This window comes from Ascaphus truei, chromosome 7 (assembly GCF_040206685.1).
Source record: "Ascaphus truei isolate aAscTru1 chromosome 7, aAscTru1.hap1, whole genome shotgun sequence".
NCBI lineage: Eukaryota > Metazoa > Chordata > Amphibia > Anura > Ascaphidae > Ascaphus > Ascaphus truei.
Window position 1 is genome coordinate 116,418,676 of NC_134489.1, and position 144,179 is coordinate 116,562,854.

Consider the following 144,179-nt stretch of genomic DNA (forward strand, 5'->3'; position numbering starts at 1 on the left):
GACAAAGGGAGACATCCTGTTTTTACAGGAAACTCACTTTAACACGACAACCCCCCCCCCAATACCTTCCAGAGGTACTACCCTCAGACCTACTATGCATCCTGCCCCACCAAAAAGAGGGGAGTAGCTATCCTGCTCAAACAAAATGTTAAATTTTCTTTAAAAAAAGAAACTGCAGATCCGGAAGGCAGATTCCTTATCCTACAGGGCACCTTGTCCGGTGTAGATATTACCATGGTCAATATATATGCCCAAACGAGGCCCAAGCTGACTTCCTGAGAGACCTTTGTGACAGCCTAGCCCCCCAGCCTAGAACTACACTGTTGTTGGCTGGAGACCTCAATATGCTTGTAGACCCCGAACAGGACAGGAAGAGCACACTAGACACCCCCTCCCTCGTACTACAGAGAAAAATGCTAGGGAATTCCGAAACATACTGAAAGAGTTCGCATTGATAGATATCTGGCGAGCACAGGACCAGGGTCAGAGGGACTATTCCTACTTCTCCCCCCCCGCACCAGACCTACTCAAGGATTGATTATTTTCTGGGTACTAAAGATATCTTCCAGGCAACCTCCCAGTCAGACATAGGATCAATATCCTGGTCGGACCACGCCCCGGTCTCACTGACGCTCTCCCTCCCCTTCTATAAAAATAGCCAATATAATTGGAAACTAAACGATTCTCTGCTAAACCAACCAGATGTAGAAATAGAAATCAAACAAAAACTCAGAGAATACTTTACACTGAACAAGGGCTCCGTAGAGTCATCAGCGATGCTATGGGAGGCCCATAAGGCCACGATCAGAGGGAATATCATTTCCATAGCCTCACACAAGAAAAAAGCACGACAGAAATTGTACAACGAATTGGCGGAAAAAGTCCAACTATTAGAACAAAAGCATAAACTAATCCCTCAAAAAAATTACTCAAAATATTAGATAAAGCCAGATCTGAACTCAAACAGATACAAATCGATGAGGTGGAGAGGGCGCTGCAGTGGACCAGGCAAAAATACTACGATAAAGGGAATAAGGCCGACCGGTTATTAGCATCCAAGTTAAGAGGTCTGAGAACTAAAGCCCAAGTAACAGTTATACAAACAAAGACAGGCGCTAAAACATATTGCGAGAAACAGATAGCAGCCAAATTCTCAGACTTCTACTCTAAATTATATAATCTAAAGTTCCCAAAAAACAGATCCTCTAACGAGGAAGCTATAGCCGAATATTTAGACTCATGTAAACTTCCAAGCCTCTCAGAAGGGGATCTTGCAGAACTAAACAAAGAAATCTCGCAAGAGGAGCTCTTAGATGCCATCTCCCAACTAAAACCTAGCAAAATGCCAGGCCCAGATGGGTTCTCCAATCAATATTATAAGACATTCAAACTAATTCTAGCTCCATACCTTCTTGATATGTTCAATGAGTTTATGGAGGGAACAGCCATCCCAGCATCTATGTCTAAGGCCAATCTAGCAGTCATACCAAAGGAAGGGAGAGACCCACTACAGTGCGGTAGTTATCGCCCCATAGCCCTCCTTAATTCGGACCTAAAACTCTTCAGCAAAATTTTGGCCAACAGATTAACCCCCATACTCCCAAGCCTAATACACATAGATCAAGTCGGGTTTATTTCCGGCAGGCAGGCCTCAGATAATACTAGGAAAATCATTAACATAATCGACCATGTACATCTCTCATCCACGAAGGCCATCCTATTGAGTCTAGATGTGGAAAAAGCATTCGATAGGATCAGATGGGACTTTTTGGATCAAACATTAATCAAATTTGGATTTACGGGCCATTACCTGGCAGGGATCAGGGCCCTGTACAAAAGTCCCACGGCAGTCGTGAAACTCCCAGGAGGAGACGCAAACCCTATAAACATTAAGAATGGTACCTGACAGGGATGCCCCTTGTCTCCGCTTTTATTTGCTCTCTCTATCGAACCTTTGGCAGCAACAATTAGAGAGGATAGAAATATAAATGGTATTGAAATTGGGGGGACAAACTATAAGATATCCCTCTTTGCTGACGACATTATCCTGACTCTAGCCAACCCCTTGACCTCACTCCCGAATTTACACTCACAATTAGACAAATTCAGCAAAATCTCGGGATACAAAACTAATTTGGATAAGTCGGAAGCATTAAATATATCCCTGCCCCACCCCGAGGTCAAATTACTCCAAACAAACTTCAATTATAGGTGGAGCTCCACAAAAATCAAATATCTAGGAATACAAATAACACGGGAGTACAAAACATTATTTCAATACAATTACCCACCCCTATTTGAGAGGCTAAAAAAGATCTTCAGAGCTGGAATGGATATCAGATATCTTGGCTAGGAAGAATAGCAACGGTAAAAATGAATATCCTACCAAGACTTCTATATTGCTTCTATATTGCTTCCAGACTCTCCCTATCGATATCCCACTAGGGGAACTCAAAAATATGCAAAACAAAATCTTCCAATTTATTTGGCAAAATAAAAGACCAAGAGTAGCTAGAACTATCTTGCTAGCACCAAAGGAAAGCGGAGGCTTGGCAGTCCCGGATATCATGAAATACTATTTGGCGGCCCAACTCAAACAAGTTATAATGTGGAACAACGAACCAACCACAAGCTGTTGGATTGGGATTGAGTCTGCCTATGCGAGACCTCTCTCACTCCCGGCCACCCTGTGGACCGAGAGGGGTAGGGAGACCTTCTCAGAAACATTAAAGCTGGGAGCAATGAAATGTACATGGAGAATATGGTCTAAAAATAAAGACAAGTATAACCTAACGACCTCGCCCTCACAACTAACGCCCATATTTAACAACCCGAGTTCTCCCCAGGCTGGTTCCCACAGAGACTCAGTGAATTAAAAAAGTTAAAGATGATGGTAGCAGAGCAGTTTATAGGAAACGGAAAGATTCTATCGATTCAGGAACTAGAGAAAAAACACCAAACAGTGAACCTGCCAATATTTGGCTTCCTGCAGATCAGGCATTACCTGCAAACTCTTTCCAAAGAATTAACATTCCAACCATTAACAAATTTTGAGCGCCTATGCAGGAAAGGATATTACTGTAAGGGATTGATCTCGGAAGTGTATGTGGATCTGGCAAGAACAGCAGGTTGTTCCTAACACAATTATATGCTCAAATGGGCGGAAGATTTGAACCTAGAGATCGATAGGGAAGACTGGGAGGATATCTGGGAGGCAGCTTCCAAAACATCAATATGCACCACCACCAAAGAGAATATTTATAAAATTCTATTTCAATGGTACTTAACCCCCTGAGTAGGTTGAGCCAGATCTTCCCCGGGACCCCAGATTTGTGCTGGAGGGGATGCGGGCAAAGAGGAGATATGGCTCACATCTGGTGGAATTGTCCAAAGATTCAGGTGTTCTGGGTTATGATCAAATCATTAATTCGAGAATACCTGGGGTGGAGATTGAGATGGACCCGCTGACCATGGTGCTGGCTAAACCAATTGACGAGTTAGAGACAGCAGAAAGTAGAATGACAATACACGTACTCACGGCAGCTCGTTGTTGTGTGGCAGCAGCCTGGAAAAAAATAAACCCACCATCCAAACAGACACTACTACGAAGACTCCGCAAAATAAGTCAATGGAGCTCCTTACTGCAAAACTCGCCCAAAAAATGGACAAGTTCCACAAGACATGGGAAATATGGCCAGGTGTGTAACGGACTACTATGAAAGCAGTCGGAAAAAGTGAAATTGTTGGTTGAGCTGGCCCCCTCCTCCCCCCACCCCCTCCCCTCCTCTCCCTCCCCAACCCTGCGCTCTCTCCCCTCTTCTTTCACCTCTCTCTTTCTCCCCCCATCTTCTCTTCTTTCCTTTCTCTTTTGACAATAAAAGATGCACACAAAGAAGCGGCCGCTTCCATGTTAATGTACTTATTGGGGGAGTATGTGAATAAGTAATACTTAACACAGTCAGTTACATGCTTAACTTAAACTAGAACAACTATTCGTGAATACCTACTGTGATGTAGGCAACGGTCAGAACTCCTCCAATGTATGTATATCAAAATGTATGATATGTGTGTATTCTGTGAAAAACAATAAAAAAATTGAAACAAAAAAAAAAGAACCAAAGAGGTATGGGACTAAAGTACTAGTATTACAGTAATGTATATATATCTGTTACTAGACATAGTATATCACTTGGATTGTGTTTGTGCTGCCTATATAGTGTCCTGAAAAGACAGGGTGTAGCCTTAATTAAACACAATAATAATCCATCATGTAAGGAGAACCCTGTGAAGGGACCCCTTACCACCAAACTACGGATGTGATCGTGGTTGGGTAGGGATATGCACAGAGTGCTGTCAATGAGAAAGATATCACTGTGGCAGATACAGGGTGCTGATGTAAACCATAGAGCCTGACACAGCTGGATAGAGTAAATGGCACTAGATAATGGCTGATTACTAATCCAAGTTAACATATGTAATGGTGGCCCTTAAGGTAGGTAGGAGTACTCTTAAAGGCCCCCCACCTATAAGCTGCTAATGTGATAGCTGCAATATTTCAGGCTAAGGGAGCTGCCCTAAGTGAGTGTATCTCTGGCAGCCCCACCATTACTTAATGTGGCTGGCCAGTAAAATAGACAGGCTCTAGGTAATAAAATACAGGACAGGCATACCCTAAAGTCTGAGTGCTGTTGCTGCCCACGGACGCAGTCTACGAAGCACTCAGACGGAACGCAACCCCACACCTCTTCGATGAGCCAACATCACGTGGTGGTGACGTCAGACGTACCCTACGTACGTTTCACCATAACTGGCTTCATCGGGGGCGGGTTCCAAGAGCTCCTGCTAGGGTTATAAGCGCTAGCGTTGCCATAGTGACTAAGTGCTGGCAAGCTCTACTTGGTGTTATTATCCGGCCAATCAAAACGCTTCTAAGGATGATGCTCCCCCACAGGGGGGGTCTCCTATGTGTGGTACAAAGTGCAGTTAAGAACGCCCCTCAGGACTGTGAAGACGTGCTGCACAGATAAAATAGTATAATAATGCTGTCATTGTGAGGTTTGAGGAATGTATAGTGTATAAACTCTTAATAAAAGCTATCATACTAATTAGGCTGTGTGGTAAATGAATATTAACCCCTATTTGTACCGAGTCCTCTCTAAAGGGTGCATTACGCACTTAACCATATATAGAGGAGCTTGGTATATAGGACACTCTGTAATGAATTGAACCCCAGAGTCATGATCGTAGTGGCTCTATAATTGAGGGTGTCTCTGCACCTAGCCTTGGAACCCGCCCCGATGAAGCCAGTTACGGTGGCCCCTCCTCGTCCTCTTATGTGTAAATCCGGGGGGTGGATTCTTGGACCTTTTTGGATCTAGTGTTTATATGAGGTTTGGCGTTCTCTTTGTGTGTTTGTTTTTGTTGAGTTGAACTATCGGTATCAGAAGAATTCCAATCTGGAATAATCACTTGGATCAGCAGTTTGTTCCTGAGATTGTGTTTTTTTAGTGTGAAATTGGAAAATGTTTCCCTCTTGGAAATCTTTGGAATCCCTTAGGAAGAGGTGTGGGACTAAAGTACTAGTATTACAGTAATGTATATATATATATCTGTTACTAGACATAGTATATCACTTGGATGGTGTAGGTGCTGCCTATATAGTGTCCTGAAAAGACAGGGTGTAGCCTGAATTAAACACAATAATAATCCACCATGTAAGGAGAGCCCTGTGAAGGGGCCCCTTACCACCAAACTACTGATGTGATAGATACAATTTTATATTTGTGGGGACTAGATTGAGCAAAATTATTTGTCATTTATTTCAGGCAAACGGTACAACATCCCCTCCCCCCTGTATCCCCTCCCCCCTGTATCCTCTCCCCCCTTAATCCCCTCCCCCTGAATCCCCTCCCCGCTCCACCTGTATCCCCTCCTCCTATATCCCCTCCCCGCTCCACCTGTATCCCCTCCTCCTATATCCCCTCCCCCTGAATCCACTCCCCGCTCCACCTGTATTCCTTCCCCCTGTATCCCCTCCCCCCTGTATCCTCTACCCACTGTATCCTCTACCCCCTGAATCCCCTCCACCCTGTATCCTCTCCCCCCTGTATCCCCTCCACCCTGTATCCCCTCCCCCCTGTATCCCTTCCCCCTTTATTCCCCCCCCCCCGATATCCTCTCTGCTGTATTCCCTCCCCCTGTATCCCCTCCCCCCTGTATTCCCTCCCCCTGTATCCTCTCCCCCTGTATCCTATCCCCCTGAATCCCCTCCCACTGTATCCTCTCCCCCTGTATCCCCTCCCCCCTGTATCCTCCCCCTTATCTCATCCCCCCTGTATCCCCTCCCCCTTTTCTCCTCCCCCATATATCCCCTTCCCCCTGTATCCTCTCCCCCTAATCTCCTCCCACATGTATCCCCTCCCCCTGTATCCTCTCCCCCTTATCTCCTCCCCCATGTATCCCCTCCCCCTGATCTCCTCCCCCATGTATCCTCTCCCCCTATCTCCTCCCCCATGTATCCCCCCCTGTATCCTCTCCCCCTTATCTCCTCCCCCATGTATCCTCTCCCCCTTATCTCCTCCCCGTGTATCCTCTCACCCTTATCTCCTCCCCCCTGTATCCCTTCCACCCCGTATCCCCCCTGTATCCTCTACCCCCGTGTCCCCTCCCCCCGTATCCCTTCCACCCCCGTATACCCTCCCCCTGTATCCCCTCCCCCCTGTATCCTCTACCCCCGTATCCCCTCCCCCCCTGTATCCAATCCCCCCTGTATCCCCTCCCCCCCTGTATCCTCTCCCCCTTATCCCCTCCCCCCTGTATCCTCTCCCCCCTTATCCCCTCCCCCCTGTATCCTCCCCCCCTGTATCCCCTCCCCCCTGTATCCTCTCCCCCCCTGTATCCCCTCCCGTGTATCCTCTCCCCCTGTCCTCTCTCCTCTCCCCCCTGTATCCTCCCCACCTCTCTCCTCTCCCACTGTATCCCTTCCCCCTTGTATCCCCTTCCCCCTATATACTCTCCCCGTGTATCCTCTCCCCTCTGTAACTCCTCCCCCTGCATCCTCTCCCTCACTCTCTAAAATGACTATTTTGCCCGCACTAAACATGGCCGCCGCTGCCTATGCGGAGACCTACAAACGCATGAACACGTGACATTTATTAAGGGCGGGGTTACACAAACCTCGGGGAAATGGGCGGGGCAAAGGAACAACACGCTCTGTGCTGCACCGGTGTATGATGGGAAGCCGCGGGGAACCTGGGACACCGGAACCGGAAGAAAGAGACAGGTAGTGTGTGTGTGTGTGTGTGTGTGTGTGTGTGTGTGTGTGTGTGTGTGTGTGTGTGTGTGTGTGTGTCTCTGTCGCTGTCGCTGTCGCTGTGTCTCTGTCACACCTCCTCCGTGTGTGTGTCTCTGTCACACCTCCTCCCTGTGTGTGTGTGTGTGTCTCTGTCACACCTCCTCCCTGTGTGTGTGTGTGTCTCTGTCACACCTCCTCCCTGTGTGTGTGTGTGTCTCTGTCACACCTCCTCCCTGTGTGTGTCTCTGTCACACCTCCTCCGTGTGTGTGTGTGTCTCTGTCACACCTCCTCCGTGTGTGTGTGTCTCTGTCACACCTCCCTGTGTGTGTGTGTGTGTGTGTGTGTCTCTGTCACACCTCCTCCCTGTGTGTGTGTGTGTGTGTGTCTCTGTCACACCTCCTCCCTGTGTGTGTGTGTGTCTCTGTCACACCTCCTCCCTGTGTGTGTGTGTGTGTCTCTGTCACACCTCCTCCCTGTGTGTGTGTGTCTCTGTCACACCTCCTCCCTGTGTGTGTGTGTCTCTGTCACACCTCCTCCCTGTGTGTGTGTGTGTCTCTGTCACACCTCCTCCCTGTGTGTGTGTGTGTCTCTGTCACACCTCCTCCCTGTGTGTCTCTGTCACACCTCCTCCCTGTGTGTCTCTGTCACACCTCCTCCCTGTGTGTGTGTGTCTCTGTCACACCTCCTCCCTGTGTGTGTGTGTCTCTGTCACACCTCCTCCCTGTGTGTGTGTGTCTCTGTCACACCTCCTCCCTGTGTGTGTGTGTCTCTGTCACACCTCCTCCCTGTGTGTGTGTGTCTCTGTCACACCTCCTCCCTGTGTGTGTGTGTGTCTCTGTCACACCTCCTCCCTGTGTGTGTGTGTGTGTGTGTCTCTGTCACACCTCCTCCCTGTGTGTGTGTGTGTGTCTCTGTCACACCTCCTCCCTGTGTGTGTGTGTGTGTCTCTGTCACACCTCCTCCCTGTGTGTGTGTGTGTGTCTCTGTCACACCTCCTCCCTGTGTGTGTGTGTGTGTCTCTGTCACACCTCCTCCCTGTGTGTGTGTGTGTGTCTCTGTCACACCTCCTCCCTGTGTGTGTGTGTGTGTCTCTGTCACACCTCCTCCCTGTGTGTGTGTGTGTGTCTCTGTCACACCTCCTCCCTGTGTGTGTGTGTGTGTCTCTGTCACACCTCCTCCCTGTGTGTGTGTGTGTGTCTCTGTCACACCTCCTCCCTGTGTGTGTGTGTCTCTGTCACACCTCCTCCCTGTGTGTGTGTGTGTGTGTCGCTGTCACACCTCCTCCCTGTGTGTGTGTGTGTGTCGCTGTCACACCTCCTCCCTGTGTGTGTGTGTGTGTGTGTCTCTGTCACACCTCCTCCCTGTGTGTGTGTGTGTGTCTCTGTCACACCTCCTCCCTGTGTGTGTGTGTGTGTGTCTCTGTCACACCTCCTCCCTGTGTGTGTGTGTGTGTCTCTGTCACACCTCCTCCCTGTGTGTGTGTGTGTGTCTCTGTCACACCTCCTCCCTGTGTGTGTCTCTGTCACACCTCCTCCCTGTGTGTGTGTGTCTCTGTCACACCTCCTCCCTGTGTGTGTGTGTCTCTGTCACACCTCCTCCCTGTGTGTGTGTGTCTCTGTCACACCTCCTCCCTGTGTGTGTGTGTCTCTGTCACACCTCCTCCCTGTGTGTGTGTGTCTCTGTCACACCTCCTCCCTGTGTGTGTGTGTGTGTGTCTCTGTCACACCTCCTCCCTGTGTGTGTGTGTGTGTGTCTCTGTCACACCTCCTCCCTGTGTGTGTGTGTGTGTGTCTCTGTCACACCTCCTCCCTGTGTGTGTGTGTGTGTCTCTGTCACACCTCCTCCCTGTGTGTGTGTGTGTGTCTCTGTCACACCTCCTCCCTGTGTGTGTGTGTGTGTCTCTGTCACACCTCCTCCCTGTGTGTGTGTGTGTCTCTGTCACACCTCCTCCCTGTGTGTGTGTGTGTCTCTGTCACACCTCCTCCCTGTGTGTGTGTGTGTCTCTGTCACACCTCCTCCCTGTGTGTGTGTGTATCTCTGTCACTCCTCCTCCCTGTGTGTGTGTGTGTGTCTCTGTCACACCTCCTCCCTGTGTGTGTGTGTCTCTGTCACACCTCCTCCCTGTGTGTGTGTGTGTGTGTCTGTCACACCTCCTCCCTGTGTGTGTGTGTGTGTGTGTCTCTGTCACACCTCCTCCCTGTGTGTGCGTGTGTCTCTGTCACACCTCCTCCCTGTGTGTGTCTCTGTCACACCTCCTCCCTGTGTGTGTGTGTGTGTGTGTGTGTCTCTGTCACACCTCCTCCCTGTGTGTGTGTGTGTGTGTCTATGTCACACCTCCTCCCTGTGTGTGTGTGTGTGTGTCTCTGTCACACCTCCTCCCTGTGTGTGTGTGTGTCTCTGTCACACCTCCTCCCTGTGTGTGTGTGTGTGTGTGTGTGTGTGTCTCTGTCACACCTCCTCCCTGTGTGTGTGTGTGTGTGTCTCTGTCACACCTCCTCCCTGTGTGTGTGTGTGTCTCTGTCACACCTCCTCCCTGTGTGTGTGTGTGTCTCTGTCACACCTCCCTGTGTGTGTGTGTCTCTGTCACACCTCCTCCCTGTGTGTGTGTCTCTGTCACACCTCCTCCCTGTGTGTGTCTCTCACACCTCCTCCCTGTGTGTGTGTGTGTGTGTCTCTGTCACACCTCCTCCCTGTGTGTGTGTGTCTCTGTCACACCTCCTCCCTGTGTGTGTGTGTGTCTCTGTCACACCTCCCTGTGTGTGTGTGTGTCTCTGTCACACCTCCTCCCTGTGTGTGTGTGTGTCTCTGTCACACCTCCTCCCTGTGTGTGTGTGTGTGTCTCTGTCACACCTCCTCCCTGTGTGTGTGTCTCTGTCACACCTCCCTGTGTGTTTGTTTCTCTGTGTCTCTGTCACACCTCCCTGTGTGTTTGTTTCTCTGTCACACCTCCCTGTGTGTGTTTGTTTCTCTGTCACACCTCCCTGTGTGTGTTTGTTTCTCTGTCACACCTCCCTGTGTGTGTTTGTTTCTCTGTCACACCTCCCTGTGTGTGTTTGTTTCTCTGTCACACCTCCCTGTGTGTGTCTCTGTCACACCTCCTCCCTGTGTGTGTGTGTGTGTCTCTGTCACACCTCCTCCCTGTGTGTGTGTGTGTGTCTCTGTCACACCTCCTCCCTGTGTGTGTCTCTGTCACACCTTCCTGTGTGTGTGTGTGTGTCTCTGTCACACCTCCCTGTGTGTGTGTGTCTCTGTCACACCTCCCTGTGTGTGTGTGTGTCTGTCAAACCTCCCTGTGTGTGTGTGTGTGTCTTTCACACCTCCCTGTGTGTGTGTGTGTGTCTGTCACACCTCCCTGTGTGTGTGTGTGTCTCTGTCACACCTCCCTGTGTGTGTGTGTGTGTCTCTGTCACACCTCCCTGTGTGTGTGTGTGTGTCTCTGTCACACCTCCCTGTGTGTGTGTGTGTGTCTCTGTCACACCTCCCTGTGTGTGTGTGTGTCTCTGTCACACCTCCCTGTGTGTGTGTCTCTGTCACACCTCCTCCCTGTGTGTGTGTGTGTGTCTCTGTTACACCTCCTCCCTGTGTGTGTGTGTGTGTCTCTGTTACACCTCCTCCCTGTGTGTGTGTGTGTGTCTCTGTCACACCTCCTCCCTGTGTGTGTGTGTGTCTCTGTCACACCTCCTCCCTGTGTGTGTGTGTGTCTCTGTCACACCTCCTCCCTGTGTGTGTGTGTGTCTCTGTCACACCTCCTCCCTGTGTGTGTGTGTGTCTCTGTCACACCTCCTCCCTGTGTGTGTGTGTGTGTGTGTCTCTGTCACACCTCCTCCCTGTGTGTGTCTGTCACACCTCCTCCCTGTGTGTGTGTGTGTGTCTCTGTCACACCTCCTCCCTGTGTGTGTGTCTCTGTCACACCTCCTCCCTGTGTGTGTGTGTGTGTCTCTGTCACACCTCCTCCCTGTGTGTGTGTGTGTCTCTGTCACACCTCCTCCCTGTGTGTGTGTGTGTGTCTCTGTCACACCTCCTCCCTGTGTGTGTGTGTGTCTCTGTCACACCTCCTCCCTGTGTGTGTGTGTCTCTGTCACACCTCCTCCCTGTGTGTGTGTGTCTCTGTCACACCTCCTCCCTGTGTGTGTGTGTGTCTCTGTCACACCTCCCTGTGTGTGTGTGTGTCTCTGTCACACCTCCCTGTGTGTGTGTGTGTGTGTCTCTGTCACACCTCCCTGTGTGTGTCTCTGTCACACCTCCCTGTGTGTGTGTCTCTCTCACACCTCCCTGTGTGTGTGTGTGTGTGTGTCTCTGTCACACCTCCCTGTGTGTGTCTCTGTCACACCTCCTCCCTGTGTGTGTGTGTCTCTGTCACACTTCCTCCCTGTGTGTGTGTGTGTCTCTGTCACACCTCCTCCCTGTGTGTGTGTGTGTGTGTCTCTGTCACACCTCCTCCCTGTGTGTGTGTGTGTGTGTCTCTGTCACACCTCCTCCCTGTGTGTGTGTGTGTTTCTCTGTCACACCTCCCTGTGTGTGTGTGTGTGTGTCTCTGTCACACCTCCTCCCTGTGTGTGTGTGTGTTTCTCTGTCACACCTCCCTGTGTGTGTGTGTGTGTGTGTGTTTCTCTGTCACACCTCCCTGTGTGTGTGTGTGTGTGTTTCTCTGTCACACCTCCCTGTGTGTGTGTGTTTCTCTGTCACACCTCCCTGTGTGTGTTTCTCTGTCACACCTCCCTGTGTGTGTGTGTTTCTCTGTCACACCTCCTCGTGTGTGTGTGTTTCTCTGTCACACCTCCTCCGTGTGTGTGTGTGTCTCTGTCACACCTCCTCCGTGTGTGTGTGTGTCTCGGTCACACCTCCTCCCTGTGTGTGTGTGTGTCTCTGTCACACCTCCTCCCTGTGTGTGTGTGTGTTTCTCTGTCACACCTCCTCCCTGTGTCTCTGTCACACCTCTCTGTGTGTGTGTGTCTCTGTCACACCTCCTCCGTGTGTGTCTCTGTCACACCTCCTCCCTGTGTGTGTGTGTGTGTCTCTGTCACACCTTCTCCCTGTGTGTGTGTGTGTGTCTCTGTCACACCTCCTCCCTGTGTGTGTGTGTCTCTGTCACACCTCCTCCCTGTGTGTGTGTGTGTGTCTCTGTCACACCTCCTCCCTGTGTGTGTGTGTGTGTGTCTCTGTCACACCTCCTCCCTGTGTGTGTGTCTCTGTCACACCTCCTCCCTGTGTGTGTGTCTCTGTCACACCTCCTCCCTGTGTGTGTGTCTCTGTCACACCTCCTCCCTGTGTGTGTGTGTGTCTCTGTCACACCACCTCCCTGTGTGTGTGTGTCTGTCACACCACCTCCCTGTGTGTGTGTGTCTGTCACACCTCCTCCCTGTGTGTGTGTGTCTGTCACACCTCCTCCCTGTGTGTGTGTGTGTGTCTCTGTCACACCTCCTCCCTGTGTGTGTGTGTCACACCTCCCTGTGTGTGTGCCTGTCACACCTCCTCCCTGTGTGTGTCACACCTCCTCCCTGTGTGTGTGTGTGTGTCACACCTCCTCCCTGTGTGTGTGTGTGTCACACCTCCCTGTGTGTGTGTGTGTGTGTCACACCTCCTCCCTGTGTGTGTGTGTGTCACACCTCCTCCCTGTGTGTGTGTCACACCTCCTCCCTGTGTGTGTGTGTCACACCTCCTCTGTGTGTGTGTGTCACACTTCCTCCCTGTGTGTGTGTCACACCTCCTCACTGTGTGTGTGTCACACCTCCTCCCTGTGTGTGTCACACTTCCTCCGTGTGTGTGTGTGTCACACCTCCTCCCTGTGTGTGTCACACCTCCTCCCTGTGTGTGTCACACCTCCTCCCTGTGTGTGTCACACCTCCTCCCTGTGTGTGTCACACCTCCTCCCTGTGTGTGTCACACCTCCCTGTGTGTCACACCTCCTCCCTGTGTGTCACACCTCCTCCCTGTGTGTCACACCTCCTCCCTGTGTGTCACACCTCCTCCCTGTGTGTCACACCTCCTCCCTGTGTCACACCTCCTCCCTGTGTGTCACACCTCCCTGTGTGTCACACCTCCTCCCTGTGTGTCACAACTCCTCCCTGTGTGTGTCACACCTCCGTGTGTCACACCTCCTCCCTGTGTGTGTCTGTCACACCTCCTCCTGCCTGTGTGTGTGTCTCTGTCACACCTCCTCCTGCCTGTGTGTGTGTCTCTGTCACACCTCCTCCTGCCTGTGTGTGTGTGTCTCTGTCACACCTCCGTGTGTGTGTCTGTCACACCTCCTCCGTGTGTGTCTGTCACACCTCCTCCGTGTGTGTCTGTCACACCTCCTCCCTGTGTGTCTGTCACACCTCCTCCCTGTGTGTGTCACACCTCCTCCCTGTGTGTGTCACACCTCCTCCCTGTGTGTGTCACACCTCCTCCCTGTGTGTGTCACACCTCCTCCCTGTGTGTGTCACACCTCCTCCCTGTGTGTCACACCTCCTCCCTGTGTGTGTCACACCTCCTCCCTGTGTGCGTGTGTGTCACACCTCCTCCCTGTGTGCGTGTGTGTCACACCTCCTCCCTGTGTGCGTGTGTGTCACACCTCCTCCCTGTGTGCGTGTGTGTCACACCTCCTCCCTGTGTGCGTGTCACACCTCCTCCCTGTGTGTGTGTCACACCTCCTCCCTGTGTGTGTGTCACACCTCCTCCCTGTGTGTGTGTCACACCTCCTCCCTGTGTGTGTGTCACACCTCCTCCCTGTGTGTGTGTCACACCTCCTCCCTGTGTGCGTGTGTGTGTCACACCTCCTCCCTGTGTGCGTGTGTGTCACACCTCCTCCCTGTGTGCGTGTGTGTCACACCTCCTCCCTGTGTGCGTGTGTGTCACACCTCCTCCCTGTGTGCGTGTGTGTCACACCTCCTCCCTGTGTGCGTGTGTGTCACACCTCCTCCCTGTGTGCGTGTGTCACACCTCCTCCCTGTGTGCGTGTGTGTCACACCTCCTCCCTGTGTGCGTGTGTGTCACACCTCCTCCCTGTGTGCGTGTGTGTCACACCTCCTCCCTGTGTGCGTGTGTGTCACACCTCCTCCCTGTGTGCGTGTGTGTCACACCTCCTCCCTGTGTGCGTGTGTGTCACACCTCCTCCCTGTGTGCGTGTGTGTCACACCTCCTCCCTGTGTGCGTGTGTGTCACACCTCCTCCCTGTGTGCGTGTGTGTCACACCTCCTCCCTGTGTGCGTGTGTGTCACACCTCCTCCCTGTGTGCGTGTGTGTCACACCTCCTCCCTGTGTGCGTGTGTGTCACACCTCCTCCCTGTGTGTGTGTGTGTCACACCTCCTCCCTGTGTGTGTGTGTGTCACACCTCCTCCCTGTGTGTGTGTGTGTCACACCTCCTCCCTGTGTGTGTGTATGTGTGTCACACCTCCTCCCTGTGTGTGTGTATGTGTGTCACACCTCCTCCCTGTGTGTGTGTATGTGTGTCACACCTCCTCCCTGTGTGTGTGTATGTGTGTCACACCTCCTCCCTGTGTGTGTGTATGTGTGTCTCACACCTCCACCTCGCCGGAACAAGAGATTAGTGTATCTCGAAAGTTGGCACAAATAAAAGCATTTCGTTAGCCACATAACGGTTTCGTCTTTTCGTTTTTGATTATTGAAGCTCGGCTAACACAGTACAGATACCTCTACATCAAAATATGGATGATACCACATTGTACCGCACTCAAATGAAGCTAAAGGATTTACTGAAAAAAACAGGCACAACTAGAACGTGATATCATCTTCCTCAGCAAATGCAAAAAGGAGCATCTGATCCCAAAAGGACTCATTTTCAAAAACCCATTTGCAAACACATACAACACACAATTCTCACAACAATTGTGCACCAGGAACTCTTCAAGATTAAGGAACCATCTGATCAGCATCTGTTACAGTAACAGGAGAAAGACAAAAGCGACAATAGACAGCATCCTGGAGACAGGAGAAATACACGCAGACACATGGAGAGGACTCCAAACATTCCATGAAAAACTCCTGAAGGGTCTTATTAGCAACAAGGAAAAGAAACTGCACAGACTGAGGCTAAGAATGAGATACTCTGCAGCAGCCAGCACAACAACTAATAATCCAAACATTGACAGTCACCAAGAGCAGGACTGCACTGTTAACCTCTCAGATTACACACCTAATCAAGCAGAGTCCTCAGTATTATCAAAGGGTCTCACATTCTGCCCTACCAAGCCTATGGACAAGATTGAGCTGTGCAGTGACCTGGAAGAGTTCTTCAGAAGGCTGCGTCTTAAGGAGTTCTTCCATGACAGACACTGCAAAGATCGTGCCAACACTGCAGAAGGAGAGCTGCTGCACATGAGCAGGGAGAAGCAAAAATCCAACTGGCTCCCACAAACTGGGCGCAATCCCACATTGGACCGGTACATTGAAAGCTTCAGACACAGCGCCAAAACCACCATCCTGGAAAAAGTAAGGAAACAAACATATAATCTGACACTGATGGAGAGGAGAGCCATAGAATCGCTAAAGGCCAACCACAACATAACAATCAAACCTGCAGACAAGGGAGGAGCAGTGGTCATAATGAACACCACAGACTACCTGCGGGAAGCACACTGGCAACTCTCTGATTCAAAGTACTACACCCAACTGCAGGAGGATCCAACTAAAAAATACATGAGAGAACTCAACAGGATCATTAAAACACTCCCAATCCGCACGAGAACAAATTCTGGACCTGATACCAGTTAACCCAAAACCTGGCACATTGAACATGCTCCCCAAAATTCACAAAGAGGGCAACCCTGGGCACCCTATTATCTCTGGATCTGGCACACTGACTGAGAATATTTCTGGCTGGGTGGAGAGCATTCTCAAACCACTTGTCAGGAACACACCCAGCTATATCCAGGACACCACAGACCTGCTAAACAAACGTAATGCTCCCAACAGGAACACTACTAGCAACCATGGATTTAGAGTCACTTTACACTAACATCCCCCGCAAAGATGGGATTTCAGCCTGCAGAAACTTTCTGGGACCGCAGAGACAGTGACTAAATGCATTGAATTTATTCTGACCTATAACTATTTCACAATTGGAAATGACACATACCTCCATACAACCGGGACAGCTATGGGCATTCGGATGGTGCCACAGTATGCCAATCTGTTCTGCGCAAAACTGGAAAGTGACTTTCTCTCCACCTGTCACTTGAAGCCCCTTACATACCTTCGGTAGATCAATGACAGCCTCCTGATTTGGACCTACAGTTCCATGAGAACTTCAATACGTTCCATCCGAGAATCAACCTCAAACTCGCCCATTCCCCGGACGAAGTATATTTCCTAGACGCCACCATTACTATAAAGAACAACCAACTACAGACTTCTGTACACCGCAAATCTACACACACATATAATATATATTCTCAAGAAATGGATAGACGATACTGTTCTGTGGCTAACGATAAGCTTTTTTGTGCGAGCTTTCGAGCGATGGTACATTGAATGAAGCAAGGTTTAACTTAAAAACCATGCATATAAGAATGTTATCTGTGACTGAAACCTAACCCCCCCGTGTAGTATGTGATTTATGACTTGAAGTGTTAAATAGTCCCTTTATTGGTGTGTGTGTTTGTGTGTGTAAATATACATTTGTAGAGTGCTCACAGTGTATACAGCACTTTACAAAAGGTGTGTGTGGAGTGGGAGTGTATATCAATGTTGTGAGTAGGTGTGGAAATGTAAGAGGCTGTAGCATTACTAAAAGTGTGTGTAGATACCTATTGGTATATAGGGATGGAATTAGATAGAGTATTTGTATGTGTAAGAGACAGCTGTATGTGCATACATATAGCGCAGTATGTATAGACATGGCTTTTAGCGCTCATGGGAAGAGAGTTCTCTTGTGTCAATGGTGCCTCATAAAACTTTGGTCTCTGTTTAGGCCACCGCTAAGTGTTCCGAACAGTTGCATAAATTTGTATTCATGCAACCGTCTCTTTCGGTGTTCTAAGATTACCTTTGAGTATGGCCACCTTCAGATCGTTCATCTTATGGCCAGAGTCATAGAAATGTTCGCTGACAGGACCATCTCTTGTTACGCGTGTGATGCTGTGGCGATGCAGGTTCATTCTCTTGTTTAACCCCTGTCCCGTCTCACCTATGTAGTAGCAGCCCCCTGGGCATTTCATGCACATGATGAGGTACACGACATTGCATGAGGAACAGGTGGTGAACCTTCCTCTGATTTTGTATTCCTGTGTGGTATTTGTATTGTGCCCGCTGTATGGAGCATTGCGCAGGTTTTGCATCTTACGTCCTGGCATGGTCTTGTCCTGAATTCATTTGTACCGTTGAATACTTTACTCCTCACCATCATTTTATTGAGATTATAAGGTTGTCTGTATGATAAGGGTGTTTCAGGGAAGATTCCTAGACACCACCATTACTATAAAGACCAACCAACTACAGACTTCTATAAACCGCAAACGTGTGTGTGGCTCTATATCTACACATCCATACACACACACATCTGCGCACACCTGCACACGCACGCACATACACGTACACCCACGTACACCCACATACACGCACACGTACACCCACATAGATACACCCACATACATGCACACGTACACCCACATACATGCAGACGTACACCCACATACACGCACACGTACACCCACATACACGCACACATACACGTATGTTCCCCCCCCTCTTTTTTTTTCTTTTCATTTTCTGTCTCTGTCCCCCTCTGTCTCTCTCTCTCTCTCCTCTGTCTTTCTGTCCATGAGACATTAGCTTGTACAGTTCAACCCCCTTATAACGCTGTGCTTGGGGTCCAAAGAATCACATTGCGCTATAAGCGGATCGCGTATGAAATAATGTACAATTGTATGCATTGTACAATAAAGTGTTTAAGATACCAATAATCGTGTTGTAAAGTATTCATGAATACGAAAATTGGGAGCCACGCTTGCATCGCGTTATAACCGGATTTGCGTTGTAACGGGTCGCGTTATAACGGGGTTCAGCTGTACTTCCGACATTTCTCTTCCAGATGTTCCCGGAGATGACATGTCTGGTACAGAACCCACGTGCAGTCACCAGATATTCTTTTTGTCGATCAGTCACTGTGCAAGTATGTAATAAAACCTATACTGTTCATCTGTGCTCTGTAAAAATCTCATGCCTGAATGACACGATAATGTTCTTTGGAGAAACATGAGTTTGCAGCCTGCAAACAGTGAGAGGTCTAAGTGGATCAGATTAGTCCTGATACGGGTTTATTTCAGGTTACACATGGTCTTGGTGTTCGTTATGAATCGAATAAGCTCTCCTGGAAGCTCCAGCTCTCAGCGCAGGCGTTTGGCTCTTGGAATCATTATCCTGCTCCTTGTCGATGTGATCTGGGTTGCTTCCTCTGAGCTGACCTCAGTGAGTAACATTCCTCTACGCATCATATATCTGCAATATGGCTGATAGATCATGTTAACGAAAGCAATGTTTTCTTTTTCAGTACATATTTCAGGAGTACAACAAACCCTTTTTCAGCACCTTTGCAAAAACATCTTTGTTTGTTCTGTACCTTCTGGGGTTCATTGTGTGGAGGCCGTGGAGACAGCAGTGCACAAATCGTCTCAGCGGGAGACATGCAGCTTTTGTGAGTGTTTATTCCTCTCAAACTGTTATTTCTTTTCTTGTTCTGTGCGGAGTCTTAAGGCTGTGATTACTCGTGCAAGTGGGATTGTAATATCAATAGAAATCAGCACTGTAAGGGTAGTCCCTGAGAGCTGTCCAAGTAGTAATTAAAAAAAAAAAGTTAATTGAATTGGCTTCCCCATACGAATCTTACCATGCTTAAAGTGAAGATCTCTCTGCCTTTTCTCTCTTTAGAAATTAATTACACAATATATTTCTTATAGGCTACTGAATGGGGAAATGTTTGTCAATCAAGTGTTTCATGTTCCCTTTACCCACCTTGGAAGGAGAGGACAAGAGAAAAGGAGGGCTTTGCCTGTGCAAACTCTTGTTAAACACATATAATATTCAACAGTGTTGAGAGGGAGAGATTTGGAAACCGCGAGTTGGGATATTAGAGACCTTTCATATTGCAAAGACCTTTCATATTGCAGAGAACTTTGTGTGGAACACTCGGGATGAGGATCAGAGCCATCTTCTGCAAGCAGTATATAGATAGGTAGAGTCACACCAATTGCCAAAAAAAATGAAACAGTATTGATGTCCTGTTGCAGACTAACCCAATACAGAAAAGAATTGGTGTTCGTGCTGGGCACACCAATATTGTTCTGTACTAGTTTTGGGTGGGCTTAGGGTCCCTCCTTCTGTTCCCATGCACATGACACATTAAATTCTGATTACATTTTGGAGTGCTGCCTATACCCCATACTTTTTGCATCAAAGCCCCAATGTTCCAACTGAGGGGATAGACATAGTATATCACACAGAATTGATCCAAAGTACCCAAATTGTTGCACTCCGTACATACAGTAATATAATGATAGGACTGTAATAGACCTTCAGATAATGTCTGATAGGCGATCATAGTGGATCAAAGTGGACCTGCTAATTTAGTAAAACCAAAAAATAACAAAACTTTAATACATCCAAAATATATAATATACACAATCAAATGAAGTATTTACAATAGAAAATGTATAAAATTCCGCTAAGTGTCACTCAGTTATTGTGTCCATAATCCAAACAGATAAATATAATAGCATTGTATAATCATATACATGCATACCCCACATTATGGTGGTCATGGAAGCCTCTCTCCAGCTAGAAGATATTCCCAAAGATAATGGTGGTCATGGAAGCCTCTCTCCAGCTAGAAGGTATTCCCAAAGATCATGGTGGTCATGGAAGCCTCTCTCCAGCTAGAAGGTATTCCCAAAGATCACGGTGGTCATGGAAGCCTCTCTCCAGCTAGAAGGTATTCCCAAAGATCACGGTGGTCATGGAAGCCTCTCTCCAGCTAGAAGGTATTCCCAAAGATCACGGTGGTCATGGAAGCCTCTCTCCAGCTAGAAGGTATTCCCAAAGATCACGGTGGTCATGGAAGCCTCTCTCCAGCTAGAAGATATTCCCAAAGATAATGTTGGTCATGGAAGCCTCTCTCCAGCTAGAAGGTATTCCCAAAGATCATGGTGGTCATGGAAGCCTCTCTCCAGCTAGAAGGTATTCCCAAAGATCACGGTGGTCATGGAAGCCTCTCTCCAGCTAGAAGGTATTCCCAAAGATCACGGTGGTCATGGAAGCCTCTCTCCAGCTAGAAGGTATTCCCAAAGATCACGGTGGTCATGGAAGCCTCTCTCCAGCTAGAAGGTATTCCCAAAGATCACGGTGGTCATGGAAGCCTCTCTCCAGCTAGAAGGTATTCCCAAAGATCATGGTGGTCATGGAAGCCTCTCTCCAGCTAGATAGAAGGTATTTCCAGCATTCCCTGTCTTGATGACTTTATGATAAAAGCTGAATCATCAGCACAACTGATGGAAGATACCCAGAGAGTACTGAAGACCCCAATCCGTTACGGATGGTTGATAAATGGGGAGAAAAACATGCATGTTACATTCCAAAGGTTTCGGTTTTTGTGTATATTATTCAAGGCCGTTAAATATTTTATCTGCCTTCAAAAAGATGCGCTGCATTAATACAATGCGAATCGAAAAGAGAGCGTATTTCTCTCCCTTCAGCCAGACAATGCATAAAGCTGTTGGTTTTCGTGAGCTGTAATAGAAACAGTAGCATGGGCAAGAAAGCATATTGGGCTTCTCTCAGCAAGGGACAAGCAGATCAGTTCTCTACATATAAGAATTTCCTTCTCTATGGATATCGCTCTTCAGGTAGGGAAAGATACTCCGAAAAGGTTTTCCACTATTGATCAGGAATTGGCAGATCAATACTATTGATGCCAGAACTCTGTGTTAGGGGGGCACATTACTGCAGATGACCAGCTCTCTGTGTTAGGGGGGCACATTACTGCAGATGACCAGCTCTGTGTTAGGGGGGCACATTACTGCTGATGACCAGCTCTCTGTGTTAGGGGGGCACATTACGGTAGATGACCAGCTCTCTGTGTTGGGGGGGCACATTACGGTAGATGACCAGCTCTCTGTGTTAGGGGGGCACATTACGGCAGATGACCAGCTCTCTGTGTTAGGGGGGCACATTACGGCAGATGACCAGCTCTGTGTTAGGGGGGCACATTACTGCTGATGACCAGCTCTCTGTGTTAGGGGGGCACATTACGGCAGATGACCAGCTTTCTGTGTTAGGGGGGCACATTACAGCAGATGACCAGCTCTCTGTGTTAGGGGGGCACATTACTGCAGATGACCAGCTCTCTGTGTTAGGGGGGCACATTACTGCAGATGACCAGCTCTCTGTGTTAGGGGGGCACATTACTGCAGATGACCAGCTCTGTGTTAGGGGGGCACATTACTGCTGATGACCAGCTCTCTGTGTTAGGGGGGCACATTACGGTAGATGACCAGCTCTCTGTGTTGGGGGGGCACATTACGGTAGATGACCAGCTCTCTGTGTTAGGGGGGCACATTACGGCAGATGACCAGCTCTCTGTGTTAGGGGGGCACATTACGGCAGATGACCAGCTCTCTGTGTTAGGGGGGCACATTACGGCAGATGACCAGCTCTGTGTTAGGGGGGCACATTACTGCTGATGACCAGCTCTCTGTGTTAGGGGGGCACATTACGGCAGATGACCAGCTTTCTGTGTTAGGGGGGCACATTACGGCAGATGACCAGCTCTCTGTGTTAGGGGGGCACATTACTGCAGATGACCAGCTCTCTGTGTTAGGGGGGCACATTACTGCTGATGACCAGCTCTCTGTGTTAGGGGGGCACATTACGGCAGATGACCAGCTCTCTGTGTTAGGGGGGCACATTACTGCAGATGACCAGCTCTCTGTGTTAGTGGGGCACATTACTGCAGATGACCAGCTCTCTGTGTTAGGGGGGCACATTACTGCAGATGACCAGCTCTCTGTGTTAGGGGGGCACATTACTGCAGATGACCAGCTCTCTGTGTTAGGGGAGCACATTACTGCAGATGACCAGCTCTCTGTGTTAGGGGGGCACATTACTGCTGATGACCAGCTCTCTATGTTATGGGGGCACATTACGGCAGATGACCAGCTCTCTGTGTTAGGGGGGCACATTACTGCAGATGACCAGCTCTCTGTGTTATGGGGGCACATTACTGCAGATGACCAGCTCTGTGTTAGGGGGGCACATTACGGCTGATGACCAGCTCTCTGTGTTAGGGGGGCACATTACTGCAGATGACCAGCTCTCTGTGTTATGGGGGCACATTACAGCAGATGACCAGCTCTCTGTGTTAGGGGGGCACATTACTGCTGATGACCAGCTTTCTATGTTATGGGGGCACATTACGGCAGATGACCAGCTCTCTGTGTTAGGGGGGCACATTACTGCAGATGACCAGCTCTCTGTGTTATGGGGGCACATTACGGCAGATGACCAGCTCTCTGTGTTAGGGGGGCACATTACGGCAGATGACCAGCTCTCTGTGTTAGGGGGCACATTACTGCTGATGACCAGCTCTCTGTGTTAGGGGGGCAAATTACTGCAGATGACCAGCTCTGTGTGTTATGGGGGCACATTACTGCAGATGACCAGCTCTGTGTTAGGGGGGCACATTACGGCTGATGACCAGCTCTCTGTGTTAGGGGGGCACATTACTGCAGATGACCAGCTCTCTGTGTTATGGGGGCACATTACAGCAGATGACCAGCTCTCTGTGTTAGGGGGGCACATTACTGCTGATGACCAGCTTTCTATGTTATGGGGGCACATTACGGCAGATGACCAGCTCTCTGTGTTAGGGGGGCACATTACTGCAGATGACCAGCTCTCTGTGTTAGGGGGGCACATTACTGCAGATGACCAGCTCTCTGTGTTAGGGGGGCACATTACGGCAGATGACCAGCTCTCTGTGTTAGGGGAGCACATTACTGCTGATGACCAGCTCTCTGTGTTAGGGGGGCAAATTACTGCAGATGACCAGCTCTGTGTGTTATGGGGGCACATTACTGCAGATGACCAGCTCTGTGTTAGGGGGGCACATTACGGCAGATGACCAGCTCTCTGTGTTAGGGGGGCAGATGACCAGCTCTGTGTGTTATGGGGGCACATTACTGCATATGACCAGTTCTGTGTTAGGGGGGCACATTACGGCAGATGACCAGCTCTGTGTTAGGGGGGCACATTACGGCAGATGACTAGCTCTCTGTGTTAGGGGGGCACATTACGGCAGATGACCAGCTCTCTGTGTTAGGGGGGCACATTACGGCAGATGACCAGCTCTCTGTGTTAGGGGGGCACATTACTGCAGATTACCAGCTCTCTGTGTTAGGGGGGCACATTACGGCAGATGACCAGCTCTCTGTGTTAGGGGGGCACATTACTGCAGATGACCAGCTCTCTGTGTTAGGGGGGCACATTACGGCAGATGACCAGCTCTCTGTGTTAGGGGGGCACATTACGGCAGATGACCAGCTCTCTGTGTTAGGGTGGCACATTACGGCAGATGACCAGCTCTCTGTGTTAGGGGGGCACATTACTGCTGATGACCAGCTCTCTGTGTTAGGGGGGAACATTACTGCAGATGACCAGCTCTCTGTGTTAGGGGGGCACATTACTGCAGATGACCAGCTCTCTGTGTTAGGGGGGCACATTACTGCAGATGACCAGCTCTCTGTGTTATGGGGGCACATTACGGCAGATGACCAGCTCTCTGTGTTAGGGGGGCACATTACGGCAGATGACCAGCTCTCTGTGTTAGGGGGGCACATTACTGCAGATGACCAGCTCTCTGTGTTAGGGGGGCACATTACGGCAGATGACCAGCTCTCTGTGTTAGGGGGGCACATTACGGCAGATGACCAGCTCTGTGTGTTATGGGGGCACATTACTGCAGATGACCAGCTCTGTGTTAGGGGGGCACATTACGGCAGATGACCAGCTCTCTGTGTTAGGGGGGCAGATGACCAGCTCTGTGTGTTATGGGGGCACATTACTGCAGATGACCAGTTCTGTGTTAGGGGGGCACATTACTGCAGATGACCAGCTCTCTGTGTTATGGGGGCACATTACGGCAGATGACCAGCTCTCTGTGTTAGGGGGGCACATTACAGCAGATGACCAGCTCTCTGTGTTAGGGGGGCACATTACTGCTGATGACCAGCTCTCTGTGTTAGGGGAGCACATTACTGCTGATGACCAGCTCTCTGTGTTATGGGGGCACATTACTGCAGATGACCAGCTCTGTGTGTTATGGGGGCACATTACAGCAGATGACCAGCTCTCTGTGTTAGGGGGGCACATTACTGCAGATGACCAGCTCTGTGTTAGGGGGGCACATTACGGCAGATGACCAGCTCTCTGTGTTAGGGTGGGCAGATGACCAGCTCTGTGTGTTATGGGGGCACATTACTGCAGATGACCAGTTCTGTGTTAGGGGGGCACATTACGGCAGATGACCAGCTCTGTGTTAGGGGGGCACATTACGGCAGATGACTAGCTCTCTGTGTTAGGGGGGCACATTACGGCAGATGACCAGCTCTCTGTGTTAGGGGGGCACATTATGGCAGATGACCAGCTCTCTGTGTTAGGGGGGCACATTACGGCAGATGACCAGCTCTGTGTTAGGGGGGCACATTACTGCTGATGACCAGCTCTCTGTGTTAGGGGGGCACATTACGGCAGATGACCAGCTCTCTGTGTTAGGGGGGCACATTACGGCAGATGACCAGCTCTCTGTGTTAGGGGGGCACATTACGGCAGATGACCAGCTCTGTGTTAGGGGGGCACATTACTGCTGATGACCAGCTCTCTGTGTTAGGGGGGCACATTACGGCAGATGACCAGCTCTCTGTGTTGGGGGGGCACATTACGGTAGATGACCAGCTCTCTGTGTTAGGGGGGCACATTACGGCAGATGACCAGCTCTCTGTGTTAGGGGGGCACATTACGGCAGATGACCAGCTTTCTGTGTTAGGGGGGCACATTACGGCAGATGACCAGCTCTCTGTGTTAGGGGGGCACATTACGGCAGATGACCAGCTCTCTGTGTTAGGGGGGCACATTACTGCAGATGACCAGCTCTCTGTGTTAGGGGGGCACATTACGGCAGATTACCAGCTTTCTGTGTTAGGGGGGCACATTACGGCAGATGACCAGCTCTCTGTGTTAGGGGGGCACATTACTGCAGATGACCAGCTCTCTGTGTTGGGGGGGCACATTACGGTAGATGACCAGCTCTCTGTGTTAGGGGGGCACATTACGGCAGATGACCAGCTTTCTGTGTTAGGGGGGCACATTACGGCAGATGACCAGCTCTCTGTGTTAGGGGGGCACATTACGGCAGATGACCAGCTCTCTGTGTTAGGGGGGCACATTACTGCAGATGACCAGCTCTCTGTGTTAGGGGGGCACATTACTGCTGATGACCAGCTCTCTGTGTTAGGGGGGCACATTACTGCAGATGACCAGCTCTCTGTGTTAGTGGGGCACATTACTGCAGATGACCAGCTCTCTGTGTTAGGGGGGCACATTACTGCAGATGACCAGCTCTCTGTGTTAGGGGGGCACATTACTGCAGATGACCAGCTCTCTGTGTTAGGGGGGCACATTACTGCAGATGACCAGCTCTCTGTGTTAGGGGGGCACATTACTGCAGATGACCAGCTCTCTGTGTTAGGGGGGAACATTACTGCAGATGACCAGCTCTCTGTGTTAGGGGGGCACATTACTGCGGATGACCAGCTCTCTGTGTTAGGGGGGCACATTACTGCGGATGACCAGCTCTCTGTGTTAGGGGGGCACATTACTGCAGATGACCAGCTCTCTGTGTTATGGGGGCACATTACGGCTGATGACCAGCTCTCTGTGTTAGGGGGGCACATTACGGCAGATGACCAGCTCTCTGTGTTAGTTGGGAACATTACTGCAGATGACCAGCTCTCTGTGTTAGGGGGGCACATTACGGCAGATGACCAGCTCTCTGTGTTATGGGGGCACATTACGGCAGATGACCAGCTCTCTGTGTTAGGGGGGCACATTACTGCAGATGACCAGCTCTCTGTGTTAGGGGGGCACATTACGGCAGATGACCAGCTCTCTGTGTTAGGGGGGCACATTACTGCAGATGACCAGCTCTCTGTGTTAGGGGGGCACATTACTGCAGATGACCAGCTCTCTGTGTTAGGGGGGCACATTACGGCAGATGACCAGCTCTCTGTGTTAGGGGGGCACATTACGGCAGATGACCAGCTCTGTGTGTGATGGGGGCACATTACTGCAGATGACCAGCTCTGTGTTAGGGGGGCACATTACGGCAGATGACCAGCTCTCTGTGTTAGAGGGGCAGATGACCAGCTCTGTGTGTTATGGGGGCACATTACTGCAGATGACCAGTTCTGTGTTAGGGGGGCACATTACGGCAGATGACCAGCTCTGTGTTAGGGGGGCACATTACTGCAGATGACCAGCTCTCTGTGTTATGGGGGCACATTACGGCAGATGACCAGCTCTCTGTGTTAGGGGGGCACATTACAGCAGATGACAAGCTCTCTGTGTTAGGGGGGCACATTACTGCTGATGACCAGCTCTCTGTGTTAGGGGAGCACATTACTGCAGATGACCAGCTCTGTGTTAGGGGGGCACATTACGGCAGATGACCAGCTCTCTATGTTATGGGGGCACATTACGGCAGATGACCAGCTCTCTGTGTTAGGGGGGCACATTACTGCAGATGACCAGCTCTCTGTGTTATGGGGGCACATTACGGCAGATGACCAGCTCTCTGTGTTAGGGGGGCACATTACTGCAGATGACCAGCTCTCTGTGTTAGGGGGGCACATTACTGCAGATGACCAGCTCTCTGTGTTAGGGGGGCACATTACGGCAGATGACCAGCTCTCTATGTTATGGGGGCACATTACGGCAGATGACCAGCTCTGTGTGTGATGGGGGCACATTACTGCAGATGACCAGCTCTGTGTTAGGGGGGCACATTACGGCAGATGACCAGCTCTCTGTGTTAGAGGGGCAGATGACCAGCTCTGTGTGTTATGGGGGCACATTACTGCAGATGACCAGTTCTGTGTTAGGGGGGCACATTACGGCAGATGACCAGCTCTGTGTTAGGGGGGCACATTACTGCAGATGACCAGCTCTCTGTGTTATGGGGGCACATTACGGCAGATGACCAGCTCTCTGTGTTAGGGGGGCACATTACAGCAGATGACAAGCTCTCTGTGTTAGGGGGGCACATTACTGCTGATGACCAGCTCTCTGTGTTAGGGGAGCACATTACTGCTGATGACCAGCTCTCTGTGTTATGGGGGCACATTACTGCAGATGACCAGCTCTGTGTTAGGGGGGCACATTACGGCAGATGACCAGCTCTCTGTGTTAGGGGGGCACATTACGGCAGATGACTAGCTCTGTGTTAGGGGGGCACATTACGGCAGATGACCAGCTTTCTGTGTTAGGGGGGCACATTACGGCAGATGACCAGCTCTCTGTGTTAGGGGGGCACATTACTGCAGATTACCAGCTCTCTGTGTTAGGGGGGCACATTACGGCAGATGACCAGCTCTCTGTGTTAGGGGGGCACATTACGGCAGATGACCAGCTCTCTGTGTTAGGGGGGCACATTACGGCAGATGACCAGCTCTCTGTGTTAGGGTGGCACATTACGGCAGATGACCAGCTCTCTGTGTTAGGTGGGCACATTACGGCAGATGACTAGCTCTGTGTTAGGGGGGCACATTACGGCAGATGACCAGCTTTCTGTGTTAGGGGGGCACATTACGGCAGATGACCAGCTCTCTGTGTTAGGGGGGCACATTACGGCAGATGACCAGCTCTCTGTGTTAGGGGGGCACATTACGGCAGATGACTAGCTCTGTGTTAGGGGGGCACATTACGGCAGATGACCAGCTTTCTGTGTTAGGGGGGCACATTACGGCAGATGACCAGCTCTCTGTGTTAGGGGGGCACATTACTGCAGATTACCAGCTCTCTGTGTTAGGGGGGCACATTACGGCAGATGACCAGCTCTCTGTGTTAGGGGGGCACATTACGGCAGATGACCAGCTCTCTGTGTTAGGGGGGCACATTACGGCAGATGACCAGCTCTCTGTGTTAGGGTGGCACATTACGGCAGATGACCAGCTCTCTGTGTTAGGTGGGCACATTACTGCAGATGACCAGCTCTCTGTGTTAGGGGGGCACATTACTGCAGATGACCAGCTCTCTGTGTTAGGGGGGCACATTACTGCAGATGACCAGCTCTCTGTGTTAGGGGGGCACATTACTGCAGATGACCAGCTCTCTGTGTTATGGGGGCACATTACGGCAGATGACCAGCTCTCTGTGTTAGGGGGGCACATTACTGCAGATGACCAGCTCTCTGTGTTAGGGGGGCACATTACGGCAGATGACCAGCTCTCTGTGTTAGGGGGGCACATTACGGCAGATGACCAACTCTCTGTGTTAGGGGGGCACATTACGGCAGATGACCAGCTCTCTGTGTTAGGGGGGCACATTACGGCAGATGACCAGCTCTCTGTGTTAGGGGGGCACATTACGGCAGATGACCAGCTCTCTGTGTTAGGGGGGCACATTACTGCAAATGACCAGCTCTCTGTGTTAGGGGGGCACATTACGGCAGATGACCAGCTCTCTGTGTTAGGGGGGCACATTACGGCAGATGACCAGCTCTCTGTGTTAGGGTGGCACATTACGGCAGATGACCAGCTCTCTGTGTTAGGTGGGCACATTACTGCAGATGACCAGCTCTCTGTGTTAGGGGGGCACATTACTGCAGATGACCAGCTCTCTGTGTTAGGGGGGCACATTACTGCAGATGACCAGCTCTCTGTGTTAGGGGGGCACATTACTGCAGATGACCAGCTCTCTGTGTTATGGGGGCACATTACGGCAGATGACCAGCTCTCTGTGTTAGGGGGGCACATTACTGCAGATGACCAGCTCTCTGTGTTAGGGGGGCACATTACGGCAGATGACCAGCTCTCTGTGTTAGGGGGGCACATTACGGCAGATGACCAGCTCTCTGTGTTAGGGTGGCACATTACAGCAGGGGCCAGCCCTTGGGGGGCACATTACTGCCGATGGCCAGAGGAGACACATTTATCAGCCAATACCCTATAGTTGATTAAATATTCACTTTCTTATGCCACCCTATTTTGATTTTAATATTTGGAAATATTATACATGATTAATAATCACCATAGCTACTTTTCCATGTACTATGTATGTATAAATCATAATGTACTACACTCCTTTGGAAAACTTCTTATACACGTATGGAAATTGAAAAGGTATTTAAAGCTGTATACCATGCAATAGCTAAGGCTATGCATCGGTGGAGTAGGTACTACGAAACCCATAGGGTGTTGATTGAGCCTTGCTATGACCCTTCCTTCAATTCTGGGTAGTGATGCCTTTAAATTCTTCATGGGCAAGCTACCCAGCTACCTGAACAAGCTCCTCACCCCTACCACTTGCAGCACTCATCACCTGAGATCAGACTCCAAAACACTGTTCATGGTCCCAAGGCTCAACAAAGTATCCGGACGTTCCTCCTTCTCCTACCGTGCACCCCAAAACTGGAACAACCTACCAGAGACCCTCACATCCACCACCAGTTTAAGTTCTTTCAAATCTAAGACTGTCTCACATTTTAACCTGGTCTGTAACTGTTTCATACGCTCATAATATATATTTTCTTTAACTGTGCACGCAATGTCTTGTATATAATGTATACCCTGCTCATTTATGTAACTGTATTTGTAACCATGTACTATTTGTTTTACTCTGTGCCCAGGACATACTTGAAAACGAGAGGTAACTCTCAATGTATTACTTCCTGGTAAAAATATTTTATAAATAAATAAAATGTCACCCAAGCGATCTGTATGTCTGTGCTGTCTGAAAACCTTTTTATCTGCGCTCAGTTTGCAGATGCTGAGGGTTATTTCGCTGCTTGTGCTACAGACAACACCCTAACCAATACCTTGGTAAGATCCCCAGATTCACAAGTCTTCCCCACCCCCCCCCCCATTGTAAGTCTTTGGCGCTCCACCCACCCAATCACTGTGAAGGTCTGTGGTGCTGCCCCCATTGTGCATGTCGGTGGTGCTCCTCCCCTCCCCCCAATGTGCACATCTGTGGTACTCGCCCCTCCCCCACGCTGCACGTCTGTGGTGATTTGCCCCCCCTTCCACCCTGCATGTCTGTAGAGCTCCGCCCCCCCCACGCAGAGTAAGACGTTCTGTCCCTGTTAGTGTCTCCTGCTTTCTGTCCTCATTGTCTCGCTCTGTCCCTGTGATAGTGTCTCCTGCTTTCTGTCCTTATTGTCTCACTCTGTCCCTGTGAATGTGTCTCCTGCTTTCTGTCCTCGTTGTCCCGCTCTGTCCCTGTGACAGTGTCTCCTGCTTTCTGTTCTCATTGTCTCGCTCTGTCCCTGTGACAGTGTCTCCTGCTTTCTGTTCTCATTGTCCCGCTCTGTCCCTGTGATAGTGTCTCCTGCTTTCTGTCCTCATTGTCCCGCTCTGTCCCTGTGACAGTGTCTCCTGCTTTCTGTCCTCATTGTCTCGCTCTGTCCCTGTGATAGTGTCTCCTGCTTTCTGTCCTTATTGTCTCGCTCTGTCCCTGTGATAGTGTCTCCTGCTTTCTGTCCTCATTGTCTCGCTCTGTCCCTGTGATAGTGTCTCCTGCTTTCTGTCCTCATTGTCTCCCTCTGTCCCTGTGATAGTGTCTCCTGCTTTCTGTCCTCGTTGTCCCGCTCTGTCCCTGTGATAGTGTCTCCTGCTTTCTGTTCTCATTGTCTCGCTCTGTCCCTGTGACAGTGTCTCCTGCTTTCTGTCCTCGTTGTCCCGCTCTGTCCCTGTTATAGTGTCTCCTGCTTTCTGTCCTCACTGTCTCGCTCTTACCCTGTGATAATGTCTCCTGCTTCCTGTCCTCATTGTCTCGCTCTGTCCCTGTGATAGTGTCTCCTGCTTTCTGTCCTCGTTGTCCCGCTCTGTCCCTGTGATAGTGTCTCCTGCTTTCTGTTCTCATTGTCTCGCTCTGTCCCTGTGATAGTGTCTCCTGCTTTCTGTCCTCATTGTCTCGCTCTGTCCCTGTGATAGTGTCTCCTGCTTTCTGTTCTCATTGTCTCGCTCTGTCCCTGTGATAGTGTCTCCTGCTTTCTGTCCTCATTGTCCCGCTCTGTCCCTGTGACAGTGTCTCCTGCTTTCTGTCCTCATTGTCTCGCTCTGTCCCTGTGATAGTGTCTCCTGCTTTCTGTCCTCATTGTCTCGCTCTGTCCCTGTGATAGTGTCTCCTGCTTTCTGTCCTCAGAGTGAGCCGCTCTATGTCCCTGTCAAGTTTCATGATTTACAGAGCGAGAAGGTGATGAATACCACCAACGAGACCGAAAAAAGTAAGGAATGAACTTGATCTGCTATAAAACATTTAATGTTTAATATTTCATTGATTCTACTAGCTCTTATGTGACGAGTTTATCGCTGATACTCTGATACGCTGATAATGTCGGCGTGATAAGGTCATATAATAATGGTTATATACCCATGTGCCACACAGAGCAGGGCTGGGGTTTTTTTAAAAACTAGTTTTGGTCTTAAGGTCTGACTAATTTATTTCCTTGTAGAATAAACATTGTCATCACATCTCCTCATTCACATTTATTTTATTTTCAGCTTTGAAGAAGCCTCGTGTCAGATTCAGTAATATCATGGAAGTCAGACGGCTCCCTTCAAGCCATGCGCTGGAAGCCAAATTATCGCGCATGTCCCACCCGCCAGTCGGGGACAGCGAGTCCATGCTGAAAGCCGTGGGCAAGCTCACTGCGTGCCAGGTGGCCAAGATCAGCTTATTCTTCTGCTTTGTGGTAAGAGCTTGTCAGGTTGCCTCTTCTCCGCTTCACATTGTGTCTGCAGAAACTGACCCACAAAGACGATTTAGTAAAGGACACAATAGGAGAACGGATAAAACATAGTAACTTTCACATTGCAAGACTTGCTCTGCTTGCTCCTCGCTGCTCCTTCTTGCTCTGCTTGCTCCTCGCTGCTCCTTCTTGCTCTGCTTGCTCCCCGCTGCTCCTTCTTGCTCTGCTTGCTCCTCGCTGCTCCTTCTTGCTCTGCTTGCTCCTCGCTGCTCCTTCTTGCTCTGCTTGCTCCCCGCTGCTCCTTCTTGCTCGTGTTTGAACACATACATTTGCAGAGCTATTACACACCGGAACGGCTCAGTGCCTCCTATGATGAAAGTGAAGGAAGAATTTGGGGATGTTTAGGTGGATGTAGCTGATTGAGCCCCCTTTTTTTTAACCTAACATTTCCTGATAAACATTCTTTATTGTATTGTTGTAATGCGACTGTGTACCAATCCTGAAATACTCAGGTAAATTGTTCTTGTATTTCTCTGTTTTTGGTTTGCATAGTAAATATATACTAGTCTTAACGGCTTAAAAGCAGCAGTAACCTCTGGTAAAACAGTAATTTATCACAGGATACAAATAAGTCAAACAATGAATGTGAGGGGATTAGAAACAATTTAATCTAATTACATTTTTTTAGCCCACTGGTTCCTTTTTAAGAAAGATGTGCAACTAAATATTGTAAGGGAGAAGTCGTCTGTAGGGTCAGCTTGTTTCTGAAAAGGGTGCATTTGATTTGATTTCCCTGATGCAGTGAATAAAAATCCCAGTTGTTGTGCAATTGCATGTCTCCAATAGGCCTACAACCCTATCCTTCCCGTCATCGCTTAGCAAACAGCGCTTCCACTGCAGCCAGGGATTCTGGGAAAGGAAATGCAAATGAGCACCGTGTCACTCTTTACGTCTTATCCATGTTAACATGGACCCCTATATGCTTATGCCTGCCGCATTACACAGTTTTACAGCACACCCTGGGATTAAGAAGTGCAGAGCCAGTAACCCTACTCACAGACAGCCTTTTTGACCTTTTGGGTCTCATCAGTGCGACGCTGGTTGCCGGCTATGCAACGTGAAGCTTGTACGTGGGAATAACCAGACATTAAAAAAGTGTCACAGACCTGTGTGAGACGTGCAAATGCACCAGATGTGCTATGTTTATATCATACTATTCGTACACTGTACGATTCAGCGTTTTTGTCCCTTTTTTTACCCACCAATTCCCTGGTACAAATCACTTCATGTCCCTGTGCCTCAGGTTGTAAGATCTATAGAAACAAATTCTAACTGTAAAGAATAGAAGAAATAAGATCTAAAAGAGGGGGAGAGGGGGCGCGAGGGGGAGAGGGGCGCGAGGGGGAGAGGGGCGCGAGGGGGAGAGGGGCGCGAGGGGGAGAGGGGCGCGAGGGGGAGAGGGGCGCGAGGGGGAGAGGGGCGCGAGGGGGAGAGGGGCGCGAGGGGGAGAGGGGGGAGAGGGCGCGAGGGAGAGAGGGCGCGAGGGGGAGAGGGTGCGTCAGAGAGATAGAGAGGGTGAGAGCAGGTGACTGACGTTGGGGGTGATTTGGTTGGGTGGGGTGACTGACTGGGTGGGTACTTCTGGTGTCCTACACACACACACACACACACTCACACACTCACACACTCTCCCATACACACACACACACACACACTCTCCCATACACACACACACTCACACACTCACACACTCACACACTCTCCCATACACACACACACACTCACACACTCTCCCATACACACACACACACACTCTCCCAGACACACACACACACACACACACACACACACACTCTCTCCCATACACACACACACTCTCCCATACACACACACACACACTCTCCCATACCCACACACACACACACACACACACACACACACACACACTCTCTCCCATACACACACACACACACACACTCTCTCCCATACACACACACACACACACACACACACACACTCTCTCCCATACACACTCTCTCCCATACACACACTCTCCCATATACACACACACACACTCTCTCTCTCTCTCTCTCTCTCTCTCTCTCTCTCTCTCTCTCTCTCTCTCTCTCTCTCTCTCTCTCTCTCTCCCATACACACACACGGGATGTCCACCAGGAGTCAGCCACGACCACTCACCACCACCACTGCCCCGCTCTCCACCCCCCGCGCCAATCTCCCGCCCTGCGCGGGCAGCCAAGGGAGCTCCGAGGACAGAGGAAAGGAACACTACCGCTACCCCCTCCCGCCTTGGGCGGGCAGCCAGCGACGGGGACCAGGGGCAGGAGGCAGGGGCACCGCGCGCGAGCAGACACACACACACACACACACACACACACACACACACTTTTACACTTACTTACACGTGCAGAGAAGGAAGGGCGGCTTGACTGCTCAGCGCCCCCCAAAAAAAGGTCCTGACAGCTCCATCCCGCGTCACGCCCAATCAGTTAGAGGGGTTTTTTTTTTTTCGAGCAGGGATTTAACTGGCCACGAGCCAATATCCAATCATACCTGGCGAGTGGGCGACCGGGTTTGTCGAGCACTGCTCATTGCTATAAGGAGGTTTCTTATCGTATTTATACCAAATTCAGATGAATACGTGAATATTTGAGTTTTGTAGGAAACATTTGATTTTAACATGCGTTGTATTTATATACTGTGTATTTTTTTTACAAATATTTTATTTTGGTGTTTAATATTTTCAGTGGTTCTTGGCAAACTTTTCTTATCAGGAGGCCCTGTCAGACACACAAGTTACAATAGTTAACATCTTGTCTTCTACGTCTGGTAAGATTATATTTTCTTGATATTTGTTTGAATAATTGTTAATTAATTAGGGTATTTCTGCCACTTGCGGATTTTTCTGTTCTCATATACTGTAGGAGCCTTGACAGGTTATATTTATAGAATTATCGTATCACATTTTTTTTTACCTAATAATATTCGGCTAGTACTTGCAGCTTCTTCGATCAAATATAGTGTCAAAATATCCACACATTACACCCAAGAAAAATAATCTCAGTTTGAAGCATTGCAAAAAAAGATTTTAAAAGGAATATTTTGTGGTGAGAAAGTGTAGTGCTCAGGCCTGATACCCAGTAATGTTACGCTCAGGCCGGATACCCAGTAATATTACGCTCAGGCCGGATACCCAGTAATGTTACGCTCAGGCCGGATATCCAGTAATATTACGCTCAGGCCGGATACCCAGTAATATTACGCTCAGGCCGGATACCCAGTAATGTTACGCTCAGGCCGGATATCCAGTAATATTACGCTCAGGCCGGATACCCAGTAATATTGCGCTCAGGCTGGATACCCAGTAATATTACGCTCAGGCCGGATACCCAGTAATATTACGCTCAGGCCGGATACCCAGTAATGTTACGCTCAGGCCGGATACCCAGTAATATTGCGCTCAGGCCGGATACCCAGTAATATTACGCTCAGGCCGGATACCCAGTAATGTTACGCTCAGGCCGGATACCCAGTAATGTTACGCTCAGGCCGGATACCCAGTAATGTTACGCTCAGGCCGGATACCCAGTAATGTTACGCTCAGGCCGGATACCCAGTAATATTACGCTCAGGCCGGATACCCAGTAATGTTACGCTCAGGCCGGATACCCAGTAATATTGCGCTCAGGCCGGATACCCAGTAATATTACGCTCAGGCCGGATACCCAGTAATGTTACGCTCAGGCCGGATACCCAGTAATGTTACGCTCAGGCCCGGATACCCAGTAATGTTACGCTCAGGCCGGATACCCAGTAATATAACGCTCAGGCCGGATACCCAGTAATATTACGCTCAGGCCGGATACCCAGTAATGTTACGCTCAGGCCGGATACCCAGTAATGTTACGCTCAGGCCGGATACCCAGTAATGTTACGCTCAGGCCGGATACCCAGTAATGTTACGCTCAGGCCGGATACCCAGTAATGTTACGCTCAGGCCGGATACCCAGTAATGTTACGCTCAGGCCGGATACCCAGTAATATAACGCTCAGGCCGGATACCCAGTAATATAACGCTCAGGCCGGATACCCAGTAATATTGCGCTCAGGCCGGATACCTTGTAATGTTACGCTCAGGCCGGATACCCAGTAATATAACGCTCAGGCCGGATACCCAGTAATATAACGCTCAGGCCGGATACCCAGTAATGTTACGCTCAGGCCGGATACCCAGTAATGTTACGCTCAGGCCGGATACCCAGTAATGTTACGCTCAGGCCGGATACCCAGTAATGTTACGCTCAGGCCGGATACCCAGTAATGTAACGCTCAGGCCGGATACCCAGTAATGTTACGCTCAGGCCGGATACCCAGTAATGTTACGCTCAGGCCGGATACCCAGTAATATTACGCTCAGGCCGGATACCCAGTAATGTTACGCTCAGGCCGGATACCCAGTAATATTGCGCTCAGGCCGGATACCCAGTAATATTACGCTCAGGCCGGATACCCAGTAATGTTACGCTCAGGCCGGATACCCAGTAATATTACGCTCAGGCCGGATACCCAGTAATGTTACGCTCAGGCCGGATACCCAGTAATATTGCGCTCAGGCCGGATACCCAGTAATATTACGCTCAGGCCGGATACCCAGTAATGTTACGCTCAGGCCCGGATACCCAGTAATGTTACGCTCAGGCCGGATACCCAGTAATATAACGCTCAGGCCGGATACCCAGTAATATTACGCTCAGGCCGGATACCCAGTAATGTTACGCTCAGGCCGGATACCCAGTAATGTTACGCTCAGGCCGGATACCCAGTAATGTTACGCTCAGGCCGGATACCCAGTAATATAACGCTCAGGCCGGATACCCAGTAATATAACGCTCAGGCCGGATACCCAGTAATATTGCGCTCAGGCCGGATACCTTGTAATGTTACGCTCAGGCCGGATACCCAGTAATATAACGCTCAGGCCGGATACCCAGTAATATAACGCTCAGGCCGGATACCCAGTAATGTTACGCTCAGGCCGGATACCCAGTAATGTTACGCTCAGGCCGGATACCCAGTAATGTTACGCTCAGGCCGGATACCCAGTAATGTAACGCTCAGGCCGGATACCCAGTAATATTACGCTCAGGCCGGATACCCAGTAATGTAACGCTGAGGCCGGATACCCAGTAATATTACGCTCAGGCCGGATACCCAGTAATGTTACGCTCAGGCCGGATACCCAGTAATATTGCGCTCAGGCCGGATACCCAGTAATGTTACGCTCAGGCCGGATACCCAGTAATGTTACGCTCAGGCCGGATACCCAGTAATGTTACGCTCAGGCCGGATACCCAGTAATGTTACGCTCAGGCCGGATACCCAGTAATGTTACGCTCAGGCCGGATACCCAGTAATGTTACGCTCAGGCCGGATACCCAGTAATCTAACGCTCAGGCCGGATACCCAGTAATATAACGCTCAGGCCGGAAACCCAGTAATATTGCGCTCAGGCCGGATACCTTGTAATGTTACGCTCAGGCCGGATACCCAGTAATATAACGCTCAGGCCGGATACCCAGTAATATTGCGCTCAGGCCGGATACCCAGTAATGTAACGCTGAGGCCGGATACCCAGTAATATTACGTTCAGGCCGGATACCCAGTAATGTTACGCTCAGGCCGGATACCCAGTAATGTTACGCTCAGGCCGGATACCCAGTAATATAACGCTCAGGCCGGATACCCAGTAATATTACGCTCAGGCCGGATACCCAGTAATGTTACGTTCAGGCCGGATACCCAGTAATGTTACGCTCAGGCCGGATACCCAGTAATGTTACGCTCAGGCCGGATACCCAGTAATATAACGCTCAGGCCGGATACCCAGTAATATAACGCTCAGGCCGGATACCCAGTAATATAACGCTCAGGCCGGATACCCAGTAATATAACGCTCAGGCCGGATACCCAGTAATATAACGCTCAGGCCGGATACCCAGTAATATTACGTTCAGGCCGGATACCCAGTAATGTTACGCTCAGGCCGGATACCCAGTAATGTTACGCTCAGGCCGGATACCCAGTAATATAACGCTCAGGCCGGATACCCAGTAATATTACGCTCAGGCCGGATACCCAGTAATGTTACGCTCAGGCCGGATACCCAGTAATGTTACACTCAGGCCGGATACCCAGTAATGTTACGCTCAGGCCGGATACCCAGTAATATAACGCTCAGGCCGGATACCCAGTAATATAACGCTCAGGCCGGATACCCAGTAATATTGCGCTCAGGCCGGATACCTTGTAATGTTACGCTCAGGCCGGATACCCAGTAATATAACGCTCAGGCCGGATACCCAGTAATATAACGCTCAGGCCGGATACCCAGTAATGTTACGCTCAGGCCGGATACCCAGTAATGTTACGCTCAGGCCGGATACCCAGTAATGTTACGCTCAGGCCGGATACCCAGTAATGTTACGCTCAGGCCGGATACCCAGTAATGTTACGCTCAGGCCGGATACCCAGTAATGTAACGCTCAGGCCGGATACCCAGTAATATTACGCTCAGGCCGGATACCCAGTAATGTAACGCTGAGGCCGGATACCCAGTAATATTACGCTCAGGCCGGATACCCAGTAATGTTACGCTCAGGCCGGATACCCAGTAATATTGCGCTCAGGCCGGATACCCAGTAATGTTACGCTCAGGCCGGATACCCAGTAATGTTACGCTCAGGCCGGATACCCAGTAATGTTACGCTCAGGCCGGATACCCAGTAATGTTACGCTCAGGCCGGATACCCAGTAATGTTACGCTCAGGCCGGATACCCAGTAATCTAACGCTCAGGCCGGATACCCAGTAATATAACGCTCAGGCCGGAAACCCAGTAATATTGCGCTCAGGCCGGATACCTTGTAATGTTACGCTCAGGCCGGATACCCAGTAATATAACGCTCAGGCCGGATACCCAGTAATATTGCGCTCAGGCCGGATACCCAGTAATGTTACGCTCAGGCCGGATACCCAGTAATGTAACGCTGAGGCCGGATACCCAGTAATATTGCGCTCAGGCCGGATACCTTGTAATGTTACGCTCAGGCCGGATACCCAGTAATGTTACGCTCAGGCCGGATACCCAGTAATATAACGCTCAGGCCGGATACCCAGTAATATAACGCTCAGGCCGGATACCCAGTAATGTTGCGCTCAGGCCGGATACCCAGTAATGTTACGCTCAGGCCGGATACCCAGTAATGTTACGCTCAGGCCGGATACCCAGTAATATTACGCTCAGGCCGGATACCCAGTAATGTTACGCTCAGGCCGGATACCCAGTAATGTTACGCTCAGGCCGGATACCCAGTAATGTTACGCTCAGGCCGGATACCCAGTAATGTTACGCTCAGGCCGGATACCCAGTAATATTACGCTCTGGCCGGATACCCAGTAATATTACGCTCTGGCCGGATACCCAGTAATATTACGCTCTGGCCGGATACCCAGTAATATTGCGCTCAGGCCGGATACCCAGTAATATAACGCTCAGGCCGGATACCCAGTAATATTACGCTCAGGCCGGATACCCAGTAATGTTGCGCTCAGGCCGGATACCCAGTAATATAACGCTCAGGCCGGATACCCAGTAATGTTACGCTCAGGCCGGATACCCAGTAATGTTACGCTCAGGCCGGATACCCAGTAATGTTACGCTCAGGCCGGATACCCAGTAATATTACGCTCAGGCCGGATACCCAGTAATATTACGCTCAGGCCGGATACCCAGTAATGTTACGCTCAGGCCGGATACCCAGTAATGTTACGCTCAGGCCGGATACCCAGTAATGTTACGCTCAGGCCGGATACCCAGTAATGTTACGCTCAGGCCGGATACCCAGTAATGTTACGCTCAGGCCGGATACCCAGTAATGTTACGCTCAGGCCGGATACCCAGTAATATTACGCTCAGGCCGGATACCCAGTAATATTACGCTCAGGCCGGATACCCAGTAATGTTACGCTCAGGCCGGATACCCAGTAATGTTACGCTCAGGCCGGATACCCAGTAATGTTGCGCTCAGGCCGGATACCCAGTAATGTTGCGCTCAGGCCGGATACCCAGTAATATTACGCTCAGGCCGGATACCCAGTAATTTATCTCACACACTTGAAGTATTCCTCAGGATAATTCTGCTCCGGCAGGCCTAACTCTGCCCTGACTCATTTTGTCTCACGTTTCAGGCCTCTTTACTTTAATCCTGGCTTCGGTGTTCCCAAGTAGCAGCGGTGACCGGTTCACTCTCTCCAAGTTATTGGCTGTCATTTTGAGGTAAGAGCTATAAATATAGCAGGATTCTTAAAGCTGCTTTTCCCCCCTAACTAAACCGGTTGAATCCTGAGCTAATTCATAGCCCCCCTGATTCCTGCTGTCCCATCCGGGGCCCCACCGATTCCCTCATCCTCAGGGGCCCCACCGATTCCCTCAACCTCAGGGGCCCCACGACTCTTACTCCCTCCCACCTGGCTTGGGGGTCCCACCGATTCCCGCCCCCTCAGGCTCAGGGGTCCTACCGATTTTTTGTCCCCCCCCCACAGTTTCGATGGCCCCACTGATTTTTGCCACCCCTCCCCAGGCTCGGGGCCCCACAGATTCCTGCTCCCCCAGGATCCGGGGCCCCCTCAATTACTGGTAAAATGAACCACTAATAGAAAGCCAGGTCGTCTACCATTGTGTCCTGGCTTCCTATTGGCCGCTGGAGACCAAAGATCAGCTCCATGGTTCCCCTTGGTTCAGGTAACAAAATGAAGTGTGCAGTTGGATTGCTGCTTTAGTGCTAGTTACTGGTTAAGCATGTGATTATTAGTGAGACCATGGGCTGCAGCCTGCACCATGGTGGGAATTTGTCCTTCCTTTCTGCAATGTAAGGCCTGGTCAGTGCTTCGAATACTGCTTTAGGGGTCTCCTTGTCCCTCTGATTTGTTAACAATAAGATTGTCTGAGGAGTACTGTAGGTCCTGTTTGTTTAATATTAAAAATAATATTCCTGCTGAGCAGAACTTTAGAAACTCCTTATCGCTTGTGATTAATATTCTAGTGCCCTTGACATAGTCACCCAGCGAATCTCACGGATACATAGTATGGTGTCAAATAAAACAACACTTTTAACCCACTCTTTAGCTTTTCATTTTACCTGTGAGGTATTTTCAGAATAATTACAGAGTTACCATGTTGAGGTTTGCGTGTTTCTGCACTTCTCAGTGCGCTTGTAATCGGGGCCATAAGGAGATGTTACTTTGTCACATGGCAGTAAATGGCTCAGACAGCTGTAAGGGACGTGCTGACACGCCTGTTACATGTTCCAGCTCTGTACAGCTCTCATATGTCCAGCACACAGTATGGTCAGTGCTGTGTAAAACGAGCTCCCTGGAAGTACCTTTGTGTACTCCCGGGCTGATGCTCGTTGTACAGGATCTTTATATTTGACATGTTTCTCCTTTGTGTCTTCTGAAATCTCTTACTCATCCTGATCTGTTTCCTCTCATTCCCAGCATCGGGGGGATTGTGCTTGTTAGTTTGTCTGGATCTGATCCATCTGGAGGAAGAGACACCATAGGTAAATGTGTAATACTTCCCCTGTCGCAGCAATGTGTGCTGTGGTGAGGGATAGAGGAGCCTGTCTGCATGGGAAAGAACCAGGGAAGTTCTGCGCAATCAATTTGCAAAAAATAAAATTGTTTATATTTCTTCATTGTAGCTGACTAAACACTTCCAAATAGATCGTGTTCATTAGGGTTTGGTTCCCTAAGTGGAAGCTTGAGGGGACATGGAGATAGCTGTTAGATTTTCTAGTTTGTGTCGTTTGGATTATTCTCCTGCCTCGGGGTGGATCTGTATAATGACTTGTCATGTGTACTGTCATTTTATTTACAATGTCATTTAGTCTCTACAACCAGTCTTGTACTCCTTAGGTTCCCTCTGGTCTCTGGTTGGTGCGATGCTTTACGCCGTGTATATCGTCATGATAAAGCGGAAGGTAGATCGAGAAGAGAAGCTTGATATACCAATGTTTTTTGGTAAGTGAAGGCAGCATTTGCTTTAATATCTGAACTATTGAATTGGTAATATATGGTGCTAGTGATATTTACCATACTAATTTCTATCGCGATATATATCCCCAGGGCCGCAGCTCCTTGTTTAAGTCCTCCTCCGACTTACTATTTCCGATTTATTAGCTGAAAAGATGAGTTAAAGTTTTATTGAGATGTGAGAGTGCACTATATGGGATTTTATTTTATACCATATAAATCAGAAATACTACTGTAAGAGATGTGTGCAGAGGTATGCAATGGAGACCGTTTTTAAGGTGAAATTAATATAAAACTTTATTGCCTCATCCTTTTAAACAATACAGCAAACCAAAATGTACATAAATGTGCAATAAATATTCTCTTTGACAAAGGGCGACGGCCTGAAACGCGTAAGAGCTTTTTTTTACCCATCCCCTACCATGATGTCTATCACGGATTAAAGGATTTTTAGTTTCATTTTGGTGTTTAGCCCCCTCCTTTCTCCTGCTGTGCTCCGTTGTTTCCTTCTTGGAATTTTCTCAAAATGTACATAAAACAATAAACACTTATCTCTGTGTAAGGGCTAACTTACTTCCCCAGTCCCTCTCTGCATAGCTGGGGGTGGGGGAGGAAGCCCCTTACCCACTTACCCACTTATCACTCCAAAGTCTCAGCGGTACCTTAACGCAGGTTGCCCTTCAGGTCAGTGGTGCCCGGGTAGTTGTCCGCTTGAGGGTCCAGGCAAAGGTCTGGTCCCTTTGTGTGTTGATCTCAAAACACAGCCTTATGTCGGCTCCATTGTGAGCTAAGAAATCTCTTTCCTGTTTCTCTTATCAGTCTTTTTCTAAAAGTCCTAATCAGCCAGGTGGAGTCTGGTTGATTGCCTGTGCAATTAACCAGTACACTGCTGGATTTAGAGCAGTTTCTCTCCAACAGTGGTAAGTCCCTGTACAACTACACTATATTATTATATTTATATTTTTCTCTTCACCTGCGCTTGTAGGTTGGAGTTATATTCTGTATCTGAACTAATCGTGATTCCAAAAACTCTCTCAGACCTCTGTAATTATTACACGCCTCCCGTTATTTAGAGAATATGTTAACGGAAAGAACACTGCGCTCTAAATGTCATTGTTAGACAAAGGCAAGCGGCGATAAAAGGACACGCAGGGAAGATGACCGCGCTGGGGAATTGTGTAGGGGTGTCAGGCATTGTAAGGCCGCGGATATAGTTGGAGAGCGCATGGCGTAGCGTGCCTGCCAACCAAGCGATCTGTGGCCTGTGATCCACAGCGACAGGGAGGTGTGGTGGAGGCGTGGCCTTGACATCACGTGAGCTGTTTGTGTTTTTTGGCTGAACCACGTATGTGTCCTGGCCGTCGCGCGACAAACACAAAATTGTTTGTCTGCTCGAATCGTGCGCATGGTCGCGCTTCATCACGTGTCTGGTCATGTGCTCTACGGCCTACCTCATAGAGGTACGGCCTTTTGTTCGTGCCACGCATGTTCGCGGGTAGTATTGATGCAGCCTAAGGCACTCTTGTGTACTCTGATCATGAAGTGAAGTCTTTATGAATGTAGAGTAAGCAAAGTAAGGTGGTACCTGATTGGGTGTGTCCCATGGCAGCACACCCCTGTGGGGTCACAGCTCTTTCCTTTAGGTAGGATAGGTGGTACCTGATTGGGTGTGTCCCATGGCAGCACACCCCTGTGGGGTCACAGCTCTTTCCTTTAGGTAAGATAGGTGGTACCTGATTGGGTGTGTCCCATGGCAGCACACCCCTGTGGGGTCACAGCTCTTTCCTTTAGGTAGGATAGGTGGTACCTGATTGGGTGTGTCCCATGGCAGCACACCCCTGTGGGGTCACAGCTCTTTCCTTTAGGTAGGATGGAAAGCTTTTGACCTCTGGAGGAGTGGCTATACAGTCCATTAATGGAGGAATTGTTCTGCCACTTCCGGTTGCGCTATGAGGATGGCTTGGCACTAATTCTTAGAGGGGAGACACTTTTGTTGGCCAGTCCTTGTGGTGAGAGGCTGCATGCTGAGGTTAATGGGGACTCAGTTCTATGTCTAATACATATAGTCAGTTTATTTAATTTTCCCCCCTTCCTCTTTCTCCTTTTCAATCTTTTCCTCCCTCATTTGTTTTTTGTCAGAAACATTTTTGCTTGTTTATAGGTTGTCTAGTGTTTAAAATAATCATTTGGAAAGCAGTCAGGATACAAAAAAACATTCCTTTTGAGGTCAGACATAAGTAGAGCCTAATCAGGGTCTAAGCATTTAGTATGTTCTAATAAGTAAACCTAAAAGTCCAAGAAAAATGCTCCGGGCACAATTTTAATACAATGTAGTTCCAGGGTAAGTTATAAACATCAATAGGCTCAACACAAGGGGTGTAATTAACCCTCCTCCACTCCTTTGCTTAGTTCTGTCACACACCCCTGTGTCTCGGACTTCATCTGGTCAAGCTCCTGCAATGTGGTGACATCACTTCCGGTTTTATGGCCGCAGCAGTCTGTAATTATCCTGCATGAGGATGCATCAGCTTTTTGAGACTCGGATAACAAAATTGAGACAACATTGAGAGAATGAGACTTCCGGAGCAGCATGTAGTTGAACAGTGGCTTCAACTTCAATCTCAAGGGAATTAGGATCTTGACTAGCACAAATAGAGGGACGTGTTTGCAGACACAGCAAAACAGAGTTCCCGGGGCTTTCCCTATATTCAAATGTCAAAAACATGGAAATTGTTAGCGGCAATAAACTGCACATACATCAATCTGGAGAGCAACAAAAATAATGTTGTCAATTGATGCGAGCAATTAACAACAATTTACTGTACTATAAACCTAAAACCCAGATACAGGCATACCCCGCATTAACGTACGCAATGGGACCAGAGCATGTATGTAAAGTGAAAATGTACTTTAAGTGAAGCACTCCTTTTTTTCCACTTATCCATGCATGTACTGTACTGCAATCATCATATACGTGCATAACTGGTGTAAATAATGCATTTGTAACAGGCTCTATAGTCTCCCCACTTGCGCACAGCTTCGGTACAGGTAGGGAGTTCAACTTTGCTGTTCAGGACGTGCTGACAGGCGCATGCGTGAGCTGCCGTTTGACTATTGGGCGATATGTACTTACTCGCGAGTGTACTTAAAGTGAGTGTCCTTAAAGCGGGGTATGCCTGTAATTGCAACTAGAATACGGTCTTCTGAATTTACATTGTACAGGGGTACGAGGCAAGGGTGTCCGTTATCCCCTTTGACTTATTTCATTTAGCAGTTGAACCCCCTGGCAATATACTTAAGGCAATTAAAGGATTTTCAGGTTATTATATATACTCATGAGGGTTCCCCACACTCACTTCATCACTGAGAATGAAGTAATCCAGACAACAAGTAGTAATGCAAAAATATATTTATTTTACTAGTGATATGAAAAAGAATATAAATACAGACAAAAAAAATACAAACACCATATATACACAGACTCCGAGAAACACATGAACCAATATATATCTACTCAAAAATGAGTACCGATGAAATGGTTTGTAAACAGTCTCACACTTCAAGCATTATGGACAGATATAACAACTATATCAGCTATACGTCTGAAAGCAAATACTTACCCATGGGTATATGGAAGAGAGACTACTGGTCTGATGTGTCTGAAGGATAAATCGAAGGCTCACAGGAGTATGATGAATATCTTATAAATATAACAATTATTGTGGCACTGTCATACAGGGAAATAACACTAAATGTAACATACAATTACAAATACAGGATGGGGGGGGTGCGACTTTTCGGGGTGAGAACCCCTTCTGGCCCATTCCCACGTTATCGGAACATGGTACTTCTCTTATGTGCTCTCCCAATGGCAAATATTCTAAATATCAACAGGTTTAGAGTGTACAGAATCACTTAGCGTGTCTCCTGTCCTGCTTATTGCCTGCGGACTCCTAACAGCCATGGAATTAAGTGCTAAGTATCTGACGGCACCACAAGTGATGCCTTCTCCCCCTCTACTGGTCCTTGAGAGGTGTATAAGGCGCTCCATTCAGTGTAATGGGAGAGTCCCTGGTTGCTTTGAAATTGCTATCCACTGCCTCCCGTTCAGAGACTGCGAGCAGGGTTGGTGGGCGTATTCCAGTCTCTGCTACCAGGGTTGTATTCAGCGTCTTCAGTTTGCCGTGGTAACCCATCACGTTACATAGTTACATGAGGTTAAAAAAAGACGTGCGTCCATCAAGTTCAACCTATGCTCAATTTACACGACAGATACTTTCTCCTATATCCATACTTGCAGTATAATGATTCAGAGGAAGGCAAACAAAAAACCCCATAGAAATATAATCCAATGATCTCTCATAAGGGGACATATACATTCCTTCCTGACTCCCGAGAATTGGCTTACTCCCTGGATCAACATGTTAAGGCACTTATTTGGTATATTCCTGTATACCTTTCCTTTCTAAAAAGATGTCCAACCTTTTTTTGAACAAATCTATTGTATCTGCCATCACAGTCTCCATGGGTAATGAATTCCACATTGTAACTGCCCTTACTGTAAAGAACTATTTCCTTTGTTGCTGGTGAAATCTCCTTTCCTCCAACCTTAAGGGATGACCCTGAGTCCTTTGTACTGCCTGTTAGGACCAGTATGTCAGGCCAGAATCTGCACTCATGTTAAGCTTCCATATTGTCTGGTCATAACTAGTTAAGATTCTGTAGTCAGCCTTTTGCTGAAATATAATTCCTAAATGCACTCAGTTTCTGCCAAATTGCATTTCCTTTCTTCCTGGTCAGGATATTACTACGATACTTTTGTGTTGTCAATTTCCTGATGTTTTAGTTAGAATATAATATAATGGTTCTCTGCAAGAAGCAAAATAGTGTAATATAGTTGCTAAAGATTCAAGGTCTCTTGATAACAGACAATGAATAAGCTATGTATTCAGACATTGCTTGTATTGGGAAAACACGTCCCAAAAGTCACGCCATTAATATGTCCTGCTCCTAAATCACGCCTCTAATCAAAGCTACGCCTAAGACACACCTAGGATATGCCTATGTTACGCCTCTAACCAATATCTTCTTTTTTCTGTATAAAAGTCATTACCCTATGAGTAATAAATTGAGACAAAGGATTTGAAACCTGGCTTGCGTTACGTTTCATTTCGTTCGTCTACCAGGCCTGAAAAGCTCATCAAAAATCGAAGATAACAGTGGCAGGGCGTGAAAGCTTCTCCGGGGAAGTCTGCTGCAAAATGGTGCTGATTGTGTATCCAGTCATAAGGCTTCAGTTTTTCTTGGCAGAGGAAAGGCTCCTCTCAGTCCTGAAGCATAGGCGAGGAAATTAGGTCTTCCTTCACTGCCCTTGGGATGAATAGTTCTTTTTACTATGTAGCTATGTAAAGCTCCTTGTACTGTCCTCAAATATATTTGTATATAGTTTTCATATCCCCTCTTAGATGCCTCTTTTCTAATGTAAATAAATCTAGTTTAGCTAGCCTCTCCTCATAAGTTAGATTGTCTATCCCCTTTATTGATTTGCGCACTCTAGTTCCATAATGTATTTTCTAAGGAGTGGTGCCCAAAATTGTACTCCAATTGACAACTGTTGACACGATTCATTACATAGTTACATAGTAGATGAGGTTGAAAAAATACGTACGTCCATCAAGTTCAACCTATGCTAAATTTAGACAACAGCTACTTTATCCTATATCTATACTTGTTGATCCAGAGGAAGGCAAACAAAAAACCCCAGAGTCATATCATCCAATGATCTCATAAGGGGAAAAATAAATTCCTTCCTGACTCCAAGAATTGGCAATCAGATTAATCCCAGATCAACATCCTTCCCATGTATACTTATTTGGTATATCCCTGTATAACTTTCCTTTCTAAAAAAGATGTCCAACCTTTTTTTGAACAAATCTATTGTATCTGCCATCACAGTCTCCATGGGTAATGAATTACACATTTTAACTGCCCTTACTGTAAAGAACCCTTTCCTTTGTTGCTGGTGAAATCTCCTTTCCTCCAACTTTAAGGGATGCCCCTGAGTCCTTTGTACTGCCCGTGGAATGAATAGTTCATTTGAAAGCTCCTTGTTCTGTCCCTGAATATATTTGTATATAGTTATCATATCCCCTCTTAGACGCCTCTTTTCTAATGTAAATAAATCTAATTTAGCTAGCTTCTTCTCATAAGTTAGATTGTCCATCCCCTTTATTAATTTGGTGGCTCTTCTCTGCACTCTCTCTAGTTCCAGAATGTCTTTTCTAAGGAGTGGTGCCCAAAATTGTACTCCATATTCAAGGTGTGGTCTTACTAATGCTTTGTAAAGGGGCATAATTATGTTTACTTCCCTTCCATCCATTGCCCGTTTGATGCAAGATAAGATCTTGTTTGCCTTTGCAGCTACTACATGACTTTGGGCACTATTGCTAAGCCTGCTGTCTACAACCACTCCTAAATCCTTCTCCATCAAGGATTCCCCCAATTTATCCCCATTTAATGTGTAAGTCGCCATTTTTTTCTTGCATCCCAAATGCATAACCGTACATTTATCTGTATTAAACCTCATCTGCCCTTTACCTGCCCACGTTTCCAGTCTCTCCAAGTCCTTCTGGAGAGAAATTACATCCTGCTGATTCTATTACCTTACTACATTGTGTATCATCAGCAAAGATGGAGACTTTGCTCTTGATGACAACAAGTTAAAAAGCAGGAGTCCCAGTACCGATCCCTGAGGTACTCCACTCCTGACTTTAGATCAACCGGAAAAAGTTCCATTTATGACAACCCTCTGTTGTCTATCCTTGTGACGGTAGGGGGGAAAATGGCTGCTGTTAATAAAGGTTAAGTCTGCCATTACCCCTACCTGTCAGTAATACATTGGTATTGTATTATATGTTATGTATATATATATATGTATGTCTTTGTTTTGTTCCAGCACCTCAGGAATCAGGAGTTAACATTTGCAACAATTCTATGCAAACCTATTATGTTTCAGTTCTACCCACCAATTAGGAACGGGCATGTAGGCAGCACCTTCCTACCCACCAATCAGGAACGGGCATGTAGGCAGCACCTGGGCCTGAGTGTTGCAATATTGGTTTAAGTATATAAAAAGGTGTGGAGGGAGACCCCTGGCAGACAGGGAGGGAGACCCCTGGCAGACAGGGAGGGAGACCCCTGGCAGACAGGGAGGGAGACCCCTGGCAGACAGGGAGGGAGACCCCTGGCAGACAGGGAGGGAGACCCCTGGCAGACAGGGAGGGAGACCCCTGGCAGACAGAACCTGCAGAGAGTTACAGAGGTGTTGCTGTGACAGGGAGAAACTGCAGTGTCCAATCCAGTGCTGGTCTTAGGCCTGATAACCAGTCCTGTAGGCACTGGGCAAAGAGAGAACAGGGGAAATCTCTGTGACTAGTTAGGCAGGCTATCCCCCAGTTGGGTATAGGTCCCTGCGACTAGTTAGGCAGGATATCCCCCAGTTTCCTCAGTTGGGTATGTGTGATGTTTGTGTCATTTGTACAGTTGTGGATATGTTTTTTCCAATAAATTAATTTTATAAACTCTCGTGTTCTGTCTGGCGATACTGTTCCCTGGTATTAGTCCTGGTCTCACGTGACCAGCTATTTTCTGGTTGCAGAAGGTGGGATCGCCAGGCTCAGCACCGATATTCTTAAGGGAATATCTGTCCTGAGTGAGGTCTCCATTCTGAAGATCACAGAACTCAGAGTTACAGCTGTACAATACTCAGACACACACCCTTACCAGTCCCTGTAGCTTAGTAAACGTACAGATAAGACTACAAGGATGCCAGCCAAGTATCGGTCCTGGACCAAGGACCGGATCTTTCTTCGGATTGTTCTACCGGAAACCACAACAAGACGCAGCTGATTGCCGACTTGCTAGCGTATGAGGCGCAGCGCTCAGGGGTTAGAGCTGAAGCACCGGCCAGCCCTGAGGCACTTCCGGGCCCCTCTGGACTTCAGGAATCACCAGCCAACTCCGGTGAGGAGTCAGAGGAGGATTCGACGGAGCCGCCCGCAGTGGTGGTGGGCATGCCGGCGTGCGCTGGATGACCTAGGCAGCGAGGCCACCGCTGCTGAGCGAGTCACCCAGCTCCTGACGGCTCACGCACCCACCCGATCATCATTGGGAAGTAGGAGGTCCCGTGCCAGTCAGGCACCCCGAATCAAGTATAGCAGCTTTGCCGCGTTTTGTGAGGACACGGATGACATTGATGAATATCTGCGGTCCTTTGAGAACTATTGTGACATGCATGACCTACCTAAGGAGAACTGGGTCAAATACCTGGCCCCTCAGCTGCGTGGCAAAGCAGCGGTGGCCCACCGTGAGATGGACCGGGAGGATGCAAAGGACTACCCAGTTGTGAAGGAGGTTCTACTGGTGCGGTATGCTGTTACCCCAGAGACCTACCGGACTCAGTTCAGAGACCTGAACAAGGGGTCCCAAGACACGCACCTAGAGTTCATGTCCCGGCTAGAGCACAATTCTAAAAGATGGATCGCCAGGTGTGAAGTAACAACCTTTAAGGCACTCCATGATCTGATGGTCAATGAACAGTTCATGCTAAAATGCTTGCCTGAGATCCGAGAGTGGGTCACCGACCGCAAACAGGCCAGCGCAAGGCAAGCGGCGGCCCTAGCCGATGACTTTGTAGCCGAACGTCCTCATCTCCGGAGGCGGCCCACAGTGCCCCTAAAACCGACAGTACCATTACAGCCTCAACAGCCTGATGCCGCCCGAACCAGTACAAGCTCCTGGTGGCCAGCCGCAGCGCCTATCAGCACCCGGCCAGCTCCTACCGAGTTCGTCCATGAACAGCGATGCTTCAGGTGCAACCAGACGGGGCACATGAAACGCGAATGTCCCAAGCTTCTCCAGCCCCAGGGTGCAGGGGCTGGGCAACGTACCCAAGCGGCCCGGGCAGTCGCCTGGATAGGCAGCCCAGATGATCCAGCACCCTCCCCTACATTCCTGGTGCCAGTCGCGACGAACCCCTTTGTTTCAGTCGACCCCGCTTCCCAGGTTGCCACGATTGGTGTTGGTCCCACGGATGTCCGGATCAAGCACCTTCGACCGGTGACCATTGGGGACCGGATGACCGCCGGTATGCTGGATTCCGGTGCTGCTGTTACTCTGGTTCGGCCAGATATGATCGGGCCAGAGCATCTTCTACTTGGGATGGGGATGAGGGTGACTGGCGGATGGGGGCAGCAAATCTCTCCAAGTGGCCCGTGTGTTCTTGGACTGGGGTGCGGGCCAAGGCATCCGCGATGTCGGCATTCTGCCCGGCTTCGATGCTCCTATACTGTTGGGCAATGACTTGGGTCGACACCGATGCAGCTACGAGGAGGACGATGCCGTAGCTGTAGCTGTGGTCCCATCCCAGACTCGGCTGCGGTTCAGGGTCCCAATCCTGAAACTATCACTTCCGAGGCCTTGGAACCCCCAGTCGTGGACGTTCCAGAGAAGGTTAACCGGGTAAGTCGAGCGGAGCCTGCCCTGACTGAGACTGATATCCCAGACTGTGTGACTAGGGCCAGTGGGCTGGAGCAGAGCCAGACGTTCCGTGATTCCTTACGGACGGACCCGAGCTTGGAGGGCATGAGGCAGCGTGCTGCTGAACCGTCCTCCGAGTCCGGATCCGAGCGGATTCTGTGGCGTCAGGGACTCTTATACCGGGAAAAAGCCCCGACACCTCCGGACAGACCATGGACAGCCAAAAGTCAGTTGGTGGTACCTACTAAGTACCGTGAACAGTTGTTGCACTTAGCGCATGCGATACCGCTTGCCGTGCATCAGGGGGTTACCCGTGCGAGGGCCACGCTGACCCAGAGTTTCTACTGGCCGGGGGTATCACGGAAGACATTGGCGTTCTGCCGCACCTGTGATACCTGCCAGCGAGTGGGGAGGCAAGGTGATTGGGCGAAGGCCCCCCTGAGGCCGCTACCGGTGATAGGGGAACCATTTCAGCGTGTAGCGGTAGACATCATCGGGCCTCTGATGATTCCCAGTAGGTCAGGGAAAAGATATATTTTAACGGTCATAGACTTTGCGACCAGGTACCCGGAGGTGGTGGCTCTTTCTTCCATTGACACCCGGAAGGTGGCTGAGGCGCTGATAAATATTTTTACTAGAGTAGGTTTCCCTAGTGATATCCTGACTGACCAGGGAGCACAGTTTTTGAGCGAGCTGCTCCAAAATCTCTGAGCTGCGTGCTGGGTGACCTCTCTCCGCACGACCCCCTATCACCCTCAAACCAACGGACTGTGTGAGCAGTTCAATGGCACCCTGAAACAGATGCTGCGTGCATTTGTGGAGGCAGAGGGAGGGGACTGGGAAGCACACCAACAGCACCTACTGTTTGCAAACAGGGAGGTGCCACAGAAGTCTACCGGTTTCTCACCCTTCGAGCTTCTATATGGGCGCCAAGTCCGTGGACCGCTCAACCTGTTCCGGGAGGGTTGGGAGGGGGAGACCACCACAACGGATGCGACGGTGTTCCAGTATGTGGTGGAGCTCAGAGATCGGTTGGCAGATCTAATGGGCTTAGCGCATGCAAACCTCAAGGGAGCTCAGATCAGGCAGAAGCGCTGGTATGATAGAAATGCCCGTAGTAGAGAGTTCATCCAAGGGCAGCAGGTGCTTGTTCTGAAGCCGACTCGCCAGAATAAACTCCTAGCTGCCTGGTCCGGCCCATATCCGGTAATCCGGCAGGTGAACGAGTCAAATTACGTGGTAGCTCTAGATCAGGTGTTGGGTAGACATCGGAGCTACCACATCAACATGTTTAAAGAATACCATGCAAATGGACCGGTGGTGATGACAGTGTGTAGCCCACCATCGGGAGATGCAGCAAGCAGAGCTCTGCCCGATCTCCTAGGGGAGGCTAGTGAGGGAAGCTCTGTGGAGGACGTGGTGATAGGGTCCCAGCTCGCGGCTTCCCAACGGAAGCAGGCGCGAGAGTTATTAGGAAGGTATGGAAATCTGTTCACGGACGAGCCGAGACGGACTCACCACACTGATCATCCGGTCAACACTGGTGATCAGAGGCCGCTTCGGAAGTCCGCCTACCGAGTGTCTGTGAAGATAAAACAAAGCATGGAGAAGGAGATTGAGGAGATCTTGAAGATGGGAGTGATCTCCAGGTCACAGAGTCCCTGGACCTCGCCAGTGGTCCTTGTTCCCAAAAAGGATGGAACCACCCGGTTCTGCATAGACTACCGGCAGTAAAATGCCCAGACAGTGTCGGATGCCTATCCCATGCCACGGATGGATGAGCTGTTAGACGAGCTCGCTGGGGCAAGATATCTGACCACCATGGATCTGAGCTGGGGGTACTGGCAGATCCCATTGACCCAGGAGGCGCGGGAGAAGTCTGCCTTCATCACCCCAAGTGGCTTGTATGAATTTTCCGTTGTGCCATTTGGGATGAAGAATGCACCGGCTACCTTCCAGCGTCTGGTCAACCGCCTGCTAGACAGAATGCAGGGGTATGCTAGGACATACTTAGATGACCTAGCGGTCTTTAGTAATTCCTGGGCTTACCACCTTACTCATGTAGCGGCAGTCCTAGCCCGCATCCAGGAGGCCGGGCTAACATTAAAGCCAGATAAGGATGGCAGAGGTCGTATATCTCGGGCACAGGGTAGGTGGGTGGCATCTGAAACCTGAGCCTGCCAAGGCGGAATCCATTGTGGGGTGGCCGGTTCCCAGAACTAAGAAGCAGGTGCTAGCCTTTTTGGGGACCGGTGGGTATTACCGCAAATTTGTACCCAATTACAGTGCTGTGGTCAAACCCTTTACTGACCTGACTAAAAAGAGGCTCCCTCGCACGGTAACCTGGTCACCGGAGTGTGAGGGTGCCTTCTCAGCTCTGAAGGCTGCCCTAGCAAGCTCTCCAATCCTAGCAGCTCCCGACTATGATAAGCGGTTCCTGATTCAAACTGATGCCTCTCACTTTGGCATTGGTGCAGTGTTGAGTCAGGTGGGTGCCGATGGGGTTGAACACCCAATCGTGTCCCTGAGCCGCAAGTTATTAGATCGGGAGGCTGCTTATGCTACAGTTGAGAGAGTGCCTGGCTATAGTATGGGCCCTCAGGAAGCTTCAACCATATGTGTATGGCCGCCCATTTACGGTCATTACTGACCACAACCCCCTGAGCTGGTTACGGCGGGTGTTAGGGGATAAGCTGCTGCGGTGAAGTCTGACCCTCCAAGAATATGACTTTACCGTTCAGCACAAAAAAGGGAGTGAGCACGGCAATGCCAATGGACTCTCCCGGCAGGACGATCCCGGGCCGGCTTAGCTCTGACCTTCAGGCGTCACGCTTGGGGATGAACCCGTTGGGGTCGCTACCCCAGAGCTCTCCGCTTGAGTGGGGAGGTGTGACGGTAGGGAGGAAATATGGCTGCTGATAATAAAGGCTAAGTCTGCCATTACCCCTACCTGTCAGTAATACATTGGTATTGTATTGTATGTTATGTATATATATGTGTATGTCTTTGCTTCGTGCCAGCACCTCAGGAATCAGGGGTTAATAGGTTTGCATAAAATTGTTGCAAATGTTATGTTGCAGTTCTACCCACCAATCAGGGCCTGGGCATGTAGGCAGCTCCTGGCCCTGAGTTGCAATATTATAGTTTAAGTATATAAAAAGGTGTGGAGGGAGACCCCCTAGCAGACAGGGAGGGAGACCCCTAGCAGACAGAGCCTGCAGAGAGTGTTGCTATGACAGGGAGAAACTGCAGTGTCCAATCCAGTGCTGGTCTCAGGTCTGAAAACCAGTCTTGTAGGCACTTGTCAAAGAGAGAACAGGGGAAATCTCTGCAAGTAGATCCCTGCGACTAGTTAGGCAGGGTATCCCCCAGTTTCCCCAGTTAGGTATGTGTGATGTTTGTGTCATTTGTATAGTTGTGGATGTTTTTTCCAATAAATTAATTTGATAAACTCTCGTGTTCTGTCTGGCGATATTGATCCCTGGTATTAGTCTTTGTCTCCCGTGACAATCCTTCAACCAGTTTTCAATCCAGGTGCATACATTACTGAGTCCAATTTGCTTTATTTTGTACACCAACCTCTTGTGTGGAACCGTATCAAAAGCATTTGCAAAATCTAAGTAGACCATTACCCTGGTCTAAATTCCTACTTACCTCCTCAAAAAAACAAATAAGGTTAGTTTGGCAAGATCTATCCTTCATAAATTTGTGCTGACTATTACTAATAAAAAAAATTTCCATTAGGTATTCCTGAATATTATCCCGTATTAAACCTTCAAATAGTTTCCCTACTATTGAAGTCAGGCTTACAGGTTTGTAATTCCTTGGTTGTGATCTAGCTCTCTTTTTAAATATAGGCGCCACATCTGCTTTATGCCAATCTTGTGGTACTGAGCCTGTGGAAATGGAGTCCCTGAATATTAAATGTAATGGTTTTGCTATTATTGAACTTAACTCCTTCAGAACTCTTGGATGTATGCCATCGGGGCCAGGTGCCTTATTTACTTTCATTTTTTCAAGCCGCTTATGAACTTCTTCCTCAGTTAACCAATTGTTCATTAATATGGAGGTTGTGGCTTCCTCCTGCGGCACTACTATTGAACTTGATTCTTCCCTGGTAAACACAGAGGCAAAGAATTTGTTTAATACCTCTGCTTTCTCCTTATTTCCAATAATCTGCCTACCCATCTCACACTGAAAGGGTCCTATATTTTCTTTTCTAATTTTTTTTATTATTAAGGTACTTAAAGAACTTTTTAGGGTTGACCTTACTTTCTATTGCAATCCTTTTTTTTATTATCCATTTTTGCTAATTTGATTGCCCTTTTGCAATTTTTTTTTACATTCCTTATAATTCTGATACGATGTCACCGTCCCTTCTGACTTCAAGAATCTAAACGCCTTCCTCTTCTTGTCCATTTCCTCCCCTATCTGTTTATTTAGCCACATTTGGTTTTGACTTATTTCTTATATACTTATTACCCAAGGGTATACACTAAGTGTGCTTTTCTAACAATGTTTTAAAGACTGCCCATTTATCTTCTACATTTTTCCCTGCAAAAATATAATTCTGATGTATTACTTGTAGATTAGACCTTAGTTGATTAAAATCTGCTTTTCTAAAGTTTAAGGTCTTTGTTGAGCCCAAGTAATCTGTTTTTTGATCATTTTTTGAAATGAGACCATGTTATGATCACTGTTACCCAAATATTCCAGGACTTGAATATTTGTTATAACTTCTACATTGTTTGATTTTACCAAATCCAGTATTGCGCCTCTCCTGGTTGGTTCCTCAATAATTTGGGTCATATAATTGTCTTTAAGCACCCCCCAAAACCTGTTTCCTTTTGTTGTAATGCTAATCTCATTTCCCCAGTCTGTGTCTGGATAATTAAAATCCCCCATTATGCAAACTTGGCCTAGTTTTGATGCCTTCTCCATTTGCAAAGTATTTTAGCTTCCTCAATCTCACAGATATTTGGTGGTTTATAGCATATAACTACAAACATTTTCTTCATACTTTTACCTCCACTGCTAATTTCTATCCACAAGGTCTCTACATTTTCCTAATTCCCTTCATAAACATCTTCCCTTATAATAGGTTTTAGACCCGGTTTAACATATAAGCATACTCCACCTCCCCTTCTATTTGCTTGATCCTTCCGAAAAGGGAATAACCCTCCAAATTAACTGTCCAGTCATGAGTTTCATCCCACCATGTTTCAGTAATGCCTATGATATCATACTGCTCCCTTGCAGCTATTAATTCAAGCTCCCCCATTTTATCTGTCAGGCTTCTTGCATTAGCACTGTAAAAGGGGTTAAGGCTGCACTCCACAAAAAAGAAAATGCATACAATTTACCGGTGCTGCTGGTTCAAGGAAGTACCTGCCATAAACTCCAAAGTACACTGAGGAAAAGAAGGGATCCAGCGCTCCACGGATTTCTGAATAAGAAAGATTTATTGTGCCACACAACGTTTCGACCTTATGGTCTTTATCAAGTGCCTAGTCACTTGATAAAGACCATAAGGTCGAAACGTTGTGTGGCACAATAAATCTTTCTTATTCAGAAATCCGTGGAGCGCTGGATCCCTTCTTTTCCTTCTTGCATTAGCAAGCATGCATTTAAGCTTTTTTTTCAGCCTGTACTATTATCTTATCTGCTCCTTCCTTTCTGCTCCCACTTGGTTTAGTCTTTAGAAGTTTTCTAGTTTTACCTGTATGAACTATGGGTGTCTCACTGCTTGTTAAACTCGCACTTGCCCCATTCTACCTCCATAGCCCCTTGTGTCCTCTTCTGTTCTAATTAGTTCGTTATCTGTTTCATTCCCCTCCCCCATTGGAGGTGGATGTATGTGTACACACAAAAATAATGCAAACGGAGAAAAGAGAAACAGAGTTAAAAATAGTGAGTAATAAACAGATATGGAATGTAATCGGGAGCACAACTTCTGTCCTGAGATTACCCCATCAGAGCAACTCCTAGATGCAGACATTTTATTCCCCCCCCCCCCCCCCCCGAGCCCACTCTCCATCTCCTCCCTCCCACCTCCTCCCCTCCCCCCACACCCCCCGGGCCCGCTATCTGGACTGCAGGGCAGGAGCGCGCTCTAGCTGTGCGGCACGTCCGGTGCCTGCCGCTTGCTAGAGCGAGTGTGTGCAGTCCTGCCTGCTCCTTCGCCGGCAACCGCAGGATACCAGCCTCTCCCGCCGGATGTAGGTATATGGTGGGGGGGCGGGGGGGAGGGAAGAAATGATGAGGTGTGAGATCCAGGGTGGCAGAGGGTGATGTGAGATGCAGGGGGGAGGGTGATGTGAGATGCAGGGGAGGAGGGTGATGTGAGATGCAGGGGGGAGGATGATGTGAGATGCAGGGGGGAGGGTGATGTGAGATGCAGGGGGGAGGATGATGTGAGATCCAGGGTGGCAGAGGGTGATGTGAGATGCAGGGGGGGAGGGTGATGTGAGATGCAGGGGAGGAGGGTGATGTGAGATGCAGGGGGGGAGGGTGATGTGAGATGCACGGGGGAGGGTGATGTGAGATGCAGGGGAGGAGGATGATGTGAGATGCAGGGGGAGGGTGATGTGAGATGCAGGGGAGGGTGATGTGAGATGCAGGGGAGGAGGGTGATGTGAGATGCAGGGGGGGGGTGATGTGAGATGCAGGGGAGGAGGGTGATGTGAGATGCAGGGAGGAGGGTGATGTGAGATGCAGGGGGGAGGGTGATGTGAGATGCAGGGGGGAGGATGATGTGAGATGCAGGGGGGAGGGTGATGTGAGATGCAGGGGGGGAGGATGATGTGAGATGCAGGGGGGGAGGATGATGTGAGATGCAGGGGGAGGGTGATGTGAGATGCAGGGGAGGAGGGTGATGTGAGATGCAGGGGAGGAGGGTGATGTGAGATGCAGGGGAGGAGGGTGATGTGAGATGCAGGGGAGGAGGGTGATGTGAGATGCAGGGGGAGGATGATGTGAGATGCAGGGGGGGGGGGTGATGTGAGATGCAGGGGAGGAGGGTGATGTGAGATGCAGGTGGAGGGTGATGTGATATGCGGGGGGGAGGGTGATGTGAGATGCAGGGGAGGAGGGTGATGTGAGATGCAGGGGAGGAGGGTGATGTGAGATGCAGGGGAGGAGGGTGATGTGAGATGCAGGGGAGGAGGGTGATGTGAGATGCAGGGGAGGAGGGTGATGTGAGATGCAGGGGGAGGGTGATGTGAGATGCAGGGGAGGAGGGTGATGTGAGATGCAGGGGAGGAGGGTGATGTGAGATGCAGGGGAGGAGGGTGATGTGAGATGCAGGGGAGGAGGGTGATGTGAGATGCAGGGGAGGAGGGTGATGTGAGATGCAGGGGGGGAGGGTGATGTGAGATGCAGGGGGGGAGGGTGATGTGAGATGCAGGGGGGGAGGGTGATGTGAGATGCAGGGGGGGAGGGTGATGTGAGATGCAGGGGGGGAGGGTGATGTGAGATGCAGGGGAGGAGGGTGATGTGAGATGCAGGGGAGGAGGGTGATGTGAGATGCAGGGGAGGAGGGTGATGTGAGATGCAGGGGGGGAGGGTGATGTGAGATGAAGGGGGAGGGTGATGTGAGATGCAGGGGGGGAGGGTGATGTGAGATGCAGGGGAGGAGGGTGATGTGAGATGCAGGGGAGGAGGGTGATGTGAGATGCAGGGAGGAGGGTGATGTGAGATGCAGGGGGGGAGGGTGATGTGAGATGCAGGGGAGGAGGGTGATGTGAGATGCAGGGGAGGAGGGTAATGTTAGATGCAGGGGGGGAGGGTGATGTGAGATGCAGGGGAGGAGGGTAATGTTAGATGCAGGGGAGGATGATGTGAGATGCAGGGGGGGAGGGTGATGTGAGATGCAGCGGAGGAGGGTGATGTGAGATGCAGGGGAGGAGGGTAATGTTAGATGCAGGGGGGGAGGGTGATGTGAGATGCAGGGGAGGAGGGTAATGTTAGATGCAGGGGGGGAGGGTTGCCAGATGGCTTGTCCAAAAATACTGGACACAATGGTAAAAGTTACGACCCCCCAATACATATTTAAAAAAAAAACACGTCTCCCGAATACATATAAAATATACCCCCACCTCCCGAATACATATAAAATATACCGCCACCTCCCGAATACATATAAAATATACCCACACCTCCCGAATACATATAAAATATACCGCCACCTCCCGAATACATATAAAATATACCCACACCTCCCGAATACATATAAAATATACCCCACCTCCCGAATACATATAAAATATACCCACACCTCCCGAATACATATAAAATATACCCACACCTCCCGAATACATATAAAATATACCCACACCTCCCGAATACATATAAAATATACCGCCACCTCCCGAATACATATAAAATATACCCACACCTCCCGAATACATATAAAATATACCCCCACCTCCCGAATACATATAATATATACCCACACCTCCCGAATACATATAAAATATACCCCCACCTCCCGAATACATATAAAATATACCCCCACCTCCCGAATACATATAAAATATACCCCCACCTCCCGAATACATATAAAATATACCCCCACCTCCCGAATACATATAAAATATACCCCCACCTCCCGAATACATATAAAATATACCCCCACCTCCCGAATACATATAAAATATACCCCCACCTCCCGAATACATATAAAATATACCCCCACCTCCCGAATACATATAAAATATACCCCCACCTCCCGAATACATATAAAATATACCCCCACCTCCCGAATACATATAAAATATACCCCCACCTCCCGAATACATATAAAATATACCCCCACCTCCCGAATACATATAAAATATACCCCCACCTCCCGAATACATATAAAATATACCCCCACCTCCCGAATACATATAAAATATACCCCCACCTCCCGAATACATATAAAATATACCCCCACCTCCCGAATACATATAAAATATACCCCCACCTCCCGAATACATATAAAATATACCCCCACCTCCCGAATACATATAAAATATACCCCCACCTCCCGAATACATATAAAATATACCCCCACCTCCCGAATACATATAAAATATACCCCCACCTCCCGAGTACATATAAAATATACCCCCACCTCCCGAGTACATATAAAATATACCCCCACCTCCCGAGTACATATAAAATATACCCCCACCTCCCGAGTACATATAAAATATACCCCCACCTCCCGAATACATATAAAATATACCCCCACCTCCCGAATACATATAAAATATACCCCCACCTCCCGAATACATATAAAATATACCCCCACCTCCCGAGTACATATAAAATATACCCCCACCTCCCGAGTACATATAAAATATACCCCCACCTCCCGAATACATATAAAATATACCCCCACCTCCCGAATACATATAAAATATACCCCCACCTCCCGAATACATATAAAATATACCCCCACCTCCCGAATACATATAAAATATACCCCCACCTCCCGAATACATATACACAGGCGGCACACTTTATTCGAGTGCGGCTCATTCCGCAAGCCGGGAAATGTCCCGGCTTGCGAGCCGCACTCCCTCAGCGTGCCGATGCGCGGTCACGCATCATCGGGTGCCTGTGCCGCCTGTACGCGTGCCCAGGGCTCCCCGAGGGAGCCCTGGTGTCGCGTGGATGTCACGACGGCGGCGGGACGTTCCGGAGAACCCGGCGGACCCGGTAAGGAGAGGGGGAAGCTCCGATCGGCGGGCCTCTCCTCCGAGGCTCCGACGCGCGCCCGGCACCCACTGGCGCGCGCCAGGTTACTGCTGCGGCCGAGAACGGGCAAATGCTCGAATAAACTCGGCCGCAGCAGTAAAATATACCCACACCTCCCGAATACATATAAAATATACCCCCACCACCATATATATATTAAATATACACCTACCTTCCCAATACATATAAAATATACCCCCACCACCCCCATATATATTAAATATACCCCCACCACCCCCATATTGTACTTGCCTACCTCCTGCAGGACACAGGCAGCATAGAACAGGTCTCTGGCCCGCCGGGGTGTGGGCTCCGCCCCCGCTGTCATCTGGTTGGCTGCCCTCTCCTCCAATCAGGGACAGCACACCAGTCCGCCTTGCTCTGCCCAGCCACAGTCCGGCCCGCCCTGTCACTGCCTCCGCCCTGTCACTGCCTCCGCCCTGTCACTGCCTCCGCCCTGTCACTGCCTCCGCCCTGTCACTGCCTCCGCCCGCCCTCTCACTGCCTCCGCCCGCCCTCTCACTGCCTCCGCCCGCCCTCTCACTGCCTCCGCCCGCCCTCTCACTGCCTCCGCCCGCCCTCTCACTGCCTCCGCCCGCCCTCTCACTGCCTCCGCCCGCCCTCTCACTGCCTCCGCCCGCCCTCTCACTGCCTCCGCCCGCCCTCTCACTGCCTCCGCCCGCCCTCTCACTGCCTCCGCCCGCCCTCACTGCCTCCGCCCGCCCTCTCACTGCCTCCGCCCGCCCTCTCACTGCCTCCGCCCGCCCTCTCACTGCCTCCGCCCGCCCTCTCACTGCCTCCGCCCGCCCTCTCACTGCCTCCGCCCGCCCTCTCACTGCCTCCGCCCGCCCTCTCACTGCCTCCGCCCGCCCTCTCACTGCCTCCGCCCGCCCTCTCACTGCCTCCGCCCGCCCTGTCACTGCCTTTGCCCTGTCACTGCCTTTGCCCTGTCACTGCCTTTGCCCTGTCACTGCCTTTGCCCGCCATCTCACTGCCTCCACCCTGTCACTGCCTCCACCCTGTCACTGCCTCCACCCTCTCACTGCCTCCGCCCTCTCACTGCCTCCACCCTGTCACTGCCTCCGCCCGCCCTCTCACTGCCTCCGCCCGCCCTCTCACTGCCTCCGCCCGCCCTCTCACTGCCTCCGCCCGCCCTCTCACTGCCTCCGCCCGCCCTCTCACTGCCTCCGCCCGCCCTCTCACTGCCTCCGCCCGCCCTTTCACTGCCTCCGCCCGCCCTCTCACTGCCTCCGCCCGCCCTCACTGCCTCCGCCCGCCCTGTCACTGCCTCCGCCCGCCCTGTCACTGCCTCCGCCCGCCCTCACTGCCTCCGCCCGCCCTCTCACTGCCTCCGCCCTCCCTCTCAGCACTACGTGTGCCGCCGCCCTCGCCACTGACCATGCCAGCCCTTGCACTACCACTGCCGCAACAATGGTAATACCGAACACATAGGTGTCCGGTATTGCCTCCAATTTTATACCGGACAGGCAGCAGAATTACCGGCCTGTCCGGGTGAAAACCTGGCAACCCTAGCAGGGGGGGGGGGGTGATGTGAGATGCAGGGGGGGGGTGATGTGAGATGCAGGGGGGGGGGGGTGATGTGAAATGCAGGGGGGGGGGTGATGTGAGATGCAGGGGGGAGGGTGATGTGAGATGCAGGGGGGGGGGGTGATGTGAGATGCAGGGGGGGGTGATGTGAGATGCAGGGGGGGGGTGATGTGAGATGCAGGGGGGGGGGTGATGTGAGATGCAGGGGGGGGTGATGTGAGATGCAGGGGGGGGTGATGTGAGATGCAGGGGGGAGGGTGATGTGAGATGCAGGGGGGAGGGTGATGTGAGATGCAGGGGGGGGTGATGTGAGATGCAGGGGGGGGTGATGTGAGATGCAGGGGGCGTAGGGATGTGAGATGCAGGGGGGAGGGTGATGTGAGATGCAGGGGGGAGGGTGATGTGAGATGCAGGGGGTGTAGGGATGTGAGATGCAGGGGGGAGGGTAATGTGAGATGCAGGGGGGGTGTGAGAGACAGGGGGGAGAGATGTGTGTGGGTGAGGGGGAGAAATGGGGGTGTGAGAGATGGTAAGTCTCTCAAAAGTTGATGATGAGGGGTGCTGGGAGATATGATTATGATGATGATTTTACCCGTGCGGCCCAAATCTGTTTTCCTTTGAGCAGTTCGGCCCTTCTCGCTTTACAAGTTGTGCAGGCCTTTTCTACCACATCTGTCCCCACTAAATGGCAGCAGAGAGGGCTACACAGTACATTGCAAACCCCCTTACTCCTCGGAGGGTATTGCATGTCATGATAGAAGTCCCTCCATATACCCTAGACACTGAAGCCGTGCGGAGGCGCGCTGAGGCTGGGGGAAAGCGGTGCTTTCCGTGGGCGTGTCTGGGGGGGCGGGCCAGTGACGTCACAGAGCTGGTTCGGCTAAAGATTTGGTAAGACACACGCTTCCGCTCCCTGCACCATGTCCGAGGCCTAAGGCTTGGTCCCCGCTGGCTGCTGCAGTGCCTGCTGCGAGGGGCGGCCACCGTGCTGCGCCGTCAGTACTAGCCACGGAGCGCTAAGCCACGCCCCCAGCGGTTCAGGCAATGAGGGCAACCCTGCCGGGTGACGTCATGGCCGCGCCCCGTCACTCCCCCCCTGTCTTTCCCCCTGCAGCTCACTGCAGACCGGGGAACACGGCTGGACATGCCGCCAGCCGGGCAGGAGCGTGTGTAGCGCACACAGCGGGGCCGTAGCCTAATAATTAAATACAATATTTCCCTGTATGACAGTGACCCAATATTTGTTATATTTATTAGATAGCCATCATACTCCTGTGAGCCTTTGATTTATCCTGCACACACACCGGGCCAGTAGTCTCTCTTCCCTATACCCAGGGGTAAGTATTTGCTTTCAGACATATAGCTGATATAGCTGCTGTATCTGTCCATAACGCTTGAAGTGTGAGACGGTTGCTTACTAACCATTTCATCGGTACTCATTTTTGCTTAGATATATATTAGTTCATGTGATTCACAGAGTCTGTGTATATATGGTGTTTGTATTTTTAGTCTGTATTTATATTCTTTTTGGTATCACTAGTAAAATGATCTACTTTTGCATTACTACTAGTTGTGTGGATTACTTCCTTCTGAGTGAAGTGAGTGTGGGGAACCCTCATGAGTGTAAATATAGTATTAGATTAAGGAATTAAGGGGCTCCTTTGTGTTCCCGTCACACCATACTGACATTTTCTCTAAAACCTCCCATTGGATCTAGTAGTGCTGCCTGCTGCATTGCTTATTATAGATTTTCAAGTTATTAAAGTTGGTAATCTAGAAGCTAAACTGGCATTATTCGTTGATATAGAAACAACAAAACAAAGCGTGCAATTTAAATTAAAAAGTGTAAAAAAGTATCAGAATCCCACACCAAAGTGGCAAAATATAAAATCATGGAAAGATCATACTGTACAAATGTTAGGAGTAGCATGGTTGCTGCTCAGCCCAAATAACTGTCCAGACATATTTGTATAGAAATGTAGAGACAAAGGAAGGGGCATATAGTGCTGTGGTTTTCACTTCATTTACAGTAGTAAAAATTAAGAAAGGCTTGAAACCCAATTAGTACATGTGAGGTCATGAAATTCTGCTTAACTTTTGCTAAATTAAGTGAAAACGACAACACTATGGGGCCTATGCAGAGAGCAGCGAATTTTAAAATTGGCGAGTTTATTAAAAAGTAGCTTTTTTGGAGAGTTTTATTCTCCATATGCAGAAATGTGCGAATTCTGCTATGTTTAACATGAATGCGTGTGGCGAGTTTAAATTGGCGAGATGCGCGCTTCAGAAATGTGTAAAAAAAAATTCGCGCCTTTTTTTTCCCTTTGCAATGGCCGCGAGCGGCAGCTTCTTGCCAATTTTTTCTGGCGAGGCAAAAAGGAGACAATCGCGCCATTTTATTGGCGCGAACAGCCGCTAGATGCCGTTCGCGCCTCTCTGCATTAGGATATTTTTAAAACTGGCGAGATGGAGGTTCTCGCCAGCCGCGAGGCGAGTTTTAGAAATAGAAAAGAAAAATTGGCGCGTTTTTCGTAACTCGCCATTTTCTGCTGTTTTCTGCGCGATTTTCTCAAAAAAATGGCGAATTTCGAAATAGCGCTGCTCTCTGCATAGGCCCCTGTATGTCCTTCCTTTTTAGTCTCTCCATCTATACGAACATGTCTTCTATGATCTCGGTTGTGCCCCCTATGTGAAGAAATTATTCACTGATGAACTGTTATTTGTTTCTAACTCTGAGGAAGTTTTAAAAGATATAATCAAAGTATTGACAATGTGGTCCATTTTCGAGATGTACAGTAGAATAAACTGAAATTCTGCTCTTATCAGAAAAGATTTGTGTTTCCCTTTAAAAGGTACAAAGAAGCCACTAAAATATCTTGGAATACTTATTAAACCTGATTTTAGGGAAAACAAATTGTACATAATTATAGAGATATTATTAAAAGAATAACTGAAGAACCTGATACTTCTCGAGCACAAAGATATTAAAGAACTGAATGGAGCAATAAATAAATGTATCTGGAAAAAAGATAGAAGCAGAATCGCCATGAAAAAGCTGGGTCTCGTCAGAGACTCGGCAGGTATTCATTTTCCTGATATTTTGAGACACATAGGAACTGGATCCTCGGGAAAACTGTATACAGTATGTGTATTAAGGGATTGAAAAAAAATGGGGATTCCTTTTATTTTGGGAGATTTTACATGTATGAAGTGAGTTTCTATCCCATGACATCCGGAAGAATCCATTATTTAGAGATACTATTGTAACATGGAAATTGATCAAGAAAAATCTTGGTTTGTCCTTTTAGTGTATTTCAATTCCTACCTATTCAAGATTATTTACAATGTATACCAGGAAATTGGCAAACACAATTTCCACAACAGGAGGAGAAGGGGTAAATGCACAGGAGAGGTCTTCTATTTCAGATTTATACCGTTTAATCAGAGAGGATTAATACAAGAACCCGTCAAGAAATTTAAGTGGCAAAAAGAACTAGAGGAAATGAAAGATATTTTGAAGCCATACTAAAAGGTCTCCTTAACGCTAAAAAAATCCGTTTCTGAAAATTAGAGGGGAATACAATTCAGATGAATGTATCGGGCTTATGCCTTTGACATTACATTTGGGCAGTATATTATATATATATTTTAAAACTGACAAATATAACACAAATCAATTAACCTTTGGCATTTATATTAATCAATGTAGAGTCATGTAAGATAATTAACATCGGTATGAATATCCCTGGGTTTCCTGAACTTGTTTTGCTGACAACCAATAAATTTGTTCTGTTTCAATGGGTAAAAAATACCTCCCACTAAGGAGTTAATTAACTCCCTTCAATTGACACATTAGAGTGAGTATAAATCTCATAGATGCAAAAAAATAAAAGTTTTATTTATAATTATTCATAGCGACGACGTATAAAATATAACACAACAAAGTTAAAAATCCCCAGCTGAGGCGGCTCAAAGTGGGGGTAGTAATTCATTCAGAGCTAATATATAGGATCCCAAAAGTAGATTCTGAATAGAACCTGCTAACACCTAAATATGTGTACAGTACTCCTGTTGAACTATAAAACCTTAGAATATGGGTATTATTCTCATGTTGGTTTAGCTCCTTAGATACATAATGTGATAATTTTAGCGATTGTTAGGATGTTATTGCACATCAGTCCAAGACCTAAACATAGGAGGCTGGGATAGAACCAGTGCATATATTAATATTCGCACTTAAATATCAGCACAACAATTATTGTCTCGGAAAGGTCTATAGATAAATAAATGTGCACAACTCAGTCCAAATTCCGCTGGCTAAATAAACAACACAGTAATGGTCATGTATTACAAGAACAATGCAAAGGGTATGTTTATTAGTATTACCACCAAGTCTATGGCAATGTAAAATAGTTACAACTGAATAGTTGTTACTTAATGTATAAGTAACAAAGTCTCCTAACCCAGGTGTTATATTGTAACAAAACCCTATGCAAGGAATAATACTGTCCTTTGTTTCTACTAACATGCCATGTGTCATGTAGCCAAATCACATAACAGTGTATCCAGATCCCGCAATTACTGAAAAAGCGTGTGGGCAACATTCAACAAGTGTAAAGCACGGATAATACACCACATAGTATTTGTATTGAGTAAAACTTTGCTGAGTGCTAGACTGAATAGTAAATGATGCCATTATACAACCGTGTCCGTGTGTTGTTGGCCGCGGGATACTTCCGGGAGCAAGACGGAGCACATTCAAGCCACCTCCTCCCCCTGATGAAGTATGCTGAGACATACGAAACGTACGTTGGGTTTTACGATGTCACGACGGTGGCGTCAACTGAGGACGACTCCTGAGGAAGGTTTACAAGCCGAAACACGTAGAGTCAGTGAAGAGTGAGCCTGTTGATCTACTGCCAGTTTGCTGCTCCAAAATTGGGACCGATCGTACCCGGAAGTGACGCGGTCCATTACCGGAAGTGACAAGACGCACACCGGCAGCCAGGAAGATTGTGCAGACTGTGAAGATCGGAAGATCCAAGCAAGCCACTCATCTTTAATTTTTGTGTCATGCTTAATGATGAAAATGTAAGTGTAATACCATTTGTTCTAATATATATTCTTATTGAACAAACAATGTTGCACTAAATCGTCATCTTTGTTCTATTGAGGAACATAATCCAGAAGACCCCTGTCATTCACCTGAGATTGAAGACATCTAAAACTACACCAGTGTTGAAACTGCTATCTATTTGCTGGGAAAGTGTGAGTCCCCATTTTTGGCTGATACCTAGAATACACAATATTTTGAAACGTATTGCACTATTGTAGTATTTCTTTGTTTTTTATATGGTGGAACCTGCGCTTCCCAAAGCTACAACTACTGTACAGTGCTATCATACACCCAGTATCACAAGTACACTGCCTACAGTATGTGTCACATTTGAACGTTCTCGAATTCTCCACTCACATTCACAATATCTGTAAAACCTGACTATTTTTTTAATTGTTTCACATCTTGACTATTGTAACCTTCTGCTGTCCGGCATTCCTGCCTCTCACCTGTCCCCTAAAATCTATCTTAAACACTGCTCCTAAAAACACATCACTCTTTCCTAAATCTCTCAGCTTCTCTCCTACTAAAATCCCTCTCCTGGCTTCCTATTAAAACATTTAATTTTATTTTTTTGTTAAGACTATGCTTTTCTCTGCGCCTCCTCACATCTCCCCCTAATATTTCACTATTCCCTCCCCTGCCCCTCCTTACTTCTCCCCCTAATATTTCACTATACCCTCCTCTGCCCCTCCTTACATCTCACCCATATATCTCACTATACCCTCCCCTGCCCCTCCTTACATCTCCCCCTAACATTTCACTATACCCTCCTCTGCCCCTCCTTACATCTCACCCATATATCTCGCTATACCCTCCTTTGCCACTCCTTACATCTCACCCTAATATCTCGCTATACCCTCCTTACATCTCACCCTAATATCTCGCAAAACTTCCTCTGCCCCTCCTAATATCTTGCTATAACTTCCTCTGTCCCTCCTTAAGACTAACCCAAATATCTCGCTATACCCTCCCCTGCCCCTTCTTACATCTCACCCTAATATCTCCCCATACCCTCTCTGCTCCTCCTTACATCTCACCCCAATATCTCACTATACCCTCCTCTGCCCCTCCTTACATCTCAGCCCTAATTTCTCGCTATACACCTGCTTGCCTCTTGCGTTCTGCTTTAGGATATCTGTCTACTCTTTTGTATACAACACAATAAAGAAACGTTCAAAAAATAGTGGTGTCTAAACTACATAAACTGATAAGGTGCTGCTTGAAGAAATAACTGTTCCCAGTTCTTGAGTTGAAGATTTGTTCAGGGGAATCCGCGCACCTCCAAAATAAGAGAGAAAAGCAAGACGGTGAAGCACGTCTTACAAATCTATATAAAATAGGCTGGTGAGATAAGCACTTGCGTGTGAGTGCCTGCACCCATGCACGTAAAGGTTTCTTTTTTACTCCTCCGCTTTCAACCAAATACAGATGAGCTCCGAAGCCTTTGTTGTTTTAAAAGGTCCAACTTTTATGTAAAAACAGGAATAAGTGTTTCAAAGGGAACCAGCTATAAGCGCATAAACTCTCTCTGTCGACCACAACTTTAGCCGTTTCCGCCGGCGTCCTGCGTCTCTTCCAATGATTCACTGCGCTCGAAACTGGCCCCCCGGCAACCCCAAAGAATACAGTACTGGGAATTATAATATAATAAGCGCAGCAAAATCCGGCAATAGGAAAGGAAATCCCTGCCCCGAAGAGCTTACAATCTAAGTGGTATGATGGGGAACTTACAGAGACAGCAGGTGAGGGAATAAGTGCTATAGATAGCAGTGCTTGGTCACAATGGGTGGTAGGAGTGACTGAGTGTGGGACAGTAGCCATGAGTGCAGGCTATTGGGATGTCTGATTTGGGAGGTGAGTTTTAAGGTCAGTCAGTATTAAATTAGATACTGTGGCTTAACACCATTGGCAGTGGAAGAGATGGCCGGGAGGTTTGGGTGAGAGCAGGTGTGTACATGGCTACGTCGAGTATAAGGAGAGATATCCCCAACATCAGGAAGGAGTAGATAGAGGGTGTGAATTGAGGATTTGTGTGGGTGTTTTTTATTGAGGGGTAAAGAAGTTGGGAAAGAGGTGTATAAATAATGGTGCCGTGTATGGGCACAGGCGGAGGGGAGGAGAGAAGAAGAAATATGGATAGGAGGGGAGTGGGAAAGTTGGAGAGAACAGAAACATTTACAAAGGAGTGAGGAAACATTAAACAGAAAAAGCAATAGGGAGGGCATAATGAGATGCAGGATGAGAAACTAAACCAGGTATTGGAGGATAGGAAGAGTACAAATTATCAGAGCATTAAGAAAATCAAGTTCTCACAGTTAAAAGGTTGTAGTTTTTTTTGATGTGCAGAGTCCAGATCTTCGTGTAGTATTCAACTCCAATTCTAAATTCTTGATAAAGTGCGCATTCGCACGAAACGTGTAGGAGGGTTGCTTGACCTCTGTTTTTTAATGTGTTTCTTATCAAGTATATTTTTGATATTCTATTGAGACCCACTCTCTTTGGCTGTGCACCATACATCTATGTTTTGCTCACAGTCAAGATAGACTGACTTAAGTACTGCTGCGGCACAGTTTATTCGAGCATTTGCCCGTTCTGTGCCGCAGCAGTAGCCTGGCGCGCGCCCGAGAGTGACGGGCGCGCGCCGAAGCAGCGGAAGAGCGCCCTCCGATCGGGGCGCTCTCCCTACCGCTGCCGGGTCCGCCGGGTCCCCCGGAACCCCCTGCCGCTGTCCCGCGATCGCGGGACACCAGGGCTCCCTCGGGGAGCCCCTGGACGCGCGTGCAGGGGGCGCACGCTCCCGAAGACGCGTGACCGCGCGTCTATGACGCGCGGCACGCCGAGGGGCGGCCACTAGCAAGCCGGGAAATCTCCCGGCTTGCGGATCTGGCCGCAGTGTAATAAACTGTGTCGCCAGTGTACTCTAAAACACATTCACTTGACTAACAATTAAGGGAGGGGTCTGCCTATTCAGCTCCTACGTCTCTTTTTGGATGTGTTTGAGTCAGTCACCAGGCTTATACGGTTGATTGAAACTGCCTTGTGGATGAGATATTGATATCTCATAGACTCATATGGTACTTCTCCTTATTCCACAGTGAGTGCATCTTGAACAACAAAAAACAAAGAACATATAATACAACACAATGATTCCTTGGCGCACTGACAGATATTAAACCTGACAAAGAGAATGTAGTCCCATGAATCAAATGATGATGAAGGATAAGATCCACAGTCCACAGTGTCACGTTCCTTTTAGATTGAAGGCTGATCTGGGAATAAAAACAAAACAGCCATTGCGCAGTACGCTATGGTCAGTTCCGTTCACCCCCACCGTTGCTAGCTACTTACTTAAAAGTAGATAAAAATGGGCCTCAAAAGGTTTCTTTATTTTCCTCACGGTTGGCTCCGACTTAATCCTGCTGCTGGTGACGTGATCCTTACTTCCAGCGTCAGCACCACCATAGACCGTGTGGAAACAGAGATGGGCACCAATAGTGTGATACCATAAACATTTATTGCTAAAATAACAGGGTAAAAAACATGCACTCACATGCCGTAATGCCCTGTGTGTGTCCTACAATGTGCCGTCCGCTTACATGGGAGGATGCCGAGGGATTGCAGGAGGAGGCTGCAGTTGGCGTGGGTCCCCGCTTCGTGGCCGCGACTCGGAGCGCCTAGTCCCTCCTCCGATGACGTTCCCCGCTAATCAGCCTCTTCTCCTCTCAATGGGTATGGACGTAGCAGCACGTCCTGGAAGCTCCACCCTACGCGCGTTTCGTGACTGCTGACGTCACTACTTGGGAAGATCACTATATTTGGGTCACGTGTGACGTGACGTCTCTGTATACCGTCATTAATCATGACTTAGGTATTAGAGCAATTAGAAGGGTGTTAAATCAAGATGACAGTCTTGAACAGGGATTTAGAGAATTTATATTAGACGGGATACGCTATATCCTCACGCATAATTATTTTAGTTACGACAACAGCTTCTTCCTCCAGATATGTGGCACTGCCATGGGTACAAGGTTCGCCCCCAGCTATGCTAACATTTTTATGGGCATGTGGGAGGAGGAGTATATCCAATCCGGCGGCTCATTTGGGGCGAGCCTTGTACTATGGAAACGTTATATAGATGACGTGCTATGTATCTGGGGTGGAGGCGCAGACGATCTGGGGAAGTTCAAAACATATTTGAACAATAATAATATGAATCTTAAATTCACATTCAACACCAGCCCATTAACTATAGACTTTTTAGATCTAACATTGTTCATTGAGAAAGGGTCCATTGAGACCAAGACATTTTACAAAAAGGTAGATGCTAATACCTACCTCTTGGCATCTAGCCATCACAACCATAGATGGATTAACAATATTCCCAAGGGTCAGTTCCTAAGAACCAAAAGGAATTGCTCTCAACCAGAGATATTTGAGATGCAGGCCAATGATTAAAGATAAATTCATCCAGAGAGAATATAATCACAATAAGGTTGTGAGGGCCTTAGAGACTGTAAAAAGTGTAAATAGAGATTACCTTATTTATATGGATAATAAGAGATCAAAAAAATCAGATGGTGTTGAGTTTATTCCCTTTATTACCAAATATAATGGAATGTCCAATAAAATAACACAAATAATTAAGAAACACTGGGGTATTTTACAGGGTGATACAATCTTAAAATCAATACTACCCAAGTACCCTCAGTTTAAAAAAAAAGCTGATAATCTAAAACTTAGACTATCCCCGAGTTGTCCATTTAATTCCATGAAAGCACAAAACACAACATGGTTAAAGGAATTCGATGGATTCTTTACATGTGGTAAGTGCATTGGCTGTAGTTATAGCTCTAAATGTAACAATTTTCAATCTAATGTTACAGGGAATAAATTCCCCATCAAATCATTCATCTCCTGCAAGACTCCTTTTGTGGTCTACCTGTTAGAGTGCCCGTGTGGACTACAATATGTAGGGCGAACAGGTAGACCATTGAAACGACGTCTTGCGGAACATGTTTACAATATTAAAAAGGGTCTGGAGACACACAGTGTCTCCAACCATTTTAAAATTAAACATAGCCAAAATCCTGAAGGGTTAATTTGCAAAGGGATTGAATGTCCCAAGCAAAATTGGAGGGGGGGTGATAAAATAAATCTTATATCCAGACGTGAAAGCTACTGGATATATACCCTTAAAACCATGACCCCGAGAGGACTTAACATTGAACTTGACCTGGCAGCATTTTTGAGGGATAGTTAGGTCTGTATCCTGCTGATATTGGATATTGCGTAACCAGGTTATCTGATCCATTAAACCAATTTTTTCTCTTTCCACCTCTGGGTCCTCTATGTTGGCAGTGGCTGGGAGTTAGCCTAATAGCCATCCATTAATTTATATTTGCATCAAATGCCACAATATTGCTAGTTACTTTTTATTCATTTCCTATATACATATAGCCTTATCGATTTTTATTGATGTATTTTTATTGGTAGCTGTATTGGCATTAGAGTATATTAATTATAGTCTATACCGCTATTTTTACATATATTAGTCACAAATTATGCTGTAGTGTATGTATAAGCTGTTTGTTACTGTCCAGGCATGAAGTGGTTTAGTCAGTTGTCATCACATTGCCTTTTATCACTCATGTGTGGACAATGAGTAGGAGTTCCCAGTGAGGATAATTATCAAATGGGAATCCCTTGGACGCTATGCACAAGTGTACAAATAACCTTCAGTGCCCCCACGGCTCCATTACCCCTGAAGAAGTGACGTCAACAGTCACGAAACGCGCGTAGGGTGGAGCTTCCAGGACGTGCTGCTACGTCCATACCCATTGAGAGGAGAAGAGGCTGATTAGCGGGGAACGTCATCGGAGGAGGGACTAGGCGCTCCGAGTCGCGGCCACGAAGCTGGGACCCACGCCAACTCCAGCCTCCTGCAATCCCTCGGCATCCTCCCATGTAAGCGGACGGCACATTGTAGGACACACATAGGGCATTACGGCATGTGAGTGCATGTTTTTTACCCTGTTATTTTAGCAATAAATGTTTATGGTATCACACTATTGGTGCCCATCTCTGTTTCCACACGGTCTATGGTGGTGCTGATGCTGGAAGTAAGGATCACGTCACCAGCAGCAGGATTAAGTCGGAGCCAACCGTGAGGAAAATAAAGAAACCTTTTGAGGCCCATTTTTATCTACTTTTAAGTAAGTAGCTAGCAATGGTGGGGGTGAACGGAACTGACCATAGCGTACTGCGCAATGGCTGTTTTGTTTTTATTCCCAGATCAGCCTTCAATCTAAAAGGAACGGGACACTGTGGACTGTGGATCTTATCCTTCATCATCATTTGATTCATGGGACTACATTCTCTTTGTCAGGTTTAATATCTGTCAGTGCGCCAAGGAATCATTGTGTTGTATTATATGTTCTTTGTTTTTTGTTGTTCATGCTCTGTATACATGCCTTGTGGATAGGCTTGTTATATTCCTGAGGCAGCCATTCCCCATTCTATCAAGATAGTCTGTGAGGGATCACATGTAGGGTTTCCGATAAAGGGGATTCTCTCTTGTTTTGTAGAGCACCTATTTATTTTAATTAGTATATAGGTTAGGGTTTATAGGTTTGAGCGCTGATTATATGTATTTAGTTTAATTTTTTCACCACAGTGAGTGCATCTTGTCTTTTTTTTTTATTCCTCTGTGTATATATTATTGATATTTTCCTACTTGCACCCTGTTCATAATAACATTGACATTGTTTCAGTATTTGGTTGAGTGGTCAGCTCACCACAACTGCTTCACATATAAGAGCTTCAGGATGGCATCAGTAGGTCTGTAATCAACTGCCTACAGCTGGGGACGTATGGCATCACTAGACATAGTAAGAGACACCTACTTTTCAACTTCCCATGTGTGTCCTACCAGATGTTTTTTGAGTTTTCCGTGCGATACTGTAGAAGAAAGTTCAGGCAGTTTCAGTTTGCATTCCTGCCTATTGGCTTCCTCATCAGCACTGAGTTTTCACAAAGATCATCATAGATTAGAAGGCATCTCAATCATTCCACACCTGGACGATACTCATGCTCATCAAGTCAGCTGAAAGAAGATATACCGAGGGTCCCGCTTCTCTGTATTGCAGGGGTCTGCGTGCCCGCTTCTCTGTATTGCAGGGGTCTGCGTGCCCGCTTCTCTGTATTGTTTTCAAGATTTATGGGAAACCTGACTGTTCTTATCCAGATTTAGTTTGGTTCATACTATGGTTGGACAGGGAAAAAATCCCACAATAACCATATCGTTACATTTATTAAAAGAACGAAAATGTTCTAATAAGTCTAAATAAAGATCAAAATAATTAATTTCCTTTAGATTTATTAGATCTAAGGGCCCTTCATTCCTAAACCCTTCCCATGTCTGCACTTCACCTTTTCTCACCTTCACTGCATCTACTTCACTCATCCCCTCGCTCTCACCCAAGATATTCACTCCATTTAAAAACAAATGTCATTTATAAAATGTTAAAAATACATGAAATATGTTTTAGGGTTAGGGTTAGGGTTTAGGGTTTAGTTTTTTTTTAAAAGAAATGTGTATTTAAATTGAGTGAATATCTAAGGGTGAGACCGATGTGATAATGGGGATGGAATCGGCGAAAGGGAAGTGTAAATTAAGGGATTAACCCTTTTGTCACAGGAGGGATTTGTATCAGTTTTCCCTGCAATGCCGTGCTGCCTCCTTGGTAGTGAAGTGTTAATAAACGGTTGGAAGCGAAAGGTGAGGAATTGGGGGTAAGAAAGCGTCTCGAGGCGGGTGGGGGGAGGAAATCGTTCTCAGTGGGCTGGGACTGTTCTCGGGTGGGGGGGGAGAGAAGGGGGATTTATTCGAGTCCCAGGGAGGATAGAGTTAATGGTCCCAGGGGGAGGGGGAAAGGGGAGGGGTTGAGGAGTCCCGCAGGAAGGAAAGGGTCAAGAAGTCCCCCTGGAAGGGAGGAAAGCATGGGGTTAAGAAATCCCAGGGGGTGGGGGGACAGATTGGGCAAGGGGTTTAAGAGCTAGAGAGGAGAATTGTGACTTGTATTCCTGCTCTCACAATCTCATGCTGTCTCTGCTGCCTCAGATATAGAGCTGCCAGATGCTCGTCCCCCTCCCTCCCAGCAGTGAGAAGCCGGACCGGGAGGAGGGAGTGCGAGCAGCCTCAATCTCTAAAGCCAGGTCCCCAGGTGCCGCTGCTGCGCACGCTACGGCGAGTTCCAATCTCCTCCCCCACACTCCGACTCCATGTAAAAGGTAGCAATAGCTATTAATACCAATAGCTACACGATAGCAATTAATCTCCCACATCGGCATACCGTGAGAGGTTGTTATCGTGATGTTACTGTGATACCGGTGTATCGTGCCACCCTAGTTCATTCCGAAAATGTACTGAAAATACCACACTATATTTGGCATTTTATTGTGTGTTTCCATTCCCTAAAATATTCTTGGGTGAATATTTGAAGACTGAACGAAGCTGGTTAACTGAACATCTCCTCCAATAATTTACATAAATATCTGAGAAGCCTAAAATTACCTGTAGAATGGGAGTTTATTGGAGTTACAAGACATCTGGAATTCTAATAAATTCAGAACTGCAGAATATTTTTGTTTTCTTTCATTTCATGTAACCATGCTCGTGAAGTTCTTTTGAACAACAATTGGATGGTTATTTATTTGGTGAGAAGAATCACATTTAAAGCACATTTTGCACATTATATAATTTTATATTTCAACACAGTTTTATTGATTTGTCAAATAACTTTATTAATTCTGAGAGATACAATATTAAGCACTTTTTGCACATTGATCACAGGGTGTTCTTTGTGTTTAAGTGCTGAGCGCCTTTAATACTTTTTGCATTTGTTTGTACCAAAGCCTGAGATTCAGCTTCTGGATGTGTTCTTCCACACACTTATCTTGGAAAAAACACAAAAAACAGCGCACAACGCTCATGGTGTAGTAAATTAAAATATAATGATTGACACAATGTGAGGTAAGTATTCTGCGTACATCAAAAAATTAATAAAACAGCATGTCAAGGGATATTGTTAACCAAGCACCAACCAGCAGGACCAGGTGTCTACAGCAAGATGTTGTCTGGTGTTCCACAGGTTCTAGCTTTCTAAAACAGGACCGTCACACTGGTGTCGAGTAAGGTAAGGTGCCAGTATTATTGTCCCAAGAATAAAATAAAGCTACTTGTTCATAGTCATGAGTCCGTTCATAGGGCTGGTGTGTTCGCGGTGATTCACTGCGTCTTGGCGTCCGACCGCTTTTCAGGCCGCCCGTCAATTACGTCACTCAGCTGTGCCGAAGTACGCCGCAAGCCCGAACCTCTCCCGGAACACAATTAGGACAAGCAGCATCACATGGATGTAGGGTCAATGAGGTCACTAGAGTCTTAGCACTATCCAACGCGTTTCAAAACTAAACAAGTTTCTTCATCAGGGAAAATGACCAAATACATTGGAGCCCTTGAAATACCCCCGCTCCCTCCCGATTGGCTAGAATCGTGGGTCCTCCCACCAATCAGAAAGGGCTAGGGAGGAGTCCAGGTGAATGAACGTATGTACATACATAGGCCGATAACCGGCACATAAATCTTTAATGTTAAAAAACATATATAATGTTAAACACAGTAAAAATTGTGACTAAAATATACCCAGCTAGAAATACGCTGAAAAAGCTGGAACAGAAGAGAAACACATGTTGTGAAACATACATTTTTACCACTTGTGCACTTTACTTGGTTTTGTCTTTTGGGTTAGATCTAGAGTTTGATTGTAGTAGCGCACTTTTCTCACCTTGTTTTTCATCCACTTACCTTAGAAGTTTATAGCTTCAGTGAGAAATATTATTATGGATGGTAGTACTGGAACGTAGAGTGAAAAGAGGAATTACTCTTTTTGTTAATTCATTTTCTTCTAATGTCTTCATGCCTGTATACCTTTCTTTCTGATTTTCTTCTTTCTATGTTGTCATGATAATATCATGAGGTATTATGTATTTTAATCCACCTGGTGCTTCAGGGGTTAATGAAGGTATAAGTTGGGTTTAAAAATACAATATATGGGGTTTATGATTTGTCATGGATCTGTTCTGGATTTCAAAGGGAATTTAATTGAAGTTGGATTTTAAAAATACAAAGGAATGGTTTATGGCCTGCTAACCCTTTGACCAGGCCTGGTTGTAGGACTGATAGAATCTAAAGATAAGAACATATGTTTTGACAGAGATGGAAGTAAAATATGGCCCCTTTGACAACTTTATAAACTGGATCCTTTTTGGGGTTGGCTTCAAAAGGCATTTTCTGGGAGGGTTCTACAAGGTTCAGTGGCATAGCTAAGAAAGTATTCTATCAAAGAGTGACTTTATTAAAAATGTGAATATCATGTGACATCGTCTATTGTACCTTCTAAGAGTTACAAATCTGAATTGTGTCACAGGGGCATGTACTGACACCAGACACGTCAGGTTTAACAGGTCCTAAGGGACAGATATCCACTTTTCGCTCAAATTTAGGATTAAGACGCTTGTTAACGCCTCAATGTATTGATGTAGCTCACGTTTGTCTCAGTATTAGAGGGAAGTTATGTTATTAAGGCAAGATTCAAACGTCGTTTTTGTAGTATTTATGACGATGGTCTTATGTTGTTGCAATGGGGGGAAATTGTATTTGTCTTAGCAATGTATTAGGAATCTAGATTTCAACAGAGGTGTGTTTGGACCAAGTACGTGATTTCTCAGTTCTTCGCCAGTGACCTCTCTGGGGGAAAATCCTGATATATGCTAACGTAATATTATAGGGTTTTCTGTTTTTTTTTTTTTTTTCAACTTTCAGTTTTTATTTGTGGAAAGCAGATATACAGAAACTCACCTCCCATTGGCGTACATTACAATCAAACCACATTTTTGTGTTGAACAGCTATTGACATTAACAGCACTAGACTAACCACATACAGGGAAACAAGACAAGACTTACTCGACTCACAAGACTGGGGGGAGGTACACATGTGGAAGGGGGGGGGAGTGGGGTGATCTGGTGTAGCACTGGAGGAGGGTCACGGCGATCTTGGATGACTGGTGATACGCCCTCGTTGTTCAGCAAACTGTTAGGTGGCGCTGACTAATGTGATCCTATGTCCGTGCCTAGTCCGTCTCATCCAAGGAGAAGGCATTTGTTATTATTAGTGCAAAATTGAGGCGGCGTCCACCCCTGGGATGTTGGTTTGCTCAAGCCATGGGTTCCAGACTTTTAAAAATTTAGTGCCAGAGTCGTTAACCCAACTTGTTAACTGTTCCATCTGACAAACGTGCCAAATTCTGTGCCTAATTTTGGGGATAATTGGGATCTCATTCTGCTTCCACAATGCTGCGATCTCACATCGAGTGGCAGTCGCAAAATGCATGACCAATTTGTGTGTCGTTCTAGACATGTCCTGGGGCCGTCTGCCCAAAAGGAACAGCCACGGGTCCAGGGGGATCTCTAAATCGAGAATCCCTTGCAGCCAGTCTCGAATTATTTCCCAAACCGGGGCCACCCTTGGGCAAGACCACAGCATGTGTTTAAGGTCAGCCAATTCCCCGCACTGTTTTGGGCAGAGCGGCGAATAACCTCTGACAAATTTAGATAATTTAACAGGGGTATAGTACCACTGCATAAGGACCTTATATGCGTTCTCTTTCAATGTGACACATATTGAGCTTTTCGCGGCGGCTTGCAATATGTATTTCCAGTCTTCGTCCTCTAAAGTCTCCCCTAGCTCTGTCTCCCATTGTCGCATGTATCGTAGGCGGGGGCTGTTTACTCGAGCCGGACAGACTACCTCCCTGTACATTCGAGAAGTCAGTCCCCGTGTGTCCGTTGGTCTGGAACACAGCTGTTCGAAATTAGTTCGTGTAGGACGAACGGGGAATTTGTTATAAAATGCCCTGACCTGGAGGAATCTAAATAATTCTGAATTTGGGAGATTTGATTCTTCTTTAAGCCAATCGAACGTCTTGATAGATCCCTTACCCCCCAGGTCCTTTAATTGGTTGTACCCTGCTTGCGTCCACTTTACAAATTTATCGCTCAACAATCCCGGAGCAAAATCCGGATTGCCCCATAGGGGGGTCATTAATGTATGTGGTGTGGTTAAGTTAGCTTTAAATTTGGATGTCTCCCAGACCGCTAAAGAGTTCGCCACTGCGCAGAGCGTCGTCCCAATGCTTTTTTTGCATTGTTTTGGTAACCAGATCAGATTATGAAGTGCCACCGGCGCACAACATTCTCCTTCCAACTCTGTCCATCTTCTGTTTGTGGGGTCCGCATGCCACAGAATAATTTGGGTTAATTGTGCCGCTTTATAGTACGCCATCAAGCAAGGTACCGATAATCCTCCTCTTACCACTGGTTTTGTCAGTAAATTTTTTGCAATTCGTGGGCGCTTTTTGTTCCAAATAAATTGGATGATGTGAGCTTGAAGGGCTAGGATCTCAGATTTAGCTAACGGTATTGGTAGGGTCTGAAACAGATATAGCAGCTTGGGCAATAGGTTCATCTTTACACTGTGAATCCTGCCGAACCAAGATATCCCGAAACCCGCCCACACCCTGAGATCCTCTTTTAGCTTCTTCATCATCTTGGGGAAATTTGCTTTATACAAGGTATTATAATCCCTGGTGATATATACCCCTAGATATTTGATTGCGGAGGATTGCCACTTAAAATTAAAGTTTAGTTCTAACAATTTTTCCGTAGGTTTTGGCAGATTGATATTAAGTGCCTCTGACTTGGCCTGGTTAATTTTAAACCCTGAGACCATGCTAAAGGTGCCCAAGATCTCAAAGACATTGGGCAGGGTTGTCAGCGGATTAGAGATAGTTAGGATCACATCATCTGCATACAACGCAGTTTTGTGATGCTGTCCCCCCGTTTGAATTCCTGTTATATTGGGGCATAACCTAATATGGGCTGCTAGGGGTTCAATACAGAGGGCAAAAAGTAGTGGGGACAGCGGGCAACCCTGGCGAGTCCCACTTCGTACATTAAATATTTCCGAAGGGAAGCCCTGGTGTCTTACTCTCGCTGTGGGTCCTGAGTAAAGGGCTATTATGGCCTCTAGAAGGCGGCCCCCGAACCCAAATACCCCAAGCGTCTCCCGTAGGTAAGACCAATCGATCCGATCGAATGCCTTCTCGGCATCCAGGCTCAACACCATAGACGGTATGTTTCTCTTTTTAGCCAAATCAATCAAGTCTATTATCCGTCTGGTGTTATCTGCCGCCTGTCTGCCTGCAATAAAGCCCACTTGATCCGGATGAATCAGGCCCGGAAGGACACTACCCACCCTGTTTGCTATCAGTTTGGAGAAGATTTTATATCCGAATTAATCAGGGATATTGGCCGGTAGCTCTTGAAGTCTGCCGGGTCCTTACCGGGTTTTTGGATCACTGAGATAGTCGCCTGAAGCATCTGGGCCGGGAAGGGTTCCCCCTCCAGGATCCCGTTAAATAACTTCAAAAGATGAGGAGCTAGGGTCTTACAGAATTTTTTGTAGTATAAATTGGAGTAGCCATCGGGGCCTGGGGCCTTGGCTGGTTTGAGGGATTTAATTACCTCCGTTATCTCTTCTAGGGTGAAATCACCCTGCAGAGCCTCTCTCTCAGCCCTGCCCAGGGTCGGGAGCTGCGCTTCGGACAGAAACCTCGTTAAGGTAGCCGCTGTTTTTTGATTGTGGGAAACCTTATCGCCATCATATAGTGTAGCATAGTATTTTCGAAATACTTCCACTATCTGTCTCGGATCGGAGGTAAGGTCACCCTGCTGTGTTCTAATTGTCGCTATCCGGAAATTTGGAAGCTTGTTTCGGAGCTTGTTGGCTAGTAAGGTATCTGGCTTGTTGGCTTTTTCGTAAAACCTGCGTTTGGACCAAGTTAACTCTTTCTCGGCCTGGGATGATAACACTAAATTAAGGGCCGCCTTAGTATCTATTAATTCTTACCACGTGTTCTGATTTTTGTCCGCGGAATGCTGTGCAGTGAGGAGTGTTAGTTTCGCCTGCAGCTCTTTTATTTTAGTCGCTTTCTCTCGCTTCCGTTTACCAGCTATATTCATAAGGAATCCCCTGAGAGTAGCCTTATGGGCTTCCCAGAGCGTGGCCTGCGATTGTACACTTCCTATATTTTCACTAAAGAATTCCTTTATCCGGTCCCGTATCGCCTTTTCAGTAGCGGGGGCCTTGAGAAGAAGCTCGTTAAGCTTTCAATTTGCTCCGGGTCTGTCCAGCCCTACTATCGTGCACCTCAGCTCTATAGGCGCGTGGTCGGACCATGAGATCTCATGTATCTCTGTATGGCCCACCACTGGAACCACTCTATTCGACACTAGGAAGTAGTCTATTCGGCTGTATCTGTCATGGGGGTGTGAGTAGAAAGTGTATTCTCTGGTCATCGGATGTTGTTCTCTCCATACATCTGTCAGCTGACAATCCTGAAGGCCATTGCGTATGGTTAGTAGGTCCTGTTTATGGGCTGTTAGTTTGAGTGCATCTGTCTAAGTCAGGGTTCATTGTGCGATTTAGGTCGCCCGCCAGAAAGATGGTTCCTTTAGCTATGTTGTGTAGTTTGGTAAATAATTGTTCGAAAAAAGCGGGGTTTTGTTCACAAGGGGCATACACTGACGCTAACGTTACCTGTTGATTTTGTATTGTGCCCGTCAAGATTAGAAATCTACAGTACCTTGTAGGTCCGTGTATTGTTTGTCAATGGTCAGGGCGAGCCTGTTATGTATAACTACTGCCACACCTCGTTTTTTGACATCTGCAGACGCTAGGTGGAATGTTCTATAACTCTTATCTAAGAATTTTGGGTGGTTTTGGCGGGAAAAATTAGTCTCCTGCAGGAAAATTATGTCTGCCTTTCTACGGTTATAGTCCCTAAAGGCAATTCTTCGCTTAGTGGGACTGTTGAACCCCTTCACATTATGTGAAAGCATAATAATTTCACTACTCATCTGGGCGGCATCTTGTGGACCCTCTGTGTAACGACTGCTTCGGGCTGTGTGGTGCGGTTGCGCTGCTTATCCCACTGTATCTCCGTCGGGGCTCGTCTCACCATCATCTCCCGCTGTCGTCCGACCTCTCTCAACTCCTCCTTTAGATCTATAGGGTCTGTAACCCTCGGCCAGAAGGGGGTAGACACAAGTGGGGGGGGGGGGAGGGTAACATGTAGACAAACAAAAAAAAAGAGGAAACAATTTTTAGAACACTGGTCACGTGACCTTGGTACCAGTACCTTGGTCTAGTGAACCTAGCCCCTGGGCAATCGGCTGGGGAGGCCTGTCGCACATCAGTTGGCATCCCACCCCCTCCCATGCCGTCCAACCCTCCCAAGGGACTTTGCCGGGGACCTTGGATGGTGTCCAAAAAGGTCCCGACATGGAGATCATGCGGTGATCAGGGCCGGCTCGAACTCCACCGCCCGTCCCCGCTCTGAAAATAGTCACTATATGACAACGGAAAACTTCAAACTTTCAACTGTAACTTCAAGCTGCACTGACCTCTTCCTCTCTCCCCTACACCCTTATGCTCGAGGTATGCTGCCTCCACCTCTGATGGGGGCCCCCGTGAGCCAACCCTCAATTTATGCTCAACTGTGGGTACTTCTCTCTCCTATGGTTCCGGGCCCTCATATGCCTCTTGGCCCTCCCCGTGTGCCCTTAATTGGGGGGGGACGATTTGTGACGCGAATATCTTTTTGTTCGGGCTTCCATGGGGTGTGGGGAGCGCGGGTATCATCCTTTGTTTGTGTTTATATATATTTATTTGTTAGCCCTTCCTACTTATATATTTACCTCCTCCCCCATGGGAACGCTCGTCCTTCCCAGTCCTATTCGTGGCCAAGTGAATTTTACTCCTATATGCGGCTCAACTACCTTCGCGTTCTACTTCCTGTTCCCTTCTGCTACCTCTTCTTCCCCTACTTACCTCACTACTTTCTTATATCTGTGTCTATTCCTCCTGTACTTTATCCACTTCCATCTCCTTTCGTGTGCCCCTCTTCTATTAGTTACCTGTCTCCATCTTCCTTATCTACCTTCCTCTCATAACTTGCTTTTCCCTTCTGGTATCACCATCTGATTTCTAACCTACCTTTTCACCTTCTCCTCCAACTCACCTCCTCCATTTATCCTCTCTGCTTCTATTTCATCTTCACTTGCTATCTCTCTTTATTCACCTTCCGGTTCCTATCTCTCTACTTACAGTTCCTTCTAACCTTGTTAATGTCTTTTTACTGTCTAGCTCTCCTTCTCTTTTCTCCCTCTCTACCGATCTATTCACCTCCCCCTTCCTTTCTGATGATTCCCTCTCCAGAGCCTTCCGGTCCTCACTCTAGCCCTTTACGGTACCTCCCGCCAACCTTATCTCTCATTCCCTTCTCTCCTCTTGTTGCCAAGTGCATTTCTCCCCCTTCCCCCCCCCCCCCTTAGTCCCCGGGAACTCTCGTCCTCTTTGTTAGTCCCGTCTTGCTTTGCTGGAACCTGGTACTGCGCGTTGCGGTTCCTGGTGGTGTGCCTGTCGCTTGCGGTGACATCTCGGTGGCTGCAGGCTGTGTAGGAAGTCCGCCGTCCCCTCCGCTTTCCCTCTGCGTCTTGTTAATGGCCAGTCGTCTTACTTCCGCCCCATCCAAGATGGCCGCTGTTAGGTCCGCCCCTTCCGCTGACGTCTTTCCCCTGGCCGCCATTATGGATTAGGATGTCCCTCGTGTCTGCTGGTGTTGCCGCCCCCTTCTCCTGTGTACCTTTCCCGCCTGTTGAGCTCTTCCCGCCTACCTCTCTTCCGTGTTCTGCGGGTCACGCTGGAGGCCTCCCCGACCCCATCTTGGCCACCATGCAGGGACCACGAGGTACGTGAAAAATTCCCCCCCCCCCCCCGCTTTGCAGGTCTCTTGATCGAGCGGATTCTTGCCGGGGTATTGTGGCAGCCCGTCAGCTCTGGGGGCAATCGGTGCAGGGGGTTTTGACAGAGTTCCGTATTGGGTCGTATAGCTCGGGTAACTTAACTTTTAACTCAAACTGAGCAATTTTAGGGTTATGAGTCTTTCAATTATCCCAGTTAGGGATATTGATGTTCTAGTCCTGCGCCGTCTCTCCTCTAGCTGCATGTCCCACCGTGGACCACGAGGGACCCGGAGCGGGCTCCCCTGCCTCCTCCGGCACGGTGTTGGGCCCCGCACTCAGGCCCAGCTTCTGCAGGAATTTCGGGCCCTCCTCTGGGGATTTTAATTGTATCGGGCGGCCATTACGCAGGACTAGTAATCCGAAGGGAAAGGTCCAGCGGTAACGAACCGCCCGGTCCCTCAGGACCCTTGTGATGGGCAAAGGTCTCTCCGGCGGGCCAAGGTGACAGGAGATAGGTCTTGAAACACCACTATCTTCGTCCCCTCAAAGTCCATGGAGGGGGTATTTCTTGAGCATTTTAGCACCTCTTCTCTCGTGCGATAGTGGTGTAAGCGCACTATTATGTCTCTTGGGGGGTCAGCAGGTTGGGGCTTGGATCTAAGTGCCCTGTGGCATCGGTCCATGTGTAACAGCTCTGCAGGGGACTCCGGGCATATGTGCTGAAGCCATCTCTGTACAAAGTCTTCACAGTCCCCTATAGACTCCGGGATCCCCCGGAGGCGCACGTTATTACGGCGATCTCTATTTTCGGCGTCCTCCTGCCGGTCCCGGAGCTCATTGATCTGCGCCTGCAGATCCCCTTCTTTCTTTGTGTTTTTTTGGGTTGCTTTTATATTTCCATCTACCCGCACTTCCAGCTCTTGTATCCGGGTCCCCAGTCCTCCTACCTCCTTGGCCAGTGCACGGATCTCCGCTTGTAGGACTCCCTTTAGGTCATTATACAGCCGCTCTATGTCGCAGCGGCGGACCGGCAGGAGTCCCTGATCATGCGGCTCTCCGTCCCCCTCCGATTCCGATCCCGGGTGGGAGACGGGGGCCATTGCTGCTGAGGCCCTGCTGGATCTTCCGTCCCCAAAATATTCCGGGAGACCCTTCTTGCTGGGGGTCTTTGTAGTTTTTTTTAGACATCCTGCGGTTTGTGTTCAGTTTAGAGTAAAAATCAGTTTATTTTTAAATTAGCTAATCCGTTTTTGCTTCAATTTTGTCAGAACGGGGCATGGAGCAACAGAGTCACACAGCCATGCAGTCTGACCTCGCGCATGCGCTCCTTCTGTTTTTGTTTTATCCTTTTATTTTGAGAAACTGTTCTGCATTTATTGTAATTGTATGTTCTTGTAATCTGTAATGTAAGCACTATATTTTTATATATATTAAAACATTTAATAAGTGATGCTTTGGGCTCTGAATGAACTGTTACATACTCTGGAGAGAGTATTTACATTTTCGGACATATTTTGCTACAACAGATTTTTGTACGTTAAGTGCATAATTTTTGTATCATAAATAGGGACCTGAGACCCAGACAGATTTATTAATTTGACATCTATTTTATTTTTATTTTTTTTATTTCACAGTTGGTGGAAGTGTATAGATATGATTGCAATTGAGTAAAGGGTTAATATTCGCTCACTGGCGGTACCTTACAGTTGGCTAGAGTAGCCGTGTGCATTAACCCTGATTGCATGTCTAAGTCACGTGCCCACTTGTGTGCTGTTCGTGACAGGTGGTATATGGGGACGGATTTAGGAGAGATATTGTCAATTTGAGGGACCTTTGCTGAGGTGCAAAGTGGGAGCGCTTGCGAGCTAAGTATTAACCCTTGTCCTATATGCAGGTCACATGCTCACAGGTGTGCCATAAGTGACATATGCTTTATCTGTTGTGCTGTTTTTTTTTATTATTCGGCTAGACGGATAATTAATATAAGAAGGAGAGCAGAGAATAGGGCCGATGGAACCTAAATTTATTATGTTTTTGTTCTACCCCTAGCTGGGTGAGACTTAATCCTAATTTGTACTGCCATGGAGGGACTAGAAGAAATGGAATGAACTGTAAGAATATCATACTGTATATAATGTCATTTGATGTGTAACGTGCGTCAATCATTGTGGGTCTCTTAATAGCAGTGGTACTGTGCTGGCTTTAGCATGTGCCCGTAAAGCAAAAAGACAGTGTTATTTACCATGCTTTCTGAATGGTTTGAAAGGGCGTATGTGAGAGTGGCAAACTATTGCTTATAAAAATATTTAATAATGCTTTTCTCCTTGATGCTCACCCTCTGTTGACCCCGGCATCTCAAAGCTGGATTCACGTAAGTATGAGTAGATATTGGAGGTAGAGGAAGCACACAGAGGAGCCTTATGTTGAGTTCAAACAAACTTCTATTGTCTTAATGTATCAGAGCAGGCATACGTATACAGTAGTAACGTTTCTGTCAGCAACGTCATATGATGAATCAGGAAGTAATCAGGCTGCAGTGGCTGCTCAGCTCTGAATCACAGGTGTTGGGGTAAGGTAGTTTTACAACCCCCAGGGGTATTTATAGTTGGTTTGTAGCACTCATTTGTAAGGTGTATGGTCTGAAGAAAGGACAGGGTTATCTAGAAACGTTACTATACGTATGCCTGCTCTGATGAATGAATACAATATGTTTGTTTGAACTCAACATAAGGCTCCTGTGTGCTTCCTCTACCTCCAATATCTACTCTTTCTGAATGGTTTGTTACCGGATTGTTAAATGTAGATGGCCTGCTGCACTTCAGTAAAGTTAAATCACGTTTTTGCCCCATCTGTCTGTCTGCATGCCATAAACTATGCTTTCTTGTATTACAGGGTTCGTAGGGCTGTTTAATCTCCTACTGCTGTGGCCCGGTTTTTTCCTTCTGCACTACACTGGTTTTGAAGCCTTTGAGTTCCCCAGTAAGTTGGTCTGGATGTACATTGTCATCAATGGGCTCGTAGGAACAGTGTTGTCTGAATTCCTGTGGTTATGGTGAGTACCTGGTACATTCTGGACTTTGATGCTCAGAGGTAACTCCATCATGAGACCTGCTGATCTGATGGCTAAATCTAATCCTCACCAGGCTCCTTCAGCCTTCAGTGAGTCACAGCCGGGCATTCAGAGTAGGATAACAGATTGAGTAAGGGTGTCCACCCTGAGCTAGTGACGGGCATCTCTCTGCCGGTTACACACTCCCTGCATGGAGTAAGGGTGTCCACCCTGAGCTGGTGACGGGCATCTCTCTGCCGGTTACATACTCCCTGCATGGAGTAAGGGTGAGCTGGTGACGGGCATCTCTCTGCCGGTTACACACTCCCTGCATGGAGTAAGGGTGTCCACCCTGAGCTAGTGACGGGCATCTCTCTGCCGGTTACACACTCCCTGCATGGAGTAAGGGTGAGCTGGTGACGGGCATCTCTCTGCCGGTTACACACTCCCTGCATGGAGTAAGGGTGTCCACCCTGAGCTAGTGACGGGCATCTCTCTGCCGGTTACACACTCCCTGCATGGAGTAAGGGTGTCCACCCTGAGCTGGTGACGGGCATCTCTCTGCCGGTTACACACTGCCTGCATGGAGTAAGGGTGTCCACCCTGAGCTGGTGACGGGCATCTCTCTGCCGGTTACACACTCCCTGCATGGAGTAAGGGTGTCCACCCTGAGCTAGTGACGGGCATCTCTCTGCCGGTTACACACTCCCTGCATGGAGTAAGGGTGAGCTGGTGACGGGCATCTCTCTGCCGGTTACACACTCCCTGCATGGAGTAAGGGTGTCCACCCTGAGCTGGTGACGGGCATCTCTCTGCCGGTTACACACTCCCTGCATGGAGTAAGGGTGTCCACCCTGAGCTGGTGACGGGCATCTCTCTGCCGGTTACACACTCCCTGCATGGAGTAAGGGTGTCCACCCTGAGCTGGTGACGGGCATCTCTCTGCCGGTTACACACTCCCTGCATGGAGTAAGGGTGTCCACCCTGAGCTAGTGACGGGCATCTCTCTGCCGGTTACACACTCCCTGCATGGAGTAAGGGTGAGCTGGTGACGGGCATCTCTCTGCCGGTTACACACTCCCTGCATGGAGTAAGGGTGTCCACCCTGAGCTGGTGACGGGCATCTCTCTGCCGGTTACACACTCCCTGCATGGAGTAAGGGTGTCCACCCTGAGCTGGTGACGGGCATCTCTCTGCCGGTTACACACTCCCTGCATGGAGTAAGGGTGTCCACCCTGAGCTGGTGACGGGCATCTCTCTGCCGGTTACACACTGCCTGCATGGAGTAAGGGTGTCCACCCTGAGCTGGTGATGGGCATCTCTCTGCCGGTTACACACTCCCTGCATGGAGTAAGGGTGAGCTGGTGACGGGCATCTCTCTGCCGGTTACACACTCCCTGCATGGAGTAAGGGTGTCCACCCTGAGCTGGTGACGGGCATCTCTCTGCCGGTTACACACTCCCTGCATGGAGTAAGGGTGTCCACCCTGAGCTGGTGACGGGCATCTCTCTGCCGGTTACACACTCCCTGCATGGAGTAAGGGTGTCCACCCTGAGCTGGTGACGGGCATCTCTCTGCCGGTTACACACTCCCTGCATGGAGTAAGGGTGTCCACCCTGAGGTGGTGACGGGCATCTCTCTGCCGGTTACACACTGCCTGCATGGAGTAAGGGTGTCCACCCTGAGCTGGTGATGGGCATCTCTCTGCCGGTTACACACTCCCTGCATGGAGTAAGGGTGAGCTGGTGACGGGCATCTCTCTGCCGGTTACACACTCCCTGCATGGAGTAAGGGTGTCCACCCTGAGCTGGTGACGGGCATCTCTCTGCTGGTTACACACTCCCTGCATGGAGTAAGGGTGTCCACCCTGAGCTAGTGACGGGCATCTCTCTGCCGGTTACACACTCCCTGCATGGAGTAAGGGTGTCCACCCTGAGCTAGTGACGGGCATCTCTCTGCCGGTTACACAGTCCCTGCATGGAGTAAGGGTGAGCTGGTGACGGGCATCTCTCTGCCGGTTACACACTCCCTGCATGGAGTAAGGGTGAGCTGGTGACGGGCATCTCTCTGCCGGTTACACACTCCCTGCATGGAGTAAGGGTGTCCACCCTGAGCTGGTGACGGGCATCTCTCTGCCGGTTACACACTCCCTGCATGGAGTAAGGGTGTCCACCCTGAGCTAGTGACGGGCATCTCTCTGCCGGTTACACAGTCCCTGCATGGAGTAAGGGTGAGCTGGTGACGGGCATCTCTCTGCCGGTTACACACTCCCTGCATGGAGTAAGGGTGAGCTGGTGACGGGCATCTCTCTGCCGGTTACACACTCCCTGCATGGAGTAAGGGTGTCCACCCTGAGCTGGTGACGGGCATCTCTCTGCCGGTTACACACTCCCTGCATGGAGTAAGGGTGTCCACCCTGAGCTGGTGACGGGCATCTCTCTGCCGGTTACACACTCCCTGCATGGAGTAAGGGTGTCCACCCTGAGCTGGTGACGGGCATCTCTCTGCCGGTTACACACTCCCTGCATGGAGTAAGGGTGTCCACCCTGAGCTAGTGACGGGCATCTCTCTGCCGGTTACACACTCCCTGCATGGAGTAAGGGTGAGCTGGTGACGGGCATCTCTCTGCCGGTTACACACTCCCTGCATGGAGTAAGGGTGTCCACCCTGAGCTGGTGACGGGCATCTCTCTGCCGGTTACATACTCCCTGCATGGAGTAAGGGTGAGCTGGTGACGGGCATCTCTCTGCCGGTTACATACTCCCTGCATGGAGTAAGGGTGAGCTGGTGACGGGCATCTCTCTGCCGGTTACACACTCCCTGCATGGAGTAAGGGTGAGCTGGTGACGGGCATCTCTCTGCCAGTTACACACTCCCTGCATGGAGTAAGGGTGAGCTGGTGACGGGCATCTCTCTGCCGGTTACACACTCCCTGCATGGAGTAAGGGTGTCCACCCTGAGCTGGTGACGGGCATCTCTCTGCCGGTTACACACTCCCTGCATGGAGTAAGGGTGAGCTGGTGACGGGCATCTCTCTGCCGGTTACACACTCCCTGCATGGAGTAAGGGTGAGCTGGTGACGGGCATCTCTCTGCCGGTTACACACTGCCTGCATGGAGTAAGGGTTTCCACCCTGAGCTGGTGACGGGCATCTCTCTGCCGGTTACACACTCCCTGCATGGAGTAAGGGTTTCCACCCTGAGCTGGTGACGGGCATCTCTCTGCCGGTTACACACTCCCTGCATGAGATGGGAATTGGGTTTATTTGATGAGATGTATTGATTTCTAGTGAAGCAGACCGGTACAGTGTTAGATTGCTTCTCTGAGGTGTGTCCCAGACACACTGGGTTTAATTTTCTGTTTGTAAAAATAATTTCAATCTGATGTTTTCTGTTCACAAATAAAATTTTGCACATTTTGAAGCAGATCAAATAATATATTTAGGCGCTCAGTGTGTGTGTGTGTGTGTGTGTGTGTGTGTGTGTGTGTGTGTGTGTGTGTGTGTGTGTGTGTGTGTGTGTGTACACATACAGACATGCATACATACATACACATGCATACATACACATGCATACATACACATGCATACATACACATATACATGCATACATACACATGCACACATACATACACATATACATGCATACATACATACACATGCATACATACATATACAAATACACATACCTACACACATATACAGTGTGTGTGTGTGTTTTTATAGATATATATATATATATATATATACACACGCAGTGCTGCCAAACATCTTGTTGTAGGAGAATCCGTAAATAAAATGTTCTGTCTCTGGAAAATAAGAAGCTGGGAAACAAGGTGTACGTATTCCTTGTTTCTGCTCCTCCTGTTACCAGCTTTGTGTTTTTCAGATGCATTTAATGTGATGCAGATGTTCCATGCACGGAGAAGGCAGAATTTCAGTTGTGCCCGTGTTTTACATTTAATTGGCTGATAACTTTACTGGCTTTAAACACCAGGTGGCATCAGACATTCACGGTTTTCTGCAGTTACAGATTGTCCTGCATTGCTCAGATATCTGCATTTTAAACTTGGATTTATCTGATGTGAGTTTACCTGCACAGGGATATTTTTCCCTATTTTTTATTCAGAACTTGCAATAATGAATATAAAAAATCATATTTTTAAAAGTACGAATCCCTGGACACCCATAACAGGTGTGTGACTTATTATTTCATCCCTCTCCTGGCTTCTTATCAAATCCCGGATCTCACACACTATTCTCCTCACTTTTAAAGCTTTACACTCTCTTGCTCCTCCTTTCATCTCAGCCCTAATTTCTCGCTATGCACCATCATGACTCTTGCGTGTTCTGCCACCTTTTGTGTCTAAAGCCCTCTCCCGCCTTAAACCTTTCTCACTTACTGCCCCACACTTCTGGAATGCCCTTCCTCTGAATACCCGACTAGCACCCTCTCTCTATCCACCTTTAAGACCCAATCTTAAAACACACCTCCTTATTGATGCATATGAGTAGCTCTGTGGCTGATACTTTACACTTCATTCATCGACATTGACCCCTTGCAGACACACTTACCAGAAAACCTTCCTACTGTCTCTGTACGCTCTTTCACTTGCCAATTAGATTGTGAGCTCTTTGGGGCAGGGACACTTTTCCTAAGTGTCACTTTTATGTCTGAAGCACGTCTTCCCATTATGTGTTTGTATTATTTGTTATTTATGATTGTCACGTGTATTAATGCTGTGAAGCGCTATGTACATTAATGCCGCTAAATAAATAAAGATATACATACATACAACACCACTTTTCACAATCCTCTCTTCTCTTGCGTCTCCAGTGCATGAGCATGGAGTAATAGGCCACTTCCAGCTGGAGGTTGTGCACAGGTCAGCTGATTGAATAGTTATGCATAAAGGTGACTTGCGCTCTACATTTCCGCAATTGTTTGTGTCCTACTGGAAGGAGAAGGACACCTAGGTGTTGCATCTTCCTGTCTCTCCTGTCGCCGCCTGTTGGCTGCCCAAAGTGTCCTGAGGTAGCTGACTCAACCATGGTTGGCTTGTTCCCACCCTGTCTGTGCTCAGGCACCAAGACGCCCCACTTGGCCGCATTCTGCCGCTGTGGGAGTGAATGGGATAGAAGGGGATGGTTTCTGCTACTATCCTTGGGCCCAGTAGTGGAAGTTTCATCCCCTCCCCCCCATCTAATATGGGGCCATATCAGCTCCACAGCTGGGCAGGAAACTATGGCAGAAACGGTGGTCTTTGTTCCCCCTTCCCCTCTGCTCATACCGGTATCACCATTGAGAAAAGAAGGCTGGTTCCACCCTTCCCAACTGAAGAAGAAACCGGTCTCGCACCAGGTAACATTATGCATCTGGAGGAAGCGGAAGTGAGATTTATTTCCCGGGAGTCCAAATATGCATAAGCGTGCCTCCACACTGATGGGGAGGAGGGTGCAGTAGGCGCAAGACCTATTCTTCACGCTATTGGGCGTACAGTGTGACAAGGGGTTGTCCTCTCACATTTCTCCCTGCCTGAATATGATTGCCCGAGGCTGCATCCAGGGGAAAGGAAGCCCTATAAGAACTTCGATTCAGGTTTGTTCTTGGCTCATTAGGGGAGACTGTGCAGTTCTGTCCCTTGTCTTGCTTGTGTTTCTTGTCTTCTGTTGAACCCTTGCTGATATTCCTATGTCTACACTTGATTTTTCCTCCTCCTTCTTGGGAAAAGCCTTAGTTGCAATGACCAGTTACCATCTGGAACATCAGTTAGATAAGGCCTACACAACTCCAGTCTTCGAGGGCCGCAAACAGGACAGGTTTTCAGAATATCCTTACTTCAACAAAGTGGCTCAATTAGTGGCTCAGTATGACTGAGCCACTAATTGAGCCAGCTGTGCTGAAGTAGGGATATCCTGAAAACCTGGCCTGTTTGCGGCCCTCGAGGAATGGAGTTGTGCAGGCCTGAGGTAGATAATGGAAAGGGACCCTAAAAAAGCTCCTTCACAAATGGTCGAGATTTTCTCGTTGTTCAATTCATCTATGATGGCAACATTTGTATCAACTAGTAATTAAGCATTCAAGTTACCAGTGAAAAGACCCAAACAACAGTATCTGGAAACATTCAGACCTTTCTGATGAATCGCAAGAGGAGCCATTCTTTTCATATAAAATATAAAATTAAACAGAATGAAAAATGTAGTCATGGGATCTATTCCATTAATTTCAATGCTTTGTTTGTCCATTATTATATTTACATGTAGCCACAGGGCTATTCACATTTTGTAATATATCTCTATGTTCCAAAGCCATGATTCTATATTCAACATTGGCAGAATTAAATGTAAATGACCCCACTAGTCCTGCAATTAGTGTAGTGCCGTATTTTATACATCTTCGTTTTTGAAATGTCATTAAACTTGGTAGTCCTGTCCATGAATTTACAGGATTTGCAGTGCCTACATTTGGAGGAGTCTGTTACTGTATTTTTGGGTACAAATGTATTTGGATTATAATAGTGACTCTGGACTAGGATATCACAGAGGGTGCTGACCTCCTACATGTCATTGATGGGTGCTTCCCTACAAAGTCTTTTCAAAATAAACCAGTGTCGCTCAAAAATGTGTTTCAGCTGATTTCACTGTGCATTGTAGGTGCCTATAAAGTGCACTGTTTTAATGTTCTCCTTTTTATTACTATTGGGCTACATATATTCCCTTCTGGTTGCTTTAGCACAATAGTTATCTTGGTTGATAGATCTTGGTCTATAACTTCGAGCCAAAAATCTTTTCTTTTGTGCTTCAAACTCGAGGATTGCGGTAGCCATCTCCAGTCCTCAAAGGTCATCAACAGGTGAGGTTTTCAGGATATTCCTGCTGTAGCATAGGTGGCTCAATCTGGCTCAGTCATTATGACTGAGCCACCTGTGCTGAAGCAGTGATATCATGAAAACCTGTCCTATTGGTGGAACTTGAGGACTGGAGTTGGCCACCCCAGCTCTGAGCTCATTCGTTGAGCAATTCTGTTTTGCTCTCACAAATTGACCTATGAGGACTTCTCATTTGGTGAGAATAGTGCTGGCTTGCAGCATGTAATAGACTTGCAGTATCTTTGCGGTAGGTTGGGCAGGTAAATGGCAAATTAGGTTTAATACAGATACATGTGAGGTTATGTATGCATTTGGGAAACAAGAATAAACAGGTGATTTAGGAGGATTAGGAGAATCCTGGATGGAGATGGATTTAGGAGTAGACAGCAGGCTTAGTAATAGGACCTAAAGTCATGCAGTAGCTGCAAAGGCAAACACGATCTTATCTTGCATTAAACGGGCAATGGGTAGAAAGGAAGTAAACATAATTATGCCCCTCTATAATTATGCCTCTCTGACTTATGAGAAGCTAGCTACTTTTGATTTGTTAACATTAGAAAAGATTAATCTAAGATGGGATATAATTACTACTGTATATATAAATATATATAGGGTAAAAACAGGGAGCTTTCAAAATAACTATTCATCCCAAGGGCAGTACTAAGGACTCGGGGCCATCCCTTAAGGTTGGAGGAAAGGAGATTTCACCAGCAACAAAGGAAAGAGTTCTTTACAGTAAGGGCAGTTAAAATGTGGAATTAATTACCCATGGAGACTGTGATGGCAGATACAATAGATATCTTCAAAAAAAAGTTGGACATCTTTTTAGAAATTAAAGGTATACAGGGATATACCAAATAAGTAAACATGGGAAGATGATTACTCCAGGGAGTAATCTGATTGCCAGTATTTGGTATTAGGTAGGAATTTAATTTCCCCCTTATGACACAACATTGGATCACACTCGACTCCTCTCTCACGTTCTCCTCTCACATTCAAAAGTTAACTAAAATTTAACTTTAACTAAAACTAAAACGATTTTTCCTCCGCCATATTACAAAGATTCACCCTTTCCTCTGTTGCTCGACTGCTAAAACTCTGACTCAGGCCCTCATTCTCTCCTGTCTTGACTACTGTAACCTCCTGCTGTCTGGCCTTCCTGCCTCTCACCTGTCTCCCCTACAATCTATCCTAAACGCTGTTGCCAGAATCACTCTACGCTTTCCTAAATCTGTCTCAGCGTCTCCCCTCATGAAATCCCTCTCCTGTCTTCCTATCAAATCCCGTATCACACACTCAATTCTCCACCTCACTTTTAAAGCTTTATACTCTTCTGCTCCTACTTACATCTCAGCCCTAATTTCTCGCTATGCACCATCCCGACTTTTGCGTTTTGCTCAAGGATGTCTTCTCTCTACCCTTTTTGTATCTAAAGCCCTCTCCCGCCTTAGACCTTTCTCACTGACTGCCCCATGCCTCTGAAATGCCCTTCCCTTCAATATCCGACTAGCACCCTCTCTATCCACCTTTTAGATCCACCTTAAAACACACCTGCTTAACGAAGCATATGAGTAGCTCCGTGGCTGATACTTTACACCTCATAGATAAACCTTGGCCCCTTGCAGACGCACTTACAGAACTCCCTCCTACTGTCTGTACGTTCGACCTACCAATTAGATTGTAAGCTCTTCGGAGCAGGGACTCCTTTTCCTAAATGTTACTTTTTTGTCTGAAGCACTTCTTCCCACTATGTGTTATTTGTATTATTTGTTATTTATATGATTGTCACGTGTACTACTGCTGGGAAGCGCTATCTACAGTTAGGTCCGGAAATAATTGGACACTGATGCACGTTTTCTTATTTCGGCTGCGTGCCAAAATAAATTCAAGTTACAGTTAAATAATGAATATGGGCTTCAAGTGCAGTCTATCAGCTTTAATTTGAGGGTATTCACATCTAAATTGAGGAAGGGTTTAGGAATTAAATCTCTTTAATATGTAGCTCCCTCTTTTTCAAGGGACCAAAAGTAATTGGACAATTGACTCAAAAGCTGTTTCATGGACAGGTGTGGGCTATTCCTTCGTTATTTCATCATCAATTAAGCAGGTAAAAATCTGGAGTTGATTCCAGGTGTGGCATTCGCATTTGGAAGCTGTTGCTGTGAACCCACAACATGCGGTCAAAGGAGCTCTCAATGCAAGTGAAACAGGGCATCCTTAGGCTGCAAAAAATAAGAAAATCCATCAGAGAGATAGCAGGAACATTAGGAGCGGCCAAATCAACAGTTTGGTACTGTCACGCTGCGCTCACCACAAACAGGACGGAAGACCGCGGGGCTGAGGTGGGGTATGTATAGGCACCGACCCACAACCACGCAGTCCTGTCCGGAATGCGTAGTCCTAGTCGTACCGCGTCGTAGGGTTGGAGAGGTCAGGGTAGTCAGGGTACTTGCCGTGTTCCAGGGTTGGAGAGTCCGGGTAGGTAGAGTTTCGTAGCCAAGGTCCTGGGTAATAGAAGGTAGAGTAGTCGAGTAACGAAGCCGGGGTCAAAGTGCTGGAGAGTGTAGAAATCCAAGTAACAGGCAGGGTCAAACAGGTCAGACAAAGTTCAAGACAAAACTAGACAGCAGCGGTGAGCACAATGCATAAACAGGAGTTTATGCTCAGCAATGAAGGACAGGCAGAAGCAGGTATATATGTGGGAAGGATCCAATTACCTTGCAGGGGTGTGTACTGGTCCACCAATGGTGTCAGAGAGACACTGATCAAAAACAGCTTGCAATTAGGCTTTCCTGATGCTAGGTCTGGTTGCCGGGCAACCCGCGCGCGTGCGCGATGCGCGTCGCGACGTGATGACGTCATGCGTTTCACTCAGCAAGTCTCCGCCTGTGGGAGGCTCCAGCAGCTCCCTCACGTTCTCCTGCTTCCTGGTTGCCGAGCAACCCGTGCGCGTGCGCGCTGCGTCTCGCAGAGCTCCGCCATCACGCCGCTGCGCCTGCACTGCCCTGGCAGTGCGTGGGCGCATGACTCTGCCCCGTGGTGCTTCCCTGAGTCGGTCTCCGCGCGGATCAGAGGCAAGTGTGACAGGTACATTCTGAGAAAACAAGAACGCACTGGTGAGCTCTGCAACACAAAAAGGCCTGGACGTCCACGGAAGACAACAGTGGTGGATGATCATAGGATCCTTTCCATGGTAAAGAAAACCCCTTCACAACATCCAGCCAAGTGAAGAACACTCTCCAGGAGGTAGGCATATCATTATCCAAGTCTACCATAAAGAGAAGACTTCACGAGAGCAAATACAGGCATACCCCGCATTAACGTACGCAATGGGACCGGAGCATGTATGTAAAGCGAAAATGTACTTAAAGTGAAGCACTACCTTTTTCCCACTTTACGATGCATGTACTGTACTGCAATCGTCATATACATGCATAACTGATGTAAATAACGCATGTGTAATAGCTCTATTGTTTCCCCGCTTGCGCACAGCTTCGGTACAAGTAGGGAGCCGGTATTGCTGTTCAGGACATGCTGACAGGCGCATGCGTGAGCTGCCGTTTGCCTATTGGGCGATATGTACTTACTCGCGAGTGTACTTAAAGTGAGTGTCCTTAAACCGGGGTATGCCTGTACAGAGGGTTCACCACAGGGTGCAAACCATTCATAAGCCTCAAGAATAGAAAGGCCAGATTAGACTTTGTCAAACAATATCTAAAAAAGCCAACCCAGTTCTGAAACAGCATTCTTTGGACAGATGAAACTAAGATCAACCTGTACCAGAATGATGGGAAGAAAAAAGTATGGAGAAGGCTTGGAACGGCTCATGATCCGAAGCATACCACATCATCTGTAAAACACGGTGGAGGCAGTGTGATGGCATGGGCATGCATGGCTTACAATGGCACTGGGTCACTAGTGTTTATTGATGATGTGACAGAAGCAGCCGGATGAATTCTGAAGTGTATAGGGATATATTGTCTGCTCAGATTCAGCCAAATTCAGTGAATTTGATTGGACGGCGCTTCACTTTACAGATGGACAATGACCCAAAACATACTGCGAAAGCAACCCAGGAGTTTTTTAAGGCAAAGAAGTGAAATATTCTGCAATGGCCGACTCAATCACCTGATCTCAACCCGATCGAGAATGCATTTCACTTGCTGAAGACAAAACTTAAGGCAGAAAGACCCACAAACAAACAACAACTGAAGACAGCTGCAGTAAAGGCCTGGCAAAGCATCACAAAGGAGGAAACCCAGCATTTGGTGATGTCCATGCGTTCCAGACTTCAACAGTCATTGCCTGCAAAGGATTCTCGACAAAGTATTAAAAATGAACATTTTATTTATGATTGTGTTAATTTGTCCAATTACATTTGAGCCCCTGAAATAAGGGGACTGTGTATGAAAATGGTTGCAATTCCTAAACGTTTCATACGATATTTTTGTTCAACCCCTTGAATTAAAGCTAAAAGTCTGCACTTCTATTCCATCTGTTTCATTTCAAATCCATTGTGGTGGTGTACAGAGCCAAAATTAGAAAAATTGTGTCAGTGTTCAATTATTTCCGGACCTAACTGTATATTAATGGTGCTATATAAATAAAGGCATACATACATGTCACAGGATTTTTGTTTGCCTTTCTCTGGATCACAATTCTGTCAATTCAAATATAGGATAAGTATCTGTCATCTAAATTTAGCATAGGTTGAGTTTGGACATGTCTCTTTTCAACCTCATTTACTACGTAATTATGTAGATATTCTACCATCCTCATCTCGTGCAGATCTGCAAATCTATTGTTCAATTTTAAAACAAAGTCCTCAAGTTAGGATGCCTCCCTATCCCATAGTAACAAGATATTGTCAATGAATCTGATCCACAATAAACTTGTCAGCAGGGGGACACTATTTATTCCCCATGGTCTTTTTGTAACAGAGTTTAAGACTGACGGAGATTGGTGTTGCAGATTGGACGACATGAGGATGGTAGATTATCTACAACCGTATATCGCATTGATACTTCAGCCAACAGTCTAGTACATGCTATAAGACACTACAATTCTTCTCACCAAATCAGAGGAGTTCCCATAGGTCAATTTGTGAGTGAAAAATCGAATTGCTCAACGAATAAGTTATTCAAGGTTTTGGCTCGAGGTTATAGTCCAATCCATCAACCAAGCTCACTTGTTGTTGATGCATAGCAAAATAAAGGAAAACACTATGCTTTATACTGTTGGCTCCTACAATGCAGTGAGTAATCAAAATGAGCTAAATAGTCAATAGAAAGTAAGAAACCAACACTGATGTTCAAAAAATAATGAAATATTTTTCATATACTAAACATTTTGGGAGAAGGCGCGCGGCTCAGTGAGTAAAGACACTGACTGGCACTGAGTTTGGAGCAGGGCAACCTGGCTCAATTCCTGTTGTCGGCTCCTTGTGACCTTGGGCAAGTCACTTTATCTCCCTGTGCCTCAGGCAAGAAAAACATGGATTGTAAGATCTACGGGGCAGGGACTGCAAAAATTGTATTTGTAAAGCGCTACATAAAACTAGCCGCGCTATACAAGAATAACCTAGTATTATTATCATACTTTATACATTAATTATAGATCTATCTCATATTTAGTCCATATTTAGTCCCCACATTCAACCTGTGGGTACTTGTTGCTATTTTTTAATTTACCTACAATGCAGTGACATCAGTTGAAACTAATTGTTGAACATTGATTTATTTTAAAAAAGTGACCAAAATGTAGAACCCTTTGTATTATATTGTATTGTAAGTCTTTATTTATATAGCGCCATTAATGTACATAGCGCTTCACAGTAGTAATACATGTGGTAATCAAATAAATAACAGATAATATAAATAACAGATCATGGAAATAAGTGCTTTACACATAAAAGTAACATTAAGGAAGAAGGGTCCCTGCCCCGAGGACCTTACAGTCTAATTGGTAGGTAGGTAGAACGTACAGAGACAGTAGGAGGGAGTTCTGGTAAGTGCATCTGCAGGGGGCCAAGCTTTATGTATCATGTGTTCAGAATATCCACAGTGCTATTCATATGCTTCTTTAAGCAAGGGTGTCTTAAGGTGGGTCTTAAAGGTGGATAGAGAGGGTGCTAGTCGGGTACTGAGGGGAATGGCATTCCAGAGGTGTGGGGCAGTCAGTGAAAAAGGTTTAAGGCGGGAGAGGGCTTTAGATACAAAGGGGGTAGAAAGAAGACATCCTTGAGAAGAACGGAAGAGTCTGGATGGTGCATAATGAGAAATTAGGGCAGAGATGTAAGGAGGGGCAGAAGAGTGTAAAGCTTTAAAAGTGAGGAGAAGAATGGAGTGTAAGATGCGGGATTTGATCGGAAGCCAGGAGAGGGATTTCATGAGGGGAGATGCTGAGACAGATCTAGGAAAGAGTAGAGTGATTCTGGCAGCAGCATTTAGGATAGATTGTAGGGGAGACAGATGAGAGGCAGGAAGGCCGGACAGCAGGAGGTTACAGTAATCAAGACGGGAGAGAATGAGGGCCTGAGTCAGAGTTTTAGCAGTCGAGCAACAGAGGAAAGGGCGTATCTTTGTTATATTGCGGAGGAAAAAGCGACAAGTTTTAGAAATGTTTTGAATGTGAGGGGCGAATGTGCTAGAGGAGTCGAGTGTGACCCCTAGGCAGCGTGCTTGGGCTTCTGGGTGAATGATTGTAGTTCCAACAGTAATGTGGAAGGAGGTAGTAGGGCCAGGTTTGGGAGGAAGTATGAGGAGCTCTGTTTTAGCCATGTTGAGTTTAAGGCGGCGGAGGGCCATCCAGGATGATATAGCAGAGAGACATTCAGAAACTTTGGTTTGTACAGCAGGTGTACGGTCGGGTGTTGAAAAGTATATTTGTGTGTCGTCAGCATAGAGGTGATAATTAAACCCAAAAGATGTTATTAAGTCACCTAGAGAGAGTGTGTACAGAGAAAAGAGAAAAGGTCCCAGGACAGAGCCCTGGGGTACCCCCACAGAGAGATCAATAGAGGAGGAGGTGTTAGCAGAAGAGACACTGAAAGTACGATGAGAGAGGTAAGAAGAGATCCAGGATAGAGCTTTGTTCCGAATACCAAGAGTATGGAGAATGTGGAGGAGAAGAAGGTGGTCAACTGTGTCAAATGCTGCAGAGAGGTCGAGTAATATGAGCAGAGTGTAATGACCTCTGTCTTTGGCAGCATGGAAGTCGTCAGTTATTTTAGTGAGTGCTGTTTCCGTGGAGTGAGCACTGCGGAAGCCAGATTGTAGAGGGTCAAGGAGAGAATAGGTGTTGAGAAAATGGAGCAAGCTTTATAATGGATTATCCATCAATGACATGTAGGAGTTTATTTGGAACTTATAAAAAGTATATAAGTATCACGGGGGCTGTGCTGCCAGGGGAGAGCGGGAGGTGGCCATCTTGGACACTGAGTCCCCCTGGAGCTGCACCGAGCCGGGTAAGTGGACCCCCCTTCCCCCGGGCACTCGACAAAACCGTGTGGGTCCCTTCCCTGACTAGGTCGGCTGCGGCTGAGGGCGAAGGAGGATCCACGTGTTTCACGCTTTGGTACTGCTCTGCCCTCCTTCCCCTCGAAAATACAAGATGGCCACCGTCAGCTTGTGAAGAGAGGAAGAGGAGGAGAACTGGCAAAAGAACTGTCTGAATAAATAAATAAACAATAGAAAGGGCCTGCACAAAACACACACAAACAAGCCCTGGAGCTGACAAGACGGAAACCTATGGGCAAACACATCAGCCCTCCCCACTCTTTCTCCCCCCTGGCTTTTCAAAGCTGAGAAATGGAGGTGCATGTGTGACCCAGACCGTGATGGATGGGCGAGAGTCAGCCCATGGGGGAGGGGGAATGAAGCAGCGGATCTAATATCAAACCAGGGACGCGTTAATGTTCCCAAATACCTGTTCCAGACCATCGATGTCCTCCCAGAAGCTACAATTGTCTTCCAAACAGAAAAATTCCTCGCAGAAAGGGGTCCAGCAATATTATTCTAAAAAAGACACTCAAGCAGAATCCCAAGATGACGAGGGCCCAACACGAGAGAGAATACTCGAAATCTGAACCAGATCTGGAGATCATGGAAAGAAATTCCACAAAACAAGACACTGAGGAACTTTTCCTTAGACTCCAGACTATGGTTTAAACGGGAATCCAAACGGCCCTAAAAGGGATCAAGCAAGACATAACAGCCCTAGGATCCTGCAAACATATCCTAGAAGAAAAAATGGACGACACAGCAAAGTCCTTGCAATCCACCGAAGCTAAAGTCCAATTTATGCAAAATCGCATAGACGAAATCAGCAGGAGACAGGAGGATGCAGACAACCGTGCCAGATGAAAACAACTTGAGAATTCGCAATATCGCGAAATCGGTGTCGAACCCGGAAGAATTTCTGACGAGGTGGTTCAGAGTACTCTTGCCGGACCTACCTGGAGAACAACTCCCAATGGACAGGTGCCACAGGGCCCTGTGCCCCAGGCCCCCATCGGGCGATATGCCCAGAGATGTGATCCTCAGATTACATTACTTCAAAGCTAAAGAGGCTCTCCTACAAAATTACTGAAATAGATCACATGACTACTGTGATTAGGAGGGGTGACCTTGACAAAATGCTACTTAGATGTGACACTAGGTGGATTTGTTTTGGAACCTAAATACTGAAGGGGTTAAATGAAGAGTTTACATATACAGATTTTTGTAATGTTTATTGATTGTTGTATTTGTGTATTTTTCGGGTGGACCATTTGGGCCTTCATGAGGCGTATATAAACCCCCTGTTCATCTTCTACCTTAATCCAGAAAAAGCACACATGCTGTGAAACCAACGTGTTGTTGGTAGCTATGTGGCACTGGTCCGGTCCCCGCAAGAAGAAATATCAAGCAGGCATAGACTTTTCCTACATCAAGTAGCACATGGGGACAGATGAGTACATAAGAGAATCTGATTAAGTATTGATACATCAATGCATTTTATATTATAAGAGTAGTTAAATAAGTATGTTCTCTGATAATTATGAAAAAGAGAGGGGCCCACTTTCAGTTTTGCAAACCTACTTCTAACACGACTTTTGGGGAATATGATATACTTGGTGTCCATGTAATTTCTCTTCAGAACTTGATAATGACTTTTTGACCACTATTGATTTTAATTGTTTTGTACGATTTATTTGTAAACAATTTTGATATATTTTTGTAATAGGAATTATATGTATATGAATTGGCTATGTGCGTTCATTTATTAAAGGAAATTTGAGTGCAATGTCTACAGTAGGGTTTCTTTTTCTATGTTTGACTTATAGTATGGAGAGTTTGTGTATTTTCTCCACATATTTTGTTCCACATTTACAGAGTCCCATATAAATTACACCAAAGCTCTTGCAATTCAAAAAGTGGTGTATCTCATACCTTTTGTGTGCCATTCCAGTTGTTAAAGCCTTTTCTGGGTATCGTATTGACCTGCCTTAGAAGTCTGGCATTTTTTATGAGCCTTTGGTTTGCTTGTTTATCCAGGAGCCATTTTGAGCCAACTATAAAGGTCAATCTACTTGTATATCCTTCTGATTCCTAGCTCGTCTGCTTACCATATTTGGTTTGGAATACCAATTTTTAAATATTGGCACTTCTAACCCATGGGGCTGTGTGTGAAATGATGCTGTCATTTTAAGTTTGGAAATGATCACTCTCCTTGTTCTTTATAATGGTCTTCTAAGAGAGAAAGCATGTTTTTAAGGTGTACCAGGTCTTGTTCGCTTAGGGCTGAGTGTCCCAGTGTCGGCTCCTTGTGACCTTGGGCAAGTCACTTTATTTCCCTGTGCCTCAGGCACAAAATAAACAGATTGTAAGCTCCACGGAGCAGGGACTTGTGCCTGCAAAATGTCTCTGTAAAGTGCTACGTACAACTAGCAGCGCTATACAAGAACATGTTATTATTATTATTTTTGCCGTATTGTTTGTATCTCTCTCCTAAGTAAAAAATAGGTTTGCTCTTGCTTTGCATTTTAGCGGACGCAGACGCCAAACCTCAGTTTCTGCTTTGATTTTGACAGAGGCAGCAAAATAGTCATTGTCATATTTGTTTTGTACAGTAAATATTTACTAATAGTTGTATCTTTCTTTTTGTCTTTAGGGGCTGCTTCCTAACCTCCTCTTTAATAGGCACACTTGCACTAAGCCTTACTATACCTCTCTCCATCATAGCTGATATGTGCTTGCAAAAGGTAAGGATCACGTGAGGATGGTATTAAATGCACTGAAAATATTCACGAGATTAGACTATCATAATAAAAATTAGCATGTTTCTCAAAACGATGAAAGAAAATCTGTTTAGTTTTTTCCAGGTTTTCTGGATTTCTATTATTATTGTTTTACGACTCCCAATAAACGGTTCAGACTGATAATATCAAACGTATATAACAATGTGTTCTTTTTTTAATTTGCCGTATGGAGTGCAGATTTTATCAAATGTGACCTTATGTGCCGTATGGAGTGCAGATTTTATCAAATGTGACCTTATGTGCAGAAAGTATATTCTGTATTCCCTCTGGTCTTGATTTCTTTACAAGATTGGGTATTGCCCTAGTTTTGATGGTGAAAAATTAGATCACAATCCACGCACTTTTTTCTTAACGTTTCCTGGCTCTTTTTGAAAAGTTTACATTTAAGGTTTTTAGAACCCTTCATTCTGTGAGCGCTTTGCTAATTGCAGTGTAGGCTAAATTGCAGCAATTTATTACTGAACATTAGCTAAACCTAATGCCTTGTAGCGCTCCTTATGTAAAGCAGACAGGATTTTATAGCTGTTCCAGCCAAGCTTGCACAGAATACATGTACAAAAACTATTTCCACATCCCCAGGGACATGCAGCAAAAAATCTACTGACATAAGCAAATGCTATAACTGCAGCAGAGAAAGATAAGAGTTTACAGAGAGATGAGAAGCCAGAATGGGTGTTATCTCTGATAATATGTCCCCAATGTATGAGCCAGCTTTATTTTTATCAGCTGTTGGATGAATTGGCTCTGCTCACTGATAAAGAAACAGTGAGATAACAGGGAGATCTGAGGGCTGTACCTGATCAGAACACTTCGCCATAAAGCCCGTGGGCTTCCTGCTCTCACACCAAGCCCTTGTGATTGAAATACATCATTTGAGCGCAGTTGCAAGAAAAGAAGGGAGTCCGTCAGATTAATTAAAGGTACAGTCTCAGAATTAAGTAGAAGGAAAACATCCAGGCACACGGTCTTGCAAAAAAGTTGATTTAATGGCAATACCAATGTTTCGACCATATAAGCAGGCTTTGTCAAGGTGAGGGCTAAACATCAAACAGCCAAGTGTAATATATAACCTCTTGTACTCACCTATTACCTCGCTGCAGATGTCCCACGGCACGAAAGCTACCCTCCTCATGACGTCACTGCGCGACACGGGTCCGCCGAGCAGTGACGTAGCGAGGTAAAAGGTGAGTACAAGAGGTTCGATATTTGACCTTTGCCCTGCGCGACATGGGTCCGCCGAGCAGTGACGTAGCGAGGTAAAAGGCGAGTACAAGAGGTTCGATATTTGACCTTTGCCCTCCCCTTCAGGTGGCAAAGTGCTGCTTTATTACACGTGTACATTAAAGCAGTAATCCCAGTGACTTGTTTATTATGGGTTTTGTTATTTTTATAAAGGATTCAAATTGAGGCGGGGGTCCTACGAAAGAAAAAGGCTGTTAAACCACAGGCCCATACAAAGCCGTAACAGATGGCGCTGCAGCTTCCTGCTGGATGACTGTTGCATCATCTTAAAACAGGAAGTGTACTGGCATCGTGGCACAAAAAGTGTAATTATGTCAGGAAACCAGTTGAAAATAGAGCGGCTCTGCTCTGGAGGACCTCGTACAGATCCTTCTATAAAAAAAACTTAACATTTTTGGGTGTATTGCTGCTTTAAAAGCTGATTACATTACTACTATATCTATACAATGTTTTTTTTGTCTGCAAATATGACCTTTATAAGTAGAGATTTCAGTTGGGGTAAATGGGACAAACCCCCACTGTTACAGCATTATACAGCATTATACAGTAGTATTGGGTTATTTGCAGATAATGCCTTTAATAGGACATTAAACACAATTGTATACACATGTATATCTTCATGACACTGTAGTTATCCTCTTAGTGGTGGCTGTTTTGCTGCATGGCATCTTCCGAATGACAGACAGTGTATTTATAACATGCCATGTTAAGAATCTGTGCCCTGTTGTGTTACAGATACGCTTCTCCTGGGTGTTCTTTGCGGGCGCTGTGCCTGTGTTTCTATCGTTCTTCATTGTGACTTTTCTGTGTCATTATAATAACTGGGATCCAGTCATGGTTGGAATCAGAAGAATTTTTGCCTTTATATGTAGAAAGCATCGGATTCAGAGGTGAGTTCCTGTCACTGCTCCAGCATGTGTTTATCAGACAAAGGTGACTAATCAGTTACTTAGCTGTTTCTGCATGCCATTCTCTGGCACATGCTGCTGTTGACCCATTCAGAAGGAGTGGCTCAGTGAGTGAAGACACTGACTGGCACTGAGTTTGAAGCAGGGGAGCCTGGTTCAATTCCCAGTGTCGGCTCCTTGTGACCTTGGGCAAGTCACTTCATCTCCCTCTGCCTCAGGCACCAACCCCCCCCCATAGATTGTAAGCTCCACGGGACAGGGACTTGTGCTTTCAAAATGTCTCTGTAAAGCACTACGTAAAACTAGCAGCGCTATACAAGAACATGTTGTTATTATTATTAACTGCTGTCAGGTCTGTTATAAATTTTCACTTGCTGCATTCCTGAACAGGAATAACATTTCACTATGCCAGCAATGGTTGTAATATGTGGTTTTTTTTTAGGACGTCAGAGGACAATGAGCAGAGCGAGAGTCTGATCCCTTTGCACAACGTATCTCCAGAGAACGAAGCCACCTGCTGTTCATAGACTGAGTATGTGTTTGTAATATGGGATTATGCAGCACTGCAGAGGTCACTGTGTAATATGGGATTAAACAGCCCTGCAGAGGTCACTGTGTAATATGGGATTATACAGCACTGCATAGATCACTGTGTAATATGTGATTATACATCTCAGACACAGTGTATCAGGAAGTACAGTACTTGAAAGACAGATTCCGATCTCGGTTTATGTTCCCTAATAGAACGACATATTAACACGTACGTTTCCTCTGATCTCTCACAGCTGAGTGAGGATGTTACCTGGCGAAGTGACAATCTGTGGGGAGCCCTGTGTATCTGCGAGTATCTGCTGCTTCTCTGTATTCTCAGAATCGTGATGATGCTCTGCTCTCACCAGCCCGGTTTATGCTGCATTCGCACACGTGATTTGTACAGTTCCCATCTGCTATAATGAGCCAACGTGTCTGCACTCTCAGGCCCTGAAGGAAGAGGACACTCTCAGCTGGTTTAACTTCTTTCTGGTCTTTGATAAATGTTGGCTGGAATATTTGTACAGTTTGAGTGAAGATATGTAAATATGTGTCTGTGACGGATTATTAAGGGTTTAGTCCTAAATCAATGTCACATTTGGTACTAACTATCCCCTGGCAACCAGTCTGAGAAGCGGTTCGTATCGGCGCGCACTACTGAAAGACCCTATTGGCTGATAATTCACACACATCAGTGTGTTTTATACATTTACGGAGCTGAGCAACATCTTGTTTCTAGCCTTCTCCAAGAGGTATTTGTATAACAATAACACTTTCCATACTGCAAGTCTTTGTTTATATATCTGCATCTGGTTGCCCAATGCTTGCAGTGCCTTATTTCCCTGTGACATTACAAGCTGTTATAAATCACTTTATACATTCTGTTAAAATAGAAATGTCTCTAGATTGGGACAGAGCTCAGATATCACAGGGTGTTTTTGCAATTAAAAGTGTGTCCACAACCTCTTTGTGAGGTGGAAGACCAATGAGGCTGAGGTGTTGGATACTTAATTACAAGGGCAGAAATGGAGGTGGGTGCCCAGTGATTCAGGGTGCAGTTATAAAGGGGTGTAATATACGTAAATGTTGCACAGGCGGGAAGATAGTCTTGACATACATGATAGAGGGGAACCTTACTTACATTGGGTTCAGTGTTTCTTAGCCGCCGGTTCCAGTTTCACAGAAACAGATTTCTAGCTACAGTTACATATAATATCATAAGAACAATTCCCATACTAGGACGTCATCACAATTTATTTCTCATGTTTCACTCATTACATGTTCATGTTTTATTCTTCCCTTAGCTAGGGCCACCTACAGGGGGTTAACCAGTACTGCTGTCCTTGGCCCAGCGGGTTTAAATATGGCCCCCTTGCCGGCACATCAATTATCTGCAGTTGGCCCCCTACAGAGTGCCCTAAGAGAAGCACAGCCGCCGGTGAGACCTGTGAACTTTAAAAGTTCCACAGGAAACTATTTTTCAGATCAGCCACTTTCTGCAGTAAATTTCAGCGCACACAGAAAAGTTGCTTGTGGTCTGCTCTCCTCCCCACCCATCTGGCTGAGAATTGAGTAGGTAGGGGCCTCAGGGAGTACTGAAGAGAGCAGCCTGGAACATGCTGGGGAGACAGGAAAGGGGAAACTATAAGCATACATAAGTGGAAAAATAAAGAGACCTGAAAGTAGCGATGACAGAAAGACAGGGAAAGAGTGAGAAAGATGTACAGTTGAGGGAAGGAAAATAGAGACAGTCGCTAGGAAGAAGAAGGGTTAAAGAGAGGATGATGAAGGGGAAAGTAAGACGCAGGCGTTTTTAAAAGAATGACATGATTGGGAAACGCGTAGTAGGGTTTTGTACGTTTTTTTAGATGTGTTGTTGAAATAAATCTGTAACTTTTTAACCAAGCTTGATCTTTTCACTGAAGCTGTGCCAGAGTACAATCCCACTGGGAACCAAGATTAAATGAACGGGAAAATAAGAGTGAAAAAATTATAGCAATGGGAAAAGAAGAGACGGACATGAAGTTCTAAGAAAATAGAAAGATATACATGTGTGGGGAAAGAGACATGGGGGGGGAAGAGATGGAGAAATGAGCCTAAGGGGAGAACAAAGCAAAAAATTACATGAAGGGTGTTAAAAGAAAGAGACTTCGGAAGCGCATGCGAGACGAGGAGCAAGATGGCCACCTGAATTTGTAGCTCTGCTCCAGGATCGCACTTAACGGCACTAGTCGGCTATAAACTGGCAACCCTCCAACTCTAATTTGCCATCTACAAGCGTCGTACAGTTCCATGTCCAAGATATGCCTCCAAAAATTAAAAAACCTGCATCGTAACATCAGGCTTTTTCCGGCGGCAGCCTGGCCAACTAAGATGCTTCAAGCTGGTGCCCCGATACATGGTGAGTGGGAATCCGGGACCAAGAAAGGCCCTGGTCCCCCTTAACTTCACCAAACAAGATATAGATGATCTATACAAAACTAAAGTCTGCTTTCCAGCTGGAAATACAAAAAGCAGTAAAATAACTGGGCATAGCTTTGGCCTGCATGGAAGAGCGAACGTCTGACCAAGAGACCAGAGTCACTGAGATAGGAGATGTTCAAGACTCACTGGTTCCTGATATGGCTGCTATGAGAGACCACATAGTGGAGCTCAGAGAATCTCAGGAAGATCAGGACATTCGTTCTTGTAAGTTTATTCGAGAGCGGGCATACCTGAGAAGGTTGATGACCTCACTGATTTCCTGCCGCGGCTGTTTACCATGCTGTGCCCTGACGACTGAGTCTTAACTGCAGATGGATAGAGCCCATGAGGCCCAGTACTCCCTAAACAGGACAGACCGAGGGATGTAATCTTGCGCCTCCATTACTATAGATCAAAGGAATCGATCATGATGGCGGCAGAAACTGCGCATTTATTGAATTTGAATCAATAAAACTACAGCTGTTCCCAGACCTGGCAGCGATCACCCTGCAAAAAAGAAACTTAAAGGGAACAACAGAGACCCTCCGCAACGCTGGAATGAAATATTGACGGGGCTTCCCATTTAACCTGATTGTGCTCAAAGAAGGTACCCAATCAAAGATCCAAGCAAGGCACCCAGTTTTCTACCATGACTAGGGCTCTGGCCGAGGCCCTCGGAAACTCGAGGAGAAAGTTCGGTCCGGAGAAAAGACCAGCTGAATTGGGCCAAGGTGGTCCCACAGAGAAGGTCACAACACTCTGCGGAGGGGCCGTCCTAAAAGTTGGCAGCAGGATTTGGAGGTTAGGCGCTGAACTGTCTTAAAGTCCGCAAGATAAGTGGGGCACTTATTAGATGGTCTGAAAATTGGGACTAGAACCGGGAGAGACATCTTGGGCTCCTAGGAGCCGATGGTATAGTTATAATATAGCAAGTTAATGCTATTGTTGGTGCATTTCAAATGTTCTCCCACATATATTAAAACGTAGGCGAGAACAAGGTTCAACATCAATACCAACAAATTAAGGGCGGGAAACGTTGCCAAAAGTTTGACGTGGGTCCCTGGGGCTGAAGCTTGGTGTCCACGGGTGTAGCTTTGTGTGTGTTGTGCCTGGGTAATTGTTGGACTCATCAAAAGGTTGGTTAGACATGCGTCATTTTCATTTGGGCCACCCAGTGGGCCCAGAATTTTTTATTATGAATGTATCATTCATGTATTTGTTTTCCCCCACCTTCTGTAACAGTAAAGATCAAATGTACACACATTGTCCCTCCAAGAAAACTCATGTCCCACAATTAATACTCAATTTTAAGACAAAAAGGGGAAATACTTGTGTTATGCTAGACCAGGTATTTACACCTTTTTTTTTTTACCGGGATCATTCACTGAGCAAAACAAGATAGTAAAACAAATTGTCATTTATTTTATTGAAACACACAGTGGATTACAAAATACAAGAGAAAACACACTTACTGTGGGTCTGGGCTAGAAAACCAGACTTTCCAAGGTGAAATAAGAGTTAAAACAAAGTCTTTAGGTTGATCAGAACTTGTCCTGGAACTCAAATCAACATGAAGTTCCTGACGCCACCGCTGTGCCGCCAAAATCCCTTGACCGGGAGATAGTACCAAACGTTCTGGTACTCTTTTCGGCTTGTCATCCCAGCCGCGACCGCTACGTTCTCTTTTCAGAACTTGGCCTCGAAGTGAGACTTGGAAAATTTCTCGCCTTGAAATTTCTGAAGCTGGCTCGCTGGTATTTCTCTCAGGGCATCTTTTGGTGATTTAGAATTTATCACTGCTGTCTTGACGCTCAGAATCTGAGTGAATCTCTCGAACCGATTGGCTGCTGGCTTTCTTATAGTATTTCGACTTAATTCATGAAATACTCCAGCCAATCCGAGCGTGGGAGGAATCCTACCAGCCTATCAGAGTGTAGCCAGTCTATCTAAGCCGGCCAAGCACGGATTCTGACAAGGGCATGCGACAACCTGGCACCTCTGTCACTTGTCAGTCAGAAGCCAACCGCTGAGTTAGGCTCCTCACAATCTGGCTTGGGGCAAATGGTGGTCCGGGACTGCCATTTATCCCAGGACGTGGGTACTTGAGCATTACTCTGGTGCCCAAATGACTTTCACATCTTGGCAACCTCTGAGGCTTTCATGTTCGGGACCTGAGCAGACTTGATGGCACCAACTTGGTAGCCACATGGTCTCTCTGAACCATGGACCTGGAAGTCCCCAGCTTATAATAATGTACACAAGCACATGGACTATTAAACAGTATGACACACAATATTTTTTCCCTATATTTTTTTCTAAGTACCAAAGTAGAATGAAAAAATACTTTCATTCTCAGGGCTGTATCTCATTCCTTTCTTGAATACCGGACTTGGATTTCATAAAAACCCTTGCAACCTTATATATGGTTGGAGTACCCCCAGAACCCCTATACCAGGTTCTGGGTGATCAGGGCATATACTGGGGGACCCCCACTAACTTAGGGACCCCTGACTATACCCGAGATACATATCCCTATGTCCCCATTTACCTTTCAGATCTGTGCTGAAGCAGGGAAACCTGGCGGTGAGTCGCTTAACTGTTTTCAAGGGAGGATTTTGACTGGGGTGGTGTGTCTATATGTCCCCGGGAATCTGACCTGATTCCCGGATACAATTCTGGGGTGGCCAGCAACTCTGGCCCCCCGTTACCTAGAAACAATCTGACAACACTTTTACCGCAAAACCCCCCTTGAAATTCAGAGCCTCTCAATCTCCACTGGATAGCACCCCTGGAAAGGTAAAACACACACAAATTCTTTGTCATATAATCTCATGTACAACAAAGGGGTCCAAGAGCTGACACTCTAAACCCCACAACATGGCTGAGGTAACCAGCCAGGCATAATACCTAAATTGATGGCCTGGTTACCCCCTCACCATCACAACTTGTAACTCTCAACTACTAATACAATGGCAGCCCTTAAAATTATATCTCACAATGTTAAAGCGCTTAAAAGCCAGGCTAAACGCCGGATGGCATTCTCTAATTTTAGGAGAGAGTCCGCCGATGTTATCTGTTTACAAGAGACTCGCTTCTCTAAACGTCATCAACCCACTTTCCTACACAGACCATTCTCCCAGGTATTCTATTCCTCTGCAATAGTCAATAAAAGAGGAGTGGCCATGGTCTTCAATAATAACGATCCCTTTCAGCTAGAACATACTAAAACGGATAAGGAGGTGTGATTCATTTTCATAGTTTGTCAGATTGGTTGGACTCTGGTTAACTTGTTGAATATCTATGCCCCAAATTCAGCGAGGGTTCCCTATTTTGAAAAAGTACTAGATTTTACGTGGGGGTGGGGGTCGAGGCGGTTGCAGAGGCCCCGCGCTATTCCCAAAGGCGGTTAAATTAAATGCCAGGGGATCGTGTGAGGCCTCTGCAACTTGCCTTACCTTGTCTTCGGCGACGTGTTGCAACATAGCGTCATTTCACGTGACTTCATGTTGCCATGGCAACGTGACCCCATGGCATCATTTGAAGTCGTAGACCAGGTAAAGATTGGGGCGCCTGCAGGGAGGGAGACCAGGAAGGGGGAAAAGTTTGTGCACCCCTACTCTATTCCATCCAGTGATCAGACACTCATTGATACTGTGGGACTGTTTGAAATTCAAACTCACAGGGAAATATTCCACTATGATCCCACTCTTTGATAACCCAGATTTTGATCTGGGGAGAACTGTGGGAGCCTTCCAGGCCTGGGAGGCTGCCGGTATCACTAGAGTTGGAGATATGTTTTCAGGTACTGGGATAATAGAATTCCCAGAATTACAAGAGAAGAGAAACCTACCTCCGTCAGAAATATTCCATTATCTACAGTTAAAACATTTTGTCACACAGTATTATAATGCCAGGGTATCCCCCACGTCTACATACTTTGAATCCCTATTTAGCAATTGATATATGGAGAAGGGCACGATATCCACCCTATGTCATATTCTGATTAGTTCTGGGGAAGATAGTAAATATGTCTATCTGCTGAAATGGGAGTAAATATGTCTATATGCTGAAATGGGAGGAAGAGCTAGGTGAGGTACTAGAGGTCGAGAACTGGGTAAACATTTGGGAAGCCACCGCAAAGAGCTTGATATGTACTTTCGTTAAGATGAACTCTTATAAATTATTATTCCGCTCGTACATGACTCCAGTCGGGCTACATGCCATATATAACTCCCATTCACTGACATGTTTCAGGGGCTGCAGCCAAAACGACTCGATGTCACATATTTGGTGGGAGTGTCCAATGTTGGCCCCTCTTTGGAGACAGGTCTTCCAATTTATAAATGGGCTGTTAAGTGTTAATCTGAGACCCGATCCCTGGGTGGCCCTTTTGGTCAGACCAGTCCCAGACTTCCAAAGAGCCCTTGCCAAGTTAATCACTCGTATAATGTCGGCCACAAGATGCTACTTGATAAAGCAAAACACCCCTATTCTTAGCCTTCCAGAGAACTTCTCTCTTCAAGAGTTCCCTTTTTGGTAGGCAATGTCAATGTTCCAAACTGACAAACGGGGTTCATTTGATAAGTAATTTATTGCAAAGTATGATCATACTCATTCAAAAGTCTATAAGACTCTCTGCCAGGGAGTGTCCAAGCAGGCTCTTTTATACATTTCTGGTTCCTTTGTTCAAAATGTGTTTCTAGGCAGATTATACTAACCACTCCTTAATTCCTAAACCAATCATATTACGGCTCATTAAACCTGGTTAGAACTGGTCTCAAAACAGCTATGAATAGATACTTGGTACACACTATCACTAGAAATGTGGGCGTTACTTTAGTCACAGTCGTAAATATACTTAGAAGCGAAACCACACTACACACATCTTACACACAAAATGGATACTAAAGACATAACTGACTTTATAAAATGGAAACTGAACATTGCTTTCAATCCTTCTCCAGAGACCCCCCCCAGTCCATTTCAGTAATATATCAACAGTATCTTCATTTCAGCAATATTATTTCATCAGCGGTTTAGTGTGTGTTCCATTGGAGTCCAGTACATTGTTCTAGTATGGTCACTGACCAATATCTTAAACTAATTTTAATAATATTGATATAATTCCATTTTGGCACACTGCTGTTTTAACATTCAGACCCTGGTATCCTGCAGTACTCCCGCTCCACCCTTTCCATTTTGGTTCACTCATCCCCCTAGAGGCCCATGCACACCAACACTTCCCAATCAGTCAGCATAAATCTATCTTACTTGGAACACACAGCTGGACATATTGTTCACTTCCTCAAGGCAATACTGAGCCTGTATACCCCCTCCTTGAATGGGGACCAATGCCACGAACAACATATTTTTTTTACTACTCCCCAACACCATTACCCCATAGGCCCTCATTAGGAACATATGTTTAATATCATATGATTAATGTGCAGGATGAAATTCTGGAAATGAAATTCCACAATGGTTTCAATGCCAATTTATATTATACTATCTATCTATGCTCGGGTATAGATTTAGAAAAAATAAGAGTATCATCAAGGTAGACAATTACAAAAATGTTGAGAACATCTCGAAAAATATCATTCACGAATTCTTGAAAAACCGCTGGGGCGTTGCAGAGCCCGAATGGCATGACCAAATATTCGTAATGGCGTCTCGCGTATTGAAGGCCGTTTTCCATTCATCCCATTGTCGATATATACATATAAGATTGTAAGCCCCATGAAGATCAAGTTTAGAAAAAAATGGAAGAACCTTGTAGACGATCAAATAATTCTGAAATGAGTGGCAAGGGGTAATGATTCTTCAGGGTTATTTTGTTAAGACCCCTATAGTCTATGCATGGACGGAGCGTACCATCTGTCTTCTTAACAAAAAAGCACCCAGCCTCGGCTAGGGAGGATGAAGCTCTCTTTAAATTCTCCTGAATATACTCAGACATATCCTTTGTCGCTTCCTGAGACTAAGGCTAGGAATAATGGCACTGGGCAGAAGATCAATGGGGCAGTCATAAAGACGCTGAGGAGGAAGGATTTCAGAACGAACCTTATCAAAAACAAAGATGAAATCTGCATATACTTCAGGAAGCGTGGGTTTGGCAGGAGTTCTGGTCTCTACTCCAGCAATAAGTTGTACCGAGGATACCGGAGCAACTTCCGAAGTAATTCCCCATTGTATAGGTCTCGTGTCTGGCCAGTCTATAAGCGGATTGTGTTGTTGGAGCCAAGGAAGGCCCAGAATAACCTGTACAGAAGGCGAATGGATAACCTCCAGTGAGATCTGCTCCTTGTGACCGTCGGTAGTGGAGAGAATAAGCGTAGGAGTCTCTAAAGAAATTAAGGCTGGCTGAAGGGGACGACTGTCAATTGCCTCTAAACCCACCGGTATTGATTTCTTGATCATAGGAATCTTATGTTTGGTAGCGAAATCTTGATCCACAAAATTTCCCCCAGACCCGGAGTCGATTAAGGCAGAAGCAGGAACTAGGAAGCCAGGACCCACTTAACATTCGGGATGCACATTGATACCCTGACAACCAAGACCTATGCCAAACTAGGGGTACTTTACAGGAACAAATCCTCCCTAAGTCTCCTGGTCAGAAAGCGTATCGCACAGCAGATGCTAATGCCAATTATTGACTATGGAGACATAGTATATGGCTCGGCTCCTCAAACCCAACTTAGTAAACTTGACACCCTCTACAATTCAATTTGTCGTTTTGTTCTCCAATGCAACTACAACACACATCACTGCGAAATGCTCAAAGAACTAGATTGGTCATCACTAGAGTCTAGGCGCAAAGTTCACATTTCCTGTCTCACCCTCAAATACTTTCTGGGCAAGCTACCCAGCTACCTGAACAAGCTCCTCACCCCTACCACATGCAGCACCTATCACCTGAGATCAGACTCCAAAAGACTATTCATGGTCCCAAGGCTCAACAAAGTATCCGGACGTTCCTCCTTCTCCTTCCGTGCACCCCAAAACTGGAACAACCTACCAGAGACTCTCATATCCACCACCAGCTTAAGTTCTTTCAAATCTAAGGCTGTCTCACATTTTAACCTGGTCCGTAACTGTTTCATACGCTCATAATATATATTTTCTTTAACTGTGCATGCAATGTCTTGTATATAATGTATACCTTGTTCATTTATGTAACTGTACTTGTAACCATGTATTATTTGTTTTACCCTGTGCCCAGGACATACTTGAAAACGAGAGGTAACTCTCAATGTATTTCTTCCTGGTAAAATATTTTATAAATAAATAAATAATAAATAAAGAAAGACCGCATAACCCCGGTAGGCAGACGTCTCTTAATAGAAGGGGAAGAAGAAATGGTACCCAATGAGACCCCCTTGTACCTCATTGGGTGTTGGCTTTTCCCAGCTTTGTGGGATAATGAAACAACAGATGACCCAGCAGGCCGCAGTAAAGGCATAACCCTCCAGTTCTCCAACGTATTTTCTCTGAAGGGGGGAGCTGGTGACTTCCTAACTGCATTGGTTCCGGAGCCTCAAGAGCTGGGAAAGTGGGAGGAGACAGTCTGGGGGTAAGAGCAGTTGGTGTGAGTGATGGCGTTCGAGCCTCCTTTCCTGAAGGCGTTGATTCACCCGAACACATACGGCAATAAGATCCTCTAGCATTGTGGGTCTTTCCTGAGCGGCTAATTAATTCTTTAATGTCTTGGAGAGACCTTGCCAGAAAGCTGCAGATACCACCTCATCGTTCCAGCTTGTCTCTACCGTGATGGTCCTAAATTCCTGAGCGTATCTCGCAACTGATCTGTGACCCTGTAAAATGTGGAACAAAGAAGAAGCAGCAGTAATCTTACGGCCAGGGGTATCGAAGACCTGCTTAAATTCGTGTTCCCCGATTCCTTAAATCAGCTAGGGGAGGAAATGGAAATGAGGCAAGCATTTAGATTCTTAGGGCCTCATTCACTAAACTTCGGTAAGTACATTGTTGGACTATAAATGCCCTTTTAATGTGATATTGCATGGGTAGCTATTCACAAAGCTTCGATAGCAGGGCAATATCACACTAAAATGGCTTTTTGCCGAGCTATAACACTCTGGCTATAAGAAGTAGTGCAGTAGCTGAAAAAATGCCCAAACTCGTATTTTTTCGCTAGCAACTGCTATTCACTAAACTCCAATATGCATATCGTACTGTAACAACCTTTGCCCCCCCTGCCCCCCCAAGGGAGATCTGTAGTTACATGGTATGGTAGTTGTGCTGTGTAGCTCAACTGTGGTCTTCCAGGAGACCAGAGTCTCCGCAGATGGTAGAGGGAGTAGCAACAAGACAGGCTTTTAGGTTCGTTGGTTCAGCGACTCCATTCTGCAGGGCTCTGCCACGGAGTATTCCCTACAGGAACCCCTTCCAGTAATTCACACTCAGACAAGGGAACAGGTCACCATTTATTGGCAGACCAGTCCGGATCCTTTCTTCTCAGCATAGAACACTTCCCTCACATCTAACATGGTGAGCATTCCGTGGCTAGGCACCCCAGGGGCTTGAGGCACCTGAGGCTAGTCTCAACCCCAAGGTAGAAGTATTTCCCAACTCCCTAAGGAGCAGGCTACACTGAAACACACTCAATTTGGTCTGGAGCCATCTTTTATACCAAGGGAGGGTCCCACTCCTAAGCCCTGGTAAAATGGGCAGCACTCCTCCAGTGAACCCCCTCCCCCCCCCCCCCGGCACATGTTCCAACGGTTTCCATATTGCACCTGGAAACTGCAACAAATGAACTATAGGCTACAGGAACTCACATGCTGGCCCATGTGAGAGAGACATAACCCTAACACTGCCTGCACCTTACCAGAACGTACATTGCTAGGGCCAGGAAACACATAGCCAGGGGCACTGGGCTACAGTACTATTAAAAACGTGTATTCTTTTCTCGCCAGCTATAGGGTGGCGAGATCAGATTTGCGATATGCATATCAAGGAGTTTCTTTTATTTTTACTGCTTAGGATTGATACCGTGGGTCTCCAGGAGTCCCCATTGCTCCCTGGGGGTCTATGGGGGTATCTGGAGGTCTCTACCGTCCTCCGGAGCTGACCCGCATATTTATTTCAGCTCCGGAGACCCCCAAATTCATTCCTGTGCCGTAAAAATAAAATTGCAGCCAGTTTTATTACCTTAGCGGCTAACCGCTAAGGTAATGAAGGGGTTAAATAGCAGGCACTGCTTTCTTGTTGGTAGAGAGGGTGGGTGAAGCTTGTAGTTGCCCCACGGTTGGTGTTTAGGCCTTGCGGGAGGGTGGGATAGAAGTTAATTCCTTCATTACATTAGCGGTTACAACTAAGATAATGAAGGGGTTAACCCTCCCGCAGGGCCTTAACACCATCCTTTGGTAACTACCACCTTCATCCAACCCCTGTATTAACAACACTACACCGTAATGGGTAAAAGTGCTATTAGCCAAACATGGCTAATACCGCTTTTCCCCATTCAAAGAAACATTATAGTGCAATACAATAAAAATAAATACCTCCCCCCTCTCCCTCCCCAACCCCAACACACACTGTAGTGGACGAAATTCCTATTATTCAGATCTGGATAATAGCACATTTCCCATTAAAAATGAAACATTAGACATCTACTGGGGGTGCTGGTGCCTGTGCTGTGGGACTTACTAGCTGTGGACAAAGCTTTTGGTGGGCCTGGAGTAGTATCGCTGTGGAAATAATCTGCCTGCCAGCAGAAGCATCATGCCTTAGAGATGACAGGTTCTTGCTACAACACCTGTTTTGCAGGCTAAAATGGATGATACATGCACACAGACCGGGAGGGTACAACAGGAAGCAACAACTACAATTGATGTTGATTACACACAACGGATAACCAGACGTATTATGCATGATATGGAACAAGCTATTGATCATTGCTTTGATAAATTTGACAGAAAACTTGCTGAAATAATGGGAACCGCCATTCAACAAGTGACCATGCCTGCAAAATATGGCCAATAACAGCCAAACCCCAAGTCCCTCCTGAATACCCCAGGATGGTAGTGCTGCAGAAAGGGGGCATTAATCCACAGCCTCAGGACAAAGTCTTAGAGACAGGACCTAGCAGCATGAGCATCTCGGGCTTATCTGATTTAAAGTCAGACAGCCATTGGTTAAAGACCTGGCAGAAGCACTCCCTTACCGGGCACATCTGATCATCTTACCAGCAGCGGGCTCAGACTACGACTTCTTGAGCTGCCACATATCGCCGCCATATCGCCGTACACGCACAGCCCTGGTCCAGACATGGAGAAGTCACTGAGCCAGCAGATGAGCACTTCAAAATCCTACAAGAGAAAGGGTTCTCTCTTCCTCCTTGTCCAGAAACTTCTACTTTTCAAAATGCCCCAGAGCTGCCCCACGAGAGAGGATGCATTGTACCCACGATTACCGCCGGCAGCATGGACATGGCAGCACATAACCGCGTGATTCCTGTATGCAGAGGGGGCAGCCCTTCATGGTGGATACGCGCGCTATGGTCGCTCCTCTTTCCTTTGTCTATAATATGGGAGATTATTCCCAATCATTTAATCCATCACTGCGAAAGGGTTAACGTTTAACTCTGTGTGAGCTGCACTGTCTGTGGGGATATAGCACGTTTCCCCTTCGCAGAGTCCTAGACATAGTTATGTTTGTTGTTTTCCTGTTCTATGAAGATATATTGATTGTTATAATATGTTTAATTAATGCCTCTGCTCACCTTGGTGAAACATGACTGGGAGAAGTTCACTTTATCTGTTTATTGTTCTGCTAAACTTGCTATTAAGCCTCACTACATCTCACCGCTCTGGAAACTATTTAACTGTAAAGAATATTTGATGTTATAAATACTAAGGATTTAATATTGGCTTTTATTATCCTGACACATCAGGTAACTCAGTATGGGGGCCTTTAAACATTTAGCTTGTGAATCGTCTCCTGGAGTCTTTACAACCTCAGCTTACAGTTATTACATTCGGACTTCATTCTCCTAATGATAGGATCCAGTCTCCTTAACAAGGGGATCCAGTCTGTGCTCAGATTATTATGAGGCTCCGGCTTGCTGCTGTTTCAGTCGAAATTTCTCCCACAATATTCTCATCCCAGCAGCTAAAGTTTAAGTTTTTCTCTGCTCTAGTTAATTTAGATAATTAATATTACGTTGGGAAAAAAAGGGCTTTATAGTTTACCAGATGTATGCACACGATAATATATACACATTATATGCTTGTTGTGTTTGTATGTCGCAATTATACATTGCTCTGCTAATTGTGTATACACTACCGACACACTTTATTAAAGTGTGGCCGGTACCGCAAGCCGGGATATTTCCCGGCTTGCTTGTGGCTGCCCCTCGGCGTGCCGCGCGTCATAGACGCGCGGTCACGCGTCTTCGGGAGCCTGCGCCCCCTGCACGCGCGTCCAGGGCTCCCCGAGGGAGCCCTGGTGTCCCGCGATCTGCGGGACGGCGGCAGGGGGTTCCGGGGGACCCGGCGGACCCGGTAGCGGTAGGGAGAGCGCCCCGATCGGAGGGCGCTCTTCCGCTGCTTCGGCGCGCGCCCGTCACACTCGGGCGCGCGCCAGGCTACTGCTGCGGCCAAGAACGGGCAAATGCTCGAATAAACTTGGCCGCAGCAGTATGTGAAAATTCATCTCCTTGTATTGTTACAAAGCCTGCTAATAAAAAAAGGTTAAAAAAAAAAAACACATTAGCCAGCCAGCATAAAGTTATTTAAAATTCTACTTATACTTGCCGGGATGAAGTACATCCTCGTCTTCCCCTGTGTCCTTCATGGGCATCAACATTACAATACAAAACAAACTATTGGCCACTAAGCCCTTTATCACCTTAACTGTTAGTAGCCGCTATAGTAAATAAGGGGTTAACCCGCCTCCCCCGCTACTCACTTGGGAGGCCTAACCACCCCCTCTACCCATTGATTGTCACAGTGGTAAACTATGCCCCAATATGGGCATGGATTGCCACAATGACATGAATGGGCAAGCCACAAAATAAAACACATGACATTTAAATAATTTCAAGCATTTCACAATAAAGCCATTGATTGTGACTGTTTTAAACCATGTCCAAAATATGGGCATAGATTGCTAGTGACAATAAATGGGCAACCTAAAAATAAAACAAAAAATATAATACATTACAATGAAATAATTTAAAAAAAAAATTGTCAAAAAATGCATTGTGGGTTACTGTGCTTATCTATACCCAGAAAGGGGCATAGATAAGCACACTGGCAGTCAATGGGCAACTTAAAAAAAAAATACAATGAAAAAAAAGACATTAGATGTGTTTATTACATTTGCTGTCTGCACCCTCCGAATCCTACTCCCGCACCATCTCTTGACCTACGACGCAATGCTCCTCATCAGCCAATGATCATATGTTGATTGAAGAGACGTCTCTGGTAAGTTTTTTTCCTTCTGTCTTCTTTCTTCTCTGCTGTATAATCCAAAAGGGTCCGGAGATGTTGCCCCGTCGTCTTCTTAGCTTCAAATGAGACGTGACAGGCCTTATATAAAGCCAGTGATGTCACATTTGAGTGTCAGATTGTACACCCCCAATCCGATTGGCTGTGACATCAAAAAGGAAGGGAAGCCAGCCAGCCGGTAGTATATGTTTCCCTTCCTTTAAAATTACATCACTTCAGCAAAAAAAATGGCAGCAATCACATGGTCACCAACCAATCGGATTGGTGTATATACCATGTGATGCCATTTCTTTTTTGGAGTGCTGTGGCATCATCAAAGAGGGAGGGGGGCATGCTACCTGATTGACGTCACAAGGAAAGGCATCACATGGTATATAGCTAGCTGCAAAGGCAAACAAAATCTTATCTTGCATTAAATGGGCAATGGATGGAAGGGAACTATACATAAATATGCATCTTTTTAACCCATTAATAAAACCGCTTTGCATATGGAGTACAATTTTGGGCACCACTCCATAGGGAAAAAAAATAATGGAACTAGAAAATGTGCAGATAAGAGACACCAAATTATTAAAGGGGATGAATAATCTGATTTATGAGGAGAGGCTAGCTAAAGTCGATTTGTTTACATTAGAAAAGAGGCATCTAAGCGGGGATGTGATAACTATATACAAATATATTTGCGAAAATACAAGGAGTTTTCAAAAGAATAGTTCATCCCAAGGGCAGTACAAACGATATGGGATCATCCCTTAAAGTTGGAGAAAAGGAGATTTCACCAGCAAGTAAGGACAGTTAAAATGTGGAATTCATTACCCATGGAGACTGTGATGGCAGATACAATAGATTTGTTCAAAAAAAGGTTGGACATCTTTTTAGAAAGGAAAGTTACACAAGGATATACCCACGCCCCATAACTTGCAAGTTACCCCTCAATTCAGAAAGAAAATGGTTAAATACAAAAGAATGCATGCAAAAAAAAATTGTTAACTGAAAAGGTGAATTTGTTGTTAGGAAAAAGCTATATCACGCCTGTTTGAGGAATATATGCCTCAGAGCAGAAAAGAAACATCTAACAAAAGAATGCTCTCCATTTATAACCTGTAACATCTTGCTTATACTAACTGAAGCTTGGAATTGTAAACTGCCTCGAGAATAAATACTATATATTGGAACTGCAAGAAACCTGTGTCGGATTCTGTATTTTCACACAAGGATCTCATGGTATTTTCAGTGCTTATGAACCAGCATTGAATCTGAGGATTTATTTTTTATTTTATGTCCATAGGGCATTCATTTCACAATACATAATAGGCACAATTAATCAATCAATAGCCCAAATGCTTTAAATGCCAGCACCATAAAGCTGATATGGCACATCATTTCTAGTAGAGAAATGGGGTTGTACTGTACCCCAAAGCCAATGCTCTAGATATGTGATGAGATCCGTAATGACTGTATATAAGTCCTGAATTGTTATAGTCCATATATTGAATGGAACGAGAGCTAGAGGCAATTAATATAATGCTGACACTGCCCGTGCATGAATGAGACTAATGTGCTGTAACGGTTATGCCCACCACAAACCTGGACCGGACCGCAGGGCTGAGGTGGGGATAGATATACACCGACCTTAGACCAAGAAGCCGGATCCGGGTTGTGAATTCCGTGGTCAAACGTAGCCAGGTCAGGACTGGAGAAGGTAGAGTTATCGGTAGACAAGCCAGGGTCAGGGCAGGCGGCACAGGAGCGAAGGTCACGAGCTGAGGTCGTCATCATCAGGAAAACAAGGAAGAAGGCGCTTCAGCATAGAGAGCAGGAACTGGAACTACAGCTTCAGCGTAGAGAGCCGGACCAGGAACTGTGCCACTTCAGCGCAGAGAGCAGGAAACAGGAACTGGGCATCCAGTGGTTCAGCACAGAACAGTTCCCCCTAGCCGGGTACAGCTGTGAGTAGTGGAGGCTATTGGAAGCAGGAAGATTGCAGAAGGAGTAGCACAGGATCCAGCACTTCAGAACAGCACCCCCTAGCCGGGTACAGCTGAGTGTGGTGGAGGACACTGAAAGGTCACTGGGAACAGGAACTGCAGACAGGACAAGAAACACCAAGGGCTTCAGTGTAACCGCTTCAGCGTGGCAGAGCCTGCCAGTAACTAGTAAGAAGGCCAAGGCAGGCCAAACAGAGGTACTGTGGCAAGCAAGTTACTTGAGAAAAATGTTCAGCAATGAGGAAATTGGAGAACCCAGTATAAGAAGGGCGTGGAGCCAATCAAAGGACAGGGGTGTCATGGGAGAGGGGGTTTGGCCCGGTATTAAAGAGGTTACACCCCATTTGGCCACCCCCTGCTCTCACCTGGGAGCCGAGGGGTTAACTGGAATGATGTCCAGTACTGTAGTTATGCCCCTGCTTCAGCACCAACTGTGTATCCCCCTGTGAATCTATTTTTCCCATTCCAGTGTCTGCACCAACACTTACACTGGGATCTATGCGGGAGGGAAAGGGTTAATGTTAATTCTGTGTTTATGGCCCTTTGTCCCTTTTCCCGCCTTTGCAGGCTCCATTTTGCAGTCTCTCCATAGGTCGCCATTACAGCCCATGTAACCCTATGGAGATTCCGGTGATTTGGGCCTGATATCGTAGAAGACCTGCAGGTGGCGCTCGAGAGGAGGAGCGGCGGTTCCCCATTGAAAGTGAATGGGGTAATGCAGTTCAATGGGGATTCCTGGAAGCCGACCTCCGGAGACAAGCTGGCAGCCAGCCAGACCGCAAAACCGCAAGAGCGGAAACATGTCACAAAAGAGCTTTGATCGCGCCATTGGCGTGGGACCTAGGGCCTCAGTCAAGTTCACGGCCAATTGGCGTGGGAACTTCTGTTCTAGGGCACCTAGAAATAAAATTCATTTTGCCCCTAGATGTTAGGAACCCCCTCACTTAATCCCAACAGGGTCCGACAAGTAATGGCGACGAGAAAGGGTCGCGCCGGCCAAGAGGGTCCTACCATTGACCGTAATGGCGGAGAAAGCCGCGTGGCTTTCAAACACTAAGTGTGAAACAGAGTAAACTGGAAACCCATAACTCCGGTTCCGTTGGGACCTGAGGTTTGGGATTTGGCAAGGATGTAGACACTGCTCCGGCATGACTACATGGCAATTTCCAGCCCTCTCCCCCCAACCGGACAGAGAGGGTTAACTGTTAAAAAGTGTGTGTTTCCCATTGACTTCAATGGTAGCGGAGGTCCCATTGAATCCTATGGAGGCGCCGGCCCTATTGATTCTAATGGAAAAAAGCCGCGTGGCGTTGAAACGGCTAAGTCCAAATGTGTATACACTGGCGACACACTTTATTCGAGCTCGGCTAGTCCCACGAATTCGGGTATACTCGGGTGTATTGAGGTTTGTGACTGTTTTCTGCACGAGTGCATTGCGTTATTTTCCAGGCAGGGATTGAAGCATTTTATTCCCGCTGGCTGCAATACTGCACAGTATATATATATATATATATATATATATATATATATATATATATATACACTGCATTACAATTCATGAATTTATGCCATCTGGTAGACATGCGAAGCATTGCAGCCTATTAAATCCTAATCATTATCATTTAACAGATCAGCCGCCCGTCAGCCAGGCATGAACCATGGCTGGGAAGGCAAACGCAACGGGGCTTGTCTGAGGTGAGGAGCAGCGCATTCCAGGTATCTGCCAGGTACATACTGGGTATTTGCTCGAATAAAGTGTGTCGCAGCAGTAAAGTGTAAACCTATATCTCCGGTTCTGTGAGTACCAGAGGGCTGGGATTTTGGTCACATGTAGTCACTGCTCCGGCATGACTGCGTGGCCATTTCCAGCCGTCTCCGATCAACCAGACGAAGTATGGGCAAATGTGAAAATTGTGATTTCCCCATTGACTTCAATGGCGGAGTTGCTCCATTGAAAGCCTATAGCGGCAGAGCCCATTGATTTAAATGGAAGAGTGAAATGCAGTGATTTCTTTTAGCTTATAGCAGAGAATCCTGCATTAAAGTTAATAGGGGATTTTAACTTATTTTTTGAATCTCCGGTTCTGGGGGTCGTGGAAGGCTGATATTTGGCCACTATGGCAAGGGTCCTGGCAAATTTCAGCCCGCTCAGACCCACAGAACGGATTATTTTAATATGTGTAGATATTAAAGAATATACTGTTTTGCAAGGCTGGTATAAAAGCCCGGGAAAGTTACTGGCTCTGCTTTATTTTAATGTTCAGGAGGGCGACACTTTGTCTACAACAGCCCCCCTGATCAAAGACTTGACCACTCTGATTGTGTACAATAGGGCGGAGAAACGCAGAGCCTGAGTGGTCTGTAAGTGCCATAATTCATACTTACAGACAAAAGGGTTTCCTGACCAGATACAAGTCTGGTAGACTTTTAGGCACCCAATGTTGGGGTATGGGGCTGAAACTCCATATAAACGAGTGTAAGCCATATACCCAGTGTCTTTCGTGATGTCTTCATTTGAACCTGTATTGCTGAATGAATTGCCAATCCTGTACCTGATTGCTTCATTGTCCAACCCCTAAGTAAGTGTCTATATCTTGTCTGTTATTTGTATCATCTTATGTGTTCACCTTCTTTAAGGAATAAACTATCTTTATTATATCTAAGTCGTGTTCAATTCAACCCAGATATTTTGTGTATATTATAACCTATCACTAGCTACCGTGACAAGGGGTGTGAGGGAATTTCTCCAATGTCGGAGCACAGAGACAGCTGCACAGGACACATCCGGGCTGCAGTGATTGCAGGAGCAGGGGATGCTGATTGCAGAAACAAGTGGGAGTTGTCTAGAAGCTGCATAATTCTGTAAGGAATAAATTTCAGCCAAACCCAGGAGCGGATTCCTTACATGTGCAGGTAGAAGACAGAGGGAAGGGGGAAGGGAAAACCCTACAGCAAGAGCCGACAAATAAGAGCCCACTCGGACAGGATAGAGCTACCCCCTACCACCACCCGTCATCAAGATTATCCTGCTGTCCCCAGGGCATTAGGAAGGAGGAAAGGAAAGGACTCCCATTCTTGAAGACTTCTGTTTGATCTCTTGATGAGTGAAACCTCAGAAAAAACTCCCTTCGGATGGTGCTCCAGCCCAAACTGATGAACTCCCATCGAATGTGTGCTCCAGCCCAAACTGATGAACTCCCTTCGGATGTGTGCTCCAGCCCAAACTGATGAACTCCCTTCGGATGTGTGCTCCAGCCCAAACTGATGAACTCCCTTCGGATGTGTGCTCCAGCCCAAACTGATGAACTCCCTTCGGATGTGTGCTCCAGCCCAAACTGATGAACTCCCTTCGGATGTGTGCTCCAGCCCAAACTGATGAACTCCCTTCGGATGTGTGCTCCAGCCCAAACTGATGAACTCCCTTCGGATGTGTGCTCCAGCCCAAACTGATGAACTCCCTTCGGATGTGTGCTCCAGCCCAAACTGATGAACTCCCTTCGGATGTGTGCTCCAGCCCAAACTGATCATCAAGGAAAAAAGCGGAGCACAGTGTGCAGCAACAGTGAGAAGCTGAACTAGAAAGTTGGTAAAAAAAAAGATAATTTATTGAAAAAAACACATCCCTGCAGTCACTCTCTCATTTCTAGACTTGCAAACCCATGCAAGGTTTTGGAAACAAGTAACAGAATATATTAATAATAGGCTAGATACAGACCCAACGATAAACCCTATCCCACTTCCCTTTGGCAATTTGGACATTTTGCAAGTGGGAGGAAAAACAACTAAAACACCAGCAATTGTGGACAATTCTAATGGCAGCTAAAGTACAAACTGTATAGCTATCCTCTGGATAGAAAACAGGGCCCCAACAATCTCTACCCTGGAATCCAAGTTAGTGGAATTCTTCAAAATAGATGGCCTGGATGCATTTTTGGGTAATGAGAACCTCAGATCTAAATATATCAGAATATGGTCCCCACTATTGTCAAAATTCCTAAAGAGCTCGGAGGAATGTGGAAAATAAAAGACATAAGGAACTAAAGGAGACGGTAGTTGTATAGTTATTTTTGTTTAGTTTGTAATTTCTTATTATTTATTATTTTCCGATATACTGTCGCAACAATTGGGAGAAGTTAAATAATTATTTTGCTTCCTTGCTCAGTTATCATCTGTTGCAAAATAACCCAACAACCTCACGCAGCTGATTAAAATGAATATTATGTTTAGAAATTTATAAAAAAAAAGTGCACAAATGCTTAAAGTACAGTTATGTATATATGTCTTTATTTACATGGCACCAAAGTATACTCAGCGCTTCACAAAATACAGTACATGGAATTATAATAATACAATAAGCGCATCAAAATCCGACAATAGGAAAGGAAATCCCTGCCCCGAAGACCTTACAATCTAAGTGGTATGATGGGAGACTTACAGAGACAGCAGGTGAGGGAATAAGGACATACTTGAAAACGAGAGGTAACTCAATGTATTACTTCTTGGTAAGGTAAAAAGTGATGATCCAGGGCACAAACGGATTTTCAAAAGATTTAATGTATCATAACAGCACAAAAACACGACGCTTCGTTCTTCTAAGAGGACTTATTCAAGTGACTGGCAAATAGAGAAAAGGAAAGGTCCAGTATAAAGTCAATAATCATGTGAATAAACTTAAAGTAATCACCCCCAATTATCCCACTTTGATCTCAATATACCTCCGTGTTGTGTGCGCGCCTGTTAACTATCCGGTCGCGCTGACGTCATCATGATGGTCCTTCGTCTGGCATGGTTCCCGATTGGTGCCGACTTCTCGCGAGACCTCCAAGTTTGACGCATTTCCGATGCCAAGGGTGGACGAGTTAATTGACGCCCTTGGTAACGCGGAATATATATCCACACTGGACTTAACAAAAGGATACTGGCAAATACCTTTAGAGGAAAAGTCCAAGTGCAAAACAGCCTTCGCCACTCCCATGGGTTTATACCAGTTTGTAACAATGCCATTTGGACTGCATGGAGCCCCAGCCACATTTCAAAGACTCATGGATAAAGTGCTGATACCCCATAGGGCTTATGCCGCAGCCTACCTAGATGACATTGGCGGGCCCATCTAAATAGGCTGAGAGTGGTCCTCAAATCTCTAAGAGAGGCAGGGCTCACACCCAACCCTAAGATTTGTGCCTTAGGTAAGGCAGAAACCAAATACTTAGGGTATGCAGTGGGAGGTGGAAAAGTAAGGCCACTAGCCGACAAGGTAGCTGCCCTGAAAGAAGTTCCGACCCCCCAAACAAAAATGCAGGTACGCTCTGCTGGGTTTAGCAGGGTACTATCGGTGGTTCATCCCCAACTACTCGGAAGTTGCAGCCCCATTAACGGACCTCACAAAAAAGTGTGCCCCTACATGAGTGGTATGGTCAAGGGAGTGTCAGAGAGCCTTTGAGGACATAAAAAGGTGTCTATCAGAGGGTCCCGTCCTTCGAAGCCCAGACTTCAACAGGCCTTTTGTAGTGCAAACCGATGCATCAGAGATAGGGCTAGGGGCAGTGTTGTCACAACAGTTTGAGGGAGTGGAACATCCGATCCTTTTTCTGAGTAGGAAATTGTTCCCGAGGGAAAAAAACTACTCAGTGATTGAGAAGGAGTGCCTCGCAGTAAAGTGGGCAATCGAGGCTTTGAGGCATTACCTGGCAGGAGTCCATTTTACTCTGGTGATGGACCATGCTCCATTATAGTGGTTAAATAGTATGAAGGACTCCAATGCTAGATTGACCAGGTGGTATATGGCCCTCCAACCCTTCTCATTTGAGATTCAGCACAGGCCTGGAAAAGAAAATGCTAATGCTGACTTCTTTTTTAGAGACGGGGTGGATGATCGGGCTTCAGCCGTGCGTGGCCCCAGCCACACACTAACAGGGGAGGAATGTGACAGGGTGAATGAACGTCACCAGCCATATACTTGGCAAACCTATGTTTAGGCTTGCAGTACAGCAGTGACAAGGTTAAGTTGGGAAGGGCTGCTTAATTAGTCTGACCCCAGCTGCATAATCAAGGTGTTTTAAAACCCCCAAGCTGTGCACACATGCAGACTGGCTGGTCAGGAGAGAGGACTGAAATACTGAGGAGATTACTGCTAGAAGGTCTGTTTTGCAAAGTACATGTTTTATGAACTGTCTGTGTCCTGCATGCTGAAGAGTAGCTGCTTTGTTTGTCTGCTAAAAAGAAGCTATTTTGTTTTGTCTGCTGAAGAAGCTATTTTTGTGTTTCTGTGCTGTATGTTTTATGGCTCAATAAACAAGCCTTATCAAGGGAACCCGCATGTGTTGTTGCATGTACCCTGCAACACACCTCCCCTTAAATTAATTGGTTCTCTGATAAAGTTAAGGTGATAGGAAAGAAAAGACATTTGACAAATGCTTCCCATTCAGGGGCCTTGTAGAAATGAAACTAACTATGGGATGCACCTTTAATACATTTTCTATAGATTTACTAGAACATTCTCTGATGTGTTTACTTTTGTGCAATTATTGATCGCGATAAATTGTTAATATTGTTTTTTGTTGTTAACCCTATTCTGCTTTGCTTGGATTCCTAATCTGAGATTTTGAATTAAGAACAGCGAGAACCTTGGAAAATCCCCATCTGTTTCTCATGACAGGAGGCTAGATGTAGACTAGCTAAACTAAAGAGCACTAAACTAAAAAGCACATTATTGCACATCAAAAGAGAGACAGGACATGCTTAGAGCCATGTTTTGGAGCCTTTGTAGAATAATTGGGTGCTGTGTAAAGGGACAGTATTGTTTTTTATCGGAGTGTGCAATCAGAATGTGTTTTACTTGTTTAACGGAATTCAGTGTCAGTAACTACAGCACAGTTTTCATGATCCCTGACATTTTTATGTATAATTTGTGTTAAAGGCAGTTTTATTTGTGTATCATTTAAAATGTGCATGGAAGCATGAAAGGGCTTTTGTGTCTACATTAAATCCACAACTCATGTTTAGCCTTTTAATCCAGAGGGTCTCAGTAATGCATTCTAGGCCCCTCAAGTAGTAAAAGATTTAAAAACCTGTAATGTTTGCCCTGAAATAACCCTTCGCTAGTGTTTGATTCCTGATCATATTACTCTTTTCAAATGAGGTCCCTTCCAATTTAATCTAAATAATCATGACGTATTTCAATCACCATAAAGCAATCCTGGAAACCAAAATGTATTTCACTTTTGTCAGAACAGTGCAGCAAGCGCTGAGATTTCTGCCTCGCTAATAAGGGACACATATTTAATACCAGAAGGTGTAAAATAATGATTACATTCTTACCTCTGGAGGATATCAGCTTTGTAAGAAATGCATCATTGGAAATATTCAACAAGGGCCATTTGACTTCCCAGTTCTTTCAGTTTTTTTTCTGGTGTAGCAGAGATTTTGAATGTTCAAGCCATACAATATAGTAATGGTGGATCCAGATGTGTCTCACAGCTTGCTGACAGTATAACATTCACCGTATGTTCAGTACAGGCATACCCCCGTATAAGGACACTCACTTTAAGTACACTCGCGAGTAAGGACATATCGCCCAATAGGCAAACGGCAGCTCGCGCATGCGCATGTCAGCACGTCCTGAACAGCAATACCGGCTCCCTACCTGTACTGAAGCTGTGCGCAAGCGGGGAGACTATAGAGCCGGTTACAAATGCGTTATTTACATCAGTTATGCACGTACAGCTGCGGCCCCTTTATCCTAATGCGGCCGTAGTGGCGTAACTCTGATAACCGCGGGCAGATGCAGTATATTTTCTTTTTTTCTGGAATATGTTCCGGTATTTTAGCGCTCGTATTATTAGCATATTATTAGCGCTGTCTGCATTACTGCAATACCGTCTAAAAACTCAGGTGGGCGTTCACGAGCTGTTGTCTTGAAAGTCTAATACTGTAGCAGTTCAATCTACGTTAGTACACAGTCTGCGTGTGCGCGCGCAGTAATTGTAAATTTGCATATTTATACATGCATGTGCAGTGCTGTATGTCTCATTTGAACATTGTTGAAACGCATACGCGTGTACTGTAACAGTATCACATTTCGGCGTACACAGCGCTCTCCCCTCGCTCGCCCCCGCACAGACACAGGCTAATGTACTACACTGCAGTATTTCAACTTCTTATCTTATCTACAGTACACCTCTCCCACACCATTCCTTTGAATGGAGGCTTTCTGTCTTCAATCACATTCCTGCGCGTATAACGTACACTGCAGTGCTGAGCCTGGTTTGATTTATTCTTCTGTGTTGATTATTAATGCTCATTGGGGGTTAAAAGTTCAAGACTTTTTATTTTCTCAACATGTGCGTGCCTAAGGCTGCGCCCAGGGTGGCGCTGAGCTGGCGCGGACGCTCACGCTGGCCACGATGAGACACATTGCACCAATGTGTGTGGCCTGTGTGATCGCCCCCCCTGCGCGTGCCCCTGATCGCCCCCCCTGCGCGTGCCCGTGATCGCCCCCCCTGCGCGTGCCCATGATCGCCCCCCCTGCGCGTGCCCGTGATCGCCCCCCCTGCGCGTGCCCGTGATCGCCCCCCCTGCGCGTGCCCGTGATCGCCCCCCCTGCGCGTGCCCGTGATCGCCCCCCCTGCGCGTGCCCGTGATCGCCCCCCCTGCGCGTGCCCGTGATCGCCCGCCCTGCGCATGCCCGTGATCGCCCCCCCTGCGCGTGCCCGTGATCGCCCCCCCTGCGCGTGCCCGTGATCGCCCCCCCTGCGCGTGCCCGTGATCGCCCCCCCTGCTCGTGCCCGTGATCGCCCCCCTGCGCGTGCCCGTGATCGCCCCCCTGCTCGTGCCCGTGATCGCCCCCCCTGCGCGTGCCCGTGATCGCCCCCCCTGCGCGTGCCCGTGATCGCCCCCCCTGCGCGTGCCCGTGATCGCCCCCCTACGCGTGCCCGTGCTCGTGCCCGTGATCGCCCCCCCTGCGCGTGCCCGTGCTCGTGCCCGTGATCGCCCCCCCTGTGCGTGCCCGTGATCGCCCGCCCTGCGCGTGCCCGTGATCGCCCCCCCTGCGCGTGCCCGTGATCGCCCCCCCTGCGCGTGCCCGTGATCGCCCCCCCTGCGCGTGCCCGTGATCGCCCTCCCTGCGCGTGCCCGTGATCGCCCCCCCTGTGCGTGCCCGTGATCGCCCCCCCTGCGCGTGCCCGTGATCGCCCCCCCTGCGCGTGCCCGTGATCGCCCCCCCTGTGCGTGCCCGTGATCGCCCCCCCTGCGCGTGCCCGTGATTGCCCCCCCTGCGCGTGCCCGTGATCGCCCCCCCTGCGCGTGCCCGTGATCGCCCTCCCTGCGCGTGCCCGTGATCGCCCCCCCTGCGCGTGCCCGTGATCGCCCCCCCTGCGCGTGCCCGTGAGCTGCAGTCGGAGATCAGTTTCAGGAGTTTCAAAATGTTAACTCTGCCGCTCCGACATTTGAGCACATGACCAATCAGAGGACAGCAAGCAAAACCAATGCAATACAAGCATTGGTTGCTGTCCTCTGACACGAAACAGGGGGGGGGGAGGGACACGAAACGGGGGGGGGGGGGACACGAAACGGGGGGGGGGGGGGAGGGACATGAAAAAGCTTAAAAATGTTCAGTTCGTTTTTAGCCCCAAATCCCCATTGATGTCAACTTCACTGGGGCCACTGATGCGGGGGGCACTTATTTACCAGGATCAGTGTCTCACTGCATGCTCTTCAGACACAAACATACTGTATATACATTGCCTGCACAAACATACTGTATATACATTGCCTGCACAAACATACTGTATATACATTGCCTGCACAAACATACTGTATATACATTGCCTGCACAAACATACTGTATATACATTGCCTGCACAAACATACTGTATATACATTGCCTGCACAAACATACTGTATATACATTGCCTGCACAAACATACTGTATATACATTGCCTGCACAAACATACTGTATATACATTGCCTGCACAAACATACTGTATATATATTGCCTGCACAAACATACTGTATATACATTGCCTGCACAAACATACTGTATATACATTGCCTGCACAAACATACTGTATATACATTGCCTGCACAAACATACTGTATATACATTGCCTGCACAAACATACTGTATATACATTGCCTGCACAAACATACTGTATATACATTGCCTGCACAAACATACTGTATATACATTGCTTGCACAAACATACTGTATATACACTGCCTGCACAAACATACTGTATATACATTGCCTGCACAAACATACTGTATATACATTGCCTGCACAAACATACTGTATATATATTGCCTGCACAAACATACTGTATATACATTGCCTGCACAAACATACTGTATATACATTGCCTGCACAAACATACTGTATATACATTGCCTGCACAAACATACTGTATATACATTGCTGCACAAACATACTGTATATACACTGCCTGCACAAACATACTGTATATACATTGCCTGCACAAACATACTGTATATACACTGCCTGCACAAACATACTGTATATACACTGCCTGCACAAACATACTGTATATACACTGCCTGCACAAACATACTGTATATACACTGCCAGCACAAACATACTGTATATACATTGCCTGCACAAACATACTGTATATACACTGCCAGCACAAACATACTGTATATACATTGCCTGCACAAACATACTGTATATACATTGCCTGCACAAACATACTGTATATACATTGCCTGCACAAACATACTGTATATACTGTACATTGCCTGCACAAACATACTGTATATACATTGCCTGCACAAACATACTGTATATACATTGCCTGCACAAACATACTGTATATAAATTGCCTGCACAAACATACTGTATATACATTGCCTGCACAAACATACTGTATATATACATTGCCTGCACAAACATACTGTATATATACATTGCCTGCACAAACATACTGTATATACATTGCCTGCACAAACATACTGTATATACATTGCCTGCACAAACATACTGTATATACATTGCCTGCACAAACATACTGTATATACACTGCCTGCACAAACATACTGTATATACACTGCCTGCACAAACCTACTGTATATACATTGCCTGCACAAACATACTGTATATATATTGCCTGCACAAACATACTGTATATACATTGCCTGCACAAACATACTGTATATACATTGCCTGCACAAACATACTGCATATACATTGCCTGCACAAACATACTGCATATACATTGCCTGCACAAACATACTGCATATACATTGCCTGCACAAACATACTGCATATACACTGCCTGCACAAACATACTGCATATACATTGCATGCACAAACATACTGCATATACACTGCCTGCACAAACATACTGTATACAGGTATACATTGCCTGCACAAACATACTGTATATATATTGCCTGCACAAACATACTGTATATACATTGCCTGCACAAACATACTGTATATATACATTGCCTGCACAAACATACTGTATATACATTGCCTGCACAAACATACTGTATATACATTGCCTGCACAAACATACTGTATATACATTGCCTGCACAAACATACTGTATATACATTGCCTGCACAAACATACTGTATATACATTGCCTGCACAAACATACTGTATATACATTGCCTGCACAAACATACTGTATATACACTGCCTGCACAAACATACTGTATATACACTGCCTGCACAAACATACTGTATATACACTGCCTGCACAAACATACTGTATATACACTGCCTGCACAAATATACTGTATATACACTGCCTGCACAAACATACTGTATATACACTGCCTGCACAAACATACTGTATATACACTGCCTGCACAAACATACTGTATATACACTGCCTGCACAAACATACTGTATATATATTGCCTGCACAAACATACTGTATATACATTGCCTGCACAAACATACTGTATATACATTGCCTGCACAAACATACTGTATATACATTGCCTGCACAAACATACTGTATATATATTGCCTGCACAAACATACTGTATATACATTGCCTGCACAAACATACTGTATATACATTGCCTGCACAAACATACTGTATATACATTGCCTGCACAAACATACTGTATATACATTGCTGCACAAACATACTGTATATACACTGCCTGCACAAACATACTGTATATACATTGCCTGCACAAACATACTGTATATACACTGCCTGCACAAACATACTGTATATACACTGCCTGCACAAACATACTGTATATACACTGCCTGCACAAACATACTGTATATACATTGCCTGCACAAACATACTGTATATACATTGCCTGCACAAACATACTGTATATACATTGCCTGCACAAACATACTGTATATACTGTACATTGCCTGCACAAACATACTGTATATACATTGCCTGCACAAACATACTGTATATACATTGCCTGCACAAACATACTGTATATAAATTGCCTGCACAAACATACTGTATATACATTGCCTGCACAAACATACTGTATATATACATTGCCTGCACAAACATACTGTATATATACATTGCCTGCACAAACATACTGTATATACATTGCCTGCACAAACATACTGTATATACATTGCCTGCACAAACATACTGTATATACATTGCCTGCACAAACATACTGTATATACACTGCCTGCACAAACATACTGTATATACACTGCCTGCACAAACCTACTGTATATACATTGCCTGCACAAACATACTGTATATATATTGCCTGCACAAACATACTGTATATACATTGCCTGCACAAACATACTGTATATACATTGCCTGCACAAACATACTGCATATACATTGCCTGCACAAACATACTGCATATACATTGCCTGCACAAACATACTGCATATACATTGCCTGCACAAACATACTGCATATACACTGCCTGCACAAACATACTGCATATACATTGCATGCACAAACATACTGCATATACACTGCCTGCACAAACATACTGTATACAGGTATACATTGCCTGCACAAACATACTGTATATATATTGCCTGCACAAACATACTGTATATACATTGCCTGCACAAACATACTGTATATATACATTGCCTGCACAAACATACTGTATATACATTGCCTGCACAAACATACTGTATATACATTGCCTGCACAAACATACTGTATATACATTGCCTGCACAAACATACTGTATATACATTGCCTGCACAAACATACTGTATATACATTGCCTGCTCAAACATACTGTATATACATTGCCTGCACAAACATACTGTATATACACTGCCTGCACAAACATACTGTATATACACTGCCTGCACAAACATACTGTATATACACTGCCTGCACAAACATACTGTATATACACTGCCTGCACAAATATACTGTATATACACTGCCTGCACAAACATACTGTATATACACTGCCTGCACAAACATACTGTATATACACTGCCTGCACAAACATACTGTATATACACTGCCTGCACAAACATACTGTATATATATTGCCTGCACAAACATACTGTATATACATTGCCTGCACAAACATACTGTATATACATTGCCTGCACAAACATACTGTATATACATTGCCTGCACAAACATACTGTATATACATTGCCTGCACAAACATACTGTATATACATTGCCTGCACAAACATACTGTATATACATTGCTGCACAAACATACTGTATATACACTGCCTGCACAAACATACTGTATATACATTGCCTGCACAAACATACTGTATATACACTGCCTGCACAAACATACTGTATATACACTGCCTGCACAAACATACTGTATATACACTGCCTGCACAAACATACTGTATATACACTGCCTGCACAAACATACTGTATATACACTGCCTGCACAAACATAATGTATATACACTGCCTGCAAAAACATACTGTATATACACTGCCTGCAAAAACATACTGTATATACACTGCCTGCACAAACATACTGTATATACACTGCCTGCACAAACATACTGCATATACATTGCCTGCACAAACATACTGCATATACATTGCCTGCACAAACATACTGCATATACACTGCCTGCACAAACATACTGTATACAGGTATACATTGCCTGCACAAACATACTGTATATATATTGCCTGCACAAACATACTGTATATACATTGCCTGCACAAACATACTGTATATATACATTGCCTGCACAAACATACTGTATATACATTGCCTGCACAAACATACTGTATATACATTGCCTGCACAAACATACTGTATATACATTGCCTGCACAAACATACTGTATATACATTGCCTGCACAAACATACTGTATATACATTGCCTGCACAAACATACTGTATATACATTGCCTGCACAAACATACTGTATATACATTGCCTGCACAAACATACTGTATATACATTGCCTGCACAAACATACTGTATATACACTGCCTGCACAAACATACTGTATATACACTGCCTGCACAAATATACTGTATATACACTGCCTGCACAAATATACTGTATATACACTGCCTGCACAAATATACTGTATATACACTGCCTGCACAAACATACTGTATATACACTGCCTGCACAAACATACTGTATATACACTGCCTGCACAAACATACTGTATATACACTGCCTGCACAAACATACTGTATATACATTGCCTGCACAAACATACTGTATATACATTGCCTGCACAAACATACTGTATATACATTGCCTGCACAAACATACTGTATATACATTGCCTGCACAAACATACTGTATATACATTGCCTGCACAAACATACTGTATATACATTGCCTGCACAAACATACTGTATATACATTGCTGCACAAACATACTGTATATACACTGCCTGCACAAACATACTGTATATACATTGCCTGCACAAACATACTGTATATACACTGCCTGCACAAACATACTGTATATACACTGCCTGCACAAACATACTGTATATACACTGCCTGCACAAACATACTGTATATACACTGCCAGCACAAACATACTGTATATACATTGCCTGCACAAACATACTGTATATACATTGCCTGCACAAACATACTGTATATACATTGCCTGCACAAACATACTGTATATACATTGCCTGCACAAACATACTGTATATACATTGCCTGCACAAACATACTGTATATATACATTGCCTGCACAAACATACTGTATATATACATTGCCTGCACAAACATACTGTATATACATTGCCTGCACAAACATACTGTATATACACTGCCTGCACAAACATACTGTATATACACTGCCTGCACAAACATACTGTATATACATTGCCTGCACAAACATACTGTATATACATTGCCTGCACAAACATACTGTATATACATTGCCTGCACAAACATACTGTATATACATTGCCTGCACAAACATACTGTATATACATTGCCTGCACAAACATACTGTATATACATTGCCTGCACAAACATACTGTATATACATTGCCTGCACAAACATACTGTATATACATTGCCTGCACAAACATACTGTATATACACTGCCTGCACAAACATACTGTATATACACTGCCTGCACAAACATACTGTATATACACTGCCTGCACAAACATACTGTATATACATTGCCTGCACAAACATACTGTATATACACTGCCTGCACAAACATAATGTATATACACTGCCTGCAAAAACATACTGTATATACACTGCCTGCACAAACACTGTATATACACTGCCTGCACAAACATACTGTATATACACTGCCTGCACAAACATATACTGCATATACATTGCCTGCACAAACATACTGCATATACACTGCCTGCACAAACATACTGCATATACATTGCATGCACAAACATACTGCATATACACTGCCTGCACAAACATACTGTATACAGGTATACATTGCCTGCACAAACATACTGTATATATATTGCCTGCACAAACATACTGTATATACATTGCCTGCACAAACATACTGTATATATACATTTCCTGCACAAACATACTGTATATACATTGCCTGCACAAACATACTGTATATACATTGCCTGCACAAACATACTGTATATTGTGACAAACGGCTTACTCCGGGACTCCGTCGTTTGTCCGGGACTGTTTAGAACACGGTCTTTTAGGGTAGGTTAAATGATGAGGCGTCACGTACTGTTCCTTTAAACAGGCTATGCCTGGTTTATTCAGTCCCAGGCACTGAGACTGCCACAGTGCATACAACAGAAAACAGATCAAAAACAAAAGCTGCTCACCTGAGCGATAACTTAACTTAGATATCCCTGACTCAGGGTTGGAAGTGGCTTTTCCACTTCCAACATCAAAACACGGTACTTTTGCAGTCTTACACAAATGAACAGAAAGATTGAACCTGTTTGGGGAAGAGGCTTCTCCCCTCTGTAGTTCAGCAGCCTTCCAGCCTCCTGGCTCTTGTGGGGAGACCAGAGCAAACAGGAAATCAGTCTTTCATACCTGATTCCTAATTAGCATGACAGGTGACAGAAATCAGGCAGCAGACAAACTCTGGTCTGGATCTCTCATCCCTCAGTTCCAGCGCTTGCCAAACTGTGGGATGGAGTGTATGTATTATAAGGCTGCACTCCCAGGCCAAACAGGATAGAAACTGTCTAGTATCCTGGGAGCCCTATATACGGAATTTATTACCATCCCCTGGTTTCTGTCACATATCCTCCCCCCCAGCTCAGACCTCGAGGGATGAGCGACCATGGATATTAGGGAGTGCATCCTTGACAACCCGTCAGCATTGCCATGTTTGTGCCCTGACCTGTGTTCCACAGAAAATTTAAAGGGTTGTAGGCTTAGGAACCACCTGGTCACTCTAGCATTCTTTTCCCTGTTTTGACACATCCAGGTAAGGGGTGCATGATCTGTGACCAACCGGAATTTTCTCCCCAACAGATAGTATTTGAGCGTCTCTACAGCCCACTTTATTGCGAGACACTCTTTCTCTACTATGGAGTAATTTTTCTCCTGGGGATTTAGTTTCCTACTTAAATAAAGGATGGGGTGCTCCTCACCTTGAGACTCCTGGGAGAGTACCGCCCCCAGCCCTACCTCAGATGCGTCGGTTTGGACTACGAACTCTTTGGAGAAGTCAGGTGTGACCAACACTGGTTGGGCACAGAGAGCTTCTTTCAGGCTTCTAAAGGCCTGTTCGGTTTCCGGGGACCACTTTACCATTAGCGGTCCTCTTGCTTTTGTGAGGTCAGTTAGTGGGGTTGCCTTAGTTGCAAAATTGGGAATAAACCTTCTATAGTACCCAATTAACCCCAAAAAGGTCCTTACTTGTTTTTTTGTAACTGGCCTTGGCCAATTTTGTATCGCCTCCACTTTGAGTGTTTGGGGTTTGAGTAAACCTCTGCCAATAGAATATCCCAGATACTTGGCCTCCTCCAGACCAATAGTGCATTTAGCGGGGTTAGCAGTTAGTCCAGCAGACCGGACTGCGTCAAGCACAGCTTGGACCTTTGGAAGGTGGGATTGCCAATCTTCACTATGGATTACCACATCATCCAGGTAGGCGGCAGCATACCGAGCATGTGGTTTTAAAATTTTATCCATCATTCTTTGGAATGTGGCGGGAGCTCCATGTAAGCCAAAAGGCAACACCTTATACTGAAAGAGGCCGTCTGGGGTTGAGAAGGCTGTCTTTTCTTTTGCCCTTTCTGTGAGGGGAACCTGCCAGTACCCTTTTGTTAGGTCTAGGGTTGTGAGATATCGGGCTTTGCCCAGTCTCTCTACAAGTTCATCTACCCTGGGCATAGGATAAGTATCAAATCTTGACACCGCGTTTAGTTTCCGGTAGTCATTACAAAACCTTGTTGTACCATCTGGCTTTGGGACTAAGACTATAGGGCTGTTCCACCCACTTTGGGATTCCTCAATTACACCTAGTTTTAGCATTTTTTTAACCTCTAAACTTATAGCCTTTCTTTTGGCCTCTGGGATTCGGTACGGTTTAAGGTTAACTCGGACCCCCGGTTCAGAGACTAGGTCATGTTCAATTACGCTAGTTCTACCTGGCCGTATAGAGAAGATTTCTTTGTTTCTTCTCACTAAATTCTGAACCTCTCGTTTCTGATGAACAGACAGGGTTTCAGCTATGCTAACCTCTGGGTCAGTTTCTTGATTCTCTGACGGACCTGGGGGTACTAGGGTTAACAAGACTTCTCTATCTTTCCAGGGCTTGAGTAGGTTTATATGGTAAATTTGCTCAGGTTTCCTCCTACCTGGCTGTCTTACCTTATAATTTACTTCTCCCACTCTTTCCAAGACCTCATATGGCCCATGCCATTTAGCAAGGAATTTACTCTCCACGGTGGGAACCAGAACTAGTACCCTATCACCTGGAGAAAAAATTCTGACCCTAGCACCCTTATTATATGTATTCCTCTGTGCTTCTTGAGCTTTCTCCATGTGTTCCCTCACTATGGGTAGGACTGCAGCAATGCGGTCCTGCATCTGGGCAACATGCTCTATTACACTTCTGTAAGGGGTAACCTCGTGTTCCCAAGTCTCTTTGGCTATATCCAGTAAGCCCCTTGGGTGTCGGCCATACAATAGTTCAAATGGGGAGAAGCCTGTGGATGATTGGGGAACTTCCCTAATGGCAAATAACAGGTACGGTAACAAACAATCCCAGTTTTTCCCATCTTTATCAACCGCCCGCCGTAACATGCTCTTTAAGGTTTTATTGAACCTTTCCACTAAACCATCTGTTTGTGGATGATAGACTGAGGTTCTGAGATGCTTGATTTTTAGGAGTTTACATAGCTCTTTCGTTACTTGGGACATAAATGGTGATTCCTGGTCAGATAGAATCTCTTTAGGAATCCCGACCCGGGAAAACAGAACTACTAACTCTTTTGCTATGTTTTTAGCTGAGGTGCTACGTAGGGGAACTGCCTCCGGATATCGGGTGGCATAATCTAATATTACCAATATATGCTGATGTCCCCTAGCAGACTTTATTAGGGGTCCTACTAGATCCATAGCAATCCGGTCAAATGGTACCTCTATTATGGGAAGGGGTACCAATGGACTGCGGTACGCCTTGAACGGGGCGGTGATCTGACATTCTGGGCATGAGGAACAATAATTCGTAATTTCTGCCAG

At 46.7% G+C, this 144,179-nt stretch overlaps 1 protein-coding gene across 6 annotated transcripts; it reads left to right on the forward strand.

Annotated features, from left to right (window-relative positions):
• The first annotated feature begins 7,020 nt into the window (after positions 1-7,020).
• Positions 7,021-110,024, forward strand: SLC35F5 (solute carrier family 35 member F5). Of its 6 annotated transcripts, XM_075609951.1 has the most exons (17): positions 7,232-7,282; positions 14,906-17,387; positions 18,326-18,406; positions 18,561-18,702; positions 18,785-18,928; positions 30,315-30,377; positions 31,702-31,783; positions 32,061-32,251; positions 35,014-35,095; positions 40,513-40,600; positions 41,821-41,885; positions 42,241-42,345; positions 88,119-88,278; positions 105,295-105,385; positions 107,420-107,574; positions 108,035-108,124; positions 108,378-110,024. In XM_075609951.1, exons 4-16 carry the CDS (start codon positions 18,568-18,570, stop codon positions 108,117-108,119), a joined length of 1,446 nt encoding a protein of 481 aa, XP_075466066.1. In that variant the 5' UTR covers positions 7,232-7,282; positions 14,906-17,387; positions 18,326-18,406; positions 18,561-18,567; the 3' UTR covers positions 108,120-108,124; positions 108,378-110,024. The 6 variants fall into 6 exon arrangements, 5 of the variants coding, with proteins under 5 accessions (XP_075466069.1, XP_075466068.1, XP_075466064.1 ...); XM_075609950.1 differs by lacking the exon at positions 14,906-17,387 and having other exon boundaries at positions 7,036-7,282; XM_075609949.1 differs by lacking the exons at positions 14,906-17,387; positions 18,326-18,406 and having other exon boundaries at positions 7,032-7,282.
• The last annotated feature ends 34,155 nt before the right edge of the window (positions 110,025-144,179 follow it).

What these genes read in the sequence shown, in the direction of transcription:
- SLC35F5 (XM_075609949.1), top strand. Translation starts at nt 7,230, where the DNA reads ATGATGGGAAGCCGCGGGGAACCTGGGACACCGGAACCGGAAGAAAGA. An exon ending in GAACCGGAAGAAAGAGACAG is followed by an intron (nt 7,283 to 18,560) that starts GTAGTGTGTGTG and finishes GGTTTATTTCAG; the next exon opens with GTTACACATGGTCTTGGTGT. An exon ending in TTATTGGCTGTCATTTTGAG is followed by an intron (nt 40,601 to 41,820) that starts GTAAGAGCTATA and finishes TCTCATTCCCAG; the next exon opens with CATCGGGGGGATTGTGCTTG.